At 31.5% G+C, this 120,259-nt stretch overlaps 15 protein-coding genes, 1 non-coding gene and 2 pseudogenes across 18 annotated transcripts; 5 read left to right on the top strand and 13 right to left on the bottom strand.

The window, feature by feature from the left end:
- Positions 1 to 1,454: 1,454 nt before the first annotated feature.
- Positions 1,455 to 2,047, bottom strand: LOC124932984 (50S ribosomal protein L31, chloroplastic). Its single transcript, XM_047473703.1, has one exon. The coding sequence runs from the start codon at positions 2,013 to 2,015 to the stop codon at positions 1,608 to 1,610; it is 408 nt and encodes a 135-aa protein (XP_047329659.1). The 5' UTR covers positions 2,016 to 2,047; the 3' UTR covers positions 1,455 to 1,607.
- A 905-nt stretch (positions 2,048 to 2,952) lies between these two features.
- Positions 2,953 to 5,795, top strand: LOC124928922 (ABC transporter G family member 9-like). The gene is made up of 4 exons (XM_047469176.1): positions 2,953 to 3,093; positions 3,859 to 4,651; positions 4,746 to 5,068; positions 5,154 to 5,795. The coding sequence occupies exons 1-4, from the start codon at positions 2,953 to 2,955 to the stop codon at positions 5,793 to 5,795; spliced, it is 1,899 nt and encodes a 632-aa protein (XP_047325132.1).
- A 4,170-nt stretch (positions 5,796 to 9,965) lies between these two features.
- Positions 9,966 to 13,193, top strand: LOC124928921 (annotated as a pseudogene).
- Positions 13,194 to 26,818: 13,625 nt separating this feature from the next.
- On the bottom strand, positions 26,819 to 26,891 carry TRNAK-CUU. The gene has a single exon. It is a non-coding gene; the product is annotated as a tRNA-Lys (tRNA).
- A 2,583-nt stretch (positions 26,892 to 29,474) lies between these two features.
- LOC124932796 (glucose-1-phosphate adenylyltransferase large subunit 1-like) lies at positions 29,475 to 32,667 on the top strand. Its single transcript, XM_047473476.1, has 14 exons — positions 29,475 to 30,088; positions 30,161 to 30,286; positions 30,395 to 30,568; positions 30,654 to 30,746; positions 30,837 to 30,920; positions 31,005 to 31,060; positions 31,131 to 31,224; positions 31,301 to 31,486; positions 31,566 to 31,646; positions 31,723 to 31,809; positions 31,887 to 31,991; positions 32,085 to 32,191; positions 32,280 to 32,340; positions 32,437 to 32,667. The coding sequence occupies exons 1-14, from the start codon at positions 29,873 to 29,875 to the stop codon at positions 32,536 to 32,538; spliced, it is 1,572 nt and encodes a 523-aa protein (XP_047329432.1). The 5' UTR covers positions 29,475 to 29,872; the 3' UTR covers positions 32,539 to 32,667.
- Positions 32,668 to 36,328: 3,661 nt separating this feature from the next.
- LOC124932797 (eugenol synthase 1-like) lies at positions 36,329 to 37,742 on the bottom strand. Its single transcript, XM_047473477.1, has 4 exons — positions 37,493 to 37,742; positions 37,262 to 37,399; positions 36,932 to 37,169; positions 36,329 to 36,827 (listed from the first exon to the last, which is right to left on the bottom strand). Exons 1-4 carry the CDS (start codon positions 37,682 to 37,684, stop codon positions 36,457 to 36,459), a joined length of 939 nt encoding a protein of 312 aa, XP_047329433.1. The 5' UTR covers positions 37,685 to 37,742; the 3' UTR covers positions 36,329 to 36,456.
- Positions 37,743 to 41,953: 4,211 nt separating this feature from the next.
- Positions 41,954 to 42,880, bottom strand: LOC124928919 (annotated as a pseudogene).
- A 3,710-nt stretch (positions 42,881 to 46,590) lies between these two features.
- On the bottom strand, positions 46,591 to 47,834 carry LOC124932798 (phenylcoumaran benzylic ether reductase Betv6-like). Its single transcript, XM_047473478.1, has 4 exons — positions 47,631 to 47,834; positions 47,413 to 47,550; positions 47,090 to 47,327; positions 46,591 to 46,999 (listed from the first exon to the last, which is right to left on the bottom strand). Exons 1-4 carry the CDS (start codon positions 47,817 to 47,819, stop codon positions 46,629 to 46,631), a joined length of 936 nt encoding a protein of 311 aa, XP_047329434.1. The 5' UTR covers positions 47,820 to 47,834; the 3' UTR covers positions 46,591 to 46,628.
- Positions 47,835 to 67,391: 19,557 nt separating this feature from the next.
- Positions 67,392 to 68,872, bottom strand: LOC124929482 (eugenol synthase 1-like). Its single transcript, XM_047469854.1, has 5 exons — positions 68,645 to 68,872; positions 68,440 to 68,574; positions 68,129 to 68,366; positions 67,833 to 68,036; positions 67,392 to 67,748 (listed from the first exon to the last, which is right to left on the bottom strand). The coding sequence occupies exons 1-5, from the start codon at positions 68,828 to 68,830 to the stop codon at positions 67,582 to 67,584; spliced, it is 930 nt and encodes a 309-aa protein (XP_047325810.1). The 5' UTR covers positions 68,831 to 68,872; the 3' UTR covers positions 67,392 to 67,581.
- A 6,726-nt stretch (positions 68,873 to 75,598) lies between these two features.
- On the top strand, positions 75,599 to 77,370 carry LOC124928639 (tubby-like F-box protein 6). The gene is made up of 3 exons (XM_047468876.1): positions 75,599 to 76,103; positions 76,181 to 76,268; positions 76,338 to 77,370. The coding sequence occupies exons 1-3, from the start codon at positions 75,753 to 75,755 to the stop codon at positions 77,021 to 77,023; spliced, it is 1,125 nt and encodes a 374-aa protein (XP_047324832.1). The 5' UTR covers positions 75,599 to 75,752; the 3' UTR covers positions 77,024 to 77,370.
- A 390-nt stretch (positions 77,371 to 77,760) lies between these two features.
- On the top strand, positions 77,761 to 78,828 carry LOC124928640 (CBS domain-containing protein CBSX3, mitochondrial-like). The gene is made up of 5 exons (XM_047468877.1): positions 77,761 to 78,120; positions 78,223 to 78,304; positions 78,382 to 78,455; positions 78,553 to 78,613; positions 78,686 to 78,828. Exons 1-5 carry the CDS (start codon positions 77,851 to 77,853, stop codon positions 78,826 to 78,828), a joined length of 630 nt encoding a protein of 209 aa, XP_047324833.1. The 5' UTR covers positions 77,761 to 77,850.
- Positions 78,829 to 78,883: 55 nt separating this feature from the next.
- On the bottom strand, positions 78,884 to 82,060 carry LOC124928638 (U-box domain-containing protein 5-like). 2 transcript variants are annotated; one of them, XM_047468874.1, is made up of 7 exons: positions 81,910 to 82,060; positions 81,689 to 81,804; positions 81,408 to 81,456; positions 81,124 to 81,309; positions 80,931 to 81,038; positions 79,780 to 80,834; positions 78,884 to 79,685 (listed from the first exon to the last, which is right to left on the bottom strand). In XM_047468874.1, exons 3-7 carry the CDS (start codon positions 81,435 to 81,437, stop codon positions 79,085 to 79,087), a joined length of 1,980 nt encoding a protein of 659 aa, XP_047324830.1. In that variant the 5' UTR covers positions 81,438 to 81,456; positions 81,689 to 81,804; positions 81,910 to 82,060; the 3' UTR covers positions 78,884 to 79,084. The 2 variants fall into 2 exon arrangements, with proteins under 2 accessions (XP_047324830.1, XP_047324829.1); XM_047468873.1 differs by lacking the exons at positions 81,689 to 81,804; positions 81,910 to 82,060 and having other exon boundaries at positions 81,408 to 81,606.
- A 6,069-nt stretch (positions 82,061 to 88,129) lies between these two features.
- LOC124932610 (zinc-finger homeodomain protein 6-like) lies at positions 88,130 to 89,114 on the bottom strand. The gene has a single exon (XM_047473267.1). It carries the CDS (start codon positions 88,884 to 88,886, stop codon positions 88,182 to 88,184), a length of 705 nt encoding a protein of 234 aa, XP_047329223.1. The 5' UTR covers positions 88,887 to 89,114; the 3' UTR covers positions 88,130 to 88,181.
- Positions 89,115 to 93,388: 4,274 nt separating this feature from the next.
- LOC124931789 (long-chain-fatty-acid--AMP ligase FadD23-like) lies at positions 93,389 to 95,369 on the bottom strand. Its single transcript, XM_047472340.1, has 2 exons — positions 94,253 to 95,369; positions 93,389 to 94,168 (listed from the first exon to the last, which is right to left on the bottom strand). The coding sequence occupies exons 1-2, from the start codon at positions 95,346 to 95,348 to the stop codon at positions 93,396 to 93,398; spliced, it is 1,869 nt and encodes a 622-aa protein (XP_047328296.1). The 5' UTR covers positions 95,349 to 95,369; the 3' UTR covers positions 93,389 to 93,395.
- Positions 95,370 to 97,322: 1,953 nt separating this feature from the next.
- LOC124931296 (7-methyl-GTP pyrophosphatase) lies at positions 97,323 to 99,079 on the bottom strand. Of its 2 annotated transcripts, XM_047471730.1 has the most exons (10): positions 98,955 to 99,079; positions 98,780 to 98,851; positions 98,622 to 98,696; positions 98,443 to 98,532; positions 98,299 to 98,379; positions 98,110 to 98,179; positions 97,929 to 98,020; positions 97,794 to 97,835; positions 97,640 to 97,720; positions 97,323 to 97,566 (listed from the first exon to the last, which is right to left on the bottom strand). In XM_047471730.1, the coding sequence occupies exons 1-10, from the start codon at positions 98,979 to 98,981 to the stop codon at positions 97,495 to 97,497; spliced, it is 702 nt and encodes a 233-aa protein (XP_047327686.1). In that variant the 5' UTR covers positions 98,982 to 99,079; the 3' UTR covers positions 97,323 to 97,494. The 2 variants fall into 2 exon arrangements, with proteins under 2 accessions (XP_047327686.1, XP_047327687.1); XM_047471731.1 differs by lacking the exon at positions 98,299 to 98,379.
- Positions 99,080 to 99,883: 804 nt separating this feature from the next.
- Positions 99,884 to 101,922, bottom strand: LOC124931550 (cation/calcium exchanger 5). Its single transcript, XM_047472039.1, has 2 exons — positions 101,676 to 101,922; positions 99,884 to 101,591 (listed from the first exon to the last, which is right to left on the bottom strand). The coding sequence occupies exons 1-2, from the start codon at positions 101,697 to 101,699 to the stop codon at positions 99,930 to 99,932; spliced, it is 1,686 nt and encodes a 561-aa protein (XP_047327995.1). The 5' UTR covers positions 101,700 to 101,922; the 3' UTR covers positions 99,884 to 99,929.
- A 2,106-nt stretch (positions 101,923 to 104,028) lies between these two features.
- Positions 104,029 to 109,936, bottom strand: LOC124930165 (DEAD-box ATP-dependent RNA helicase 28). The gene is made up of 19 exons (XM_047470526.1): positions 109,468 to 109,936; positions 109,207 to 109,389; positions 109,058 to 109,126; positions 108,790 to 108,896; positions 108,573 to 108,651; positions 107,941 to 108,114; positions 107,716 to 107,864; positions 107,501 to 107,596; positions 107,075 to 107,177; positions 106,929 to 106,991; positions 106,547 to 106,608; positions 106,313 to 106,409; positions 106,009 to 106,127; positions 105,333 to 105,375; positions 105,106 to 105,207; positions 104,908 to 105,006; positions 104,744 to 104,821; positions 104,359 to 104,654; positions 104,029 to 104,271 (listed from the first exon to the last, which is right to left on the bottom strand). The coding sequence occupies exons 1-19, from the start codon at positions 109,738 to 109,740 to the stop codon at positions 104,256 to 104,258; spliced, it is 2,208 nt and encodes a 735-aa protein (XP_047326482.1). The 5' UTR covers positions 109,741 to 109,936; the 3' UTR covers positions 104,029 to 104,255.
- A 1,985-nt stretch (positions 109,937 to 111,921) lies between these two features.
- On the bottom strand, positions 111,922 to 112,648 carry LOC124932558 (protein RADIALIS-like 4). The gene is made up of 2 exons (XM_047473208.1): positions 112,333 to 112,648; positions 111,922 to 112,228 (listed from the first exon to the last, which is right to left on the bottom strand). Exons 1-2 carry the CDS (start codon positions 112,590 to 112,592, stop codon positions 112,204 to 112,206), a joined length of 285 nt encoding a protein of 94 aa, XP_047329164.1. The 5' UTR covers positions 112,593 to 112,648; the 3' UTR covers positions 111,922 to 112,203.
- Positions 112,649 to 120,259: the final 7,611 nt, after the last annotated feature.

The following is a 120,259-nucleotide window of genomic DNA, read 5'->3' as shown; positions in this document are numbered from 1 at the left end:
ACTAAGCCTGTGTTTTAATTTTATTTTAAAAAAAAATTATTTTGGTGAGATTTAAAATTATAACCAAATAAAAATGTTATTTTCTGTATGCACACTTCTATATTAAAAAATTAATAAATAAAACTAAGCAACTTAATATTATCCATCCTAGCCCGCTGGGCTTGCACAGGGCCTGCCCTTATCATTAACACTTTTAAATAAGAGCATTTTTACTCTTTTATTAATGAGAACTTGAAATTTGTAATCAGACAACTAAGAACATTTAAAGGTTCCTTGTTTAGTATACTCTTGGACTGATCGATCACCCAGAGCCAGTGTCTTATAGGGTAAAATAAATCTATCCTTATCTGGATTTGGCTTGTGGGCATAAAAAAAACACTAAAATTTTAAAGGACTTTAATTCCCAATAAGTAATGGATTAACAACCAAAAGAATTTTGAGTCAACAAAATCATACAGCTCTCTTCTATACAAATACATCCAAACACAAGCAATTCATTTCAACTTAATGTTTTCTATGAAAAGCAAACCTAAAACCTTTTGATAGTAAGTCACTTAATCCAACCTCCTGCTACCAAGCAATCCAAGGTGATTCATTATGACAAAAAAATCAAAGTAAGATAGAAGATCAAAGTGATTCCTCGCTGCAAATTATCAACCTTCCATGAGAAACCATCTCAAATCCATTCAACCGAATCCAAAAACCATCACATTAAGCTTAAGTTTGACATTGCCAATTGTGTACATAAAACCTAATTTCCTAGATTCTCTGGGAAATAGGAGAATGTATAAACACAAAAACCAGACAGCTAAAGATGACTGGATTCTCTAGGAAAGTGTGGGGGAAGGTTTCTAATTATGTTGATGCTTATCTTCCTCAACACATACAGAAACAATTACTTCCACATGAAGATGGCTAAGCACCATGAATATAGTAAGACAGAAGAAGCTTTTATGCACCTCTATAGGAACAATCTAAACCCCTATTGACCAAAGCATTCAATTTGGTGAAAACAAAAGATAATTGAATCCAATTCAATAACTAAGCTTACCCAGAAAAGAAAAAGTGAGCAAACCATCTTACCTATCAGAGAGCAGATAACAAACATAAGTTCAATCCCTATGATACTACTACTACAGAAACCCTGATTAGGATAACAAACATCTTAAAACAGAACAAATATCACTAAGTGCATATGCAAATTGCTAAAGGCCTTGATTGATATGGGTTATGTGATTATTTTCAAATAGTCCACTATCCAATCAACCATCACCCCTTTTGATCCAAGATCAAACAAGGCCTAATTTAGAAACATCTGAAATTGAAATGAATGATCATAAGCAGAATCAGAGAGTGTTCTAGAAAATAAAACAGCAACCAAAAGCACTCTCCTAATAACATATAAGCTCTTAAGCCAGTATATGTGTTTGTTTTTTGGTTGCTAACACCAATCGTGATGATGGAAATTCATCAGTGTGCATTTCTTTAGTTTTTTTTTTTTAAAATGCTCTTCCAAATTGGATTCAAAAGCAGTCAATGAAATTACAAACAAAAAAACATGACGATAATACAGAAATCATACAAGTTTGAAGTCATTCATACTACTGCTACTTCTTCTTCCCTTTTGCAGACTTGCGTTTGGGCGGAAGGATAATTTCTCCCTTGAGATTTGGAATCTGCATGAGCTGCGAGAGCTCGCCAAACTTACTTTTGAATTTCTCGACCTGGTCAGCATCGACGAGAACTCCCGAGCGGTTTCCAAGGTAGAACGGATGATTTCCCGACCAAACATCAACCACGTACTCCTGCTGTGTCCCGCCTGTCGTCATAACCTGCTCATTATTACAATACACCTTTGCGTCCTCGTAAAATTGAGGATGAACATCTTTCTTTCTGCAACTCCAAGTAGGTCGAATGGAAGAGATTGTCGGAATCGGTTTCTTTGATGAAGGAATAGATGGAGATGAAAGTTTCCTCTGGAGGAACGTGTTGGATAGAGTTAGCGCCATTACCATTACCCACACAGGAATGGATGAGATTGGAAGAGATGAAAGGATGTAATTGTACCAGCAGTCCCAATTACCAAAACACCCCTCAAATTACATGTTTTTTACTAATTGGGCTCCAATTTGGGCCACTTTTTTATTTTATGGGCTCAAAGTTGGATCACACTTTTAACTAAATTTTTTAATAAGGCCCTATCTATGCAAGGAGGAAAATGACATAAAAATCATATGAAGAGAAAAACAATGTTTAAAATATATATTATAGATATTAATGGTTATGGCAGATGGGATGCCCACCCTTGTGGTTTACAGCCCTAATATCACTCTCAAAAGTGTAACTAGGGTAATTAAGTTAGGTATACTATCCCTATAACTATAAGTTATAAATTGTTATTTAGTTGTAAATGAATTGATAATCAAAAAATTATTATTATCTCATTTCATAGTTTTTTAAATTAATTGTTAATTTAAATAATTTTACATTAGAAGTGAGGTTAAACTCCATGATTCTTGGCTAATTTCACTCTAGTGTGGAATAGTACCATAAATCTTTGATAATTCATACATTTAGATGAGATAATTATTATTTAAAATAAATAAAAAAATCTTATTAAAATTATATTTTTGCACTTTATACCTAACACTATTTTGGAGTACCAAGAAAAGGAATAATAAGTTAAGGTCATATATATAATTAGTTGTAAGCTAGCATAGACTTGTACTCCTACAAAAACATGTGCAAAGAGTATAATTGGAGGGGCCCTATCTATTGCACACAATATGCATGATATTTCTCATGACTTGTATCCACATGATCTGAATATTCATATTCCACCAGCCAATCTAGGTTTAACATTTAAATAGATTAACATAGATTGTCTTCCCAAGCCTTTCATTGTGATTTTCTATCTCGATCTCTTCGTCCATCTCTTTAATTTGCAAACACATGGATGAGGTGATGGTGGACATTGAATTACAAACTGGTGATGATCAAAATCATGATTATCAACAACAACAGCAAACAACGGCGAGAAGGAAACAAGAGCCCATCATCTTCGGAAAAGCTGATCATCATGTTACATTGAAGGTATCCGCGCGCCACTTACATTGCTTATGTTTTATTTTTTAAAATTTATTCAACCTTTCAATCAATATTTAACCTACTGCTAAAATATTAGACAGATAAGGATTATAGTAGTTATTTCTCTTTTAACACAGTAATTGATACCGTCACTAAATAACGTAATTGATACCATCACTAAATAACAGACTCATTAACCTTTTTAATCACAACATATATTTATAAAATGCGCAAAACTTCTTTAACGTCGGTGCTTTGTTCCTCGCTACAAGAACTAATGGATTTAAGGACATATCACACCGGTAATAAGCTTGTAGTTATAAGTCACTTTAAAGTTTATAGCAACAATATGTCCTCCTTAAGGCTTAAACAAATGTATGATTAGAATACTTTTTTAGTGTTTAACTTGTTATATATATAAATAAAAGCATCAACAAGATTATCTTCTATTCTTATTTGTTTAAAGAGATTTTTTTAGCCATAGAAAATTAGTTTAAAAAGGAGATCAGCGACGTTTTATCTTTCTGACAATAAATCAAGGAAAAAGATTAGCACCGGGATCAACTACATCATTTTATAGCGACGCTTTTTAGTTGAATTGTTATTTTTCTCCATAAACTTTACAAGATTTGTGTTAATCATGTTAAGTTTTGCCCACATTTGATTTAATTTTTGCTGGCAACTTTGAATCATGAAAATATTCTTTTCCAAGTGAGAATTAATGGTGTTTAATTTGTATATTTGATTATTTATTACATTTTGTAAGTGCAGTTTGAAGATGTTGCTTACAAGATTAGGCTTGGAGGTGGTGGAGTACTTATTAAAAATCAAGTAGAAGAGAAAACTATCTTAAAGGGAGTGAGTGGAGTTGTCCGGCCAGGAGAGATGTTGGCCATGCTTGGACCTTCCGGCAGCGGTAAGACGACACTACTCAATGCCCTCGGTGGCCGCCTCGGCACCGGACAATTCACCGGAAAGATCACTTTCAATGATCAGAAATTCACCAACTCTATGAAGAGGAACATCGGTTTTGTCACTCAAGAAGAAGCTTTTTATCCCCACCTTACTGTTACGGAAACTCTAGTTTTCTCCGCCTTGCTTAGGCTTTCCAACCGTCTCAAGAAAGAAGAGAAGATGGCTCACGTAGATGCTGTCATAGCCCAACTTCATCTTAAAAAGTGCGAGAATACCATAATCGGGGATCAGTTTCTTAAGGGTGTTTCTGGTGGAGAAAGGAAGAGGGTTGGTATAGGGCAAGAAATGCTCATTAATCCGAGCATTTTGTTTCTCGACGAGCCCACATCCGGTCTTGACTCAACCACGGCTCAACGAATAGTGTCCACGCTATGGGAACTAGCAAACGGTGGTGGGAGGACGATTGTGATGACTATCCACCAGCCATCAAGTCGGCTTTTCTACCTGTTTCATAAGGTGTTATTGTTATCCGAAGGCAATCTCGTCTACTTTGGGAAGGGAAGTGATGCAATGAGCTACTTTTCTAGGATCGGTTATGTTCCCTTAATCGCAACTAATCCAGCTGACTTTTTGTTGGATCTCGCAAACGGTCAGATCAACTCACGATCTTTGTTAAACATCAATGTTATTTTTGCCTATATATATGTTATGTCTTGAAGATGTTTTTTTTTATAAAAATTTAGGCATATTACCCGATGCAAGCGAAGACCATCCTAGATTTGTGAAGCATGCCTTGGTCGTAGCCTTCAAGAATAACCTAGCTGAGAATTTGAGGGCGGTGGTTCAAGTAACGGAGAATGATTTCCACAACAAGTCGGAAGAGAAGAAGAGATTTGGAAGGTGGTCGACTACTTGGTGGCAACAATTCACAGTGTTGCTGAGAAGAGGGGTGAAGGAGAAAAGGCACGAGACTTTCTCCGGCATTCAGTTTGCTGAAGTTCTCGGCGTAGCTTTACTATCGGGCCTCTTATGGTGGCAAACAGATGGTTCCAATGTACAAGATAAGGTACTAAATTGAGCAAAATCCAAAGTAACCAAAACAAAATTTTGTTTATTATAAGGTGATTCATTGTGTTTTATTTTTTGCTTAGGTTGGTCTGCTCTTCTCGATTGTGAGTTTTTGGGGATTCTACCCTTTGTACCGGTCCATCTTCACGTTCCCTCAAGAACGAGCGATGTTGGAGAAAGATAGGTTGTCGGGCATGTACAAGCTCTCGTCGTACTTTATGGCTAGGACCGTGGGAGACATGCCAATGGAGCTGGTCCTTCCCACGATTTTCGTCACTATAGTCTACTGGATGGCTGGACTGAAACCCACTGTCCCAAATTTCTTTGGGACACTTTTAGCGACACTTCTATGTGTGATGGTCTCAAGTGGACTCGGACTAGCTCTAGGGGCCATGGTAATGGACCAGAAGTCGGCCTCTACTTTGGGCTCAATACTAGTCCTCTTGTTTATTCTCGCAGGAGGGTACTATGTCCAACATGTGCCAAGATTTATTTCATGGATCAAGTATGTCTCATTTATTCAATATACTTACAAGCTTTTGCTAAATTCTCAATTCAAGTCGCAGGATACATACCCTTGCGGTTCGGGTAAGACATGTTTGGTTGTGGATTTTCCGTCGGTAAAGGTTGTGGGACTCGAAAATCCAGCAATGTCAGTGGTGGTCTTGATGACAATGGTTGTTGGTTATAGAGTTATTGCCTATATAGCTCTAATGAGAATCTGAGTACTGATAAGTAGGTGAAATAGATTAATGTTCTAATCATAATATATAAGAGATGATGAACTCATGAACACAAGGCAATTATCCTTTTATATGTAATGTTTATTGTAAGAAATTATCTTAGGAATATTTCTATTATTATATTGTTACGTACATTACTGTTTTTAACAAACTTCTTAATTCCAAATGGGCATTGTTCTAATCATAATATATAAGAGATGACGAGCTCATGAACACAAGGCAATTATCCTTTTATATATAATGTTTATTGTAAGAAATTATCTTAGGAATATTTCTATTATTATATTGTTACATTACAGTTTTTTAACAAACTTCTTAATTCCAAATGGGCATTTTATCAGTTAAGTTCTGTTGTTTAACTATATTATAATTTTTGGATCATTTTCGTTCTGTATTAGGACTCTGGTTCGTATGAGTTGAATTGAGTCCGTTCGGCCTTAGGGGCAACCCTGCTTGGTAACAGTATATAAGATTTCACGTGGTTTAGGGTAGGATGACAATGAGTACCTTACTCGTTGGGTAGTGAAGTACCCATCCCTGAACCCGATTTTTATTTTATTACTCATCCCAGACTTCGAATTCGACGGGTATATCTATTTGTATCCCCATAACCGATTCGCCGGGTACCCCATACCTAACGGGTAACCCATTACCCGATTAAAATATAAATTTTTATTTATTATTTTCTAAATATACTAAATACTAAATATTAAAAACACATATGAAAATATTACTTACTAGTATATTGTAGAAATTGAACAATATATATACATGAACTTCAACCAGAATTAAAGAGAGTTCAACAAAAAAAAAAAAAAAATTAGAAAAAATATTGAAAAAAAAGAGATAAGAGATGTTAATTTAGAAAATAATAAATGAATAGAGAGGAAAATATTTTGTTATTAAAGTAAATCTCCCCTCTCTAACATCCCCACTTCCGACATCACTCCTCACTCACCCCAAAATTATCTATTTATCCATATCATTTTTATATATTTACATTTCTTATTTTCTTATTTTACTTATTTAATTTAATTATTTAATTTAATTATTATATTTTTCTTATTCATTAAATTTAATTAATTATTTTCTAATATCTTTTGATTTTTATTCTTTTTATTTAATATTCTTTATATGGTTTTTGAATATTTATTTTTGTTTTCTTATTTCGATTAAAAATTCTTATTATTAAGGAAAATATTATATTTAATTTGATTAATTATTAATATATAATATTTTAAAGACTTTATCTTATTTTATAGATAATTTTATTTATAAATAAAAAAAATAAAATTATTCAACTATTTTTTTATAAGTATTTTAATATATATATAATTAATATAATAAAATATTAGATATTTATATTTTTATTAAATTGAAACACTTCAATATTTTATATATTTTAAATTATTATAATATAAAAATAATAATAATTATATTTTTAATTAAATAAATAAAATAGAAAAAAATATATTAAAAATTAATTAATTATATTTAGTAATAATAATATTTTAATAATAAAATAAAATAAAATAAGTAAAGTAATAAAATAAGAAAAATAAATATATAAAAGTGGTAGAGATAAATAAGTAATTTTGGGGGTGAGTAAGACCGGATGGAGATGTTAGAGGGCCCCTTAAAGAAATAGAAGATTAAGAGTCATAGGGAATATAGATTAAATTAATGATGACATGGTGGAGTTGGTGGTTGATTGTTGGTATAATAAATAATTAATATATTTAATGTAAATTTGTAATTATGGTATTGATTTGAAATTTGAAAAGTCAATTTAATTTTTAACATATATATATTTATATTAATATTTCGGGTATCGGTTTGAGTTTTGCACACTCTTAATCCCTAACTCCGAACCCGATCGGGTAACCATTTTCACTCTCCATCCCCGACCCCGACCGGGTAACCATTTTCACTCTCGATCCCCGATTCTGACCCCGATTTAAAATACTCAAACCCGACCATCGGGTACTATCAAGTATACGGGTATTCATTGCCATCCCTATTTTAGGGTGGATATTTTAAATAATTATAGGTATTTTATAATTAAAAAAATAAATAAAAAAACAAAAATTAAGAGAAAGAGTAAAGTTTAAAAAAATATGGTGAAAAACATTACTTTTATTTATTTATTTATATATATATATATATATATATATATATATATATATTATTTTAGTTAAGGAGAAGTATTATTACATCCGATTATTCATCTTTAGTTGAAATATAACTTGTCACTTTATAGAAGTCAACTTTTACCCACTTATAATATATTTATTTCTATACAACCAATTAATAATATTTTAAATATATAATTGATAACTTTTTCCTGAATTTACTATAGACCACACATTCATAACACCCATATAAATTTAAGGACTTCCAGTTATTTGGATTTCTATGCATGGCTTTGTCCACATGAACACTAATAAGTTACATATGATTTTTATTCTTATTTTTTAAATTTAAATATTTATTATTATTTTATTTTCAAAATTTTAAATTTTAAATTGTAATTTATTTATATTGAATATTTTTTATTTTATTTTTTTAATATTATATATTTTAAATAAATAATAATGAGAAAAATCATGGGACTTGGGTTTATTTATTTAAATAATAATAATTATTAAAATAAAAATATGTATCAGCTGTTTAACATATGTCAACATATAATGTATCAATTAGTTTTTGTATTGATATTTTCAATTATTCATTATTTCTATAAATATAAAAAATTCATAAAATATAATAAATATTTATAGATTCAAATATCAAACAAAATAATTAATAATACTATATTAGTATACTTTTTATATATTTATATTTAAAAATAATTATAATTACGGACTAAGTAGTAGTGAAGTTACAAATAATATTTAATGTTATAAAATATATATGAATTTTTACTCTTATTTTTAATATTATTTATAGTTTATCAATATATTAAATTTAATATAAATATAAAACTAAAATGATAATTAATAATTGATCAACAGCATCTAAATTTATATATATATATATATATATATATATATATATATATATAGTCAATTAATATTAAATTTGTATTGCATGGGTTATAATACATATATAATTGATAATCTCTTTAAAGTTGCATTGAAAATGAAAATAAGTTCTACATTTTTTATTTATTATTATTATTATTTTTTTTTTAGTTTGAGAACAAATTTCTTATATAATCATGTTTTAAGTGTATAAAATTGTATCCGCTGTCATTTGTTTTTACTTTTTATGAAGGACATGATATAAAAAACTATTAAAATTAATAATTTTTATCCACTCTCATCCAATTTTTTTATAATTTAATTTAGTTTATACCATATCCATACTAATATTATTTTCACTTTTTAATCTTGATCATTTAAGAAAAGTAACTCTAAGAATATAGAGGATGTTGTCGAATGATCTCTCAATTATATGGGGCATGTCTCTTACATTAAATTAAACTTATTAGAAAACTAATATAATATAATATCATATCGATATATATACAATAATGTTTAATTTTTAAAGTGTCCGGATTACCGGGTCGAGAGTTGTGGTTAATTGGATATATATGTGAGAGTAAATGGATACTGGGTCGGATTGTGGGTTGACCCGCCCATAAATTTAAAACGGTTAAAATTAAATTAAAAATGTTATTTGTATGCTTCGAACTTTCAACCTAGCAAAACAAGTACAATCTCTTAACCAATTAGGCTAACAACACTTTATATTTTAGATTCAACACCAAATTTGATAAACGTGAGACATTTTAATAATAAAAGTTCAAAATTTTAACTCACTAATCTATATATATATATAATTATGCTTAATTTTTAAAGTGTCCGGATTGCCGAGTCGAGAGTTGTGGTTAATTTGGATATATATGTGAGAGTAAATGAATACTTGGGTAGGATTGTGAGTTGACCCGCCCATAAATTTAAAACGGTTACAAATAAAATTAAAAATATTATTTGTATGTTTCGAACTTGCAACATAATAAAACAAGTACAACTATTTAACCAAGTGTGATTGAGATGTGGTTTGCCGAGAGATAATAGGCCGGTATCAATTGAAAGTGGTTAAACAAATATGAATCAAATATTTGATTGACCAAATTGTGAGGTCATGATGCTAATTATTAAAAAAAGTATGAATCAAATATTAGATTGACAAAGTGAAAGTGTAAAGTCACGAAATGAGAGATTCATTCGGAAAAATATGTGAGAAAATAAGTTGTTTTACCGAAGTGAATAAAATGTAGAATGAAAACGTTCTATTTTTTATTTTAATATATTATTCGTGATTTATTAAGAATTTTACATATTGAATATATATTATTATATTTTTTAAATTTATTTTTATCTGTTCAAATTTTTTTTTTGTAGTTGTGACAATATCTCCAATATATTATATTTATTATTAAATGTAACCTTTATTTATTATAAGGAAATAGCATTTTAAAAAAAAGTATTATTATATTACTATTCTTTCCTTTATTATACCTTTCAACTTAAAAAAAAGAAGTAAAGTTCATTAAATTAACTGAATATCTAACAACTATATATATATATATATATATTTAAGATTTTGTTTGACCAAAAAGAGGTTTACTTGTGATTTTTTTATAAATAAATATATTTTTTATAAATATTTTATATATATTAATATTATTTAAATAGACGTAATACTTTTATTAATGATATTTTTTAATAAATTCATACAAAATGATAGATTATTTGAAGATTTTATTCACCTAATATATAGTAAAGTGTAAAAGTAATAATAGTTAAAAGAAAAAAACGGTAGATTTGAACTTTTAAAAAACATTAATGAATCTCTTATTGTTCTTCCTTTTCCAAAAATCAAATAAAAAAGAGGTTAATTAGATATATAAACTTCCACTTTCCTACTGAAAACATGTGGAAAACAAAACCGTGCATGGGGGTAGGTACCATTAGGATAATACACACAATATTCGTGCATTTGTTATATATGCATCTTTCTATCTGTATATATGTTGACTTGTGTCCACATTTTTCATTTTTCATTCTTCTAATTAATTAATTTCCTTTTCCTCATAGCCAAACAAGTAGATTACTTGATCTTCATTCTTCCGTCTCTCAACCAAAACACAGTGGTGAGGAGTGAAAATGGAACAGGCGACGGTAGTAGATATACAAGCAGCAGACATGGGAGGAAATGAAGTACCCACCATCTTCAAAAATGCTAACAATCATTATGTTACATTGAAGGTACGTACGTACGATCGATACCCATGAATTGATCATCAAACCGATATATATATATATATATAGTTGAATTCTGATAATATATTAATTTTCGATCTGCAGTTTGAAGATGTTGTTTACAAGATTAAGTTCGGATCGGGTGGTGGAATATTCAAGAAACAAGATTTAGAAGAGAAAACAATCTTAAAGGGAGTTAGTGGAGTTGTCCGGCCAGGAGAAATGTTGGCCATGCTTGGACCTTCCGGCAGCGGTAAGACCACACTTCTCACCGCCCTCGGTGGCCGTCTCGGGACAGGGCAGCTCAAGGGGACGATCTCTTACAATGATCGGCCATTCACCAACTCTATGAAGAGGAAGATTGGTTTTGTTACTCAGGACGATGTTCTTTATCCCCACCTTACTGTTACAGAAACCCTAGTTTTCACCGCCTTGCTTAGGCTTCCGAATAGTCTCACCAAAGAGGAGAAAGTGGCTCACGCTGAGGCCGTCTTATCCCTACTCGATCTAACAAAGTGTAGGGATAACATAATTGGGGATCAGCTTCTTAGGGGAGTTTCCGGGGGAGAAAGGAAGAGGGTTAGTGTAGGTCAAGAAATGCTCATCAATCCGAGCATCTTGTTTCTAGACGAGCCCACGTCCGGTCTTGACTCAACCACGGCACAACGAATTGTTTCGACGCTACGGGACTTAGCACATGAGGGTGGGAGGACGATTGCGATGACCATCCACCAACCGTCTAGTCTTCTTTTCTACATGTTTCATAAGGTGTTATTGTTATCGGAAGGCAATGTTTTGTACTTTGGGAAGGGAAGTGATGCAATGGACTACTTTTCTAGGATCGGTTATGCTCCTTCGATGGCTATGAATCCTGCTGACTTTTTGCTCGATCTAGGAAACGGTTATTATCTCAACTCTCAATCTTAGTTTTTTTTTTTTTAATTTGTTAATTAATTAACATAAACATGCATGATGCATCATGACCAATATTATTATTATACATTGCATTTTTGTTAATTTTTGAAAATTTTAATTAGGCATATTACCTTATGCGAATGAAGAGGATCCTGGATTTGTGAAGAATAAATTGAGCTTGGCCTTCAAGGCTAACGGAGCTGAGAATTTGAGGGGGATGGTTCAAATGTCGAGCGATGACAATTTCCACAACGAGAGGTCGGAAGAGATGAAGAGATTTGGAAGGTGGCCGACCACATGGTGGCAACAATTCTCCGTGTTGATTAGAAGAGGGGTGAAGGAAAGAAAGCATGAGACTCTATCTATCCTTAGTTTTGTTCAAGTCCTTATGGTGGCTTTCATGACAGGGCTACTATGGTGGCGAATCGATGTTGACAACATACAAGATAAGGTAAAAAATTAAAACAAATTAAGTGAAATTTATAATATGTTGAAAGATAATATTTAGTTGTTTTGTTTGTTTGTGTAGAGTGGTCTTCAATTTTCTATAGTAAGTTTTTGGGGATTCTACCCGTTACTCCAAGCCATCTTCACGTTCCCTCAAGAACGTGGGATGTTGGAGAAAGAAAGGACGTCGGGCATGTATAAACTATCGTCCTACTTTATGGCAAGGACCGTTGGAGACCTGCCGATGGATCTTGTCCTTCCAACGTTATTCATCACTATAGTCTATTGGATGACTGGCCTCAAACCCACAGCCCCAAACTTCTTTGGGACACTTTTTGCAACACTACTATGTGTATTGGCCTCAAACGGGCTAGGTCTAGCCCTCGGGGCCATGGTGATGGACCAGAAGCTGGCCTCTGCATTGGGCTCTATTATAATGATCTTATTTAATCTAACAGGAGGGTACTTTGTTCAACGTGTGCCGAGTTTCATTTCATGGATCAAGTATGTCTCCTTATGTCAGTATACTTACAAGCTTTTGCTAGATTCTCAGTTCAAACCGGATGATACTTACTCTTGCGGTTCCGATAAGACATGTTTCGTTAGGGATTTTCCGTCGGTTAAGGTGGTGGGACTCGGGAATCCAATAATGTCGGTGGTGATCATGATTATTATGGCTATTGGATATAGAGTTCTTGCATATATAGCCCTTATGAGAGTCGGAGTTATAAGCAAATCCAGTTCTTAGTTAGTTTATCTTTTAATATAAAACAAAGAGTTTTATTCTATGACTTTGTCTATCCTTTATTTGATAGTTTGAATGTATTAATAAAATTGAATTGAATGCTACTTAATTTGAAGAGTTCAACAAACTTTTGAGATCAATTGAAATGTTTTGGGGATTATATATTTTTCACAGTTTGTCAAATATTGCATTTGTTTAATTGTTTCAATATTTTTTTGAGGTCAATTGAAATGTTTTGGGAATTATATATTTTTCACAGTTTTTCAATATGGATTTGTTTTATTGTTTCAATATTATTTATAGTCTCCACTTAAATTTTGATAGAAAATTAGCTGAGTTATTTATTTTGATTGCATCATTGATATATATGGCAGAGTATGTAAAAAAACAAATAAGAACAGCGGTAGGATCAAAACTCATGACCTCAATGTTAAGAATACTACCAACTGAGCTTGATGGGCTAGATGAGAAAATTTAGGACCTTATACTTTTAACCCATTATAGTTTGCCTATGAGTAGGTTAATTTTGTCAAGTTATTATTAATGGAAGACAGTATTTTGTACTTTGGGAAGGAAAATATGCAATGAACTAATTTTTGAATATATCATAACAAAAAGAAAATCACAAAAAAAATCAGCAGGAAAAGATAATTAAAAAGTGATTTTTATTGGTGTATCCGATATTATTATATATTGCATTTTGTTGTTTGAAAAATTTAGGTTCCTAGATTTGTGAAGGCGGGGCTCAAATATGATCACAAGGTTAAAGACATTACACTCTAGCAACTGAGTTAGATGGGACAATTGTGAAAATTTAGGACTCTTTAATTAACCCATTATAGTTTGCCTATGGGTGATGTTAATTTGGTGAAGTTTGCTGGCTTCGGTTCTTCTTTAAAGATAACAAAATTGGAGTATTAAAAATACAGTTGAAACTATTGAACATGATATGGTATCAAAATAAGGAATAAGGAAAATAAATAATGTGGAAATCTTAAAAAAGATGGGCCATTCTAAATTAAGTTTTTTTGGTTTATTTTGGTTAGACTGATAAAAAAAACTTGTATAAAATATAGCATATTTGGGTATAATAGGTTTTGGGACATTTAAGTCACCATTATTGTTAAAAATTACGGAATGTGCCACTGGATAATATGGTTTAATAATTTAAAATTTAGAAAAATTTGTAAGAATAAAATAGTATTTTAAAAAGAAGAATGAAGTGATTGAAAAAAATTAAAGTGATAGAAAAAAGAGAGAAAAAAATTAAATTAATCCAAAAAAAATAAATACGACAGATCCTCTTTGTCCATTTTCTGTTGTTGTGCCTTTGCACAAAGAATGTTGAAATGATTAATAAAAAATTCAATCTTTTCTGGTGAAGACACAAGAAGAAAATGTACACAGATGATCCATATATATATATATATAAAGTGAAAAATACATCATTTGAATACATATGTTAAATACTTAAATATATTTACTGTCTACTCACTACTTCCTCCAAAATTATTTAAGAATTTAGTTTCAAATTTTCTCATTCATTGAGTTGCTAGAAAACCACATCACCATGATCAATGTGGATACATGTGAGGAATTTTGAAACTTCAACTATGATGCCAATAATATAAGAACCCTACATAATTAGCGAGATCGTCACCAAAGTCAGTCAAATAGAAGAGTCGTAATAAGCCATCTTCACGTTCCTAAAAAACGTGGGATGTTGGAGAAAGAAAGGACGTCGACGTCGAGCTATTCGTCCTACTTTATGGCAAGGACCGTTGGAGATCTGCCGATGGATCTTGTCCTGCCAACGTTATTTATCACTGTAGTCTATTGGATGGCTGACCTCAAACCCACAGCTCCAAACTTCTTTGGGACACTTTTTGCAACACTACTATGTGTATTGGCCTCAAATAGGCTTAGTTTTAGTCCTCAGGGCCATGGTGACGGGGCTGGACAATGGATTAGATAAATACGAACCGACACGATCCAACACGATATTTGTACGGAACGACGCGATACGATATTATCTCATTCGGGTCTTGGGTTGACACTATATAAGTACGAAACGATACGATCACGACACGATTATGAGTTTATATAATCGTAACACGGTTACGAGTCGACACGGACACAACATGAGTATAGATACGACATAATTATAGACACGACACGAACACGAGTATAAACACGAAACGACATAAACACAATTAGTCACATAATGTCCTTCAAACGTTATTTATCACTATAGTCTATTGGATGACTGACCTCAAACCCACAGCCCCAAACTTCTTTGGGACACTTTTTGCAACACTACTATGTGTATTGGCCTCAAATATGTTAGGTCTAGTCTTCGGGGCCATGGTGATGGAGCTGGACAATGTGTTAGATAAATACGAATCGACACGATCCAACACGATATTTGTACGGAACGACGTGATACGATATTATCTCATTCGGGTCTTGGGTTGACACTATATAAACACGAGACGATACGATCACGACACAATTATGAGTTTATATGATCGTAACACGGTTACGAGTCGACACGGACACAACATGAGTATAGACACGACATAATTATAGACACGACACGAACACGAATATAAACACGAAACGACATAAACACAATTAGTTACATGAGACGTTTTTATTCAATTAATAAATAAATGTAATATTTATAATTAAAATTAAATATGCTAAAATATAATATTAAGATAAAATATTAACTTAAATAATATAAATAAAAAATAAATTATATGAATATAAATATGATCAGTCTATTAATAATTTTTTTTGATATTTTTTTTATTAATTACTTATTAGTTTTTTAATTATTGTTAATACATTAAATAATAAATATATAATAATAATTTTAATTTTAATAATATAATAATATATATTTATAATTTTTACCCACCTTTCACACTTTTTTTTCATTTTCTTACTCAAACTACCAACTTTTACATTATCATTATCAAATTAACACATTTCTCCTAATAATATCACATATTTAATTGTACATCAAATATTTAAAAAAAATTAAATCACTCCAAAATTTTACAACTTAATAAGACTTTACCTAACAAAAAATAATAATTTATAAAATAAAAAGATTAAATTAATTTTATTAATTAAATAAATATTTAATTTAAAAACTAATATTAATTAAAAAAATGCAATAATGAATAGTAGTAAAAATATATTTTAACCTAAAAAATCTCAAACTACTTTTAATAATATTTGATTAATATTTGTATATCACAAAATCATTTAAAAAAATCTTAAATCACTCTAAAATTTTAAAAATTAAAAAAATATATTTAAAAAAACTTTATTTTATCATTAAAAAAATTTCACTACTTTTAATTATATATAATAATAAATATCATATATCTAATTAAATAATTATGTATAAATTTTTATCTAATATTTTAAAAATAATAAAATTTCACATTTATCATATTTAACTAACTTAATATATATATATATATATTTAAAAAAAAAAAATTAATAACTTTATATAAAAAAATTAACTAATTTTATTTGATTATTATTTGTATGTTTTAAAACACATTTTAAATAACATTCAAATTATTGTTTATGAAATTATATGTTAAAATTTATATTTACACATTTTATATATTAAATAATTTTTAAAATAAATTTAATATATTTAACTTATTAAATTAATTTAAATTTTCTAAATTAAAATAAATTAATAATCATATTTTATAATTTTTACTAACAATATATAATTTAATATATATATATATATATATAAATAAATAAATAATTAACATGAGTGTGTTAAAACATGATTGTGTTGATAGATAATAAAATCTAGTTGGAATTACATGAAACACAAGTTAGCACGACATGAATAAATTTGTAAATACGAATAACACGACATAAAAGAGTCCGTGAATCTTCATATTTTGAGTGGGTCAAGACACGATACGACACAGATAATATTGAGACACGACACAATACAACACGACACGATTAAGAGTCTAACACGACTTGCTCAAGTCGAATACGAACGTTTGTGCATGATGCCCAACTCTATGATGAACTAGAATTTGGCCTCTATATTGGGATCTATTATAATGATCTACCAACGTGTGCCGTGTGCCGAATTTCATTTCATGGATAAAGTATGTCTCCTTAGGTTAGTATACTTATAAGCTTCTGCTAGATTCTTAGAGAAACTCCAATGGAGCTGCAAAATATATCCAAAAATATATCCAAAATAGGATTAGTAGCTCCAATTGTTTGCCAAACTCAAACTTAATTTGAGATATCCCAAATTCTTTCTCTAAAGCACCCATATTTGGGTTGCTACTGTAGCAAACGCATACTTTTTTTTTTTACATTTTAACCCTTCAATTTTTATTTTATCAATTTTATATGTTAAACTTATTTATATAATTAATTTATATAAGTTATTTATATTTTAATTTATTTATATGTTTTATTTGTTTATATTTTTATTTTTATCCTATATTTTATATTAAACTTATTTATATAATTATTAATTTAATTAATTTATATAATATTTTTTATATAACATAAATTTATAATAATATTTTAAAAAATTATAATAATATTAAAAAATAAAATTACTTTAATATATATATATATATATATAATATTTTTAATAAATTTTTATAATTAATTTATATTTAAGTTTAAAATATTTGAATGATATTATAATATTGTGGTATAATTTATAAGTTTGTAAAATATACGAGTGATATTAAAAAGTTATAAAAGTTGATGTAAGAAAGAATATTATAAGAATATTCTTTTGGGTTTGAGAATGAGTTTTCGGTTGGAGAAGAATTACTGTTTGATGTGACATTTACACCAAAATGAGTTTGAAAATGGTTAGTTCAAACTAGATGATAATTATTCTTGCGGTTCCGATAAGACATGTTTCATTAGGGATTTTCCATCGGTAAAGGTGGTGGGACTCGGAAATCCAATAATGTCGGTGGTGATCGTAATTATAAGGGCTATTGGTTATAGAGTTCTTGCATATATAACACTTATGATAGTCGAAGACTTTAAAGCTGAGCATCGTGCATAAACGTTTGTATTCGACTCAGACAAGTCGTGTTAGACTCTCAATCGTGTTGTGTCTCAATCTTATGCGTGTCGTATCGTGTCTTGACCCACTCAAAATATTGTGATTCATGGACTCTTTCGTGTCGTGTTATTTGTGTCCATGAGTTTATTCGTGCCGTGTTAACTCATGTTTAAATTCGTGTTTGGTGTTATTCCGACTATATTTTATCATCGTGTTAAAATAATCGTGTCTTGACACACTCATATTAATTATTTATATATATATATATATATATATTAAATTATATTGTTAGTAAAAATATAAAATATTATTATTAATTTATTAATTTTACATATCTTACAATTTTTACTAACAATATAATTTAATATATAAATAAATAAATAATTAACATGAGTGTGTCAAGACACGATTATGTTGACAAATAACAAAATCTAATTGGAATTACAGGAAACGCGAATTTAAACACGAGTTAGCACGATATGAATAAATTTTTAGACACGAATAACACGACATGAAAGAGTCCGTGAATCATACTATTTTGAGTAGGTCAAGACACGATATGACACAGATAATATTGAGACACAATACAACACTACACGATTAAGAGTCTAATACGACTTTCTCGAGTCGAACGTTTATGCACCATGCCCAGCTCTAAAATGCAATTATTGTTCATTTTATTTAGGAAAAAAGTATTAGAATTTATATATTATTAATTTTTTATTTATTAAAAGTAGTTTTAGATTTTTTAGGTTAAAATATATTTCTACAACTATTCTCTAATGTATTTTTTTTAATTAATATTAATTTTATAAATTAAATTTTTATTTAATTAATAAAATTAATTTAAAATCCTCTTATTCAATAAATTATTATTTTATGTTAGGTAAGTTCCTTATTAACTTGTATAATTTATAAATTGAATGAAAATGTAAATATATTTAAAGACTTGATAATTTGATAATGTTAATATAAAAGTGAGTAATTTGAGTACGAAAATAGGAAAGAAAGTGAAAAATGTGGATAGAAATTATAAATATATATTATTATATTATTAAAATTAAAATTATTATCATATATTTATTATTTAATGTATTAATAATAATTGAAATGATAAAAAATAATAATTAATAAATGTAATATCGAAGAAAATTATTAATATACTTACATTTCTATTCATATAATTTATTTTTTTTATTTATATTTTTTAAATTTATATTATTTAAGTTCATATTTTATTTTAATATTATATTTTAGTATGTTTAATTTTAATTATAAATATTACATTTATGAAATAAAATAATTTATTAATTGAATAAAAATGTAATTGGTTTATAGAATGTTAATGTTAGTAACTTAGATTATGTGATTAATTGTGTTTATATTGTTTCGTGTGTATACTCGTTTTGTGTCATGTCTATACTCGTATTGTGCCTGTGTAGACTCATAACCGTGTTACGATCGTATAAACTCATAATGGTGTCGTGATCGTGTCGTATCGTGTATGTATCATGTCAACTTAAGACCCGAATGAGATAATATTGTATCGTGTCGATTCGTATTTATCCAACCCATTGCCCAGTTCTAGGCCAGATCAAGCTTCATTTTAATATGAATTCTCTTCTTCCTAATGATTAATCAACTATGAACTTTCTACTTATTCTACACTTTCGATTCCCCATATGTGTTTTATTTTGACAGCCAATTTCCGATCAATGCTAAATATATTAGTCAAAAACTTAATTCATAAGACATATGCTGAAAATTGTTTTAAATATTGAATAGGTTTCTCACCCGAATCTCTTGGTTATCTCAGTCACCTTAAATCATTATTATTACTCTAGAAATATTAAACATCAAAAACTAATGTCAACAAGATAAAGAATATTATGGTAATAGTACGAAACAACATTAATAGCTCATTTGACTGCAACTTCCTTGGCGTAGTGACTAGAGCTGGGTATCGTGCATAAACGTTCGTATTCGACTCGGGAAAGTCGTATGTTAGACTCTTAATCGTGTCGTATTGTGTCTATCTCAATCTTATCTGTGTCGTATCGTGTCTTGACCCACTCAGAATATTATAATTCACGAATTCTTTCGTGTCCTATTATTCGTGCCGTGCTAACTCATGTTTAAATTCGTGTTTCGTGTTATCTATATATATAATGATGCTTAATTTTTAAAGTGTCCGGATTGCCGGGTCGAGAGCTGTGGTTAATTTGGATACTTGGGTCGGATTGTGGGTTGACCTGTTTTTAAATTTAAAACGGTTAAAAATAAAATTAAAAATGCTAAAGGTATGTTTCGAACTCGCAACCTAACAAAACAAGTACAACTCTTTAACCAACTAGGCTACAAAGACTTTATATTTTAAATTCAACACCAAATTTGATAAACGCGGGACGTTTTAATATTAATATAAGTTCAACTTTTTAACTAACTAATCTATATATATATAATGATGCTTAATTTTTAAAGTGTCCGGATTGCCGGGTCGATAGCTGTGGTTAATTTGGATACTTTGGTCGGATTGTGGGTTGACCCGTTTTTAAATTTAAAACGGTTAAAAATAAAATTAAAAATGCTAAAGGTATGTTTCGAACTCGCAACCTAACAAAACAAGTACAACTCTTTAACCAACTAGGCTACAAAGACTTTATATTTTAAATTCAACACCTAATTTGATAAACGCGGGACGTTTTAATATTAATATAAGTTCAACTTTTTAACTAACTAATCTATATATATATATATATAATGATGCTTAATTTTTAAAGTGTCCGGATTGTCGGGTCGAGAGCTGTGGTTAATTTGGATACTTGGGTCGGATTGTGGGTTGACCCGTTTTTAAATTTAAAACGGTTAAAAATAAAATTGCTAGAGGTATGTTTCGAACTTGCAACCTAACAAAACAAATACAACTATTTAACCAACTAGGTTAAAAAGACTTTATATTTTAAATTTAACACCAAATTTGATAAACGCGGGACGTTTTAATATTAATATAAGTTCAACTTTTTAACTAACTAATATATAATGATGTTGAGTAAATGGATAATTGGGTCGGATTGTGGGTTGACTCACCCATAAACTTAAAACGGTTAAAAATAAAATAAAAAATGTTATCCGTAATTTTTTTTCACGGTTTTTATATTATTACTCGTGCAAATTGTCACGGGCTCAGACTTTTCACTGATGATCCGTGTGGCACTAATTACGATCTTCGCAAGAACGAGTAATTAGTCAGCCTTACTCGACGCAACACTCGGCGTTTAATAGAATTGACACAAGAATTCTAGAGAGAGAGAGTAACTCTTAAAAAGAATAGTATATTACTCGAATACTTGGTGATTTACAATGCAATACTTCACAGGTATTTATAGGACTAATTCTAGCTATTACATTGATTGTGCACTAATTTAGGGATTCCTTATAATTATCAATCAAGGACATTCCTAATTAAGGACATTCCTTTTATACGTCAATTAGTGATGCACTAATCAAGGAATTCCTTTTAACTCTCAATTAGGTGCGCTAATCAAGGACCTTCCTTCCAGCTTCCTTCAAGTCTAGAATCTTCCTTGGGTTGGGCTTAAGAGGGCTCAAGCCTCCTCCTCTTCTTGGGCCAGGAGGATTGGGCCGTGACATTCTCCTTAAGCCTCCTCTTCCTGGGCCAAGAAGATTGGGCTGTGACATTCTCCCTCACTCAATTTGGCGACGTCCTCGTCGCTTCCTCCTTGTAGGCTTGGATGATGTCTCCACATGAGATAAAAGTTTTGAGCGACGTGCTGGCTTTCTAACCCGTTTCTTTTCTAAGAAAGGGCCTTCGTATTGCCTCACAAGCCCCTTATGAATTTTGGAAAATTGTCTCTCTTGATGGAGGAGAAGTTTTATTATCACTCGGTTTCCTCCGAACTCCAAGTGTCTTCTCTTCTTTTCCTCCCATTTCTTCATTCTTTTGGCGGTCTTGGCTATTTCGCACTTCTCTTTCTTGAATGGAAACTCCTCTGGTTGCCTCTTCAATTCCTCCAATTTGGAAGGTTTAATGCGATAAAGAACCGTCGCCGATGGTTTAGTACATTTGACTAACTCTTCTCTATGATCCACCTCTCTCTTATGGTGGAATTTCTCTGATAATCCAGTGGATATTATATCAGGACCTTTCTCTAGGACAGTTGTAACTTCTGGATGTATCTTCTCTTTAGACACAGTTTTCTCATCTTCTTTCATAGTGACAAAAGATGATGGGTAGGTGCCCTCCGCACCTTTTGAGAGTTGCATGGCAGATAGGTGCCTAGTTTCTCTCTTGCCCTCTCTTGTTAAAGGTATTGTGCGAGTATTACCTTGCTCTAGAATGTACATCATATTGGCAGAAGGGAGTAGGATGGCATTTACTTTGTCTAGGAACTTTATGCCGAGAACCATTTTGTAGTCATCCATGTCGATAATGGAGAAATCCAGAAGGCCGGTCCACTCCCCCAAGTTGATCTTTACATTACGAGCAACTCCATAAGTCGCACTTGGTGCCGAGTTGACTGCTTTAAGCCACCCTTTCTCTTTAGTGTACTTAATCCCCAGTCTTCTCGCCTCCTTTACCTCTAGAAAATTGTTGTTGGCTCCCGTATCCAACAAAGCTTTAACCATGTGGTTTCTTACTCTAGTTTCCACAAATAGTCGTCCTTTCTTCGCGGACTTTGACTTATCAAACTTTGCTGTAACGGCACTAAGTAGGTTTTACGACCCCAATCGAGCTTCATCGTGAACGCGTTCTTGCTCCTCCATCAATGCTGATAGTTTATTCTTCATAGGGCACTCCCTTGCTTTGTGCGGTCCTTCACAAAAGAAACACTTTATCCGGGGTCTCTCTACATGTTCCTCCTCCCGATCTTCTCTACCATTGGGTTTGGTAGACTTAATTGGGTCTTCATTGTTGTAGATATGGTTTCCACCATTTTCCCCCTTGTCAATCCTCTCATAGATCGACTTTGGTTTCTCTTGCCTTCTCATTTCGAAAAGGGATTCAGCCACGGCAATAGCGGTGCTTAGATCTTGGACCCCACATCGTTCCAACTCCAGCTTCGCCCACATTTGTAGACCATCAGTGAAGGCGAACAAGGCTTCGTCGTCTGAGTAGTTAGGGATTTCAAGGAGAGTAGCGATGAACTCCTTGACATACTCCTTAATACTCCCTCTGTGTGAGAGTCGCCGCAACTTGGCCCTTGCTTCTCGAATGGCGTTTTCAGGATAGAACTGTCTCTTGAGTTCATCCTTGAATTCACCCCAGGTATTGATAGAACACGTACCTCTTTCAATATCGATACTCCTTCGCCTCCACCACAGCATTGCGGTGTCTTCCATGTATGTCGTGGCAGTATCTATCTTCCTCGCCTCTTCTACTAGGCTGAGTGCTTTGAAATACTGGTCCAGACTCCATAAGAAGTTGTCAATCTCTTTCGCGTTCCTCTCGCCTAAATACGCTTTAGGCCTTGGAATGTCTATCCTTATCGGATTGGGGACTCCTATAGGCGCACGTCCGCACTCTTGCGCAACCGCCTTCTTGAGTAAGGCCACATCCTCTTCGGTGGCTTGTAACTTAGAAGTCATTACCTCGAGTTTCTCAGTCAAGGTATTGATTTCACCAAGGAGGGTCTGCTCCACGATCCGAGTTTGCTCTTGACATTTGAACAAGCCTTCGTTCAGGGCACCTTGCATTCCTTCTCGGAGCTCGTCTCTCTCTTTCTCAAGCTCGGCAATGCGTTCCTCTAGGTCCCCGGCATTATCTTATCCGTACGCCACGGTGAGTTCTACCTTCTCCAACCTGGCGATGATGTCAACGATAGCGTCTCTTGATCTTTCTCTTTCTTTGGTAGCTTTGGTTCCTCCCGCCTGAACTTTGCGAGAGTTCCTACCATCTTCTCCGGTCTCATGGGGAAGATTCTCTACTTCGTCCACAACCTTTGAAGTTTCTTCCGATCTCCTCGTCATTTCAGCTCTGATACCAATTGTCACGGGCTCAGTCTTTTCACTGACGATCCGTGTGGCACTAATTACGATCTTCGCAAGAACGAGTAATTAGTCAGTCTTACTCGACGCAACACTCGGCGTTTAATAGAATTGACACAAGAATTCTAGAGAGAGAGAGTAACTCTTAAAAAGAATAGTATATTACTCGAATACTTGGTGATTTACAATGCAATACTTCACAGGTATTTATAGGACTAATTCTAGCTATTACATTGATTGTGCACTAATTTAGGGATTTCTTATAATTATCAATCAAGGACATTCCTAATTAAGGACATTCCTTTTATACGTCAATTAGTGATGCACTAATCAAGGAATTCCTTTTAACTCTCAATTAGGTGCGCTAATCAAGGACCTTCCTTCCAGCTTCCTTCAAGTCTAGAATCTTCCTTGGGTTGGGCTTAAGAGGGCTCAAGCCTCCTCCTCTTCTTGGGCCAGGAGGATTGGGCCGTGACATTCTCCTTAAGCCTCCTCTTCCTGGGCCAAGAAGATTGGGCTGTGACAAAATGCACGGGCTAAATGCTAGTTGTTATAGTGTCACACAATCGTGTCTTGACACACTCATGTTAATTGTTTATTTATTTATATATAGTAAATTATATTGTTAGTAAAAATTATAAAATATAATTATTAATTTAGAAAATTTAAATTAATTTAATAAGTTAAATGTATTAAATTTATTTAAATGATTATTTAATATGTAAAATGTGTAAATATAAATTTTAACATATAGTTTCATAAATAATAATTTGAATGTCAATTAATTAAAATGTTTTTAAAACATAAAAATGATTATCCAAATAAAATTAGTTAAATTTGTTGTCATAAAGTTATTAATTTATCTAAAATATATATTAAGTTAGTTAAATATTATAAATGTTAAATTTTATAGTTTTTAAAATATTAGATAAGAATTTATACCTAATTATTTAATTTGGTATATGATATTCATTATTGGCTGAAATAATAAATTGGGGCTTCATATTAGGGACTAATTACAATTTAAGATCTCTTCTTTTGAACCTCATAATTTGATGCTTCTTATTACAGGTCAATTGTAATTTAGGACATCTTTTTTTTAACCTCATAATTTATGGCTACTTATTGGGGCCAATTGTAATTTGGGACCTCTTATTTCGAGCCTCACAATTTGAGGCTCCACATTTTTAGGTTTATACAAAATGGGGTTTTGCCCTAAAAGAAATGGACTTTTGTCAAAAAAAAAAGCATTACCCTAGACCCAAATGAGATAATATTGGATCGTGTCGTTCCGTACAAATATCGTGATGGATCGTATCGTTTCGTATTTATCTAACCTATTGACTAGCTCATCTAATCGGAGTTATAATCAAATCAGATCATAGTTAGTTTATCTTTTAATATAAAACAAAGTTTTATTCTATGACTTTGTCTATCCTTTATTTGATAGATTGAATGTAATAAAATTGAATTGAATGCTACTTTGAAGAGTTCAACAAACTTTTGAGGTCAATTGAAATGTTTGGGGATTATATATTTTTCACGGTTTGTCAAATGCATTTGTTTAATTGTTTCAATATTTTTTGAGGTCAATTGAAATGTTTTGGGAATTATAAATTTTTCACAGTTTTTCAATATGGATTTTTAATTGATTCAATATTATTTATAGTCTCCCTTAAATTTTGATAGAAAATTAGCGCGAGTAATTTATTTTGATTGCATCATTGATGCATATATCTATATGGCAGAGTATATAAAAAAAAACAAATAAGAACAGGTTGAGAAAAATTAGGACCTTATACTTTTAATCCATTATAATTTGCCTATGAGTGGGTTAATTTTGTCTAGTTATTGTTAATGGAAAACATTATTTTGTAATTTGGGAAGGAAAATGATGCAATGAACTATTTTTTTAGGATCTGTTATGCTCATTCCTTCTCTATGAATTGTGCTGATTTTTTTTTTTTTGTGGATCTAGCAAACGAATATATAACAAAAAAAAAAAAAAAAAAATTCACCAAAAAAAATCAGCAGGAAAAGGTAATTAAAAAGTGATTTTTGTTGGTGGATCTGATTTTTTTGATAATTAATTATTTGGTCACTAAACATAAACATGTATGACCATATTATTATATATTGCATTTTGTTTTTTGAAAAATTTAGGCATTTTACCTCATTCAAGTGAAGAGGTTCCTAGATTTGTGAAGGCAGTGGTTCAAATGTCAAGCAATGACAATTTCCACTATGACAAATCTGAAGAGATTTGGGAGGTGAAGGAAAGGAGGCACGAGACTCTATCTATTTAGTTTTGCTCAAATCAATTGGATGGCTGAAAACCAGAACCCCAAACTTCTTTGGGACACTTTTCGCAGCACTACAATGTGCATTGGTCTCAAATGGGCTAGGGGCCATGGTGATGAACCAGAAGTTGGCCTCTATTATAATAATCTTGTTTAATCTATCCGGAGGGTACTATGTCCTATTAATTGTGTACGAGTTTCAATTTTCTTGAATTATAAAAATATAACGCCCACCATGTGGCTCAAACCCATGACCACAAGGTTAAGAGCCTTGCACTCTACCAACTGAGCTAGACGGGCGAGTTGCAAAAATTTAGGAATCTATAATATTAACCTATTATAACTTTCTGAGGTTAATTTGGTGAAGTTTGCAGTTTGTTGGCTTTGGTTCTTCTTACTGATAACAAAATTGGAGTATTCAAAATACATTTGGAACATGACATCGTATCAAAATGTGGAATAAAGAAAATAAATAATGTTGAGATCTTAAAGAAGATATATATCAAATAAAATAATAATAAAAAAAAATTAACATTTACAAAACTTTCCTGTGGGACAGAAAAAGAAAATGAGCATATATAGATGATCCACCTATATATATATATATATATATAAAAGAGTAAAATACAACATTTGAATACATATGTTAAATATAGTCATTTTCTCATTCATTGAGTTTCTAGAAAACCACATCACCATGATCAATGTGGATATATGTGAGGAATTTTTGAACTTCAACTATGATGCCAATAATATAAGAAACCCTACATGATCGTCTTCACCAAAAGGTCAGTCAAATAGAAGAGAGAAAATTTTGATTTGGGTTTTTTCATATTTTGACAAACTTTAGTGGAATCTAGGTATTATCGAAATTTGGGCTCATATTGTGGCAGTGTCAAGTCCCAATGGGGGACAGTAACAATGCATTTGCATGTGATATATATTTGTCAACAAGCGCCTGTATGTAATTTGTCCGTGACCTCTTATCTTTTCTATTATAGTTTTCACACCAACTCTTTTTAATTGTAATTTTTTTTAAACAAAAGGTAATTAATAATATATAATTTTTTTCATACAGTTTTACAAAAATCATACAATTTTGATAAAACAACTAATAAAAATAGTTCAATAATAACAACCTTTATAGCAAGTTGTAATAAGTATAATCTCAAATAATAACAATATAAACAAAAACAAATTAATTCATGGTCGACAAGGTTATAGCGGAACTATTGTATGTCAAGCTCCAATGTCCACCAAGATAGGCTTTTAAACGACATTTTTTTAGTTAAAAAAATTAACACGATCAATCCCTCGTTTATCTTCAATTTAAAACATTTTTATGTAGAAATAATATTTGTTTTCTTAGGCCATAATCGCTTATAAAGAATTTAAATATTAGAACCCTTAAAATTATTGATTAGTACCAAGGTGCTGTGTTGATTTTTTTTTCAAGTTGCTGTGTTGATTTTTTTTTTTAGTTTGAATGGACTTTGATTCATTTATGAGTATTATTCTTGTTATGACTTGAGCTAATTTGATTATTTTCAATTTGGGTGTAATAATAATAATAATAATAATAATAATAATAATAATAATAATAATAATAATAATAAGTAGCTGCTTTAAAAGAATTTTGAATAGAAAATCATTAAAATTAAGTTTGTATATAATAATAAGTATAACAAGAAAAGAAGGAAAAATGTCTCATATTCCCAGCCACATGTTTGTCTGGTCTGGCCCTACTGGGGGACACTTAAATATCTCACAGTATTTATATAAAATAAAATTAATAATAATAAGCTAGCCCAATTGATTTTTCCACCGTTCATTTTGCTACGTACTCTCTCATTGCAATAAATTAATATATTTTGCTTTAAACATTTTTTTATATTATAATTTCTTTTTTAAGACTGTGATGACATTCTATTTATTAATGTATTAAACTTTAAGTCTTTAAATATTATATTTAAAAAATTAAAATAAAATTTAATTCAAGTAATGAAAATATTGTTTAATAGATTAATATTTTAAATTTAATTCTCACTAAAAAAACATTAAATTAAAACAAGATTGTGTAAAGTATTAATTTTCTAAAACTAAAATTTAAAAATAATTAAGATAAAATTGAGTATTTATGAGTTGGAGGTTCTTACTATAAATAATACACTTTAATTTAAAAGAAAAATACAAAATTATTTAATTCATTAAAAAAAATATTATTAAAATTATTTAGGTCAATAATGTCAGTTAAAAAAATTTAAGTGAAAAAATATTGATTAAGTCAAATATTTTTTTTGTTTAGATTCCAATAAAAACGATCTAACTTAATTAGAAAACCAAAAAAAAAAAATTCTTAAAATTGAAAATAATAATAATAAATAATAAATGACATTTGACAACAAAAAAAAAAATATCTCAGGGGCATAACTTCTTTCAAATTCATGGGCCATGCTTTTGAGACATAAATAGGATTCTCATGTAACAAAAAAAAAACAATTATTTAAAAAAACAACAGTCACTGTTGTCAAACAATAAACACACCCTCAAATCATAATCATTGTCCCAGCATTAATAAGCTAATTTTAAACCGTCATGAATGTGTATTAGGTAGTTTATCTTAGTGTGACACATTAATGATATTTAAATATTAGTAAGTAATATAAAAATACAAGACATCTCACTTAAATAGAAGCTGACGGTTATTATTTATTAACATTACTATATAATATTGTTAAACTTTATATCAGAATAATAGTGATTTTATTTTCTCAAATAGGACAATAATGGGTACTAAATGGAAATAACTAGTTTTTTGAATAATAATAATAATAATAATAATAGACTGATTCTTGTAGGAATAAACGGGGGTTGCCATGACTGGTTTATGTGTCTCTCTCTCTCTCATTTGAACTTAGGACTTTAAATGCGAACTTGAATCGCCCCACCTTCACCTTCTTCCCCATTGGGATCAAAGCCGCCGCGGCATATACTCTAACGCTTCTCACTTATCCTCCCACCCCACCTTCCTTTTTCTCTTTCTTTGTGTTGCTAGCTAGCTTTTTACCCTACTTTCTGCAAACCGATTTCAATCTTTCTGGGTTCTTTCAATTTCTGGGGTTTTGTAGATCAAAAACTATATGCATTAGTTTTCATACCGAAAATTTAGGATCTTTAGCGGTAAAAGTGCTAAATAGTTCATTCGATCCTCTGCATGTCTCTGAGTCTCTGAAACTGCATTTGTATAGTTGCATTGTTTCACATTTACTTGAAGAACGACCATGGATTTCTTCTGCGTTTCCCTGAGAGCCAATGTGCAAGTCTGTGCAGGAGGGGATGCTGGATTCTGGGGAGAGAGGGTTCGCCAGAGCCTCAAGAACAGGGTGGGTCTTGATGCTCGTCTGTGGAAGCGGAAGGCTGATTACAGCAAATCGGAAAATTCTAGACATTTTACTGCTTTTTCTCTCCTCACACCCGATGTTGAAATAGAAACCAAGGTTAGTTTAGTTAGTTTGTTTGTAATGTCAGTAGAATAGAATTTGTTAATAAAATTTGTTCTTTTTTTGTAGACACTGATGGATACTGCTACGTTTGATAATCCGATAGTAGATCCCAAGAATATTGCTTCGATTATCCTAGGCGGCGGCGCCGGTACGCGCCTATTTCCCCTCACCGGAAGAAGGGCAAAACCAGCTGTAAGAGATTTCAAACTTAATTATGCTGCATGCAACTCTTGAATGCATTTATAGCTTCTGTGGATCATTTAGATATTAATCATAATCTGATTGAAATGTTTCTCGAAGGTTCCGATCGGGGGTTGTTATAGGCTCATTGATGTACCCATGAGTAATTGCATCAACAGTGGCATTAAGAAGATATTCATCCTCACTCAGTTCAATTCCTTTTCACTCAACCGGCACATTGCTCGCACTTATAACTTTGGTAACGGATTGAATTTCGGGGATGGCTTTGTGGAGGTAATTGGAATAAACCCCTGTTTTGTTTGTGTGATTCTGTATGTTGTTTTTTTCAGCTGGCTGATGAAATTGAGATCGAGTGCAGGTTCTGGCAGCCACTCAAACCCCGGGGGAAGCAGGAAAGAAGTGGTTTCAAGGAACAGCAGATGCTGTCCGACAATTCACATGGGTATTTGAGGTGCGACAGTTTCTCTTATTTATTATTCTACACAATTCAAATGGAAGAGGCTAACCGCGTGTGTGCTGCTTTTTGAATGACATGTAAAAGAACGCAAAGAACAAGAATGTGGAGCATATTGTTATTCTGTCGGGAGATCACCTCTACAGGATGAATTATATGGGATTTGTGCAGGTTTTTTTCTTTTAATCTCGTAGCAATCTTTAATCTTATTCTTATGGTCTTGTTACTGATTTTATGTGATTATGTTATTCGCAGAAGCATATAGATACTAATGCTGATATTACAGTTTCTTGTGTCCCTATGGATGATAGGTATGTTAATTTTTACTTCTTATATATGAGTTGAGAAAATATTGGTGAATCGCCAAACTTGTCTTTGCAGCCGAGCATCGGACTATGGTTTGATGAAGATCGACGACAAGGGTCGTATCATTCAATTTGCAGAAAAACCAAAGGGTCCTGCACTTAAAGAGATGGTAAATGGGATCAACTGATTTTTCTTTGATGTTTCTATTATGGAAGCTTTAAGGTTGTTGTCTGTTTGCATTTCAGAAAGTTGACACGTCTATTCTTGGGCTGTCAGAAGAAGATGCGGCTCAGTTTCCCTACATTGCGTCAATGGGCGTTTATGTATTCAAAACCGATGTCTTGCTAAAGCTTTTAAGATTGAGCTACCCTTCTTCTAATGATTTTGGCTCAGAAATCATTCCTTCTGCTGTCAAAAATCATAATGTTCAGGTAAAATCTAGTAAATAACCACCTTACCCAAAAAACTATAAACTAGAATGAACCGCATGTTTTTGTTTTGCATTGACAGGCTTATTTGTTCAATGACTATTGGGAGGATATCGGAACGATAAGATCCTTCTTCGATGCCAACTTGGCTCTAACCGAACAGGTTAGCTCGAGCACTTTCAAAATGGTCAATTATATATATATGGTTGCAGGCTAGGCTGACTTTTGTAACAATGTAGCCGCCTAAGTTTGACTTTAGCGATCCGAAGACACCATTTTTCACTTCTCCAAGATACTTGCCTCCTACCAAAATGGAGAAATGCAAGGTTAGCAATAGAACCAAAATACCATTATTGTTACAATTACAGATTTTTTTATTTTGATTCATTTAATTTTGTTGCAGATTGTTGGTGCTATAATTTCACATGGGTGTTTCTTGCATGAATGCTACATCGAACACTCGATTGTGGGTGTTCGCTCGCGCTTAGACACGGGTGTTGAGCTTAAGGTATTTTCTTATTTAAACATTTTTTTGGAATCTATGGATGTTTCACTTTGGTAGTGGACTAATGAAAAAGTTTCGCCCTTTCCATTTATGAAGGATACAATGATGCTTGGTGCCGACTTCTACCAAACTGAATCGGAAATTGCAGCGATGTTAGCTGAAGGAAAGGTCCCCATTGGTGTTGGCCGGAATACAAAAATCAGGTGCTTTAGAAAGTGTTTTCAAATGGGTTCAATTTATTTTTTTATTTTTATTTTATTTCTTAGGAGCTGACATTAATTTATTGTGAAGAAATTGCATAATTGACAAGAACGCAAAGATTGGAAAAGATGTGATCATTGAAAATAAAGATGTAAGTTTGGCTGCTGCCTATATCTCCATCTATGTAATTATTATAAATTACTTTTATTGAATTTGTGATCATATGATAAATGGGTAAATTCATCAGGGTGTTGAAGAAGCTGATAGGCCAGAAGAAGGATTCTACATTAGATCTGGGCTCACTGTAATATTGAAGAATGCTACTATAAAGGATGGCACCATTATATAACCAAATAAGCAGAGGATTGAATCGATCATGTAAATCAAGGGATCTTAATTCTATTTACTAATATCGGTGTTGTGTTTCCTCTATAAATTAAGTTTAAATAAATTTCTAATTTCTTCCTGCTTCCTTTACCATGCTTAATGTCGGAATGAATGATTGTCGCATGCAACAACTTAATTTGTAAATTCAATTGAATTCACAATATGCTTTAATGTCAGAATTGGTAGTTTTACTGACTAGATTGAATTTGATACATTTTGATTGGTAAAAAGGATAATTTTACCATTGATTTAAAAGGGGTCATCCATGAACATGTTTATTTTGAGACTTTGAAACGAAATGTATAAACTAAATTTTTTATTTAAAATATATATTTTAAATTGGATAAGAATCTTCAAAATTCAAATTAACCAATTTAGTAATAATATAATTAATTTAATATTAATACCATCAAGAATGATAATTAAATAATTAAATATGTTGAGTTTGAGTATTTCATTATCTGAACTGTCTAGTTAGTTCTAACAAGAATTAATAATATTGCAAAGGAGAAATAATATGAAGAGTTTGTATTCTTCTCATATATATTTTTTTAAAGTCCATATATATATATATATATATATTAAAAGGATTAAAATCGTTTAAATATAACGATAAAAACAAGATAGGAATAGAAAATAAATAAAAAATAAAACAAAAAAACGTTACTTAATAGGTTATCGAGCTCGTAAGTTCTCGAAGAGACGATTAACTTCCCGACAGACTCTGTCAACTTTTCGGAATTAACCTCAGAAAAAATCATATTTTTTTGTTCAAAACAGGATCTTTGAGAAAGATGTTTGACTTATTAAGATTCACTCGAAGACCGAATCATGCAAATTCATGTAAGTAGTATGTTATCATGGAAAAGCTATATTCTTTCCATTTAGATGAGAAAAAAAATGGATAATCATTAATCACTATACAATGAATCTGTTCATGCATTGGTTATCCTTGTCTCCACTGTTAAGCATAAAAAAAATGAGGAATGGGTAAGAAGGTAATTTCTTCTTTGGAAGAGACCACTAACTAGTGGAGAGTTAATTAGGCTTTCTAAGTTGTTCACTCTGAAATGGATTTCGAATCAAGGCAACATGGATGGTCCAAACAAGAAAGTGGAAAAATAACACCAATCACTCTCACATTATGTTATTGAAAGATTGTTTAAATAAATTTATTTTATTAAAAGTTTAATTTAAATAAAATAATATTCTAAAATATAACATTTTTCCTCTAAATTCAAACAAAAACTTATCTTAGCACAATCCTAAGATAATCAATCTCAAAACAATGTTAACCACGAACTGATAATTGAGTGCGCACTTGACTTAGACCATTTCCAACTGACGTTATTTTTAAACCCAAAATTATATTTCACCTTCCAACTGACCTGTATATGCATACTCAATATGAGTTTCTCCATTTTAGACGTACTATATAATTTTGTATTATTTACATTTCAGTCCTTAAACTTTTATTTAAATAAATTTTATATATTAAACTTATTTATATAATTAATTTATATAAGTTATTTATATTTTAATTAATTTTAATTTTTATTTTTATCCTATATTTTAAATTAAACTTATTTATATAATTTATTAATTTAATTTATTTATATAATTTGATTATTTAGATAATATTTTTTATATAACATAAATTTATAATAATGTTTATCAGTTCGGATTTATATAATTTAATTCATTTATGTAATTTGAATGTAATTTATAAGTTTGTAAAATATATGTGGTAATATTAAAAAGTTATAAAAGTTGATGTAAAAAAGAATATTATAATAATATTTTTTGTAGATTTGACAATGAGTTTTTCGATTGGTAAAAAATTACTGTTTGATTTAATATTTATATAAAAAATAAATTTAAAAATAAATTTTTTATTGGAAATGATCTTGATAATAAAAACATTTTTTTTTATACATAATTCTATATATAATACAATATAGCAAGTGTGTACTTTAAAAAGTTGTAATAGGACCCTTTTAAAGTGACAAGTCAGATAAAGTGGTATTACACCATATAATGTTAGGTGGATGAAGGTGAGTAATTTAATTATTGTAAGAATATATATTAAAAGCAGATAGTAATATATATATATATATAATAGCTAAAATTAATGTAATATAGTAAAAGGAAGCTAAAATTAATGTAATATAGTAAAAGGAAATCTAATAACATAATAATTTGTTTATCATTAAACTTGCAGGATTTCATCAAATTCTCTACAATTATGTTCAACAATTATTTTCTTAAATGAACATAAAACGTTAATATTTTAATAAACAAAACATTTACTTCTCTTTAATCATCCTCTATCATCATTTTGACCATTGGTCTATAGGGAATAAGCCTGCAATGTATTCCATCTATTAATGTCTAATGCTCTAACTTGTCATTTTTATCGTACAGAGTTCGAACGTATAGATGAGTCATATGAGACTCGAACTTACAGTTATTTGACCAAATGAGACTTTTTTTTTAACGGAATCAACCTCATTTATTTGACCAAACGAGCCATGTATGATAAAAATATTCAAGTTCGAACGTAATTGGGCCATTAATGTTATAAATAAATTCCAGATTAAAATATTCGTGTATTGTAATTGTCAAAAATTTAGACAATTTTATTGAGATATTAAATAAATCTATGCGTCATTGGATTAACATAAAAATATTATAGTTTGGAAAAAAAATCTATCAAATTGATAAGAAAACGAAAAAATTAATGTTTTAATAGTTATACAAGTCTTTACTCTAGAGTGGTGGAATTTTTAAATTAAATTCACAACCAAATCGATTTAAATTTCATCAACTCATCTCATATCTTTTTTATATTTTTGATCTCCAAATACATAACTGCAAATTTACATAGTACAATATATAAGCATGATTAAATTTATTAAAATCAGATTAGATAGACCCTTGGCGAGTAAAATTTCCAAAACCATCAATCAAAGTTAAAAAAAAAAATAGATCCTCCAGGGTTATTACAAAACTCTTTGGTGAAATATAAACTCATCTTATTAAACCACTCAAATTCGAAACTTTCTGAATTCACAAACAATTTTTCAAACAAATTATTGAGAATCACTAAAATTGTAAAAACTCAACATCACTAACTTTTACTCTTCAAACAAATATATAGAAAAAAAATCTCTAAAAAGTCAGAAGCTTGAACAAGATATCTATTTGACATCTCTTGAAACAAACCTTAGAAAATAAATAAAAAGAAACTCGAATACCTTAAAAAAAAAATATATATCATGATCACATTTGGTGTAAAACGAATGCTCAGATAAAATCACAAAAATAAATAAAATGATTTTAATTAAATGGTGACATTAATTAATTGAATTAATCAAGATCACCTTAAAAATCATTCTTTCAACTATTAAATCAATAATTAGCATATTCTACTTTGTCCCAGTCTCAAATCTCATATGAACTCTTGTTTGCCCTACATTTTAAAAGAGGAAAGAAATGATAAAACAGGGAAGCTAATTATTAGTCAATATTTTCGAGATATTTTTCTATGTTAGAAATTTAACGAAGTTATAATCGAATTATCTAATTGATCAATAAAATAGAGTAAAATGAAAATTGAATCTTGTATGGTTGGATTAATTTAAAAATTCATATTTAAAATAAATACACACATTTCGACATAACAACATCAATAATATAGTTACCCATTACCATGAGCATATGATCATAAAGTCTGAGATCATATATATTCTTATGACAATAGAAATTATTTAGTATATCGATGAAAGCTTATTAATAATTATAACATTATTAATATATTGGCCTCATATATAAGATCACTTTTAATTATTTATCACCAATTAAGCAAACCGATCGATCTTTAAACAAAGGGGGTTAGGAATTCATCAACAGTTGTGTAGTTGACATCTGGATAAAGTTGGGAAGCCTCAACACCAAATGAAGGCTCGATCTCAAAATAGGTCTGATCTCCTTTCACAAATAACGAGTGGCCTATGCCCAGTTTGATGTTGAGTGGCCAGGGAGACTCTTCTATAAGCTTGAGTAGTTGATCTTCAGGAACGTAGGTTTTCTCGAGTTTCTTGTGTATCTTATTTTCCCATAGGGAAACAAGCTCATTGAATGTGAATATGTTGTTAGGTGGCTTAATGTAAAGAATCTTATTCAATGTTCTTGGATCATCCACACTTTTTATTGTGTACGCCCCAATATCTGCCTCAGAGTTGAATACAACTGCAAATAAAATAAAATAAAATAAAAAATTTAAAAATGGTTGGAACCCGCATGCAAGACAGACTGAGAAGATTAATTTGAAGGAAATATGATGACGTACGTACCTTTGACATTTCCGTGGCCAAAAATGGTGAGTTTATCTCTTGGTGGGGCGGTGAGTCCTAGCTGTGCTATGTTTGGGAGGAAGAAGCCGGAGCTGCAATTGCCTACCACAATCGTATATGGAATTCCCGACGCTTCAATTGCTCGACGGATTTTAGCCTTGCTTTCGAACATGCTTTTAGCTGGCTCAACAGCCCGCACGCGATCGACATCCATTCCAAACTCCGAAGGGAAGAACCTCTGCCGGCATACATTACATTACGTGTTACGTTGCATTAAATCAACTCTGACTGTCTGGTCGTCAAATCTTAATTATAATAAATAATTAAAACCTTAATGTTTCCGGCTTCTTTGATGGCGTCGATGATTTTGTTCTGATCCACCAAATGATACGTCGAACCCACAGTGGATATAACAACATCCACTTGCTTTATCGCTTTCACCAACACTGGGTGATCGTACACCTCGCCCTGTTTTTTTCAATCCCGATTAAATCGTGTTTTTATTTATTTATTTATATGATAACTAGCTAGTTAAAGAATGAATACTAGCTAGCTACTTACAACAATTACGGTAACGCCTGAGTCTTTGAAGCTTTCCACGAGTTTGGCCTTAACGGGATCGGAAACGGTGGTCGACTCTCTTACCAAAATGAAGGTGGGGTGGCCGGCCTTGACGCTAGCCTCCACCACAAACTTGCCGATGTTCCCTGTTCCTCCGATGATCAGAATCTTACTCTTATTCTTATCCGCCATTTATCTCTCTCTCTCTTTCTTTCTTTCTTTCTTTCTGTCTCACTTGTTATGTTCAACAACTTTAGAGCCTATTGAACCAGACAGACATACTCATGACTCGCCATTTTAAAGATGTCATCTTGGACGTACCATGTGACTTAAATTTAAAATTTTATACACCACAAGTTTTTATGTTTGTGCTCTACAACTATCCCAACTGAACAAACTTAATTATGCTTATGATCTAAACGAGTCTTTGTGTGACCAAATTACACATTTCATTTTTCTTATAACCTTTCACTAAATTTTGTTTGATGAGATAAATTAACAATAACAGTCACAAATCTATTAAACTAGTTCAATCATCAATAGTAATTTGAAGAGGTCAAAAATCACGATTTCAATTAAAATATTTTAAGTTGAATCGAATATAATAACTATAAAGTTGTGTTAACTTTTTATATTTAAAATAAAAATATTATGATACATAGTTATTTATTTGAGTATTTAAAAATAAATAATAGGTTAAAAGGTTTTAAAATAAAAGATAAAAATGTCATCCCAAAATCTTGAAATACAATATTATAATATTGGTTGGTTAATCGAACTCATATAAGTTCAATAAACTCGTTCATATATATATACAAATTATGGGCTTGGATTAAATTGGTTTTCATATTAAAGGAATATAAATATAAGTGTGAAAAATATTTAAAAATTTGTTCATTAAATACAGGACGATCCAGAAGAACTAACATGTCAGCAACAAGTTGCCTAATCAATTTGTTTATTTAAAAAAAAAACAAATAGCGGTCACATCAGTATTAAATTACTAATTGTGAATGTTCACGTGCTAAAAGTAGCTCGACATAAAAATGTCAGCAGAAATTAAGAAGTAGCTCTCTTTGGGTTTGTTTGAATTGGAGTTTTTATAAAAAAATTACAAGAAGTAAAAAAGAATGGTTGTTGATAATTTTGAAAAGATAATGATTATTTTTTATAAAATAATTTAAAAGGTATTGATATATATAAATAAAATAAAAAATAATAATTTAAAATATAGAGTATTTTAGTATTTTAATTAATGAAATAAGTAAGGTAATTGTTGAGAAATAATTAATTAAAAAATAAATTTTATTTTAATTATTTTAAAAATTAAATATAACAACTTTTTATTTATTTATTTATTTTAGTAATTAAATATATATAGTTTTATAGCACAAGTTTATAGTCAATGTTTATAATAATGTACCGTAAATAATTCAAGGCATTGTTCTCTTTAGTTTTAAAAAATTCATTCAAAATCAAATTTTTAATCAATCACTTCATTCATTTCATTAACCAAAATACTAAAATACCCTCAATTTTAAATTATTATTTTTTTATTTTATTCATATATATCAATACCCTTTAAATCTTTTTACCAAAAATAATCATCACCTCCTCAAAATCATCATCAATCATTACTTATTTCTTTCTCTAGGGTTTTTCAAAAACTCCAATCCGAACAAGGCCCAATAAAATTAAATATTATTTTATTTTATTTATTATCCATTAAATTAATAAATTCATCAATTAAAATATTTTTTATTTTAAATTATTATTATTTATTTTATTTATATATATCAATACCTTTAAATATTTTTAAAAAATATATTATCAAATATTTAAAATCAACACCAATCATCATTTCTTTTTCATCTCTAAGTTATTTTAATAACCCAAACCCAACAAAGCCTTAAAAAAATATAAATTGTCACAAATAAAACTCGATCCCACTATTTTATAGAAAATATTATAGTGTATTTTATATTAGAAAAAAACTTATTTTTTTTATTATATTTTTGAAAGAAGGAAAACTAGCATAACATACCACAATTATGATTCTTCGCTTTTATTCAAAGCGCTTCCAGTTGAAATTGAACTCGTGACATTTTGCTCTCTCAAACCCGACTATTATCACTTGACTACCTTGTTGAATAAAAATTATTAATTCTATCCCAAATAAAAAATAAATATGAGGAATTACAAATATGAAAGAACATAACCTAGTTATGTCATTTGAACAAGGTTTGGTTAGATCTTGTGTTATTTGAAAATAAAAATATTATTAATTATTTTGATAAAATTATTCAAATTTAATATTTTAAATGTTATAAAATTAAATAATGTATGGCATGATCCTTTCAAAAACAGAAAATTTAATATAAAACTATTTTAATAGATAGTTTAAATGTTGTAATCGGCCAAACTATGGAATTGATTGATAGTGTATAGTTTATAATAAAAAGAAATGTTGTACCCACATCAAATACAAGCTTGAGCTTGTTTAATAGTGGATTGTTTATTATAAAAAAACATTGAAATGCATAATGAAGGGTTGACTTTGACTAACAGAGTGATTGTTTCAATTTTAAATAGAACAATATTAATATTATAATGTTGATTAATTGATGATTAGTTGGTAATTACTTTTGTGTTAAAATTGAGTTTTATTATGAGAAGTATCTATATAAATTTGGCATTTGTATTGTATTTTATTTATCTAAATGATTAATAAATAATAATAAAAATGATAAAAGTTGTTTAAGTACATCGATACAAACATGACATAAGAGAAAAAAAATACAAAAACCAATCAATATTAAAAATAAAAACACAAACACTTTGTTTTTTTTTTAGAAAACGATAATTAAAAAATAATAAATGATTACAAGAGTTCAGGATTTATTTAGAACAGAAAAAAAAAAAAAAAAACTAAAATGAAAACAAAAGTGAACACATCCCAACATATTTGTATTGTTGACTTAGTTGTTTTTTATATTATTATAGAGTTGGTTAATTAATTATTTGGTGTTAAGAAGTTAGTTAATTAGTTGAATATATTTGTAAGATAATTATTTTTACAGAATTTATCAAGATTTGTTGTAATAATAATGTAAATTTGTTAGATTTTGAAAACTAGTGGATAAATTTGGCATATGATAGATTGGACATTTGATAGATTTTTGAGAAAAATATATAAATAATTGGAATTGTCCTACTATTTTTTATTCTAACCCAATGTTGTCATATTAATGACCATAGTTGGTTGATTTTTCATAGGGAGATGGTCGTATTCTTGGGATTATATTTGGTCCGCACACCTTATTTTTATAACTCAGACTTTGTTCACAAGTTTATTTAAATAAATATAGATTTATTTTAAAAAATGTTGGTAATTATTTTGAGAAAGCTACATTATATTGAAAATTGAATTTTGTTAAATGATTTGAAAAAAACAAGTCCTACAAGTGGCACTGAAAAAACATTATTTATTAGAATATTTTTAATAAATAAAAATATAAATATATTAATATATAATGATAAAGAAATTTTTTTCAAAATAGTGAGTATTTTAATATTTTAGTTAATAAATTAAACGTGAGATTGAATAAAGTAATGTTTTATCCTAGTTGGAACGAAACAAAACCTTATTTCATTATATATAGACCACTAATCAAATTATAAAAAAAAAAAAAGAGATTTTGCATATGGTATATAAATACATGGACCATCTTTAAAAAAGAATTGTATATAAAGTTCAAATTTAAAATAAAAATACCTCACACTTGTGCAATAGTAAATTGCCTCTTTTATAAAAAAATTAAAATGTCATAAAAATAATATAAAAAATATTTTAATATTTAAAACTTAAAATAGTCTAAAATTTATATGATTTATTAAATAAATAATGTGGGAAGGTCATATATCCGACAATTTCACACAAAAACATGACCTGAACACAAAAAAATCAAATTAGGATAATGTATTTTTGAGTTTATGTCGATTCATTTAACTAATTAATAAATATATCAACATATCCAACACAATGTAAGCTAACTTTTTATATATATTTTTTATGGATTTTGTGTTTCTCATTTTTACTAATTTATTTGTTTTCTTTTGAAGGATTTTTCTATAAACATATATATTTGTAATTTAATTTCATTATATCATTTTCATATTATATATATATATAATATATATAATATTAATTAAATCGGGTTACATCGGGTCGAGTTAATTAGGTTGGTCGATCAATTACAAATAAACAGATCAAGTTTAAGTTAGAGATGATTTTGACCCGACCGATCAGATTCAGATAATATTGTTCAACCCTCCAAGCTGTAGACATGACCGTTAACCCGAACTCGACTAGCCATTTCTAATATGTCAACTTACAAAAATGTATTAACAAATAAAAACAAAACCTAGTGGTATTGTCTTAAATTGGAAATCATATTTAATATATAAAAAAACACCCATCTTTACATATATAACATTCATGATTAATTCATTGATATGCATTATATGACCCTCAAGCTTAATCATAACAATGTCCTTAAAAGAGCACATTCATTTCAACACTAAGCTGCATATGATAAGGGAAGATATATAGAAATGTTTATCAAACAAAAGGGTTAAGGTATTCATCGACTGTTTTGTAGTTAACATCATGATAAAGTTCTGAAGCCTCTACTACAAATGAAGGATCGATCTCAAAATAAGTCTGATCACTCTCCACAAACGACGTGGAGTGGCTGATTCCCAATATGATATTGAGTGGCAAAGGAGACTCTGCATTAAGAAATTCAAAATTATAGTCAAGAAATGAAATAAACAAATAATACAAGAGAAATGGTGAAGCAATAATTTAACTAATTGAAAACCTTCTATAAGCTTGAGAAGTTGATATTCTAGAACATAGCTAGGTTTACTCGAGTTTCTTGTCTATCTCAGTCTCCCATAGGGAGACACGGTCGTTGAATGTGTATATGTTCTTAGGTGGCTTGATGTAAAGGATCTTATTCAATGTTCTTGGATCATACACACTCTTTATGGTGTATGCCCCCAAGGTCTTCTTCTGAGTTGAATACAGCTGCATGCATGCAAATCAACATGTTATTAATGAGTTTATACATATCTTCTTGATAATTAAGGCAGAATTGTTATAGTTAGAAAATACCTTTGACATTTCCATCATCAAAACTTTATCTCTTGGTGGAGAGGTAAGTCCGGCTTGTGCTAAGGTAAGGCTTGTGCTAAGGTAAGTCCGACATGTGCTAAGAAACTGCTAACCACAATGGTATATGGAATTCCTGATTCTTCAACGGCTCCACGGAATTTAGCCGCTGCATGCAACTCTTGAATGCATTTATAGCTTTTGTGGATCATTTAGATTAATCATAATCTGATTGAAATGTTTATCAGAAGGTTCCAATTGGGGGTTGTTATAGGCTCATTGATCAATGTACCCATGAGTAATTGCATCAACAATGGCATTAAGAAGATATTCATCCTCACTCAGTTCAATTCCCTTTTCACTCAAGCTCGCACTTATAACTTCAGTAACGGATTGAATTTCGGGGATGGATTTGTGGAGGTAATTTGAATAATCCCCTGTTTTTGTATTATTTTGTTTTTTTATTTAAAATATATATTTTAAAATAGATAAGAGAGTTTAAAATTCAAATTAATAAAATTTAATATTTAATTATTAAATTTAGAAGAGTGACAAGGAGAAGGAATTTGAGAGAAATAATGAGGAAGGAAATTATGTGTCACCACATTGATACATCGATCGAAAAAAGGATAAAAGTTGAGGTGAGTGAAGAGAGAAAGAAATTATTATTTTTTCGACGAATCAAATTATGCCACGTAATTTCCTCTAAAATTATCTCTCTAAAATTATCTCCCTCAATTATTTTTTTATTTTTTTTTCATTTGCCCAATAGGATATCTGTTGCCTTCTTCGGGTAAAAGATTCAAATGTGTTCTTCTCTTAACCATTTCTATACAACTGAAAATTATTCTAAACTAAGTGAAAACAAAAGACGTCTAGATCTAATTAGAAATTATAAAAACTGCGTACAGGAGAAATATATAATATGAAGAGTTTGTATTCGATCTTGTCATTTAGATGAGAAAAAAAATGGAAATCATTAATCACTATACAATGAATCGTGTTCATCATGCATTGGTTATCCTTGTCTGATCCACTTTTAAGCATAAAAAAATGAGGAATGGGTAAGAAGGTAATTTCTTCTTTGGAAGAGACCACTAACTAGTGGAGAGTTGATTATGCTTTTTCCAAGTTGTTCACTCTGAAATGGATTTCGAATCAAGGAAGCTAGCATGCATGGATGGTCCAAACAAGAAAGTGGAAAAATAACACCAATCACTATCACATTGGAGAATTTGAAACCAATATCTCTCCTTGAAGATGAATATGCACCTGCCATCTTTTCTCACTAATTAATTAAGACTCAAATTAACTTTATTTTTTACTTTCTTTTACCAATAGTGTAAATATATATATATCTTATATATTATCTGTTTGATTTCCAATATATTCATACATGGTATTTATGTACGTAGCTCTGTCATACTGTTTTTTTGGTTTCCATAGAAGTGGCGGAGTTCAAAAATACTAAGAATTATTTAATCAAGCTTGCTATGCAAATTTGAGAATTATTGTTGAACTTACTTTCATGCACATTGAAAACTCATTTTAACTGATTAGAACTAAAATACCCAAAATTGGAGTTGTATTTGAATTTTTGAACAAATTGTTTTAATAAATTTATTTATTTTATTACAAGTTTAATTTAAATTAAATAATATTCTAAAATATAACATTTTCCCTCTAAATTCAAACAAAAGTTTATCTTAGCACAATCCTAAGATAATCAATCTCAAAACAATGTTGACCACGCACAGATAATTGAGTGCATGTACGTACACTTGACTTAATAATAAAAACATTTTATATATATATATATATATATATATATATATATATATATATATATATATATGACTTATATACATATAGTCCAATATAGCACGTGTGTACTTTAAAAAGTGGTAATAGGACCCTTTTAAAGTGACAAGTCGGATAAAGTGGTATTACACTATATAATGTTAGGTGGGTGGAAGGTGAGTAATTTTATTATTTTAAAAATATATTAAAAGCAGATAGTAATATATATTAAAAAAATAGCTAAAATTAATGTAATATAGTAAAAGGAAATCTAATACCATAATAATTTGTTTATCATTAAACTTGCAGGATTTTATCAAATTCTCTAAAATTATGTTCAACAATTATTTTCTTAAATGAACTTAAACCGTTAATATTTAAAAAATAAAACATTTACTTCTCTTTAATCATATCATTTTAACCATTGGTCTATACTCTATAGGGAATCAGCCTCGCATATATTCTATCTATTAATGTTATAAATAAATTCCAAGATTAAAATATCTTTATTGTAGTTTGTCAAAAAATTAGACACCTTAATGAGAATTTAGGGAAATCTAATATATAATAAATGAAGATTTTAATAGTTATACAAGTCTTAACAAAAAGTGCAAAAATCTCTAAATTAAATTCACAATCAAATCAATTTAAATTTTATCAACTCGTCTCATATTTTTTCATAGTTTTGATCTCAAAATACATAACTGCAAATTTACATAGAACAATATAGATAAGAATGATCAAAATCTGATTAGATAGAACACTAGCCTCGTCCTTGGGCAAGTAAAATTTTCGTAAACATCAACCAAAGTTCCTCTATAAAATTAAATAGATCACTCCACAGTTATTACAAAACTCTTTGGTGAAATCTAAACTCCTCTTAAACCACCCAAATTCGAAAATAAAATTTTAAAAATGTTCCAACTTCAGATAAATTATTTAGAATAACTGGAATTGTGAAAACTCAACATCACCAACTTTTACTCGATCTTCAAACAAATATATAAAAAAAAAAAAATTATCTTAAAACTCAAAAACTTCAACATCTTGAAACAGACCTAAAAAAACACACTAGAATGCCTTCAAATCATAATCAATATCATGGTCATATATGGAGGAAAATCAATGCCGATGTAAAAAATAAAAGGATTTCAAATAAATGATGACCATAAAAAAAAGGATTTCAAGAATTAATTGGATTAATTATAGAGATCAACATAAAAAAATCATTCTTTCAACTGCTAAACTCAATAATTAGCATCCCCTATTTTATCATAATCTCAAATCTCATTAATTCTTGTTTGCCCTACATTTTAAAAGATGAAAGAATGAGTAATGTTAATTATTAGTCAATATTTTTCGAGATACTTTTCTATGTTAAAAACATTTTTAATTGACAAATAATATCTAATTGACAATATATATTTATTTATATATATATTATTAAATTTAACGGAAGTTTAAATCGAATTATTTAATTCAAAAGGAGTTAATGAAAATTGAATAGTGTATGGTTGAATTAAAGAAGAGGCTCAAAGGAGTTATAAGTTATTCCATGATAAGGCCTCAAGCAAAGGTTAATTACTTAAACTTGGATAAGCTTGAGAAGTTGAAATATTTCAGGTTTTCTCTAATTTTTTGTCAATTCAATTTATCTCCAATATAAATCAAAGTTAATACAAAACAAATAAATAAATAAAAACAGCATTGGTATCCTTATTTATTTCTACATCTCTAGTTAGTTATATTTACAATGGGTATCTCTATATCCATTTATTAATCTTTTAAATGTTATTAAATTTATATATTTTTAATGGTTTTCTAATTATATTAAATATAAATGAATAATTGTGTTCCCTTTGTTATATACAGAGAGTGAGAGATTCAGATCATATGAGTGAGATGAAATTGAAAATTCATGATTAATTAATTGGACAACTAATATTTAAAATAAATACACATATATATATATATCGACATAATAACATTAATATAGTTACCCATTACCATGAGCATATCATAAAGTCTGAGATCATATAAAACAAAAGAAATTAATTAGTACTACCCTTGACGAAAGCTTATTAATAATTATAACATTATTAATATATTGGCCTCACCTTTAATTATTCATGATCACCAATTAAGCAAACCGATCGATCTTTAAACAAAGGGGGTTAGGAATTCATCAACAGTTGTGTAGTTAACATCGGGATAAAGTTGGGAAGCCTCAACACCAAATGAAGGCTCGATCTCAAAATAGGTCTGATCTCCTTTCACAAATAACGAGTGGGCTATGCCCAATTGGATGTTGAGTGGCCACCGAGACTCTTCTATAAGCTTGAGCAGTTGATCTTCAGGAACGTAGGTTTTCTCGAGTTTCTTGTGTATCTTATTTTCCCATAGGGAAACAAGCTCATTGAATGTGTATATGTTGTTAGGTGGATTAATGTAAAGAATCTTATTCAATGTTCTTGGATCATCCACACTTTTTATTATGTATGTCCCAATATCATCCTCAGAGTTGAATACAACTGCGTATAAAAAATAATAATAAAAAATGGTTGGAACCCTAGTCGACAGATGAGGAAGATTAATTAGAGATGGATGGATAGATGATCGACCTTTGACATTTCCGTGGCCAAAAATGGTGAGTTTATCTCTTGGTGGAGCGGTGAGTCCTAGCTGGGCTAAGTTTGGGAGGAAGAAGCCGAAGCTGCAATAGCTAACCACAAACGTATATGGAATTCCCGACGCTTCAATTGCTCGACGGATTTTAGCCTTGCTTTCGAACATGCTTTTCGCTGGCTCAACAGCCCGCACGCGATCAACATCCATTCCAAACTCCGAAGGGAAGAACCTCTGCCGGCATACATACATACATACATTAAATCATTGATCAAACTCTGACTGGCTGGTCGTCAAATCTAATCTCTTTAAAATTAACCTTAATGTTTCCGGCTTCTTTGATGGCGTCGATGATTTTGTTCTGATCCACCAACTTGTAGGTCGAACCCACAGTAGATACAACAACATCCACTTGCTTTATCGCTTTCACCAACACTTGGTGATCGTACACATCACCCTGTTTTTTTTTTCAAACCCAAACCAAATCATGATGTTTTTATTTATTTAAATAATTAATATTACTAAGTACGTACTTACAACAATTACGGTAACGCCTGATTCTTTGAAGCTCTCCACGAGCTTGGCCTTAACTGGATCGGAAACTGTGCTCGGTCTTACCAAAGAGAAGGTTGGGTGGCCGGCCCTCATGCTAGCCTCCACCACAAACTTGCCGATGTTCCCGGTTCCTCCGATTATCAGAATCTTACTCTTATTCTTATCCGCCATTTATCTCTCTCTCTCTCTGGCTCACTTGTTACGTCCAAGAATTAGAGTACTGGTGCCTCGACATTTTAATGATGACATCTTGTACCGTATGTGACTTAATTATTATTTTTTTAGACAGTTTTACAAATAAACTAAGCGAAGCACATAGGATTTGTACTATAAGAGCACGTTGAGTAAGTGGTTTTTTTTATTTTGTTAGAGATTTTTTTTTCAAAAACTATTGTTTGATTACAAGTATATAAAAACATTGTTTTTATATTTTATTTTTACCAAATTACTATTTATTTATATAATTTTTATTTAATAATTAATTTATATAAAAAAAAAGTAAGTGATAATTTTAGTATTTTAATAGTTAAATATATTGATTAAAGGTTAAAATTATACGATTTTAAAAAAAGTTAACTAGTCTGATTTTATGTAACTCTTGAATAGGTAAATTTTAAAAAATTTAAATTCACTAATAAGATTTTACAAATTTATTAATAATTTCAATTTTATACTATTTTACGTTAAAAATATATAAATTTATATTTATAAATTAAAAAAATTATTATTTATTCAAATAAATAAATTAATATAATTAATTTTTTAAATATAATTTTTTTTAATAGTATTATTTACTTATTAATGTTTTTTATTAATTTTATATTTAAATATATAAAATTTTAAAATTGGCTTAGGTATAAAATATTATATATATAAATAATAAAAATATATAACTAATATTTTTTTTAACCTAAATTTTAAATTTTACGAGTTTACAAATAAACACATATTTTATAATTTTACATAAATTCTCGATATTTACCTCATTTGAATATGATTATTAAGATTTAGTACAAAAACTCCCCTAACCAAAATCTAAACAAGCCCGAAGCCCATGCGATTATGGGTTTTAATTACAATTATTAAAATATTATATTATAATAAAAAATAATTTTAATATAAAAGAAAATCAAATTCTATATTTGATATGTATAAATTTAAAAAAAAATTAAAATATGTTGGTAAAATTATAAATTTTGTTTATTTTTTGTGTTATAAATAAAATTTATTATATTGCATAATAAAATTTTATTACATAAGTGATTTTATATTTTTTGATAGAATAAGTATTTTTTTTTTGTATTTATATAAATATATATATATATATATAATAAATAAATTTTTATTTATTTATACTTTAAATTTATCTATTTGTGTATTTTGTTTTACTTTTTTTCTCACATTCTTTTTATTAAAGAGATAGATAGATTTAATTTATTATTAATTTTTTCATATAAATAAATATATTATATTATACAATTATAATAAACATAATATAAAATTTATCTTTGAATAAATATGTTTACATTATTTTTATATATATATATATATATATATATATATATATAAATCCTATTAATATATCATTATTATATATGTGAATATATATTTATAATAAAGATAAATAATATATTATATAAAAATCTATATCAAATTAAAAATAAACAACAAATTATTAATTTTTATAATATATTTACTTATATTATATATATATAATAATAATAATAATAATAATAATAAAATGTTTTATTTTCACATTTATTTTTCAATATATCATTTTATATCATATAATTATACATACTCACCCTCATAATTATATATATATATATTTATATATATATATATATATTTAAATATTGTTTTGTACAAACAAAACAATATTAAATATATAATTTTTTTTCTTAAATATGATGAGTTAATAAAAAGATTTAATAATAAAAAGTTGAATATAAATTTTGTAAATTTTAATTTATAACAAAAACATAAATTTAAAAAGAGAATATAAATATAAAGATTGATGATAAGGTGGGGGTTAGTCTTGTCTTTCTCGTACCTTTTTAAATTCCTTCTCCTATATAGTATATATCACTTTAGAGTGGGGGAAATTTCTTATCATAAATGTTGTCTAAAAAAATGTGATAATAAGTGATTGGTATTGGAAAATGATATTTTTTATCCTACAACATTATTCTAGATATCATTAATTACACTAATTTATTGTCCTCTATTATTACTTTATGTCAATTTAGTCTTTATAATATTTACTCTCAAATCTATAATTATTTGATTTTGAATTTTGATCTATGACATTTTAACCGTTAAACCATTATTGAATGCTAAAATAAATTTATATATATATATATATGTTAGGATCTAGATCGCCGATAGTGGACCGGGGTCCGGCTAAAGGATAATCTCTGACAACACTCAACGGTTGACGTCGTTAATCCGGTTAAGAATTAACACTTGTTTCAATACTACACAAGTTGTTACAAACCTTGAACCGAGTTCAAGTGGGGAAGTGGTTTGTTTCAGATTGAAACAACACACACATTATGAATAGAGATGGAGTTTGGAGAATATCTGTTTGAAGATTAGTGAGTCGGTTATAATGATATGAGTCGGTTAGAATGATATGAGTCGGTTAGAATATATAGAACCGGTAGAAAATAAAGCACGAGACACAGGTTTTTATGGATGTTCGAAGATGAAATTCCTACGTCACCCCTTCTTCTCAAACAACGAGAAAGATATTCACTAAGGAATACACAAACACAATACACGATCGAGTCTTATTTACTGCTCGATAATCACTCTTACAATTCTCATAGAAATTGTAATACACTTCGCAAATACACACAAGTTTTGAATCTTTTAGAGAGAAAAGGGTTTTTGATCACTTTGTAACTTGTTTTCTCACAACTCTTAACATTTGCTTGTCTATCTGTTCTTGTTTCTTCACCTTCTCCTTTTATATTTTATATGTGAAATGTGCCAACGGTCACATTTTTTCAACGGATACCTTCAGGGTAATCCTTGAATCTGATTGGTTGAGCAGAGGATCAACATAGTCATTAAACACAAACACAATACACAATACACAAACACAATACACGATCGAGTCTTATTTACTGCTCGATAATAACTCTTACAATTCTCATAGAAATTGTAATACACTTCGCAAATACACACAAGTTTTGAATCTTTTAGAGAGAAAAGGGTTTTTGATCACTTTGTAACTTGTTTTCTCACAACTCTTAACATTTGCTTGTCTATCTGTTCTTGTTTCTTCACCTTCTCCTTTTATATGTGAAATGTGCCAACGGTCACATTTTTTTCAACGGATACCTTCAGGGTAATCCTTGAATCTGATTGGTTGAGCAGAGGATCAACATAGTCATTAAACACAAACACAATACACAATACACAAACACAATACACGATCGAGTCTTATTTACTGCTCGATAATAACTCTTACAATTCTCATAGAAATTGTAATACACTTCGCAAATACACACAAGTTTTGAATCTTTTAGAGAGAAAAGGGTTTTTGATCACTTTGTAACTTGTTTTCTCACAACTCTTAACATTTGCTTGTCTATCTGTTCTTGTTTCTTCACCTTCTCCTTTTATATGTGAAATGTGCCAACGGTCACATTTTTTTCAACGGATACCTTCAGGGTAATCCTTGAATCTGATTGGTTGAGCAGAGGATCAACATAGTCATTAAATGCGGTTTAGACTTCTAAGGCATGGAGCAGATCGGCTTGATTTGTCTTTGCTTGATTATAACAACTATCGGTTGGACAGTTGCCTGCACCTGGGAGATTGCTCCTTTGACTTATACCAGAATGGTAATTTTTCTTCAGGCAATCTTCTACAGCCTGCAGCATATCATCAAACTTGTATGAACATGGCAATGTCACAGTCTGATTCTTTGATGTCATCTTTTGCATATGCCCAAAGTGTTTATTTGTACCAATTTGTAAATTGTTCTTTATTTGATATCCTTGACTTTTTGCTCTAAATAGTTTTCTCGTTGGATTTGTTCTTTAGATTTTGATTGAATACTTCATTCAACTGATCATGTTAACAGGTTGTTCAGTTCAACCGGACAACTTTAGGTTTTGGATTTGTTACTTGCTTTTTTTAGCCGGTTTGATTACTTGACCGGTTGTAGTTCTTGACCGTTCTTGCACAATAAGTTTGTTTTGTTAAGTTCTAATTGACCGGTCAATTTTATCTAACAAAATATATGAGTTCAAATTTACTATTCTCTGCCTTACACCACATTTACAAAAATTTGTCATTTTATAGAATTAGTCGAAATTAATAAAGAGAAAATAAAAGTCAACATATATTATGAAGGTAGTGTAGAGTGGAACACCAAATCTTGAACAACAAATTTGAGGTGTATATCTTGCGTGAGTCTCTTATTATCTTTACTGCTAAAAGGATGGACAATATGTATGTGTGTCATGCTGAGACTGTTTATGACTCTGTGAACTCTGTGATTGGTGATAAATTTGTTTTTTGACATAATAAATTAGGTCACATGAGTAACAAAGGTCAAAAGATTTTGCATAAAAGTGGTTACTTTAGTAGTGATAAATTGTCCCCATCCACTTTTTTGAATCATGTGTGCTAGGAAAACAGTATAAGGTGAGTTCTCCTACCCAAACGTGTTTAAGTGTACCGATAACCTTGAATATGTGTATGCTGAAGTGTGGGGTCCCTCCAGTGTTGCTACACATGAGTGGAACCAATATTTCTGTCCATCATTGTTGATTACTCTAGGAAAATTTGTTACTTTTGAAACATATAGTCTAATATTTTTAAAAAATTTAAGGAGTGAAAGATTTTGATTGAGAATCAAACATGTAAAAGAATCAAAACTCTTAAATAGGTAAATTTTTAAAATTTTAAATTCACGATAATAAGATTTTACAAATTTATTAATAATTTCAATTTTATACTATTTTACGTTGAAATATATAAATTTATATTTATAAATTAAAAAAATTATTATTTATTCAAATAAATAAATTAATATAATTAATTTTTAAATATAATTTTTTTTAATAGTATTATTTACTTATTAATATTTTTTATTAATTTTATATTTAAATGTATAAAATTTTAAAATTGACTTAGGTATAAAATATTATATATATAAATAATAAAAATATATAACTAATATTTTTTTTTACCTAAATTTTAAATTTTAGAACACATGTTTTACAATTTTACATAAATTCTTGATATTTACCTCATTTGAATATGATTATTAAGATTTAGGACAAAAACTCCCCGTAACCAAGATCTAAACAAGCCCGAAGCCCACGCGATTATGGGTTTTAATTACAATTATTAAAATATTATATTATAATTAAAAATAATTTTAATATAAAAGAAAATCAAATTCTTTATTTGATATGTATAAATTTAAAAAAAAAATAAAATATGTTGGTAAAATTATAAATTTTGTTTATTTTTTGTGTTATAAATAAAATTTATTATATTGCATAATAAAATTTTATTACATAAGTGATTTTATATTTTTTGATAGAATAAGTATTTTTTTTTGTATTTATATATATATATATATAATAAATAAAATTTTATTTATTTATACTTTAAATTTATCTATTTGTGTATTTTGTTTTACTTTTTTTCTCACATTCTTTTTATTAAAGAGATAGATAGATTTAATTTATTATTAATTTTCATATAAATAAATATATTATATTATACAATTATAATAAACATAATATAAAATTTATTGAATAAATATGTTTACATTATATATATATATATATATATATATATATATATATATATATATATATATATATATATATATATATATATATATATATATATATATATAAATCCTATTAATATATCATTATTATATATGTGAATATATATTTATAATAAAGATAAATAATATATTATATAAAAATCTATATCAAATTAAAAATAAACAACAAATTATTAATTTTAATAATATATTTACTTATATTATATATATATAATAATAATAATAAAATGTTTTATTTTCACATTTATTTTTCAATATATCATTTTATATCATATAATTATACATATTCATCCTCATAATTATATATAATTATTTATATATATATATATATATATATATATATATATATAATTATTTATATATATATATATATAACGTTCTTTGTACAAACAAAACAATATTAAATATATAATTTTTTTTTCTTAAATATGATGAGTTAATAAAAAGATTTAATAATAAAAAGTTTAATATAAATTTTGTAAATTTTAATTTATAACAAAAACATAAATTTAAAAAGAGAATATAAATATAAAGATTGATGATAAGGTGGGGGTTAGTCTTGTCTTTCTCGTACCTTTTTAAATTCCTTCTCCTATATAGTATATATCACTTTAGAGTGGGGGAAATTTCTTATCATAAATGTTGTCTGAAAAAATGTGATAATAAGTGATTGGTATTGGAAAATGATATTTTTTATCCTACAACATTATTCTAGATATCATTAATTACACTAATTTATTGTCCTCTATTATTACTTTATGTCAATTTAGTCTTTATAATATTTACTCTCAAATCTATAATTATTTGATTTTGAATTTTTATCTATGACATTTTAACCGTTGAACCATTAATGAATGCTAAAATAAATTTGAGAAATGATAAAGCCAACGAATGGCTAGCGAAAGCAAGGCCACGAATCTTACGTGGCCTTGCCAGCTAGGAGAGAGAAAGAAAAAAAAAATAAAAAAAAAATAAAACGTTTCTGCATATCCTCTTTCACCCAATAGGGTTTCATATTTCTGCATTTCTTTCTCTCTCTGAAACGCTTCATTTATTTCTCTTCTCCAGCTCCGACAGCATTTATTTCTCTTCTCCGGCTGCATTTATTTCTTTTCCACGGCTGCATTTACTTCTCAATGGTATCCTTTTTAAGGATCTTTATTATTTTTTTAATAGATCCAGAGTTTAGATTTTATAGATCTAGGGTTTAGATTTTACAGATCTAGGGTTTTTACATTTTACAGATGTATATATGGATTTAAACGGTTTGAATTTTCAGGATACAGAAGCACCAAACTTGAACAACCCAGTAGATGAAGAACTTAACCTGAACAGTTCCACCCCCGTTGAACCCCAAAGGTACCCTGAACAGATCTAGTGGTTTCGGGACAAGAAAGGGTCCTTCCTTGTCCCGAAATGGTTGGTTTCGGGACAAGAAAGGGTCCTTCCTTGTCCCGAAATGTGTGGTGTCTTGTAAGAAAATGTTGTGTTTCGGGTAAAAAAAATTTGTGTTTCGGGACCCGAAATGAGTCGTTTCGGGACAAGAAAGGGTCAAAACCAACCATTTCGGGACAAACATTGTTTTGTTTCGGGACCCGAAATAGGTGGTTTCGGGACCCGAAAGGTGGTTTCGGGACCCGAAAGGTGGTTTCGGGACTCGAAACGGGTGGTTTCGGGACCCGAAACTTGTTGTTTCGGAACCCGAAAGGTTGTTTGGTGACCCGAAAGGTGGTTTCGGGACTCGAAACGGGTTGTTTCGGGACCCGAAACTGGTTGTTTCGGGACCCGAAAGGTTGTTTCGGGACCCGAAAGATGGTTTCGGGACTCGAAACGGGTTGTTTCGGGACCCGAAATGGTTGGATTCGGGACCCGAAATGGGTGTTTTATGGACTTTTTCTTACGGTTTCACATAATTTTTGCAGTCACATTCCTAGTGTTGGAATGACATTTTCCTCCGAAGAACAACTTCTTGAATTCTACACATCATATGCCCACTTAACGGGATTCGGCATTACCAAATTAGGGAGCAAAAATGTAGGTGGTAAGAGGAAATATTTCAGCGTTGGTTGTGCCAAGAGTTTTATGAAAGAATCGAAGGCAAAAAATAAGTTTCATCAGCCTAGACCAATAACGAAGACAGATTGTAAAGCAAAGATTAATGTTGTTGTTCGAAATGAAGGGGAATATGTGATAACAAGTATTTCTCTTGAGCACAACCATACATTAAGCCCAAAGAGAATACGTCATGTTAGATCCTACAAAGTGATTGACGGAAATGTAAAAAGAAGATTGGATACAAACGATGAAGCTGGAATAACTGTGGCCAAAACATTTCAATCACTTGTAGTTGAAGCTGGAGGGTATGAAAACATGTCTTTCGATGAGAGGACATGTAGAAATTACGTTACAGAAGCACGACGGTTGAGGTTAGGGATTGGGGATGCTGAAGCACTCACTAATTATTTCTTAAGAATGCAAACCAGGAATTCAAACTTCTTCTACCTTATTGATTTGGACGAGGAATCCCGAATTAAAAACGTGTTTTGGGCAGATGGTAGGTGCAGGGCTGCCTTTGAAGATTTTCATGATGTTATCTCTTTCGATACAACCTATTTGACAAATCGCTATGACATGCCTTTCGCTCCGTTTGTTGGTGTTAATCATCATGGTCAATCCATTTTGCTTGGATGTGGATTATTGTCAAGTGAGGATTCAAATTCTTTCACTTGGTTGTTTAGAACTTGGTTGGAATGTATGCATGATAGACCTCCAAATGCCATAATCACAGACCAATGTCGATCCATGGCGATTGCAATTGAGAAGGTATTTCCTAAAACTCATCATCGATTTTGTTTGTGGCATATAATGAAGAAACTTCCTATAAAACTTGGAAGCCATACTGAATATCATCTAATAAAGAAGAGGCTGAAAAACATAGTATACAATTCCATAAATATTCAACAATGTGAAGATGATTGGAATAGATTAATTGAAGATTATCAGTTGGAAGATAATGTTTGGTTGAAATCTTTGTATTTGGAAAGATCTAAATGGATACCTGTTTATGTCAAAGGACAATTTTGGGCCGGCATGTCAACATCTCAACGGAGTGAAAGTATGAACGCATTCTTTGATGACTACGTGCAGTCCAAAACATCTCTCAAACAATTCGTCGAGCAATATGATAGGGCTCTGTTGCGAAATATCGAGAGAGAAAAGAAATTGGATTTCAAATCTTTTAATTCTTTGATACCAACTGTAAGTGGATTTGCCTTTGAAAGACAATACCAAACCTTCTACACTCCAGATATATTTAGATTGGTTCAAGAAGAAGTTAGAGGTTTGATGTTGTGCGACATCTCAGTCATTGAAGAGGAAGGGTCAGTTAGTATATTTAGAGTTGAGGAAATCATTCTGGGGGTTAATGGAGAACATGTAAGAGATGTTTCTTACAAAGTACATTACACAGAAAATGATTGCAATGTGAAATGTCAATGTCGATTGTTTGAGTTCAGAGGTGTTTTGTGTAGGCATATCATGGCTGTATTGAAAAAAATGAGGGTGAATGAGGTACCAATGCATTATATAATGGACCGGTGGCGTAAAGATATTAAGCGTGGGTATCAAAATATCACCAACATTTATGATTCAGATATGTCTGTTGAAGAAAAAAAACGTCACAATAGTCTAACTCGATTGATGCAAGAGGTTCAACAAGTTGGAGTAAAATCTGAAGTCAGCTGTTCTTTTTGGATGAACGGAATAAAAGGCTTGATGGAACAGTTTATGTCACTTAATCATGGAAGCCATACTGAAGCATCTAAAGACCAAAGCACAGAAGCATCTCCATCTCCATCTCCATTTCAATCTCCCGCTACATCCATTTTGATACACTCTCCTAACAAAGTTAGAAGTCGAGGACGACCACCAACAAAGAGGAAACAATCCTTAATTGAAAAAATCCCCAAGACTTCGAGATCAAAAAAGAAGAGAGATACGGCCACAACATCTACAGTTTTGGATTCAACACAACAACAACAGCAATGGAATGATCCACTTTCAACTCAATTTTCCTTTACATCACTTTTGTCCTCTCAAGTATATGTCGAAGATAATGCGTGTGGGGATAACATTCAACGAAGATAGTATGTATTTGATAATGAAGAGAGTACTTATTTGATAATGTTGTTGTCACTTTGAATATTTTTACTTTTTTATCATATCTTTAACGAAGATAGTATTTATTTGATATTGAAGAGAGTACTTATTTGATAATGTTGTTGTCACTTTGAATATTTTTACTTTTTTATCATATCTTTAACGAAGATAGTACTTATTTGATAATGTTCTTGTCCCGAAACCATCCATTTCGGGTCCCGAAACAACTTTTCGGGTCCCGAAACCATCCATTTCGGGTCCCGAAACAACTTTTCGGGTCCCGAAACCATCCATTTCGGGTCCCGAAACCACACGTTTCTTGTCCCGAAACAACTTCTCGGGTCCCGAAACCACACGTTTCTTGTCCCGAAACAACTTCTCGGGTCCCGAAACCACACGTTTCTTGTCCCGAAACAACTTCTCGGGTCCCGAAACCACACGTTTCTTGTCCCGAAACAACTTCTCGGGTCCCGAAACCACACGTTTCTTGTCCCGAAACAACTTTTCGGGTCCCGAAACCATTCATTTCTTGTCCCGAAACCACACGTTTCTAGTCCCTAAACCAAACGTTTCTTGTCCCGAAACCACCCATTTCAACTCATATTATACTTGTTTTCTTGTCACGAAATGGCATTTTCAATTCATATTATACTTGTTTTCTTATCACGAAATGGCATTTTCAACTCATATTATACTTGTTTTCTTGTCACGAAATGGCATTTTCAACTCATATTATACTTGTTTCTTGTTTTTTAACTCATACTATAATTGAAGACTAGAAAATAATTGAAGACAAAAAATTTATATACTTGGATTATACAGGTTAAATGTTTCAGGACAATCTTCTTTCAAAATTTCCAGATACTTCAATAAGATGTTCCTCAGATTTCGGTTCAAACTTGAACGGATGATCATTGCGGTGTATTTGGCTCGCAAAGCTTCAATCATTCCCTTTGCCTAAGAAAATGATAATTCACCGGTTATTTATTAAAGATTTGTGAAACAAATAAAATGTGAAAATATTTAACTTACATTTTTTTGGCTTATAGCACATTCCCAATCTGCATTGCCATAGTAAGTATGAATATGTCTCATGCAGTATATTCCGCAATCCGTTTTATTTGAACTGTCTTGCCAATGTAAATTTAAAACATTCACCGGGAATTGAGCAATTTGGGTTGACATCTCTTGGTCGATAGTATTGAAGTACTCCACAACGTTTTCAACCTGTTTTACAAAAGAAGTTCATAAACATAAACACTTTAACATACATTATGTGTAAAAAACACTTCAACAATACCAGTTTCCGAATTGTAACATATTTATGTTCCCATTCTATATCTGGGTCCAGTGGTAGATTGTCGAGGACTTCAATTACTTTCTTCGCAATGTTGATGACAACAACATAATAATGACTTTCGTATAAAATTGGGAAAAATATCTGCAAAATTATGACCATGAATCAGATGACATATATGAGCAAGAATAAGTATTTAATATAAGCATATTGAACTTACCAGATTAGTAGTTTTCATGTCTTCGGGTGTTATTTGGAAAATTCTCATTTCTTCAATCAGTCTTTCGATAAAAAGCTCTTTCGTTCTCCAAAAGTCCTGCAAATTAAGTCAACATGACAATAAGACAATTGGTTTATACAATAATGAAAGATATAGAGACTTACCGTAAGGACTGTTGAAAAAACGATTTTCGCTTCGGAGGCCATTTTGCAGAACAGTGTGATAACGTTTGCCCAAGCATCAATAATACCACTTTCAACATGGCATCTACTTTTCATCGATTGAAATTGCTCTATGTTGATATTGGTATGCTCGGATACATACAATACTTCCTTCCTGAAACCACATATAGAAGAGATGAAGTTAAAAAAAAACCAATTTGGGTCCCGTAACCACCCGTTTCGGGTCCCGAAACCACCCGTTTCGGGTCCCGAAACTACCAGTTTCGGGTCCCGAAACCACCAGTTTCGGGTCCCGAAACCACCTTTCGGGTCCCGAAACCATCCATTTCGGGTCCCGAAACCATCCATTTCGGGTCCCGAAACACACTTTCAGGACCCTAAACCACCATTTCGGGACAAGAAACACCCCTTTCATGTCCCGAAACCACACTTTCTGGTCCCGAAACCACACTTTCGGGACCCGAAACAGCCAAACACATAAAGAATACACATACACATAAGAATTCAACTTTCATGACAAAAACAAATGAACTAAGAAAGATTGATTTATCTCGCATCCTCATCAGCTTTATTGTCAAAAACCATTCCCAAAACGACCTCATCCTTGTCAGCTATATTGACAAATTTGAAGAAATTTTTATATCTTTTTTTGTTCTCCATCAAATACGGACATTGAAGGCGTGGTGGAATTTTCATCATGACTTTCAGGGGATTTTTTTTAGGTTTTTTGATGACAAATTTGTTTCCTTTGAACACCGATAGAGGAACTGCTTCACCACCCTCTTTTTGAACCTGCAATTCATATCCTGCATCACGATGAATTTGGGCAGACTCGAAGTTCTTCGGCTTGTCCTGCGTCATATATGGAGATTTAAGGTTTGCTGGAACTCTCAGTTGTCGCACGGGATTTTTCCTTCTTTTTCTTGGAGGCACCTCTTTTCCATCGTCCTCTGTGTGATACCCCTCATTAATTTGAGCAGCAGGCTCCTTGTCACCGGCCTCATCAAGACCCACCTCCTTGTCAGCGGCCTCATCAAGACCACCATCATTTTGAGCAGGCTCCTTGTCAACGGCCTCATCAAGACCACCGTCATTTTGAGCAGGCTCCTTGTCACCGGCCTCATCAAGACCCACCTCATTGTCAGCAGCATCTTTGTCACATTGTGCTTCAGAAGGTGCTTCATCCTTGAAGTATTTATGCATGGCATCCCTGAAAAGCTTATTCTTGTCCATTGCTCTGTAAATGATGTGCATGGCGTTGTCATACAATGGTGTTGCATCCCAGCCTGAACTTAAAGATTCCATTTTTCTCATCGCTTTTTCAAGCATCACTGTACATTTCGTAACGCACACCAAATTCTCTGTAAATGTTATTCCGACCTCATCCGGAGCTGTGTTCAGAGGTGGTGACCTATTCCTAGGTTCTGTTGCTGCTGCCGCCGCCGCCTTTGGGGTCTGAGACACCCCCCCATCAATATCATCCTCCTCGTTCTCCTCCTCGTCGTTCTCTCTGAAATCATTATCCTCGTCGTCGCTCTCATCCCACATCCCGGGTAGTGGAATGCGTCCCAGAACGATTCCACGTCCGAATCCTCCATTTTCCAACTCTGTATCCAGCCTAAACTTCAACGTTGTGTCATTCCAACATGACAGTATAGGAAATCGTCGTTCAGTAACTCCTCCCAGTTCAGGGTTGCTCACCCTATACACGTAGCATAGCTGAAAACATACATATGTTAAAACTAAATATTTTTGAAAACATGAAAATGAATGAGTGATAACTTACGATAAAGAACGTATGTGGTCCTTGGAAATGTCGTTTTTCATTCTGCTTCACTTTTGCGCATGATTGAACTAATCCTTCAAGTACAAATTTGCACCAATTGAACTTCTTGATATTGTCAACATCTGAAATAGATTTCAGAATTCTATACCTGCAAATGAAAAAAACATATTTGAGGATTATTTAACAATACAAATTTGTTGTCATGCAATTGAAAATACTAGAAATGAGATATACCTGGATAGGTTACCTAGGTGATCACACCAGAGAAAGCAACTGACAACAAATAATACGAAGTCTATCTTGAAATTGTTGTCAGCAGCTTTGTTCTCAATGATTTTGATCGGCATAGCAGTAGCTAAAGGAGCGCCATTAACGGGGTTACCCCATCGAGTCCTAAATGCCTTCAACTTGTCATCAATCTCGTTATTCTGATATTCTAAAATATTCAGCTCCCCTCTGGGGAGACCCAATACCATATGAACGTCCTCTTCTTCGATTTTCACTTCCTCGCCATTCTCTAGGGTGAATGAACATTTATTGCAGTCAAACTTTCTGACTAGATAACGAGAGATCTCCCCGGGGCATTTTGAAAGCGATAATGAAAGTAGAGCGCCAAAGCCTATTGACTTCACAGCATCTTTTTGTTCCTTAGACAGCATTTGAAGAAGATTGAAAAGGCCACTAGACGATGTCCTAGTTAAAAATAAGTTGTGGGGGGCTGCTTTGGGAGCTGTTGCTCTAGGGGATTTTGGAACTGATTTGGGAGCTGCATTTGGAGCTGTTGCTCTAGGGGATTTGGGAAATGGTTTGGAAGCTGCTTTGGGAGCTGGATTGGGAGCTGATTCTTGGACAATACTTTTACGTTTATTTGCCCTACAACAACAAATGATAAACATTTAAAAGCCATGAAGCAAATAATCACTAAAATGAAGCAATTCGGGTCCCGAAACCATCCATTTCGGGTCCCGAAACCACCATTTCGGGTCCCGAAACCATCCATTTCGGGTCCCGAAACCACCAGTTTCGGGTCCCGAAACCACCTTTCGGGTCCCGAAACCACCATTTTCGGGTCCCGAAACCATCCATTTCGGGTCCCGAAACACACTTTCGGGACCCTAAATTCAGCCAAACATTAAGTAATCCAACTTTCGGGTCCCGAAACCATCCATTTCGGGTCCCGAAACACACTTTCGGGACCCTAAATTCAGCCAAACATTAAGTAATCCAACTTTCGGGTCCCGAAACAGCCTATTTCGGGTCCCGAAACCACACTTTCGGGACCCTAAATTCAGCCAAACATGAAGTTATCCCACTTTCGGGACCCATAACAGCCTATTTCGGGTCCCGAAATCACACTTTCGGGACCCTAAATTCAGCCAAACATTAATTTTCCCACTTTCGGGACCCATAACAGCCTATTTCGGGTCCCGAAATCACACTTTCGGGACCCTAAATTCAGCCAAACATTAATTTTCCCACTTTCGGGACCCATAACAGCCTATTTCGGGTCCCTAAATTCAGCAAATACCCAATAAATTTAGTTTTGGCTAACAATAATTCAACCATACACAATTAAATCAGACTTTCGGGTAACGAAAACTTTGTTTCGATAACCATAATGCAGCAATACCCTAACCATAACTCTGAAACCCTAACCCTAACTGCAAAACCCTGACCCTAACCGCAAAACGCTAACCCTACGATTCTAAAATAGAAGATGTCTTATTTACCTTGTCCTTGGAGATCTTGGGGCCTTGCATGGAGATTTACCTGAAACACCAGCCTGAAAAGAAAATATTACGAAATGAACACGAAGGCGGACGATTCTGAAACTGAAATATTAAAGAATGAGAAGTGTCTTACCATTTTCGAGCGAAAGAAGAAAGTAGAAGTCGGGATGCCGGAGTGATAAATCGCCAGAGAAGACGCCGGTTCGTTCGCCGGATGTGATAAATCGCCAGAGAAGAAAGAGAGGGAAGAAGAAAGAAGAAAGAGAAGCTGAAACGTTTTATTTTTTTTATTTTTTATTTATTTTTTTTCTTTCTCTCTCCTAGCTGGCAAGGCCACGTAGGATTCGTGGCCTTGCTTTCGCTAGCCATTCGTTGGCTTTATCATTTCTCAATAAATTTATATATATCTATATGAGTAATGATAGAGAGCGGGAAAAAAATGACAAGAAAGTCTAGGGAAATGATGTGTCATTTCCTGAGTGGTTTGAAAATTTAATAGGAGAGAGAATTTTCAGATTTTCAAACCACTCAGGAAATGACACATCATTTCCCTAGACTTTCTTGTCATTTTTTTCCCGCTCTCTATCATTACTCTATATATATATATATATATATGTTAGGATCTAGATCGCCGATTTTGGATCGGGGTCCGGCTAAAGGATAATATCTGACAACACTCAACGGTTGACGTTAATCCGGTTAAGAATTAACACTTGTTTCAATACTAGACAAGCTGTTACAAACTCTTGAACCGAGTTCAAGTGCGGAAGTGGTTTGTTTCAGATTGAAACAACACACAAATGATGAATAAAGATGGAGTTTGGAGAATATCGGTTTGAAGATTAGTGAGTCGGTTATAATGATATGAGTCGGTTAGAATATAGAATCGACAGAAAGTAAAGCACGAGACACAGGTTTTTATGGATGTTCGAAGATGAAACTTCTACGTCACCATTTCTTCTCAAACAACGAGAAGGATATTCACTAAGGAATACATAAACACAATACACGATCGAGTCTTATTTACTGTTCGATAATCACTTTTACAATTCTCACAGAAATTGTAATACACTTCGCAAATACACACACAAGCTTTGAATCTTTTAGAGAGAAAAGGGCTTTTGATCACTTTGTAACTTGTTTTCTCACAACTCTTAACACTTGCTTGTCTATTTGTTCTTGTTTCTTCACATTCTCCTTTTATAAATATATATATATATATGAGTTCAAATTTACTATTCTCCGCCTTACACCACATTTACAAAAATTTGTCATTTTATAGAATTAGTCAAAATTAATAAAGAGAAAATAAAAGTCAACATATATTATGAAGGTAGTGTAGAGTGGAACACCAAATCTTGAACAACAGATTTGAGGTGTATATCTTGCGTGAGTCTCTTATTATCTTTACTGCTAAAAGGATGAACAATATGTATGTGTATCATGCTGAGACTGCTTATGACTCTGTGAACTCTGTGATTGGTGATAAATTTGTTTTTTGACATAATAAATTAGGTCACATGAGTAACAAATGTCAAGAGATTTTGCATAAAAGTGGTTACTTTAGTAGTGATAAATTGTCCCCATCCACTTTTTTGAATCATGTGTGCTAGGAAAACAGTATAAGGTGAGTTCTCCTACCCAAACGTGTCTAAGTGTACCGATAACCTTGAATATGTGTATGCTGATGTGTGGGGTCCCTCTAGTGTTGCTACACATGGGTGGAACCAATATTTCTGTCCATCATTATTGATTACTCTAGGAAAATTTGTTACTTTTGAAACATATAGTCTGATGTTTTTAAAAAATTTAAGGAGTGGAACATTTTGATTGAGAATCAAACATGTAAGAGAATCAAAACTCTTAGAACATATAATAGTCTTGAGTTCTGTAATAACTACATGACTGATTTATGTGCTACCTAGGGTATTAAAAGGCATAGGTATGTGTCGTACACACCACATCAGAATGGTGTTACTGAGAGGATGAATAAGACATTTCTAGATAGGGTGAGAGCTATGTTAGCGTCATATAGGTTGTCTAAAAAGTTTTGGGGATATGTTTTGCATATTGCTGCTTATTTGATAAATAGATCTCCTAGTGTTCTCTTAAGAGAGAAATGTCATGAATATGTGTTTTCAAGCATATTCATTATGTCAATGATGCTCCTAATAAGATTAAGATAGAGCATGTGTCTGTAGTTACTGATCAACCTGCTACTTCATTCATTCAAATGTTGGAAATGTGTCTGCTAATTTAATTTATTCATTCAAAGTTTTGGGGAGATGTTTTGCATACGGCTTCTTATTTGATAAATAGATCCCCTCACTAATGTTAATGATGCTCCTAATAAGATTAAGATAGAGCATGTGTCTGTAGTTATTGATCAACCTACTGAACATGGTGGAAATGTTCTCAATGAGGTGGAGCATTATAATGTGCATGATATTAATTAATGATTTGCATGGTTCAAATGTGTTGTTTCATTCACATGATTTGCCTGATAATTTGTATGACTATCAACTTATAAGGGATAAAAGTAGAAGAACTGTTAGAATGTTTGCTAGATTTAGGGATGATAATTTGAATGATTGCAATTTATCTGAATTTGCTTTCAACATGTTTGAATCCCTAAATTGTAATGAGCCTAGCTCTTACAAAGAAGCTTCGAGGTCTAAGTTTTCTACTGAATGGATTATTATTATGAATAATGAGATGAATTGTTGATGTTAGTTTGACTTTCTCTAAGTGTTCTGTAGGTACTAGGTTGGCTGATTATGTGGATTTCAATTATGCTAATGATAGGGATAATAGAAAGTTTACACTTCATATCTTGCATAAGTTGGAATCTCAACTTCAACCCATTATTGTTTTATCTACTATAGAATCTGAGTATGTAGCTGCCACTGAAACTTTGAAGGAAGCAATTTGGCTTAAAGTTGTATTGTCTAAAATTGGTTTTCTTGACAAAAATGTGGTTGTGTTTTCTATAGTCAATCTGCTATTCAACTTTGTAAAAATCTTGTTTTTTATGATAGAACTAAACACATTGATGTTAAGTTCCATTACATTCGGGATATTGTTGAAAATGACATTATTAATTTGGAAAAAATCCTTGGGAATTTAATCATGTTGATATGGGTACTAAGTGTTTACCTGTGAAAAAATTATTTCATGTCAAAGGATTTTAAAGTTTGACTTAGGTTAAGTTTTTGAGGTTCGTCCTTTGTGGATATGGTATGCTTTGTGATTTTACCTTAATCTTTGTGATTTTTGCATTCTTTGTGCTTTTGCGTTTGATCTTTGTGATTTTCTAGCATGTTTTGTGATCTTGCTTTCAACCTTTGTGATTTTGGTGCTCTTGCCCCTGATCTTTATGACACAAGTTTACTTTGGGTATTCTTTCGTTGGCAATAAATTGGCGATGATGTTTCTTGCGATTCAGTGATTGTGTTTTGGACTGCTTTGGGCCAAAGGTGAAGATTGTTGGATATTTGTTGGCCTAACATGGTAGCCCAATCATTGAGTAACCCATTATATTGGACTGGACCTAACTATATGAAGGGATACTACTCTCTTAATGAGATTAGTGTGTGAAATTGACAACAAGTGAGATGAGTAAAATTCCAATTACATCCACTTTCGAGTTTCAACCAATCGAATTTGAACATTCTATCAAATTATTATTTCTTATCCACGGGACCACTGCAATGCTATGATAAAGAAGATTATAGGGAAGTAAATTATTTAAATTATTCATAGGTGATTTTATAAAAGGGATTTTTTTATATAAAAAAAACTTAATGTGTACGAATAAAATAAAATTTTAAAATATAATATATTTTAATATTTTAGTTATTGAATTAAATAATATTTTAAATAATTATAAAATTAAAATAATATTGAATTATATTATAATTATTTAATTGACCCAACCAAACAAATATAGTGAATGCTGGCTTGCCATTATATTTTGCCCCACCACTATGTTTTACATTTTGTTTGGTATTTTTATTTTTATAACTTAGAACTTGTTTGGAAAAAATTTATTTAAATAAATTTAATTTTATCTAAAAAAATATAGATGGGTGGTAATTTTAAAAATTATGTGTGATTTAAAAAAAAAGATTTAAAGTATATTAATATATAATAATAATAATAATAATAATAAATGTATTTTAATTAATGAATCGAATGATTTAATTGATAAAAATGTGGATGAAATATTTGATTATAGTTGGATAAAAAAATGACTCAACAAAGTTATGTACAAACCACTCAACAAAATAAAAATTAAATAAAGAGATACTTTGTATATAAAGTTCAAGTTAAAAACAAAAGGCACCATGGTGAAATCTCTTTTTTTAAATATTTTAAGTTCATAAAATTAATATAAAAGTTATTTTAATATTTTAAACTTAGAATAACCTAAAATTATTTTATGTTAACATAAAAGTTATATAATTGGTTAAATAAATAGTGGGCTAAGATCATCTATCTAACATACAAAAATGTATTAGCAAATAAAAACAAAAATCGATCTGTATTGTATCAATTTGGAAATTCATATTTAATATATATAGAAAACACTCACACATTTACATAACATTCAGCACTAATTCATTGGTATGCATTACATGACCCTCCAGCTTAATACTGTAATAACAATGTCCAGCAAGCACCTTTATTTCAACACCAAGCTGCGTATGATAAACGAAATTAGATTGAAATATTTCTCAAACAAACGGGTTAAGGTATTCATCGACGGTTTTGTAGTTAACATCGGGATAAAGTTCAGAAGCTTCCACTCCAAATGAAGGCTCGATCTCAAAATAAGTCTGATCACCTTTCACAAACGTGGAGTGGCTGATGCCCAATATGATATTGAGTGGCAAAGGAGAATCTACATTAAGTAGTTCAAAATTATCATCAAGAATAGAAAAACAAATAATTTGGTGAAACAATAGTTTAACTAATAATAGAATACCTTCAATGAGCTTGAGGAGTTGATCTTCTGGAATGTAGGTTTTTTCGAGCTTCTTGTCTATCTTTTTCTCCCATAGGGAGACAAGATCGTTGAATGTAGTTATGTTGTTAGGTGGCTTGATGTAAAGAATCTTATTCAATGTTCTTGGATCATCCACACTTTTTATAGTGTATGTCCCAATGTCTTCTTCTGAGTTGAATACAGCTGCATGCATGCAAATCCAACATGTTATTCATGAGTTTATATATATATCTTCTTGATAATTAAGGCATGATTGTTAGTTAGAAAATACGTACCCTTAACATTTCCATCACCAAAAATGGTAACTTTATCTCTTGGTGGAGAGGTAAGTCCGGCCTGTGCTAAGGTGGGGAGAAAATAACCGGCGAAGAAATTGCTAACCACAATGGTATATGGAATTCCCGATTCTTCAATGGCTCGACGGATCTTAGCCTTCACTTCAAATGTGCTCTTCGCTGGCTCTACAGCCCGGACACGATCAACATCGTTTCCAAATTCAGATGGGAAGAACCTCTGTACATTAAATCCACTCCTTAATTAATTAAACCTTTTAACTTCAATTATAAAACTACATTCGGTCTCTAACCTTAATGTTTCCAGCCTCTTTGATGGCGTCGAGGATTCTGGTCTGATCGGCTAACTGGAACGAACCCACTGTGGATATAACAACATCCACTTGCTTTATCGCTTTCACCAATCCTTCGTGATCGTACAGATCGCCCTGTTTTTTTTCAATCGATTTGTTTTTATGATAATTAATTAATTAAAGAATAGTAAGTACTACTACTTACAACAATTAGGGTAACGCCTGATTCTTTGAAGCTCGCGACGAGCTTGGCCTTAACGGGATCGGAAACGGTGGTCTCTCTGACTAGAGCGAAGGTGGGGTGGCCGGCCTTGATGCTAGCTTCCACCACAAACTTTCCGATGTACCCTGTTCCTCCGATGATCAGAATCTTACTCTTTTCCGCCGCCATTTATGAATCTTCCTTTCAACCACTAATTGCTTTTCTTTTCCCCTGTTTGCCAATTGGAGCCAATTTAAGGATGACATTTGGGAGAGCCGAAATGACAAAATTAGACATTCATAATATTGGAATCTTTTTTTATATATATATATATGTTAATTAACAAAGTAATCGACTTTCTTGAGGGCATTGTCTACCTATAATCTACCACAGAAAAAATAAAATCTAAGCATGAACAATGGACAATGATGAGTCTAGATGCGTGTAGATGAAAAAGTGTCTATGTTCGTCTTCATTTTCTCAATTCCTTCAACTTTTTTAAGAGACAGTTTTACCCTTCTCACCAACTAGTTAGGTTTCTAGAAGAAGAGAAACCCCACCCACCAATAATTATGGAAACGTGAAAATTCAATCTCAATTGTCTCACACCAACTAATATATATATATATATTAAATTATTATTTAAAAATATTCACTATATTGTGTTTTGTGAGTATTTTTTATGTTTAGTTTTTGTGATAAGTCATAACTTATTTTTAGATAATGTAAATTTTTAGTTCATAATTTGTAATAGGAAGAAAATTATTTTGCTTATTTGATTGATTATTTGGCCATTGGCGCATGCATTAGTTTACTTGGTTTTAATTATTTGCATTGCCTCTTTGGAAACATCTTCATTATAATTATTAAATCCTCTCCGATACTGACATTTGAGCCTATCATTAATCCATACCTTCTTATTTAAGGAATTCTTTTTTTCTTATTATATTATTTTTGACTAAAAAGCAGGGCATTAATTATTTGTTTGATCGATGACTTTAGCTAAAGCAATTTTCTACATACAATATATATCTTTATTATATATATTTTCAATTTCGGTTTTAATTTAAGGCATTTTTCATAAAAATTGAACCTTTTATTTCTAAGTTTATTTGATTTTTTGTAGTTGATTTAATTATTAGAATGTTTTTATAATTAAAATTTAATAAATATATTGTAGTATATAATTGATGAAATATTTAATTTGAAACTTAAAACATTAGAGAGATAATTTTTTTAAAAAAATTATAAAATATAATCCAAGACCAAAAAGCCTAGATTGAAGCTCTGAGAGAAATCTTGCCAATTATTTTTATTTCAATCTTCAGTTTTTAACTAAAATAATTAAATTTGGCATGGTAACATATTATTTTGATTGTTTTAAAATAAAGAACTAATATTATCACTCATTTAAACCAAAGCATATTCAAAATTACAAACGATTATCCAAATCTAAAACTAAATTCATTTTGTATGAGTATATCTTTGTATTAATATTTTTTTTATAAGAAAAAATACACCTCAAAATCACCCCCTCGTCAACTTTTTTTAAGTAAATTAAATATATTTAAATAAATCATTTCATTAACCCCACCCAATAGAAAATTAATTAATTAATTAAATTCTGTTTTGGTATATGATCCCATGATCCACATCATCAAGATGTCTCAGATCTCGTAAGCTTTAATTTTAAAGATTCATTGAAGTCAACCATTTTTATATTTTATTTTAGAAAGTTAATACAAATATATATATTAGAATATTATTTTACCAGTTTGGAAAAAAATTATTGCTTTGTTTATATGTTTGTGTGATTTCAAATATTCTCAAACATTTTTGTTGTGTGCATCACACTATTCATATGCGTATAAGGAAGGTATGCTAGCATATATATGATATATAAAAAAAAATACCTAATCAACTAAATTAAGTTAATTTTTATTAATTTTCTTTAAAATATTATATATTTCTATATTATTAAAAATATATTAGAAATAGTAAAAATGTTGCATAAAGCCTCCCAAAAATTATAAAGAGATAGCAAAATAGTTAATTCATTTACTATTTTTTCAACTTCCACCATTCTCTTTTCCAAATTATTTTTCACAATTATTTATCTTCTTAAATATTGGCTAGAGATGCGATTTTTCCTATCCAAAGTTGTTTCTAAACTCTTTATTTTTCTAATTTCATTCTACTAAAAATCATTTAATAATATGAGTATTTGTTTGAATGTTATCATAAATTAATTTGGAGTAAGTTTAAAAAAAATAAAAAGAAAATTATAGATAAGAATTTGAATTTTGTCATTTTTTTAGAATTATAGAATAAAATAATTAATTAAATTGAAAAAAATATATATAATTAGTATAGGTCTCATTTCTACCCTAATAATATTAATAAATAAAAAAATGGTCCTAACCTGGATCTTCTCCCTCATTTTTATGCAATAAAAATTTATTTTTATTTTTAAATAAATCATTATAAAAGGTTGTATAAAAAATTGGGAGATGTAAAGAACTAAAGGAGACCTAACAAATTTTAAGGTTGAGCAACAAATTATATTTTGGAGTAAGAAAAAAAACAAAAAACTGGCGGGCTTATTTGAAGGTGGACTTCAGAGTACAAAAATGGAAAAATAGTCGCACGGTCGCATCCTTTATTGGGCCTTGCAACATTACAAATTTAGATATTATCAAGAGAATATAGTTTAAAAAAAAAAAGACAAATAAGAGAATAGATTGAAAAGGGGAAATTTGATAATATGACCCTAAAAACCAAGCTATTTTGAAATATAACTTTACTAATTTAGTTTTTGTTTTTTAACTTTTTTTTATAAATTTTTCCAATTTTACCCCTCAATAACCTTTTCATTTTTTTTTATTTTTTTTTCTTTTTTCTTTTCTTTTTTCTTTTTTCTTTTTCTTTTTTCTTTCTTTTCTTTTCTTCTTCCCCGCTTTCCCTTTCCCCCGACCCGTGTTGCACTCCCCCCTCCCCAGACCCTTCTTCTTCCATTCCATTCTTCTTCTTCCCTTCCGTTTTTCTTCTTCCCTTCCGTTGCACTCCGCCGATGTTCGCCAAGAAGCCCAACCCTTCCAGCCAGCCTCTTCGTCGATCGCCAAGCCGAACTTCCAGCCAACGACGATCGCCAAACCTCGGACGATTCTAGCCCAACGATTTGAGGTTAGTTTAGGTTTATTGTTTAGGTTTATTGTTTAGGTAATCTTAGTTTAGTTTAGGTTTATTGTTTTAAATGCTGAGAATGCTGAGATTGATATAATTTGAAATGTTGAGAATGTTTGTGAATGGTTTGTGAATATTTGCTTTGCATGTTTTGATTAGGGTTTTAGGGTTTTAGTTTATTATGAATGCTGAGAATGAATGCTGAGAATGGTATATTTGATTAGGGTTTTAGTTTAGGTTTAGGGCTTGGCGTGGGGGTTGGGCGTGGGGCGTGGGCGTGGGGGTGGGGCATGAGGCGTGGGGGTTGGGCGTGGGGCGTAGGGCGTTGGGAGTGGGGGTTCGTCGTGGGGCGTAGGGCTTGGGGCGTGGGGCGTGGGTCTTGGGCGTGGGGCGTGGGTCTTGGGCGTGTCCCTTGGGCGTGGGGCGTGGGTCTTGGGCGTGGGGCGTGGGTCTTGGGCGTGGGCGTGGGTCTTGGGCGTGGGCGTGGGTCTTGGGCGTGGGGCGTGGGTGTGGGGCGTGGGTCTTGGGCGTGGGGCGTGGGTCTTGGGCGTGGGGCGTGGGTCTTGAGCGTGGGGCGTGGGTCTTGGCGTGGGGTCACGCAATATGTAAAACTAATTAATAAGTTTCTTAATAAGTGAGGATAGCTTAGTTGGGAGAATGTCAGACTGAAGATCTAAAGGTCAGGTGTTCGATCCACCTTTGCTGTAAAAGTTTTTTTTTTCTATTGGAAATTTTTTAAACAGAGTGATGATATATATAAACATTGAAATGATTTTGATATGTATGAATTATTCTTTCAAAATGTTTGTGTGTACAACATTGAAATGATTTTGATATGTATGAATATTCTTTCAAAATGGTTGTGTGTACAATTTTTCTTGGGCCAATACTCTAGAATTGTTTACGCTCATACTTATTTCGCTAATATTGTGGCTCATGGTGGTTGGGATGATTGGGACCACATCAGTAACAAGAACAAGTATACATTTTTAATATACAAATCTTAAACATTCATGTACTTTTGATGCATATTATATTAATTGTTGAATTTTCTATATAGGACTGTCTTTTTCGGGGTGTACAAGTGTTATGGGCCTGGGACTAATAATTAATTCAATTTCATTATTTGTTGTGTAGTAATTTATTTGTTTCATTGATTCTTTCATAGATGTTGAATTAGTATAAATAGAAATGAATGGTGTTTGTGTGACTTATAAAAATTACATTATAATCTTCTCAAAGTCATTCAAATAGAAAATTATTAAACAAGCCATTTGAATAATTAGTTTCTAAGTTTCAAACCTATTTCTTTTGTCTATGTTTTGGTTAATGATGAATTTTGTTTATATTACGCACTTGTTGTTTTCCTTTGGGCAAAAAACAACTTATTTATTGCTCTGTGCTCTCAATAATTTTAAGTAAACAATCTTTATATATACAAAAAAATACAAGATTTATAAAATATAAACGAAAGAATTGAGATTCCTTTTCAAGAATAAGAATGTATGTATAATATACATGATTTGCACAATCCCATCAGTGAATTCAATTTACAAATTGTTGAGAGAAAGAGACAACTGAGAAAATAAGTACCTGACTTAATTATAATCCCACCTTCCATTACACACTGGAGGCTTTTCTCAAGTGCAGCAAATAGTACAATATATATTACACAACAATTAGTAATTTGTTCAAATTTCTACTTCATAAAGCTCCATTTTGTGCTGCAATTACAACAACAAAGCTCCATAACTGACCCTCAATTGCACACTGTAATACCTCTTTCTTTTTGCAAAAAACCAGAAGACTTTGTACATTTGCTGATGTTACATAGATATGTATAATAAAAGTTGTTATAGTCGATTAATGCAAGCACAAAACAAGAATATAGATTTAGCAAGGTTCATTCTAGATTAAGATTACCTTCTTAGCTCATATTAGAAACTTAAGTTCACATTCGAGATAATGAGAATGTTGGGTATTTTTCCTATTTTCAATTTTAATTTTGTAAGTTCTGCTTCGCTGTTTCATTAATTATAAAGTAAAAGGCAAAGAAAAAAAAAACTTTTACAGTGAAGGTGGATTGAACACCTGACCTTTAGATCTTCAGTCTGACATTCTCCCAACTAAGCTATCCTCACTTATTAAGAAACTTATTAATTAGTTTTACATATTGTGTGACCCCACGCCCAAGACCCAAGACCCATGCCCAAGACCCACGTCCCACGCTCAAGACCCACGCCCAAGGGTCACGCCCCACGCCCAAGACCCACGCCCACGCCCAAGACCCACGCCCCACGCCCAAGACCCACGCCCCACGCTCAAGGGCCACGCCCAAGACCCACGCCCCTAAGGGCCACGCCCAAGACCCACGCCCCACGCCCAAGCCCCACGCCCAAGCCCTACGCCCCATGACGAACCCCCACTCCCAACACCCCACGCCAACCCCCACGCCTCACGCCCTACCCCCACGCCCCACGCCCACGCCCCACGCCCAACCCCCACGCCTCACGCCTGAATAATAAACCTAAACTAACTTCAAATCGTCCGTTGGCTGGAAGTTCGGCTTGGCGATCGACGAAGAGGCTGGCTGGAAGGGTTGGGCTTCTTGGCGAACGTCGGCGGAGCTTGGCGTCGGAGAAACGGAAGCTGACGGGGGAAGAAGGGGACCTGGGGAGGGAGGTGACGGAGAAGAAGAACGGAAGGGAAGAAGGCTGGATGGAAGTGCAATCGGTCGTCGGGGGAAGGAAAGGGAGAAAGGGGAAAGCGGGGGAAAAGAAGAAAAGAAAAGAAAAGAAAGAAAAAGAAAAAAAATAAAAAAAAATAAAAAAGGTTATTGAGGGGTAAAATTGGAAAAATTTATAAAAAAAGGTTAAAAAACAAAAACTAAATTAGTAAGGTTAAATTTCAAAATACTCATATTTTTAGGGTCATATTATCAAATTTCCCGATTGAAAAGAGGTAGTAAATTATAAAAAATAGTAACAATATGAATTTATTGTTTTTGGTATATAGATTAGTTTTCCCTTATTCATATTTATACCAAAAAAATAATTATATAAGTATAATAATCGAATTGAATTAAAAGAAAGGCGACTAATACTTTATTTTTATTTTCTTTAAAGTTTATTCTTATTTAATAAAATATATATGTTTTTAGAAAGGAAAAGAGTAACTCAAAAGCCTTTTTGAGGAGGCTTGATTGTAACGGACGAATAAGAAACCCCCCGGCAGTTTCGATAGATAATAATAATAATAATAAAGAAGAAGAAAAGAAGAAGACAAAATTTACAAATTCTTCTTCTTCTTCTGACTAGCGCGTGACTGGTGTCTCGCCGGCGTTCTCCAGCCGTCGCCGACAACGGCGACTTATCGGAGATTCCAGTAAGCCACAGTTGTTGCCAGAAAGCACTGGAAGAACGGCGAAATCACCATCACGCGTTTTCTCTTTCTTTTTTCATTTTCCAGGCCTCGTTTCTCTCATCGAGGCAGGCATTGGAATTCTACTTCAAGAAAAGAAGAAAGAGAGCGAGCGAGCGAGTCTTTACATACTTGAAGAAGAGGCCGACGAAGATTTCTAAATCTTTTTGTCCTCGTATTGGCAGACATTTCCAATATTCCTGCACTGCATCGGATCTCTAACACTCGCCATCTGTCTTCACCGATTCGTGTTTCGTAATTTGTAAGTTTCTCAAATTTATTAAGAAATGTTTCGTAATAATAATACTCTTACCAAGTAATTAAGTAAGTCTGAATTAATGTTGATCATCATCTTCACTGCTGTGCTGCCTGCTTCATCATCAACGAACTTGATAGATTCATTGAACCATATAATTGATTGATTGATTGATTCATTGATGTTTCCAATATTTAAATTCTCTGTACTAGCTACTGGAGTAGGAGAAAAAAGGATAACTCTCCTCCGACTATGACAACAATGCTTTACAAGCGTATAGTTCAAGCAGTTAAGGGGCTAAGATTGAGATCAGGTTGTCCTAAAACGAATGGCATTGGGAGATCACATATTGCTCCTGAAATGAATCCATCTGAATCATTCCTTGAACAAGAAGAAGAAGAAGATAGCAAATGGTCAAATTTGCCACCAGAGCTTTTGCTTGATATAATCCAACGAGTAGAAGCCGATCAGATTGATTGGCCTTCAAGGCGGGACGTTATTGTCTGCGCCTCTGTTTGCAAGTCATGGAGAGAATGCACCATGGAAACTGTTCAGACACCTGAGCACTCTGGGTCCATCACCTTCCCAATCTCACTCATGCAGGTTTGTAAATTGATTCTCAATTTTCCTTTTTTTCTTCACTCCTTTTTATCTTCAAACCATTTTGATTCTACTACTAGCCGGCGCCAAGAGGAACTCCGATTCAGTGTTTTATTAAAAGGGACCGAGCAACATCAACATACCGTCTCTACCTTGGATTGACCCCCGGTAGGTCTATCGATCGTTTCTAGAACAGGAAAAGGCGAATTAAATGATGAATTTGGTTTCTCATTGCAGCTATGTCGTCAAGAACCAGTAAACTTTTATTGGCAGCAAAAAGGAGCAAAAGAGCAACAAGAACAGATTTCTTGATATCCTTATCAGGGCATGATTTCTCTAGCAAGAGTAATAAACTAGTTGGCAAACTTAAGTCAAATTTCCTCGGCACCAAGTTCGCTATCTGCGAAAGTCAACAAGTCTCTTCTTCATCCAAAAAGAAAAAGAAGCTGCAGCCAGCGAGAGTTAGCATGAGTAAGGTGGGCAACATATCTTATGAACTCAATATTATACAGAGTAGAGGTCCGAGAAGAATGAAATGTGCTTTCGACAAAATCCCCATGTCTGCTATTAAGGAAGGTGGCATTGCCCCCACCCCGACAAAATTTCAATGTCCTGATACAGGTTCAGAACTTGAAGAGCCGCTTGTTCTTAGAAACAAATCTCCCAGATGGCATGAACAGTTGCAGTGCTGGTGCTTAAATTTCAAAGGAAGGGTTACAGTTGCCTCTGTTAAGAACTTTCAGCTAGTTGCGTCTCCTGAGCCTTATCAAGATATTTCTGATGAAGAACAAGATAGAGTTATTCTACAATTTGGGAAGATGGGAAAAGACTTTTTCTCAATGGACTATTGCTATCCACTCTCGGCTTATCAAGCTTTCGCAATCTGCTTAAGCAGCTTTGACACTAAACCCGTATGCGAATGAATGAGCTCATCTTCAGTTTCATCATCGGTGCGACCTTTTTTTCTTTTTTTTGTCTTTTTGTTGTAAAAAAGAAGGAAATGACTACAATTATTGTGTCTCGTCCAAGGGTTTGTTGTTAAATAACATTTTGTAGTCATTTCCCCTTAATGGGGAGGCAAAAGTTTCATATGCCATTATGGGTTTGAACTTTGTAACTGCATCTTGAGTGAGGATCAAGATTGCTTTGTCTAATATGGAGATTTTACTTATTGTCTCAATTGGGCAATGCATCTATTCCTCTTGGCTTCAAGTTAAAGGAAACTTGTATATTTTGGTCTCGACTAAGATTCCTTCTTTTGTTATTCTGCCATGTTGTTTCTGAAACCTTTTGTTTCATCTTTACCCTATTTGGAAATACTTTTGTTTCTGGATCTGGATCCAACATAGAAGTCGCCAATGAAAATTTGAACTTGGGTTGGGTTCAAATATACCCCGTTTTTTGGCCCCATTTGGAGACACCTGGATACAACAAAAAAAAAATTGGACAGAAATTAAAATTATTTCTAAAATAGGCACATTCAAGACTTTATTGTAGGTTTTTGTTGTCATCAATTGATACGAACTCCACTTTGAAGATTGGCATAATAAAACTTTTAACCACCTATTGAAGAAAAGTATACACCAAAAAGGTGAACCCACCAAGTAAGAAAGAGGAGGGCAGCCATTCTTAAAATCTTTAAAAGTTGACAAAGAAAACATATGAATGAATGTCTTCTCCATAAAGTCCAAACACAGTTCGTATTTATTTCTTGATTTGTCGTTGTTTGGATATCTAATACGGGTGCAAAATGCAAGCAATTTCACAGGCAATAAGATCGTGCAAAGAGATGCTTAGATTTGGAGTTGTATCACATTCTATCTCTAAAGATTCAACTCAGCCGTTGAAGAAAGTGTTGTCAAGATGGGGATGTGTTACTTCCGATAAGACCATCACAGAGAACGGGAGAGGGTTAGACAATACAACGGTGAAAGAAGTACTAATGACAAAGGGAGATGGCAAAGTCAGCTCCTGGTTATGGTGCAGAACCAATGACAGTGTCTATGATGCTATGAAGCAAGTAAAATAATTGTTTTTCCCTATTAAAGCTAAGAATACTTTCTATAGACTTAACAAAGAAATGCTTCTTATTATGGGATAATGAACATTGAACACACCACAGATGGCACATAACGATGTCGGATCTTTGGTGGTGCTGAAACCAGGAGAAGAAGAATTGCTTGCTGGGATTGTAACCGAAAGAGGTAAAGAAACTAACATATTGTAACATTTTTGTCTTGTTTCATGCTTTGCTAATGAGCTAGTGGATAAAAATAAGCAGATTATCTGAAGAAGATAATAGAACAAGATAGGCAACCCAAGTACACAAAAGTTGGAGAAATCATGACTGATCAGGTTACCTTTAAAACATATTGTTTCGACGATGTCTTTCTTTCGCTCCCAGTCCGGATGACAAATCTGCAAAAATAATAATATTTCTAAACTTCAACAGAACAAGCTGATAACAGTGGCATCGGATACAAAGATTCTTCAAGCAATGCAGATAATGACGGGTAAGCTGATTTATTTGATTGTGTTATTAGATAGAACAAATGAAATGCTCACCTCCAAGATCTTGTTTGCAGACAATCACATACGGCATGTTCCAGTTGTAGATGGAAAGATAATCGGAATGATTTCCATAGTAGACGTTGTTAGAGCTGTGGTGGAGCAGCAAAAAGGAGAAGTGAAGCAACTTAAAGACTTCATCAAGGGAGAATACTACTAAAATCTTCTTCACTTCCCCATTGATCCAAATTGGTAGACTAAAACATCATTACACATGCACGATCAAAATCAATTCCACGGCAAATCCCACTAATATCTGTAATGCTATAGGTTGCTAATAAATACATCTTCTTTGTTCAAGGAAATTCCTGATAACCAAGTAACTAACTAATAACAAACCTATTCACCCCAAACTCAATTGGAGTCGTGGTCGAATAAACCCTAGTTTTAAGAGAAAAAACTATACACCATCATTGTTAATTCCACGAGAGCTGAAGCAAATCCCTGGCAGCTAACTTCAAAGTGTGATGATCCCCGTCTAGAAATACATTCGTCAAAGAACGGATGATACTGTCTCGTAGAACTTGCTGGCATCGCTCTGTGGAATCATAACATAAAGAACGGAGAAGGTCCATTGCAAGTTCCTGTTGTTCCTTTGTTCCAACATCTAGAAGGTGGGTGATTGCAGCATTGCAATCATCACTTTCAGCGATCATAGCTATAGCTTCTTCAATATTGCAAAGATTTCTCAAAATTTTGATGGAATAATAATCGTGATCATCATCCAGAAGTAAAGATACTCTTGCAATGTAGTCCAAATATACCATGTGATGAGAAATAGCGCTGTTTTCTGACAAATGAGACATGGTTTTCAACGCAAGAAGTTTGCATTCAGGCCTATGATCTTCGAGAGCTCCTAGAAGCACAAGAAGAACTCCAGACGCCACTATTGCATGTTCAGAATATTTTTGGGACGACACTATTTCCATTACTGCAAGAGCTTCTTCAGTAATTTCATTGGCCAGCATTGATGACAGTACATAAATTGCATCTTCTGGCAATTGAACCATTTCATTTCTGCATGAAACGAACAACAACAATAAAAAATAAACACTTTTCACTTGTAATACTAAATAACTAAAATTGGAAGCTAAAAGAGAAAGAGAATTACCCGGTTGCTTTTAACAACGCCAAAAGCAGAGATATTCCATCTTTTTCTGCTTTGACGTCTGGAAGATCATGAGCGTCATCTAAGAACCTAACTAGATGCACAATGTGAATGACAGAAATGCTGGAAATATTTCTGTGACCATCTTTTACTTTGACATTTAAGTCTTCAACTTCCTTACATTGAAGTACCCATGGGAAAGTGCCTAGTATGGAGAGGAATCCCAAATCAAACACATGGTCAATATTTATATTCCTACGAGGAAATTCAACATTCGATCGACCATCATCGGGATCGATATCTAAGAGATCGCATCCAGAATCCGCATCTGAAGAGTGAATCGACACATTGCTGACATCAAGGCCCAAACCATCCAAAGTACTGAAATGACTGCCAACAGAAGAACCCTGTCTCGATAATTCCTGAAAATTTGGTTGAATACATGGTTTAGAAATTGTAATCCCGTGTTTCTCGCACCAGACAGAGATAGCGTCCTTAATCGCTAAATCTGGAACAAGGGAAAAGTCACTCAGTTTCACACTAGTCTTCGGACATGTTTCATTACCATTAGCAAACCATTTCTCTATCAACATTCTTTCAAATGTTTGCCCATTGGTTGTTTGAACCGGATCATACATTAGCTTGCCAGAGATTGGGCATTTGAATTCCTTGTGAGGCTCATCTACACATAGCACTTGATCCATCTCTGGATTTCCTAATTCTCTTCCCTCATTGATCGTTTGAAATCTTCCAATTAGTTTCCCATACTTCCTCATAAGATACAAGAGGTACTTGAGTATTTTCCTCTTTGGAAGGTCTGAGTCTTTGATCTTCTCCAACAGCTTTCTGATAGATCTTTTCTCTATTAAGACTTCGACTGGAGATGTAAGCTGTAGCCTTATAGCTGCCATTTGAACAGATTGAAACTCGAGCATATTAAAGGAGCTTGATGCTACAACATCCCTCTTCATTAATGATAACAAAACTTTTCCAGCCTCATCCTCTGATGACTCTACTATGAAAGTTGAGACGCTAAGATCCTGAACAATCCTTTCTATCTGCAATTACAGGATTAACTTGCTATGTTTTTATGTATGCTTGGAAGTTGATATCAAAAGTCAATATATGACAAAGATTTTATAAATCCATCAAACCTGTCTAGCCAATGAACATGGGTACATATGTTGCATCTGGCTTAAAGATGAGAGGAGAGAATCCCGTAATCGCTCACATCTCAACATTATCTTATTCCCCATAACAGCCTGGAAACAAAACAAAAAAATCTGTAAACTGTAAAGACAATCATATACTAGCTAGTCAGTCAGCCTTTGAGCAGTAAAGACTTACCAGATAGAGTTTACTGGACTCGGAGCAATAAAGAATAAGCAACTTGGCCCTCTCAATTAATGATTGTAAGGAGCAAAGAGCCTCTATTCCTGATTTACACTTGGGTAGAGCAGACTCCATGTTTGCGAAAATATTTGAAGTGTCGTCTATGAATTTCTTAAGCTTTAGGCACATAAAATGGTGAACCTGTTGCAAGAACCAGCCATATGAATTCTTCATATGGATAAAAAGAAGAGAAATTCTGCAACACAACTCAGAAACGTAAAAAGAAGAACATTAAATACCTTTATTGTCCAAGGATACTGGAAATCCATGACGCCACACGAACTTCACCTTGACATATATGCAATACTGGTATGTTTTCTAAGCATTTAAAACATCAATGAGAATAGCAACCAAGATATATAGCAGTTATCAAATTTGGAAACATCATTTCCGCAAGATTTCTGAACCAGGTGTAGATTCAGATGAAATTATAGGTGTACACTTAAACTAGGTTATTTCCAAATTGTTTGATGCTATAAAAAAATCTTTCTGGGAAACTTGAAATATGAGAGATACTTACATAATAAGAGTGTAAATTGCTCGGATCTTGCCTTAATTCAATAATATCCACACAATAACGCATCCATACAATTAAAGTGTTTCTTCTCCGTGATTTCTAGTTAGCTCTCTCTGCGACTGCAAGCAAACAAACAAACAATTCTATGAATACGAGAGACTCTAACCTAAACGAGTAGCTTCTGAAAACAACAAAGCAATTAGCAAGTCACATGTATTACCTACCTGTTCATGCTGAATCCAACAAGTAAGGAAGAAGAAGAAGAAGAACTTGAACACAAAATTGGCAAAAGATGATGATCGGCAAGACGATGGCACTAGTAGAAAAGTAAAGCCACTCAGCCGGAAGATTTATTTAAACTGCATTTGAAATGCATCGCTATCGTTCACATACACTCCAGTCTCCAACACCAGGTCAACTATAATTTTTTTTATTTATTTAACAACTCAAATTTAATATTATTTTATTTGGAAGCGGTTTATCTGTTATTAGAAGGAAATTATTATTTTTAATAAATTCTTGAATATGGATAATTAATGCTAAGTTTTTCATTGGTCAGTTGTACATGTTCATCACAGGCTACAAAAGTTATCTTATTTGTGGAAATCAACATGGAAGTTGCTATCACGTGAGCTGGCAAGTCTAAGTCACTAAGACCCAAAATATAACCCACCCACATCAAGCAGCAAGGACCATTTATATAAAAGTCTCACATCAAACAAGTCATTTTCTTTTGTTATTTAAAAATATGTTTAATTATTATATATATATATTACCGATGAAAAAGGGAAAAGAAGAGCCAATCAACCTTGAGTTGTTGTCGTCACTGATGTTGAGCCGAAGGAGTATAAGGAGGTTTAGTCCCGAGACGTCGATTGTGATGTCTCGGTATTCTTCTACTTGTTGCTAAGGATTTTGTGAATATCGACGTTGAATTTTGAAAGTTTTTGGATGGAGTCATGGTACTCTCTTGTCGTAGTCTTTAGAGTCCAAGACTGTGACTGAGATTTATTTTGTTGGTGACAACATATTTGAGGTTGGTTGAGCTCACCATTTGGTTGATTCTTCTAGTTTTGAACGTTTACATTTTCATACGTGCATTTGTCCATATCTAAAATATTACTGATTGTTAGGGAATCCTAATTGAAAAAATAAATTTTAAAATATAATAATTTTGTATTAAAAATAACTAGTCTAATCAATTAAATATCATATATAATATTGGAAAGACCTGTCGCTGGCCATAATACTATTGGGCTTTTAGAACTGTTTAATTGTTATCCGTTGGCCGTTTTGTAGCCTTGTATTTTATTTGACTACTTTTAGTGCTTCTTTTATGTTTGATTGTGACACTTGAGAAGTCTTAATCAAATAATATTTTTGTTGCGCTTCTTTTCACAATTTTGTAATTTTTGAAATAATATAAATCAATTATATGATTTCATACCTAACACATAAATTTTATGTTAGACGAGATATGATAACAGGACAATGTCAACTAGTCAACCGTCTAAATCCTTCCTACACGGTTTACTCAAAATTATAAAAAAAATTATAACACCAATAAGATTTGATCTTTAGGTTAGTATATGTGTTAACTTATCATTTAGTCAACTAAATTATATTACTTTTACTAAAAACAATACAAATTTATTATATTAATTTAATAGAACACAAAATATAACTAAACTATAAAAAAAAACCTCAATCTTAAAAAAACTCAATCTTCTCGTAGCCTAAGTGTATTATAGTCACCCACAAAGATTATGATTACTTGTTTTTTTAATGTCTAAATAATATTTTAGACTAATATATATGTCACAGCCATTTAAAAATAATAATAATAATAATAATAATAATAATAATATTAGTTACTTATTAATATTACCAGCTAATTTAACATTTTTTTAAATTATACTTTCGGCAATTTCTTCCAGCTACATGTTATTCTTTTTTCTTCATTTTTTTTCTTTAAGTGTTATCACATTTTATTTTCAAACTCACACTCACACCAACTCTATATATAATTTATAGATATGTCCCTAACCATTCGAGTATAATTTTATTTATATCAATATATAGATTTCATCCAAATATTAAAATTTATTCTAATCAAAACAGTTATAGTACTGCAGTTGTAATTTTAAATTGTAAAAAATAAATTAAGTTCCTCCAAAACAAGATTTGACAAAAGTGAATTCAAACAAGCTAGGTCAAAGACATAGTACTGCAATGGGCATATTCGGAGTACTAACAAACTATGGTCAACGTATAAGTTTGTAATGACCTTTTCAAAGTGTTCATGTTGCTGGTCCAAGTCGAAACTTTTGCTACTTAACTCGCATATTTTCTTACAAAAATAAATAAATATTATTATTAATAAGCTTAACTAATTAGAGGTCATTTATTTATTTATTTGATAAACTAAGAGGTCGTTTGATTTTAGAGTTAATTACTTGAATGGAAATATGATTTTGAATTATTTAAGTTAAATTATTAAAATAATATTTTGAAATTGATATTTAAAATAAAAATAAAATGTAAATAATTTGACGTTTTGTTGGATAAATTAAATGATAGGATTATTGAACTGGAAAGAAGAGAAGTGATCTGTAAGGATTATTTGAATAAAATCAAATAATTGTTTCTAAACTTGCATAAATTTTAAAAAATATTTAATGTAAAATATGATTTATTTTGATAATATGATTAAATATTTTAAATATTTAATATTATAAAAAATAAAGTATTGAAAATTTAAATCATTGTATTTGAATTTAGATAAAATACTACTAATAAATTTTATAATTTATTTTTGATTAAGTTTAGCTTTTAAATATATTTTCATATTTGAAACGCATAATTTTTGTATTCAAAAGGTCTTTAATTTATTTAGACTAAATCCAAATAAACAACTTCAACCATAAAAGGTCAATTATAATAATTATTGTCCTAGGACCAAAATAATAATTATTGTCCAAATATTTCTTCAATTATATTATATTTTTAAAAGTTAAAATATCTTGTAATGATTTATGTATATAAAAAATGATAAATAAAAAATCAATTTCAACACAAAACAATGATATATGAAAAAAAAGTCACAAAATATAAAATTAAGAAAAAATATATATAATACGTTACCCAATAAGTTATCAACTTGTATATCTTCGAGAATAACAATTAACTCTTCGATGGATTCTACCGACTTTGAAACGAATCTAAAAAACTGACATAATAATAGTATTACGAATTATACGTAACAATACAACTATGATCATTAAAGATTCGATAGTTTATTTTCAACCAGATAGTCCACCAGAAAATAATTAAAATGGTGTAAGAACATCCCCATCGGTGAATGAAAATCTGATGTGAAGACAAATTGTACCTGGGTACGGTACATAAATAAAAGTATGGGTATAATTGTTAAGAGAAAAATGAGAGAAACAATATTTACTACTGGTTCCCACTTCACATGTTGTTTACTTTTTGATTAAAAATGTAAAATTATTGTTTTTTATTTTTTTTTAATTGATAAAATGTGGATTTCTTTTATTTGAAAAAAATGACTGTTTTTTCATCAATTGAAAATATGACCGATTTATTACAGTTTTTTTATACATATGATTAGGTTTTTTTTAGATAAAATCTATAAATAGATGCTCACACACTATCTAATTTCATCTCATATTCTCTTCAAAATTGTCTACTTGAAATCTAAAAAAAATGGAAAATAATTCTTCTCAAGATTCATATATCCGTCCCCAAATTTTCACTTTCTCTCCTCAAAAAATATTGTATGAATTAGATGATGTGGACCTGAAATAGTAACAATTGTATCTGAGATGGTTGGGGAATATAGGTATAAATTGATAGGTATAATTTACTTTTGATGTGGTAGCTGATGTGGCACATATTTATATGTATGTATGGGTATAGGATGAGGATGCTCTAAGCATGTCATACAGTCGTTCCAATCTGAATATTGTATTTAAAAAAAATAAAACTATTTCTTTGTAAACATTAACTTTATATTCTTGTTTAAAAAAACAATGGAGATGTGGGTTATCATTTCTCTTAATGATTTACCCATTTTAATATACCTCAATTAGTATTTAATATATTGTGTAAACTAAAATAGCATGATGCATGATTCAGATGACTTGGATATAAAAGGAATCAATTGAACTCTCTTCTAGAGGGGTGGATGGAAAATTGTGAATATTAGTTTATCTTCCTTCATGAAAACCTTACCCACATTAGTTTTCTCATTCAATCTGATACCAAAATCAAACTCAACAAAATGTGTTTAAATAGGCTCAATTAATACAAAATTCAAGCAATTAAGCTGGTTGAAATTGGATGTGACATAATTTAATCCATAAATAAAAAATATGTTTATCTCAATAACCCGATTATTACTAAAATGAAATATAATTGTCTAGATGAAAAATAAAATAATTTCAAAAAGTGGTTGGATAATCCTAAATAAGAGTGTGTTGTCATCTATGCTCACATATATGATGCTTCATTCTTTCAAGAATGTGACAGTAAAAATTGAGAGAATAATGTGTAAATTTCTTTGAGAATCTTCTAACTTGTCGTTTGATCATCTAGTTAATTAAGATAAGGTTAAATGTTGTAAAGATCAAAGAAGTCTGGATATTTGAGATCTTATTTTATTTAATAAGACTCTTCTATCAAAATGGTGAAATATATTTGCAATGGAGTCAAATAGTCTTTGAGCATCGATGATAAGATGTAAGTATGGTATTATTAGTCTATTCGGTTCACCAAAATGTCTAATTATCCAGCGGGGTGTAGCATTTGGAGGATAATTTATTCCATGTGGAAAAAAATTCGTGAGCAATCTTGATTCATTGTAGGGATGATTTTTCGATCAGTTTTTGGGACGACATTTGGTGTAGTGGTAAGAGTACAACTACGACGTATCATTAACTTATTTTCATTGCTATATGTAGAAATGTCAAAGTTAATGATATGTTTGATCATCAGTCTAGTGGTTTCATTAGTCGAATTAGATATAAAAGAAGATTAAATATTATTAGAGAGAGTTTGTCCCATAATAGAGGTTTACTTTTGTTATGACGCAAATATTATGTGTTAGCAAGACAAGAATAATTTCCATGTGGGGCTTTGCTACAAATTGTATGCTAAAATGATTTCATATAATTTTTGTTGGAAGAAACTTTGGGAGTCAAAGATCATATCCAAGATCTCGTATTTGGATGAAGCGTTATTCACAATAGAATTTTTACGGATGATATGTGCATGAAAAAATGTTGTATTATGGTTAGTCATATGTATCACGAGGAGGTTGAATCGATAACTCACTTACTTTTGCATTGTCGATGAGTGTTAGTATCTAAAGTCGTTTGCGAAGTATTACTGTGATTAATTGAGTGATGTCCAAGTCTTTGGGTAATTGTTGGGAAGTTTGGATTGATATGACAAACCTACATATTTGGGTTACCATTTTAATTATTTTTTGGTGAACTATCTAGTTGAAGATAAATCGTCGAACTTTCAATGATCGTAGTCGTCCGATGCGTATCATTTATAATGTTGTTATTATGACGTTTTCTAAGATTCGTTCCGAAAAGTTAGTATACTCCGTCGGAGAGTTAATCGTACGCGGTGACTTATTAGCTCCATAACCTATTTTTCTCTTTTTTTTCTTTTGTCTTTTCATGTCATGCTTTGTCGTATTTACATTGACCTTTTTAAAAATAAATTATTTTTTATTCTTTTTAATGTAGAAAATTAGCATGATTAGTCATCACTCTCGCTTTCATTCAAGGCGTTTAAGCGAAATAAACCAATGGTATTTTGTATATTAGGAACCTCTATTATCACTTAAACTATTTATGTGAATTAAAATTACTTTATTAACTATACAAAAGAAGGTGGGGAAGGGATAAACAAATTGCTCTATGAGGTCATCTTTATTTCTAGTCGTTGTATTGTGTCTTTGTGGACGGTTGTGGAGTATGAACACTCTCTTTTCTTTGTCATAGGCTTCAGATTCTGATACGAAAAATAAATCTTGAAATAACATAGATAATGAAATCTTTCTTATTGAAGGAACTGAATTATATGAATCTGCTAAATAAACTAGGCTAATAAGACAAGTGAAATAGTCAATCGAAAAGAATTTTAAAATATTATATATCTCTATATTAATAAATTAAAAAAATAAAAATTGCAAAGACCAAACCATACTGATCCACTAGAACTAAAAATCAAGAGTTTTGTTTAAATTTTCATGAGGAAAACAAAAGAAAGAAGAACACCGTGTGAATTCATAATACATTCATTCACGAATACTACTAAGTACGTAATATTAATCATGTTATATATATTGCTTAATTTCACATTTGATACTGATATATAGCTAGCTAGATACTTATAAGATCAAGAACAAGATCACTTGACATAGAAATATGAAATAAATTTGATCAAATTCATTGATTCATTCATTCTTCTCCTCCTTCTTAGCGATCTTGTTGTTATGCATCCACACTTTGAGGACATGCCGTTTGACTCCGGTTTCCATACAAAATCGTCTTGCCTCCACGTCATCCTCTCTCGGGATTCTCCAACCCACCTTCTCTGCGAACTCCACCATCTTCTCCTTCTGCTCCTGCGTGAATTTCGTCCTAAACCTCTTCTTCGACAACACGAAACATGCCGGATCCACTCCCGAGTTCAAATTCACCAGCTCCTCGCTCGACGATTCGGTGCCCATGCCGCCGTATCCCACCTTGACCCTGGTCGGCATCATCAACGGGACATTGTTTACAATCCATTGTCGGCCGTTACTCGTCGGAGAAGGGAGCTGTAGTGGGTGGACCATCGAGGCAAATCCAATTTCAACTGATGAATCCAATTGCCTGCGGTGGAAATTCCTGTGGCAATTGCAGGCCGCGCATTTCAAGGAATCCATCGTACCCTCTTCGCCTGCCGGCATGAATTCGCCGCAGCCGTCAAGGACGTTGCCGCCTACACTTGCGGCATGGTTTTTCAGACATTCTCGATATCTGGATCTAGTCGGTTTTTGCCTTATAACCCTTTGACTCGAATCGGGAAATGGATTTGGTAGTTGAAGAAGATCATTGGGTCTAATTATCATCATCCCCTTCTCCTTCTCCTCCTCCTCTGCTCCTTTCAAATCCATGGACAGAGTGTTGAAGAGATGGCAGATCGAAGAGGCAAGGGGCAATGCAATGTAGAAATAATTAAGTATTTAGATGCAATATCTCGTTTTATGAATTGAAGTCATGCACAGAACTTGAAGGGTAGAGTCATTAATGGTACAGGAAGAATGTAAGACTTAATAAGAATGGAGAGAAATATAAGGAAGAGGAATTAATAATATTGAACAGGATGAGGAAATGAGATAATGGGTCCCCGATATTAGAAGTGGAAGTCTAGCTAGCTCTCTCTGATGAGATAATAAAGAGCTAGGTTTCAGCAGCAGATAATCAGCTGCATTCCATGATGGTCATGGATGGTCATGTTTGAGCTAAGAAAGACGGTTTATGCATCCAGCAAAGAGACAGCAGAGGTTTTGGTTGCTTGAGGAGAAGCTGAGAGAAAAGTGGGAAACAATGAATGGATCGAGAGAATAGGGTCGTCATGATTGATTGATTGATTGATGTCTAATGAAAGAGTGATTAAGGAAAGGAAGATGAATGAAGTATGAACAACCGACAACCTCATGTTCCTCTCCCTGCCACCATACTTTCTTCATTTTACTCCCCCCATTTCATATCACTGTTTTATTTTTACTCATACCTAATTAATATATTCACTAAGCTTAATGAAATAACCTAGTGGGTTATAAGTGTATTGAAAAGTGATCTTTAAAATGGACTAGTATATATGACAAGGAATATTGATGGCCATAGTCTTGAATTAACAATTGAATAAGTTTATTCCATATATTATCCATTATTAGGAATGGTATGCATGTTTATTATAAAAAAAAAACATTATTATGATATTGTAATGTGCACTTTAATTTAAGAAATTATTATAATAATTTGCCATCATGCGAACCATGTGTAATGTTTCATGCATAATACTAAATATGATTGTTTGTTTGTGACTTTTGACAAAACATTAATAATGGCCCATCAAGCCATTAATCACAGATATTTTGGATTTGAAGAAGAATTGCATATATACCCACTGCACTAATTTAACTTTTAAGTTTAACCTTATTATTAACAAATAATCACATTTATCTTGATTTTAGAGAATAGCTAGATTGCTTGATAATTGAGTTAGGTAAATATATATATTAAAAAGCAGAGATGCAAGAAAATACTAAACAAAGGATAGGAAATAAGTTGACCGGTAGTGATAGAGAAAAAAAAATACAATAGTATATATATTGAAGGAAATGAAACCGCAAAATATATTATGAATATGTATACTGAGCCAGAAAAACAATCTTATGTTAAATTGAAAAAAAAAAAAAAAACTTTTAGTTTCAACCATTTTCAATGTAATAGTTGTAGATAAAAATATGAGTTTTTAAACTGGATTTTCTAACACACATTTAGGGTTAAGATAGCTTGAGTTGAAAGAATCTTCAATTTCAGTAAAAATGTATGAACCTTAGCGATCGAGTTATGTACTCAATGTTAACTTACTTCGGAATTTTAATAAACTCTAGTTTAAAAGATTATAAGAAAATAAAAATAATTTTCTTGTTCAATGATAACAGAAAACTTAAATAAAAATTAGGTGTTATAGACAATCATGGTTAAATAGTGAGAAGTTTGTTAAATTTTGTTTTCAAAGTAGTGTTTGAGGGGGTCTAATAATAATAATAATAATAATAATAATAATAATAATAATAATAATGGAGTGGGATACAATTATCCAATCATGCATCCACTGTCAAATTATAACTTTTTCGAGTATGTGTTGTATTCACAATAATTTATGAGTAAATAAATGAGTAATCCAATTTCATATTCTCTTACCAAGTTTCTGTTTTTATTAAATTATTATTGTAAAAAGAATTTATAAATCCTTATTCTTATTGTATGTAGTTAGTAGCTGTTAGTAGTTGTTTTATGACAGTTTATTTTACTTTTTAAATGAAATATATTGACTATATATATTTCTTTATTCTTTCAATAAACATTGTGAGTTTTTTTATTTTTACAAATTTCTCTTCTATGATTTTTTAACTTAATCGGTCAATTTTTCGTTCAGAAGATAAAACTCAAAATTAGAACAATTTATTCATCGTCTCTTACCAAGTTTCTCATTCACTTTTTTAAAACATAATATATATATGTATATATCATATATGTGTGTATGGATTTGTTTCATTGTTTGACATGGTTTATTTGAATTATATCTAAAGAAATCAATATCTCATTCTCAATTATTTTTTTACATTTAAATGGTTCAAATTATTAACTTAAATATCAAATTATATTTATTTTTTAAAATATTAATGGTATTTTAACATTTATCCCCAATAAACTAATTATAATCAAACAAATATTTTTCCAAAAAATACCAGTTTATTTCAAAATCAAACAACCTCTAGCTAGCTAGCTAGCTAGATTTCGAAATGGGATCATTATTTTCAAATAGTTATTATCTTATTATTGAGTTTCATGATCTGAATTCTATTCTAAGGCATCTTTTCTAGGACATTACTATACCAAATGATACAAAGTCTTACCAAATTAATTACAATTAATTAGTCTAGGTATAGGATTCAGGACATGTTACCGCCTTGTTTGATTTCAAGGTAGAAATTTATGGCAGTGGAAGAAAACGGAAAGTTTGAAGATCTTAGTATATATTTTGTTTTTATAAAAGTTATTTAATGAATACATTCTTAAATACAACTGTCAAGAATAATCTTATCTAAGAGACTACAAATATCTAGTTTAATTTGAAAAGTAATAATGGTAAAATTGTGCTAAGTCAAAATAAAATTAATAAAATAAAAAATATTATAAACATAATATATATATATATATATATATATATATATATATATATATATATATATATATATATATATATATATATATATATATATATATATTTGTTTATCCATAAACAGGACAAAAGACTTGAGGTATTATTATATAATAAAACTATCTTGTTCAGCAAAAATATAAAATAATAATATTTTATTTTATTGGGTCTGATTATAGTTTTTTTCCCTTAACCTAACATATCCACTCCAATTTAAGTTGTGTTAAGTGACTTTGATCTCTTAGAATCTTTTAGAATCAATCACGGATTATATTAAAAAGTAATTTTTTAAATATAATTAATAAAGTTAATAATGGTAGAGTACTATTTATTGTAAGTTGTTAAAATTAATTAAAACTATTAACTAGTTATATAAAAATGATAAGATCATAAGACAACATATATATTATTATCATTCCTAACCTACTATAGCTAGCTAATCTAGTTTATTAAAAGTTAGAATCTATATTTTATTTTGGTGTCACTAATCTCGATCTTTCAAGCGTGGTTACTAATAATGCCCATAGGCATGAAATATATATATCAACATCAATCACTAACTTGTATTATTGCAGCTATAGTACTATCCTCATACTCTAAATTAAATGTAAAATATATATTTTATAAGTTATTCAACTATTGTTGTAACTTGTAAGAGATGATCGTTAATTAATTTATGAGATGATTGAAAAAATGTGAAGTATATGTAAACATTTTAAATATCCAAAATAGAGTTTACTATTCTTGGTTGGACATGAGGTATACTAGAGACAATCCTAGTAATATCATTTTTAACCAAAAAAAAATGTTTTCTAAATTCATAAAGACTAAAAGCTAATTTGACTAAATTTATTATGTTGTTATTTAATATTTTTAAATTTTATATAAATAATGTTTTAATTAATAATTTAAGAAATGTGATATTGAAATAATTATTTTATTAATGGTATATTAAATTAATTGAATTTTTAGTTCAATTAACATGAAAGTACCCCTATGTTTTAGTTATCAACATATCTAGTGAAAGAAGAAGACAAATGACAATGACCCTTTTGTATGTAAATTTGTCAAGAATTATCAATAATATAATAAAAATTATATTTTTCAAAATATCATGTTAAGAAAAGTTTTTATAAATAGTGATCTTAAATATTGTTAAATACTTAAATAATCATTTTTCATCTATTTTTATTATCTAATTTAGTCATGCTCTTAACACGGAATATTAAAATTATAACTTTTATTTTTGTTAAGTGCGATTGTGATTGTGACTGCATATGTCGTCAGTCACTCACCACTCCCCAACACCCTAAATAATGAAAAATAAAACATGATATTATTCAAATTTAAATTTAAGATCATAACATTTAACTCATTATACTATATTACTTTTATTAATTAATTACAATATAAAATTCGTATATAAATATAACAAGTTAAAACCGAAGTATAAAAAGCTAAACATGATAATACATATACAACTTTTGAATATTCAAATTATTTTTTTGGATACATGTTTCATTGAGAAACTCAAACCAAATATACATGAATACCCATAATTATGATCCCTTTCACTATGTTATTAATATTATACAAAGTAGAGAACATATATGCTTGTTATTTTTCTCATGACTCACATGGAAATTGAGAAATAAAGAAGTATTTTTTTTTATAGAGATGAAAGTATGAATTGATGTTTTGGAATGATTTCTTCTTCTTGATCATCGTCATGTCCAAACTCCATTTGCATTAACACATCCATTTCCCCTCCCAAAAACTTATCACGGGCCGCCCATCTTTTTATCTTCCCCGATGTGGTCTTTGGAATACTCCCGTTTTGAACTATAGCCACAAACCCAACCTCCACTCCCGTTTCTTTCCTCACTCCTTCATCTATTCTCTCACAAATTCCCTTGAGCATCTCCGACCCAACAACTAATTTACCTTCTTTAAGTAATTCCGCAGTTACAACAATCTTCTTAATTCTACCCGAAGATTCAAACGCTGCAATGCAACCTCCCCGGAGAACATTCCGGAAGCTCTTGTATGCCGCAGTTTCTATATAATGAGGATGAATATCTCCCCCGAACTTGCTTTTGATCACATCCGCCAATCTCCCTATTACAAAGAGGAATCTTTCTTGTCCCAATACAATTCCTCTGTCCCCTGTTCGGACAAAGGATGTGTTTCTAATTCTTTGACCAAAAACTTCTTGGGTTTGCGAAGGATGCCCGAGATAACCAGATGCGTTGCTAGGAGAAGAAACCCATATTTCTCCTTCTGTTCCGTCTTGAACTGAATCGTTGGTTTCTTCATTCACGACCAGAATTTTGATGTCATTGTCTTCTCCAATTGATGTGGGTGAAAGTCTGGCGCTTGGTAACAACTTCTTGTAGCTTGGGAGAGAATGAGATTGAGACGAACATGTTACAGTAGAGAACTCTGCAAGATATCCAGATTTATGTTAAATATTGGGTTTAGCCTAGGGTTTATGATTTTAATGCATGGGTTTAAGATTAAAAATACCGCTGATCCACGATGTGGAAACGAAAGTACAATTCTCAGCCAACCCATAAGAAGGAGCAATCGCCATCGGATTCAAACCAAACCCTTTAAAGAAATCCAGAAATTCTTCAACATCATCGTTATAAATCGGCTCATTGATAACAATCAGATTCTTCAAGCTGGATAAATCAATCTTCTTTTGAATCCCACCCCTCTTCATTACCAACGGTAACGCGAATGAAGGAACAGGCGTACAACTCCCTCTATACTCCGATATCAATTCCAACCAGATCCCCGGCCGCTTAACAAACGCCATCGGCGACGTCATCACACACGTCGCGCCGGAGACAACCGTCAGCAATAGAAACATCAAACCGCAATCGTGGTACTGCGGCAGCCATGAAACAATCACGCTATTTGGGTGAAGATCATAAGCTTTCCTCGCCGCCCTTACATTATGAGCCGCCGCACCGGCGGTCACAAGTACCGGTTTCGGAATGCCAGTCGCCCCAGAAGTGTACTGAATCAAGTAAATATCATTCTGTTTACATCCACCGTACGAGGACAAAGACGATGAAACAATATTATTATTATTCGAATCAGAATAATCTAATAAGACGTCCTGCGTCTGTATCCACAATAGAGATCGCAAACGCTGGTGAAGAAATTTGTTGCGTCGTACACGTGTAATGTAACTAGAATCCGCTATGGCGGCGTTAGGATTTGTTTCTAAGACTGCCTTAACAAGATGGTCGGTAACACTAGTACTATTATCCGGATTAAAATCCGGGTCAGGCGGGTAAATAGGAACGGCGGTAAGCCCGGCCCGTTGACATGCAAAAAGAAGTTTAACGAGGTCTAGGCCGGGGGAACATAGGATAATTATAGTGCCACCTTTCTTTAAATGGAAAGATGATAATAAATTTTGGGAAATGAAATGAGCGGAATTGTTAAGTTGGGAGTAGGTGAGTCGGGTTTCATTAGGTGGTCGGGTTTGATCTATCCAAATGAAAGCGGGTTTGGATCGGAAAGTGGGTAGGGTAGCCCAAAGAGGAAGGTAAAGGTCCACGACAGTTTGGTCGGGGAAGAAAGGGTCGTAGTTCTCGTGGGTAGTCATAATAATTTGTGTGTGTGTGTGAGAGTGACCAACCAAGTGTCAAGTTAATTTATATATATAGTCAATTGGTATTATTAAAATTAGAAATAAATAAAGGATAAGAAAATATTCGTTGAGAATATGCTAAGATAAGGTAGTAATTGGAGGCTGTACGGTAATATTGTTTCATAGTATTCACAAATCGTCATATCCGATGCCGCCCATTTTATTATTATTATTAATTATGTTGTTAGTCAATCACATTTCTACACGTTTTCACAGGATCCTTTTGATTCAATAAAACGAGTTAGACAACTTATACTAATCTTAAATAAATCACAATTATATAAAAGTTTTAATGAATAAACAAAATCAAATTTTAACTAATAAATTAAATAATTTAAAACAAATAAGAGTATAAAATACACTAATATTAGCAATTCAAATAAAATATATCAAATTATCTGTTAATTCCTTGGTTTAATGTTAGTGTAGTTAATTAACTGATTAACTAAGAAAAAGTATACTCGGTTTAAACTATGTGACTATTTAAAAAAAAAAAAAAAAATTGAAATGGTTAGATGGATTTTGTCATATAAACTATTCAATGTAAATAAAATAAAACTAAAAATTGCCAAAGACTCATAATGGAGAGAATGAAGTATGATCAGTGTAAGATTAAGCATCTTAAATAAAAGTTTATGAACTTTGAAAAAAATTCTAAGAATATTTGAAAATTTATAATTTTTTGTTTCCTTTAGAAAATATTTAAAATTATATATTCTCTTATTTGTTTGGTAGAAAATAATTTTGTGTATTGGTATAAATATATTTTCTGAATCTTGAATCCACTTAATTTTTAGATTATACTGATTATTTTATAAATATATTTTCAAATCATGATTTGATAATAAAATTGCTGAAAACAAACTTTATTATCAAATTTTAACTTGTCAGAATTTTAATGAAATTTTTATATAAAAAAAAGTAGAGAAAAATATCTTTTAAAACCGTTAATTATTATTAAGTGGTGGAGTGTGGATATTATAAATTATTATGTTCCGTTTGCCGTATGCCACATATTCCTTTCTTGATTCTTCTTGTTGGAACTTTTCTTTTGTAATCTGGAATGGAATCTTCTATTCTAGGTTTCATCTAATGTTTTTTTTTCTTTGACCTGTAATTAAATTTATGATGGAAAAAATATTAATCCAAAAAATGATCCTATTATAATTTAAATATCTTTCATCCCAGAAATATCATTTTAAAAATTAATATTTTTAACGAGAAGAGAAGTGTTGTTTTTGAGATTGATGAGGTTTTTCCATAAAAATGATAAATATGTTTTAGATTTAAACTGTAGTGAAGTTAAATTGTAAGTAAAACTTTAAAATATCAAATAATCAAAGACTCAAGTCTAGGTCTATGGGTGTAAATGACTCTTGAATAGCTTGGTCAAAGTTCGACTCAAACTCGGTTAGACTCGAAGAGTTCGAGTAGTTCGTTTTTATTATCGAGCTCAAGTTCGAGCTTTATGTATATTTTTAATTCGAGTAACTTGTTTTATATTATATATTTTATATAAAATAGATTATATAAATAAAATAAAAACTCTAAACATTTACCTTGCCACAAAAGACAAATTCATCTTACAAATGCTCTATATTCAACAAATAAAATATGTGATTTTATTAACTTTTGTTTACACCTCTAGTCAAGATTCTACAATCACAAGCATTTTAAAAAAAATGTTAAAATAAAAAATAAAATTAATTTCATTTTTATTCATTATTAAAAATATGAACTAATAAGATAAAACAAAAATAAACAAAAAATATTTATTTTTATTCATTTTTTCTTATCAAATATAAATTTTAAAAAATGATAAAAAAAAATAATGTACCAAACAAATAACTAAATAAAAACAATTTTTATCTTTGATATTCAGAATACACCGTTTTTAAAATAGGCTCAGTCTATTTTCTTAATTGCTAATCAAATATCAAATACCCAAGATTAAGATGAATCTCAATGATCAAAATAGAAGTATTTGTATGAAATCCTTCTTCTCCATCATCAATCTTTGATCTAATCTAGCAATAATTTTCAACTAAAATGTAATGTCTTCCTCAACCCATTCAATCAAATAAAACAAGATTAAACATCATTAAAGCACATCCCTCATCAATCGTTCCACAACCGCTATCGGGAGTCCCATCACACTATCTGTCGTTCCAACCTGCACATATCGTGTTTTTAGTAAGTCGTGGTAAAATGGTAAAAATAGTCGACAAAAGACATTTGAAACATACCACTTCTTTAACATATGGAACTATCATTGGATGCTCAATTATCAACGCCCCGGCAACATGCAGTACATTCCCTTCGTCAATCTGCACCAAGAACTTTCTGTCAAACTCTAGTGAAAGGCATTATCGAATGGCATCAAAATCATTCATATTTTACCAAGCTCTCAATAATGTTATCTGGTATTGTGTGGAAATATATCTGCACATAAATAAACAAAGACATATCATTTTTCAAATAAAATTTTAAAATATTTTGGAACTGTTATAATTCATATCTATGCTTGTATAGTACCTCCACTCTATCCCATTCTCCTTTCCTGACTCCAGTTTTGAGATTTGTGACAGAAACAGAGCTCACAGTTGCCGCATGCCCATCAGAGTATCCTATACAATATTTACAAAGTAATTAAGATCTTCACCCACCCGATAAACCTCATCTAGCAGTTGCTTATAATCAAGCAAAACCGAAAAACCTTTGATGAATTGGCGTGCTTCCTCCTTTGAGGATGGCTTTTCTCTAACCTTTCCTTCATAAACAACCACCTTTGACATAACAACAGAATTTGCGTTACAACCTTACAAAGGTCATTCATTTAATGATACATTCCGTATAATATGCACAAAAATACTTTTTTCTCTTATGGAGAATTAATTGTTAGTACTTGGTCACATGTAATTAGTATAGTTGGTTCAGCATCCTTCTGGCTATCGCCTACTGAAAGTTTTGGAATGATGGCTTCTGCCTGATAAATAGAACTGAATTATTATAAATAAAAGCAATAATGGTAGAGAGCAACAAAACATACTGTATCAGCAGCAATAAAAATGGTTGGTTTGTCATCATCCTTCTTCTCTATTGTCTCAGCATTTTGAATCTTTTGTATAACAGCATTTGCCTGAAATGCAGTTAATAAGGTCGGTCACAACCAATCAATCATATGGAGTGTTTTTGATGAACATTCAATAAATAGAAAACCAAACCCACCTTTGCTTCTGCAAGGGCCATTACCAAATCTTCAGGCTTGTCTTTCCTGATATTCTTCTCATCAATGTCTGGAGACTAGAAGAAGATTGATTGATTAAACAATTGGTTGTAAGTATGAAAACCCAATAGGAACAGATCTGAATAATAACAGAGGATACCATGATCTTAAATTCGTATCCCATGTCAGTAAGTATTTTCCGACGGGCAACAGAAGATGATCCCAATATAATCTGGGAATCGCATATATCAATCAATTTATCAAATGTATTCAGATGTCATGTCCTGCCCTGTTCTGTTTATGAAATATAAGTAAGACGAGACTAAATTTCTTACCTTAAAGTTTGAAGATTTGGAATCCATGCTTCTTGAAACGTTCAAGTTTTAGGGTTTTAGCTGCTTCAAGTTTGGGGTCGCCTCTCCACACAAGAACCCAAAAAATAGAGAATAAGCCTTCCCAGTCTATTAATATTAAAATTGTTGTAACTACACAATTTTATAATATTAATAATTTATAAAAAAAAAATATATTAGTTTAGTAACTAGAGAATAAAAAATAATTCAAAAGCAAACACTGAACATTTAAATCTATTGGTTAAGTGCTATATCGACTCAAACTTAATATAGGATTCTCATATAATAAAATTCAATATAATATATTAAAGTCGAATACAATATTTATTTAAATAATCGATTCAAGGAAATATTTTAATAAAAATAACTAGGTAATAATAAATTTTATGGATATGTCAATTTTTTATATTTTTTTTTAGTATTTATTAAATAAATAAAAATATTTGAAATTGATATTATGTTGATAATTATTAAGTTATTTTTAAAAAAAAAACTATCCCTCAAGTCTCAACAAAACTTAAAACATTTTAATTGTGAACTAATAAAATATTTTTTTTAAACTAGTTTCTTAAGTTTAATTTATTTAACATTGATTAAAATTAATTTACAAAGCTATCTTATATTAAATATTCAAAATATTATCTCAATACTTATATATTTGATTGAATATAAATATAGTTTGAAATTTTGAATACAAGATCTAAACAAAATATATGCGGAATTTAAAATAATAATAATAAACAACCAAATCCATATGCATATCACCCTTAACCATATGTACAACTTTTTTTAATTTACATATATTTGTAATATGCAAAACATGTTTTAAGACGCAATAAAAAATGGATGTTTTTTTATCATTAATCTCTTTGGTCTCAACATTTTTGAATATTTTTCTTTTGTTTGAGACAAAGTAACATTGATAGGAAACACATTTATAATATGGTACCGATCAAGTCAGGCTGAAAACCCAGCAATGACTAAGCTTACCAGTGTAAAACAAACATAAAGACCGACCAGACAAAATCCCCAGAATCTGGGAACTCTAAACCTATTCCACGTCACTACTAAAAGAGAACCCATCAAACTAAGCAACAAGAATACAAAGGCCACAATAATGCTCACATGAAAATCAAGCTTGTAGGCTTCTGGATAAACATTTCCCGTTTGAATAACCAAAGCCGTCCCAAGCCCAAACAACATGTTAAACATAGGACAAGCAAAACATCCCGCCATCGCCATAGCAGGCTGGCCCGCTCTCGCAACCGCCACGTCCGCGACAAGATCTCCAACCGAATTCCCCCAGGCCAAAACCGTCAACCCTAAAAGAGACTGAGGCAACTGCAGAAGAGAACCAAGAGCGGAAAGACAGTTCAGAAGCTCTCCTGCTGCAGTTGAGATCCAAAAGACACTCATTACAAACGCTGACATTACCACTGGTATTTCTTCGGACTTTGGTGGATCTTTTTCGAGAACCAAGTGAAGGATCGATAAAGAGGAGCATGCGAATAGAACTATTACCCATAGAGGTATATGAGAATTGGTTAGGAGAAATTGGATTGGGTGATTTAGAGGCATGAATGACTTGCAAGAGTATAGAAGTGCAAACGGGCATAAAACGATGTTGGCTGATCGATAGAAACGATTCCATTCAGCCGGCGATGATTCCGGGATAGTGAGTTTCAACATGGTGGAGACGGGTACCTCCCAAAGTTTTGATATCTTTCTAAGAACGCCAAAACCATGCTTTTCTCCATCAAATCTTCTTTCACCATAACTTGGCAGTTCCAATTCTCCTTTCTTCTCTCTATCGCCATCTTTCAAATCCATCCAGAAGACGAATCCAACAAAGAAGAGGTAAAACGCGACAAACCCAATCGCTTGCCACAGATAAATCTCGGCACTTAAGTATACATAGAACAAAAACAATGCAGCAGTCAAATAGAACAATACATCCCTCACAAACGGGGCTGGATCCAAAGAAAATGGAGCGGCATAAATCGCCACGAAACCCACAACGAACGCGGAAACAAATGTTCCCGCTGATAGAATCGCGGAAAACCCAGTCCGAGGTTGGCCGCCGCGAACAGCGGCGACAGAAGAAAACACGTCGGGAGCACCGTTTCCTAGGGCGAGAAGGGTTACAGCTCCCATTGAAGGTGACAATTTGAGGTGGGTCGCGAGCTTCGTGACCACGACTGAGAATCGATCCTGGGCTGTCTTGACCAAGATGTAGAATTGCAGAAGGAGAGTAAGTGAGAGAACTGGAACCGAGATAAACGGGTTCTCCTCGAAAAAACAGAAGTGGATGGTGAAGTAGTTGATGAGACCATCGGAGTCTTCGGAGCAACGACTTCGAGAGAAAGAGCAGCGTGATTGATGGGAGACAGAGTAGATATCAGAGCATGAAAGAGAAGAGATATCAACGGTTGAATTGAGAAGGGATCTTCGCGGAACTGTCAAAATAGAAGGGATTGGGGATGGTTCTGAGGAAGGAGTAAAGAGGAGAAAGAAGAAGAAAGTGGAAACGAGGATCAGTGAAATGGCAGTGGTTTGAAGGACAGAGGAGGGAGGAGAAAACTCCATGCCATTTTGAATCTTTTGTATAACAACATTTACCTGAAATGCAGTTAACTTGATCACAATCAATCATAGCTGCTATCCAACTTTCATGAAAAAATTGAAAGGAAAAAACAAACCCACCTTTGCTTCTTCTGCAAGGGCCATTACCAGGTCTTCAGGCTTGTCTTTCCTGACATTCTCTCATCAATGTTTGGAGACTAGATTGATTGTCGAAAAAAAGAAGGTAAAAAATTGGCTGAATATGGAAACCCAATGGGTACAGACAGTGCCAGCCCTGAGAACCCGGATTTTTTTGGGGGAAAAAATGTCCTACAAATAAAGAAGACATAATAAAAATATATATAAGCAAGATTTAGTATACATAGCAACAGAAATTCATTTGCATTTATATCTTTCTTCATTCTCATTTTCTTTAATAACACATTCATCTCTGAAGATTATCACTCATAGTAATAGGTTGTTAAAAGACATCATCTTTAGGAATATCTGCATTTGTTATCTCATCTAATGAAAGAAGAGACAGATAGATAGAAACTACAAGTCGTGCAAACCAGAGATGAAGAGTTCGGTGTTTGGTTACATTTGAGAAAGTGCATTAGCTCTATGTCTTGCATCATTGCATTCCCTTCTGAAAAGGGTCTCTACTTTAAGTTATTGAATATATAAATGTATCATTACTCTATATTTCTCACTTGTAAGGGATTCAACATGGTCTTAGTTCTTTGAGATTGACTATTCACTTACCCTATAATCCTATATTTTTCTTTGAATTTCTTCAACACCAAATTTACCACTTCTCAAAGTCATTTCAAAATAAACTTAATTTCGTAATTCAATATCTAGGGTCCATGCTAAATTTTCAATCCATTGTCTTAATAAATCAATTAGTCAGTTGCAAATCAAATGGAGATATTGTGAGCAATCCAAAACATCTTCATGGAATACAAATTTCGGTAATTGAATCAGAGTCAAACATTAGCCTTAAATCAGAAAAATGGACAAATGAATTTCAGAAAAACAACCAACTCCACATATATAAACAAAACTAAACCTAATCCAATTTCATTTATATTATCTCGAAATCAATGTAGAAGGTTATAGAAACTTTGATTCTTACAATGATCGGTATATGAAACTAATTTGCTGCTCTTCAAGTTGGAGCCGTTGACGGTGCTGTGCGAAGAAATTCTCTGCCGCGAAGTGACGTAATCGGCCGGCTGAAGCTTCGAACAAAGAATAGAATGAAAATAGGATGGAGATCGATCAGACTTCAGAAGTTCCTTATTGGTGCGTGCTATCAGATCTCAATTTTTTCGGCCATTGGAATCTAGGGCTCTATTTATAGCTCCTCACATAATTTTATTTTTTTATTTGTCTGACACCAATTCGGAGGATCGGCAATTCAAAAATAACCGACATTAAAATTACAGACGATTCTGTTTGAGAGTGGGTTTTCTCGGACTGGGCTTGAAGGTTTGGCTTGCCCACCTGAATAAATAAATATATATAAAGCCCATAAAGAAAATGGACTTTCTATCTATATATTTTTATTTGGATATTTGTGAACATAAACATAATACTATTATTTTTTAATTTAAATAACTAATGAGATTAAAAAATCTGAACCACTTAATTATTATTATATATTAAATCGATCAAAAACTTAAAAAAAAAAAATGATCCGTGAGATATAAAATTTTTAATGGAGAAACGATAGGGAGAGAAAATGGGGAGGGTATGATGTGTAAATATATTGAAAAAGGATTCGTGAGATATAATATATTGAAAAAGGATAATTTTTTTCCTGGATTATTCCTTTTAAAATTTCCTCAACCAATTTTCCTTCCATAATCATTTCTCTTTTTAATGTCAAATGTAATTAATGTTAGTATTTTAAATAAACTTAGTTTGATAAAAATAATTATTAGTATTATTATATTAGTATTTTATATAAACTTAATTCGGTTTATTTAGTTGTTTTATAACTTGAATATCTGTATAATTATGAAATCGGATTTAAATTTAACCAAAACAAACAAATCAAACCGATCCTGCCTTTAATTCAAAAAAAAAAAAATGAATGTGTTTGGTATATATTTAACCTAATTGTTCCTTGCACATTTTGGAACAAGGAACAGTACAGACAATTGTTGAAATCATTAATTTACTGTAAATTGAATTGTTGTAATAAAGAAGACTATTATGTATATAAATATGTGAGGAATTAAAAATATATATATATTTCTTCTTTAGAATGGTTGCCTAGCATAGTGTACTTCCACAACAAAACAGGGAAAAAACAATCCCAATTCAGATCAAAGGTGGATTAAACTTACCATGACTGCCAAAATAATTATAGAGATATAAGAGAAAAAAACAAACAAAATTCAATAGAATATTAGCTAGAATTTGCATTTCTCAAGAAATTTAGAGTAAAAGATATTAATAAAGTTAAGAAAGGGAGGACAGCCCATCCAACATATGCATAAAATAACAAGCTATTGATTATCTTTTTGACAAAATTGTATAAAGAAAGAGATGTCATTGATAGATAATAAAGATGTACATGCATATCATCCATGCAGGTGATGCTTGCCATCTTCTTTATATAACCTACTCAAATCCACCCCAGCAGTGTCAATCTCCAAAAACTTAAAGCTTTCATCTAAACAAGCTTAAAAGACCTGAATTCTTCATTATCTATCTTCTCTTGTACCTGTCAGTCAGATAATAAAAAAAAGCCCATTCAGTTTGATTGAACAAAACACCCCTATTTCTTGAACAAAACTTGCTTTTTTCATACCTGGATTTGCTCTTAAACGAGGACTTCTTCTTAGTACCAGATTCAGTAAACCCTCTTTTCTGTTTCTTCTCACTCATATCGCCATGGAACAGCTCTTCCATCTCCTCTGTTCTTGATTGATTTGCTGGAGGACCATTCTTCGTTTTCTTTCCCTTGTTCTTGCCCTTGTTTCGTTCTACAATCTTTCCAGAATCCAGTGCTCTCTTGGTGGCCTTAACTGCTTTTGCCCTTCTATAAGCAAGATCAACCAGTGATATTCCACCTTTCTCTTTCTTATTTTTTCCATTCCTTCCACCCTGCACAACCAGACAATATTTCTCACATAATGATCTATCTATCTATCTTTTGTTCAAATTAGAGACAAAAAAGCACATAGAAACAGTACCTCGTCTTCTTCTTCTTCATCGTCTAATCTCTCTCTCGCTGCTTCAAGTTTCCTTCTCTGTTTCCTTGGGAGATTTTTCTAATCAACACAAACCAGATGAATTTCAGAACCCAACTTACAATAATAAAAATAATAATATTTGTATCAATAGAAAGCGAGATTACCTCCTTTTCTCGCTTTCTCTTTTCCTTCATCTTATGATCCTCAGCTTGTTGGGCACTAACAACCTCATGACCAGGTTTCCCTCCATTTTCTGCAGCAGCCTGTTGTAAAAGAAATATAAGAAGTCCAAGTTAAGGAAATAGAACATGATGTAGTGAGATCGTGTCAGTCATATAAACAACCAAAGAAAAGAAGAAAACCTTGGCATTCTTTGCAACAACCCTCTTCTCCTTTTCAGTAACGAACCATGTTCTTTTAGGCCGGGAAAATATCTCATCTTTATGTGCAATCATATTTTCCGCCTGAAGAAAGATAATATGTTATAAGGAAACTTTTGAGCAAATAATCCAGTTTGTCTGTTATTATTGCAATAAACTATTGAACATATAAATTTTCTAAACAGTGCAAGGTAAAAGTTAATGCTAACCTTTGTAACCTCCATTTCAGCTTTTCTTAAGGCCATCTCTTCTCTGCACATCAAAGCAAATTGTAACAAATAACTGAATAAGAACTTGAAAAATCCAAAAGATATAACATGGACAAATATATGATTTCTTAAATCTTCTCTGCACATCAAAGCAAATTGTGACAAATAACTGAATAAGAACTTGAAAAATCCAAAAGATATAACATGGACAAATATATGATTTCTTAAATCTTTCTTAGTGTAGGGTCTGAGGGGTTCACAGACCTAGGCTTGTTTGATAAAGGTGATACCATAGATAGGGTAGGGTTACTAAAGTAACCCTAGGAAGTGATGAGGTGGCAAAGTAGTTAAATAAATAATTGTGTAGTTAATTAGCAGTTGACTAATAGTAACAGCTCAAGAAACTGTTTAAATAAGAGAATAATGGCAAGGCTAGGACATGCAGAAAATCAAATTATTTTCTCATCAAATTCTATATCGCATTGCATAAGAAGGGTTATTTGGATTAATGCCAACTAACATACCAAATTGCCCTTTATTTGCTATAATATTTTAAATAACAAGTACAAAAGATATTTGAGTCATTTAACCCATTTTTTCTACAAATAGGTTACATATAACAAGGTCCTTCCTAGTTGCTTCAGAATCAGAACTTTATAACAAAAACAATAAATACCTCTCTTCTTGAAGGACTGCTGCAACTTGATCTTCCATCTGCTCAATGAACTGTGACCACTTGGTTATTGAATGTTCTGCTACAATACGGCTTTTCAACTTTGAACCAACTCTTTTTGCCTATCAAATGGAGAGAATAACTGGAGTTCAGCGCCATATACACATGCATGATTTCAATGAAGAATAGCCTACTTGGTTTTACAGCATTGAAAAATAGTAATTGTACTATTCTTGCATTTCACTATTTTTAGTCCAGTTAAACCTCAATAAACCAGTAACGGAAGAAATAGGAAGAAACTGCATACAATGGCCTTTAAGAGGGAACGGTCATTATCAGTGACAAATGTAACAGCATATCCTTCTCTACCGGCTCTTGCTGTACGACCCACTCGATGAACATAACTGCACAAATAGCCAAGAAGAATTAAAAATCAGAATTGTTTTGTCACCGAATAAAACAAATAGAAGATATAACTCCAGTAACCATCATAGAAGAATCATTCTGTATTTATATCCTAAATACAGAACATCAGACTTACCTGGTAAGATCTCTAGGGCATGCAAAGTTTATGACGGTTTGAACACCAATAATGTCAAGTCCCTACACAAAGCACCCAATTATTAGCCTATTTGGAAATTGTCACAATCAGAATCTTACTAGAAAATTGTCAAAGTTAGGTAATAGATTCTTTTGTTTGGTATTAGATTTTTTGGATCATGATTTAGAATATAGTGTAATTTTTGTTGCTTCATAACAAATGAAGATTTTTCAAATCTGGATCAACATGAATAAGAAGTCGGAAAAAATGGCCCTATGTAAGAACAACCTTTCTTGATATAGTCCATGAAGAAAAAAAATATCTAGCACTAAGGACTTCATAAGGAGACAACATCAGAAATAGGTTTAGAATCCCAACTTACACGAGCTGCAACATCAGTTGCAATAAGAAAGTCTACTTGTTGTGTCCTGAATAGTTCCAAAGCCTATACACAGACATCAGAACCAAGATCAGCATACCAGTTTAGATTCTTTTCCACCAAACTAATGCTTTAAAAATATAACTTACATCAAGACGCTGAGCTTGAGTAAGATTTCCATGTAACTCAGCAGCTTTAAGACCAGCCAATCCAAATATAATCTTTAGCCTATGGGCAGCCTGCTTGGTCCCACTATCAATTAAAACAAAAACAAAAAATTATTATGATGAATCAGATAGAGAAATTAAAAAGACCAATTGAAGCAAAAAACAGAAGTATTGAGATCTTCATTTCTTCTTGCCAAATTATCATTATGTAACAATGAATTCTGTAGGTGCTTTAGTTCTATTACTCAGACATATTTTGTAGTTTTAGTTAATATTCTATTTTCTACAATATTTCATAAAGCAGGTATTCCTACATCGTGCAATCTAAAATCATGTAGCAAAAAGCAGACTTGCATTAAAAATACATTTCGTATATATACTCTTAGTAAATTTTCTGCCACTGAGAACCTGAATATGATAACTTTGATTGAGAATGTCTTGGAGCATAGGGAGAGAAGGACCGCCTCCTGATTCACCTCACGCGTCCTGCGTATCCTAACCACCCTGTTCACAAGCAACAACCGCAAAAAAAAATTAGGACAGAAAATAGCATAATATTTGGGTCTGCAAATGTATAATTAAATGGTTAAAGGAAGCCAAAGGTCACAGGATAAGGGAATTACTCCTCTGTTAATGTTGCTGGCCTTTTGGCAGTTGGATCAGCAGAAAGGCGTAATGGCTTAGTTAAGGAAAGTTTGATAAGATCATTAACTTCTTCAGTCATGGTGGCTGAAAACAACATGGTCTGTCTCCTTTTAGGGCACAGTCTAACCTGTGTAATTAAGGGGTAAAAACTATTAGTTTATTAAGAAAAAATAAAGTGTAAACCATAATGATAATCATGATACCAGTTCATTAATTTCATAGCTAAATCCAAGCTCCAGCAGACGGTCAGCTTCGTCGAGGATTAAAACTGCAAGATCATCCAAATCAACAGACATAGAGTTGCGCAAATGATCTATCAAGCGTCCAGGAGTTGCAATAACCACATCCGGCATTGATCTCAGGGCTGCCTCTTGCATCTAAAACAACGCTAATATCAGAAAACAAAATCATCCAAGAATAAAGAAACAAATAAAAGAAAGAACCTCTAAGGTATGTTTGGTTAAGATGGAATTGGAATTGTGGGGGCAATTCTAAATTTATTTTAAGTTTAATGATTCAAAATAAAGATTTGGAACATGTGAATTATAAATCCAATGGAATTAAACTGTTTGTGAGTTTCAATTTGCAACTCCATGATTTTTCCAGACATTGTAATTGATTCTTATAGAGTAATTCCAATTCTGAAACTAAATTCTAATTGGAATCATGTACACAAACATAGCCTAACTGAAATTAGCATTTCTTGAGTTTGCTAAGATAGGATGGGATGAAAGGATGCCTTAAAATATTCAACCTTAACTCTCCAAAATTAATATATGAAAACGTAAACTTAGCTCAAAACACCTAAGAAGCAAAGACACTATGAATAAGATACCTTTGTTGATAGACCACCAACAACCAGGCAGCATTTGATGTCTGTGAATTGAGCAAGTTTTTGAACCATACTATGGACCCTACAAGAAGAATGGAATTTGTAAAGGGTGCAAGTGTTTAATGTCAACATATACTTCAAGCTAACTGAATATAGAGGGCAGTGCAAAATTTTATAGTAAGACAGAATCAAAAATATAAAATCAAACAACAATGCTTACTGGACGGCCAGCTCCCTGGTGGGCGTAAGAATAAGGACTCGAATAGCTGGAATACGTTTTGGACGGAACAACAGTCTCTCTAATGTAGGCAGTGCAAAAGCAGCAGTCTGGAATGGACAAAATAAATTCATGAAACTAGTCAATTTATATTAGCTTTTGCAAATTAACTGCATGTTATAATCTCCAGTATGAACCCTGAACCGCCATTTTTTAGTAAATTTTAAAAGAATGAATCTTCTTCATGGGTTCATTTGATCTAACTTCATACCTTTCCAGAGCCAGTAATAGCACTTCCACATATATCACGGCCAGCTAATGCCAATGGGATGCAGGCAGCCTGCAAAGAAATCACATTCACAACAGATGAGTGGTGTATAATAAAGACTCAATATCTTGAGAAAAGAACACTAAAAGTACCTGAATTGGAGTAGGCTTATTATAACCCAAGGATTCGCAAGCTCGAATCAGTGGCCTTGATAGATTAAGTTCCATAAATGAATTCGCCTTGAAAGAAGCTCCCTCAGCTGGGGAAAAGAATGGTTTACTGGAAACAATACCAGTATTACGCACCTCATCATCGTCTTCAGGTGTATAGTCCTCCTAAACAATCCCACATTCATTCAGGTAAGTTTTGAAAACTTCTATAAGATTATACAAGGGTTTACTTCTTCAACTTACTTGGTAGTCTAGGTCTGAGTTGGCAGGGGATTCATCATCCTCATTAGGGATAGGAACTGAACGTTGTTTTAGGGCTTTGTTGATTTTAAAATCTATAGAGGTAGTGCTGCGGCGGGCGTGCTCATCCGCGACTGATTCCGAATAGGAAGCAAAATCCCATGGGGATTGAGACTTTTTATCACCAGTCGGCATCTCAAGCTCTTCGTCGTCGTCGTCTTCATCGTCCCGGATATCAGCTTCGTCAATGGGCTGCTCAAAGAAGAATGAAACCATTTTTTTTTGCGGCAGCTATACAGTTATCGAAGCGCAGATAGTGATTGCCCTAGAATTGTCGGAAGTGTAAAGATATCCGGCGGTGGCAGAGGGATATCACCGGTAGCTCTGTAGGACCATCAACTGCTCGCGGCCGGCGTCTGAAGAAGCTGGTTGTGAAGAAACAAGGAGAGACAAAAATTTTAGGTCTTTTATTTTGTTTTATTTTATTTTATTTCGCTGGGGGAACTTTAGGTCATCTTTTTATAAATAAATAAATAACATTCACCTTTTTTATTTAAACACGTCCCTAAAGAATATGGATCATAACAAAGTTAAACTTATATTATACAGAAGATAAGATTTGACCCAATTCTTTTAAATCGCGAGTCAACCCTAAGGAATTGAGTTGGGAATGGAAACTCCGCGGTAACACATTATTATTATTGCATATTTTTCATTTCAGTTAACAAATAATAATAATATTAATGTTAATAATATTATTAATATTAATATTAACAATAATAATAAAATATTAATAATAAAATAATTATTATTGTTATTATTAATATTAATATTATTATTATTATTATGTAGATGTATTGATCAATGTGTGGCAAAACAGTACTTCAAAATAGATAATTGTCATTTTGGTTGAAAAAATATTGAATATTCTTGACAACAACAATAAATTCATTTGTTTTAATATTGATAAGTAATCGCCTGAAATATCTAGAAGAAAAATAAATTTTCATTTTTTAATGAACAAATAACCTATATACTTATCACCAAAAAGTCATAAATAAAAGAAACTAATAATATTATTTGTAGTGCTGCTTCAACAAAGGACTCGTAGACTTGCCAATGGAAAACTTGCTAAATTATTTTGTGTTATGTGCAAATTGGAAAAAAAAAAATTAAACTTTTTTTTAGTTTTAGTTACTTAATTACTAAAAGAAGTTAATATAAAAAATATATATATATTTTAGTATTTTAATTAATAAAACGAATGATTTAATGATATTAATTTGATAAAAATATCATTTCTATTTAAAAAAAAACATAAACAAACTTTGAAAAAACACACATTAAAGCTCACGATTATCTTTTTAATATATCTTCAAATTACTTTCAAGTTTTTATTTTATTTTGTAAGTCAATTTCTATTTGACCAAGTCCCTAAACAATACAATCTAAATATTACATATACACTTTAAATTAAAAAAAATATATTCAATCAACAAATATTTTTGCATCAAAAATATATATTGGTAACAACACTAAAAAAAATTACTTGGTCATTTCAGGTTACTTTATTTGAATAGTTAAAATCAAATAATATTGTTTCACTCTCATTATAATATATAGTCAGTACATTAATTAACTAAAATATTAAAATAATATATATTTTAAATTATTATTTTTTATTTTATCATTATATATTAATATTTTGTTTCAGTATTTTTATAAAAAAATAAAATATTTATAATCTCAAAATTATCCGAAATTATTATTTTCTTAAATAATTATTTTTTTTAAAAAAAAAACTATCATATCCAACCTTACAAAGAATATAAGTACAGTCATATTTCAACCTCATAATCCAAAACCTTCTTACTATAAAAAAAAAAATGTACTTGTTTTGTGTTTTGTGAAATTGACAAAGAAGGATCTTTCTATATTAAATAGTTTAAATTTTTCTTTATTATTATTTTATTTATTTACAAGTCAATATTATTATCATTACAAATATATATGTAGCTTCCAGTAACAAACTATAACAACATATAGAGGGAATAAGCAAGACAAAACATATTGCGATTTTCCTTGTAAATTTGCTTGAGAATTTCAGTCAACATTACTCATTTGTTTAGATATTGATAAGCAATAACGAGAAGAGCATTGTCATTGTAGAAGTAGTTAATAATAAGGTGAATTCAACGAGAAATTACTTATAAACAAAATATGTAAAATAAACTATACTTGTTTGTTCTCCTTTCGATACAAAGATAGATATCGGGTGGAAGGGAGTTAATTATTTTGAAAAAATATTTTTTTTCGATAAGTCAAGGAGATGGAGTCTGAAATCATATGGATCGATAATTAATCATATTGATTCCTAATTATTATTCCAAATGTCTATTTTAGCAGAAAAGAAAAATTATTGTGCACATATAAATTAAATTACATGATAAGACAGGATAGAGATAGACTTAGGACACATTGATTTAATCTATTAATAAATTACATATACAGGAGCTTTAAACTTACAACCTTAGACAAAAGATTAACGAGACTAAAAATTGAGAAACGATCGATCCAGAAGAAGAAGAAAAAAAAGGGGGAAAAAATAAGAAAAATAGAAAAGAAACTTTAATCAGTTTCCGTTATTTGAACTTCAGTTGATATTAAACATAATTAAATCTAGCATCCTTAACAAATATATTAATTGTTGTATGCATCTGTGTTACTCTTATGAGTGACTTACTGGAGTTTAAGATACCTCATCCTGCATAAAGTATAATAATTTAACAATATAAGAATAAAATGGGTAAATGAATTAATTAATGAATAGAAATAGGAATATGAATATGACACAAATGAATTAATTACATTTGTTCCTGCTGGTGGGGTTGGCCGCTGGCGGAGGGCTTCTGCTTGTAGTTTGGAAGAGGGACTTGGCCGGATTCGATCTGGCTGACTTCATCGACGAGCAAATCGTAATGTCTCTTCACATCCTCGGCCGTCTTATTGCCGCCGATGAACCTCGCCATCTTTTGCCACCTGTCGGTCGTTTCCTCGCCATACATGGCTAGCGCATTCTCGAACAATTTGTTCTGTCGGGCATTCCAGTTACCATAATTTGAACCCATTTTAAATAAATAATATGTACGGCTGCCTTATAGTTCTTATAGTGTGAATGTGTCTATGATTATGCTTGTACTATATCTTGCTGTTTTGCTCCTTTATTTATACTTGGGGTGGGGGAGAATAAAGATCAACATTCTTGTAGCTTTGTTTGGTTTTAAAACATATATATTTTATTAGATATAGAATATATAATTGAACTTCATTATTTAACTAACACAGTTTAAATGTGAAATGATTATGGACTAGTTTGATTAAATTTACATTAGTATTAGTTAATTTTATTAGAATATAAGATAATATATATAAGATATTATCACAATATCATTCGCATATTATATTATGATAATATCTTAGAGATTTATTATCTTTATATTATATCTCCAATATATTATATTAATTATATTTATTAAATTTTAAATTTTAACATTTATATAATATTTAATTTATTCAAATAGATAAGGTTAAGTGTTTATACGCTTAATTGATCCAATACATCATTCTTATTTTAATTATTCAACTTATTCGATAAATAACTTATTCGATAAACACTAAGTATGATTGATTTTATTCATTTGCGGCACTTTTTCCCTTAAAACTATTTAACTAATTTTCACGCAATTGTAATTTTTTTTCATTTTCTTCTTAGTTCAAAGTTAATATTCACCAATGACACTCAAGAAACGGAATGAATATATATATATATATATATATTATTTAAAATACAAAAATTCAATATAAAAATTTGATCGAACTAAATAGAATATCGCACTAAACAAAATACAACACCAATTTAAATACGAATGGTGGAAAGAGAAATAAAACCCCTCCGATACTAAAAAGGTAAGATCGGTTAGATATAAAACCTCTCCGATACTCAAAAAGATAAGATCGGTTACTTTTATTTTTATTTAGAGTATATTTCATACATATTTAGTACTTGTTCCGACAATTTTTTTTAAAAAATTTGCAAAATAATTATTGGTTGTGATTTTGAAAATGTAAGATATTTTTAAGTAAAAATATTTTAAAGGTGTTAATATATAATGATAAAATAAAAAATAATAATTTAAAATATAAGATATTTTAATATTTTGATTAATGAATTGAGAGATAATATAACGAGAAAACGAGTGAAATAATAATTTTTAGATTTGAATTATTTAAATAACTCAATATTTTAATTTATTTATTTTTGTCACTCTAATCATGGTCAAAATGGGTTTAGGAGTAAAAATTTTTACAACAATAATAATTAGTAAATAGAATCTAACTAAAAGTAAAAGTTGGAATAATAACGAACAAAGATCGAATAAGGACGGTGGGGTGTCATATTTTCTCCTTGACTGTGGCACTTTGCAAATTGCAAATGTTGCTTTCATTCCTCTTATATATTATAAGTTTATAATTCATATAGAAGAAACTAATATACCAAATAATATTTAAAGGTGTAATCTAGCTATAAAGTAGAGGCTGGATTTAGGGTGGAATAAAGAAATAAAACTAGATACACTATATATAATTTGAAAGATGCCTCTTGGATGAGATGTTTGATAAGATCTGGGACTGGATTCCTTATCACCCACGTCCTTCAGTCCCCTAAGTATAAGATTCTATTGCCACCCAATTCTTATATCTCGATAAGAAATATTGAGATGCATAATAAGTTGTTATAGTAATTTTATAATTAAATAAAATATCATTGTACATAAAATAAAACATACATTACGGTTTAATGGATGAAATTTGTAATCTATTTTAGCAAATAAGAATGATAAAATGGAGGGTAGGTTAGTGATTCGAATAAATTAAATTATATCATAGTTCAATGAATAATATGAATCAAACTAGGCTTTAGAAGCTGCTTTATGAACATTTTATTTGGACCTCTGTTTCTGCAACTTGCAACAAACACATGACAAGGGTGTTTGTGGTTGTCCTTCATGGCATCCAACCCCTAATTAGTAGTCTTTCAATTGTGAAATTAATTGACAAAATACCTATATATGTAACATACGGAATACGGATATTATATATTATTATAAAGCATTCTTAACCTCCTTTTTTTTTAAAGCTTATTCGGTTTGAATTTTTTAAATATTTTAACTATAATTATTAATCTCTTATCAATCAGAAAATTTAATCAATTAACTAAAATATTAAAACAATATTAATTTTAAAAAATAAATTTTATTTTATTATTATATATTAATACCTTTAAATTTATTTTAAAAAAAATATGCAACTCCTTAAAACTATCACCACTCATTGAAATAGTTTTAAGATAGAAAGTCCCTTAACTTTGTTTAATAGAAACATAAAGTCTAACTAACCACAAAATTTGGACCACTTTAATTATATAATTTTATTTTTTAAAAAAATCATATATATTAAAAATGAAAAAAAAAAGTTTAAGCACAACAACAAAACATGACATGAAAAAAAATGGTATTTAATAAGTTATATATCAAACTCATAAATTCTCGAGAAAACGATTAACTTTCCGACAGATTCTACTAACTTTCATGAACGAATATCCGAAAGCGTCATAATAATAATAATATTATGAATGATACGCATTGGACAACCACGGTCATTGAAAGTTCGATAATTTTTTTTCTAACCAGATAGTCCACTAAAAAATAATTGAAATAGTAACTCAAATATGTAGGTCTGCCATATCAGACACCTCAATCCAAACTTCTCAGTAACTACCCAAACTCGGATATCACTCAATGAATCCAAGTACTACTACACAAAACACTTCAAATACTAGTCACCCCTCGACAATACAAAAAAAAATGAGTTACCGATTCAACCTCTTCGTGACACATACGACTAGCCATAATTAGTGTTGGCCCCGAGAATTGGGCTGCGCCACCCCATGTAGAAAAACATGAAAAAAAATTGGATGCTCTAATTTTAGTTTAAAAATTGTTAAAAATAGTATTTTTGGTGAGATTTGAATCCATAACCAAATAAATTTTTTGTTTTCATCTAGAACCACTCAATTACATACTTTTATGTTAAATATTTGATAAATTTAACTAAAATCATATTTTTTTTATTAAATGGGTTGCCCTGGGGAGTGGGCTGCCATAACTCGTGGGCTTGCCCGACTTATCCAGAGTCGGCCATAATATAACATTTTTTCATCCACATATCATCCGTTAAAATTGCACCATAAATAATGATTCATCTACCAAACGAAATCTAAGATGAAATATTTGACTCCCAAATTTTTTTTCAACAAACATTATATGAAATAATCAACGTAATAATGCTTCACATGAAAACTATTAGTATCTTATAACGCATAACATTTTGTTCAGACGATGACAATTATTTACTTATAATTATATAATTTTACTCACTATCAATATTTAAATTTTGTAAAAGAATTTAATTTAGTTTTTTTAAAAGGGTTATAAAAAACGCAAAATACATTTAAAAAATTAAAGATATAAGAAATAAAAAAAATAATAATAAAAATTATTATTATTATTTGAAAAAGGAAGGATACATGGAGAAAATTTGGAAGAGAAAACGAGAGGACGAGGGAATGATGTGTCACACATCATTGGTTGAAAAAGTGATAAATAGTGATAAAAGAGAGAAAAATATTTTTTTGAACGAACAGATTACGCCACCCACGTCATTCTTTCAAATTCACTCTCCCAAATTCTCTCCTTAATCATTTCTCTATTTGAAAATAGTCATATTTTTGTATCACATATTTTTATCAAATTTCCATTTGGAATGTTTGTATAATTAAGTTGTGTTAATGTTTTTTTTTTCTAATTAAGCGAAGTCGGCTCTAAGTGAGTTAATTATTGGACTCTTTTGGGATGCAAATGATGTGTTTGTATGAATGTCTCATTTTTAGTTGTAGTTCTAAGAGCTTACAACTTAAGTTAATTAAAATAAAAAATACTTATGCATGAACTTGTTTCTTTGTTTTCTTGCGGTTTTCATATATTTTTATTTTTATGCAACAAACTTATTAAAAAGAAATAAAATAGCAAATTAACAGGAGCAATGAGTTCCTTAGTTAATTAGTTTTGTGAGAAAATCTCTAAAACTATTTTGAAAATGTGTGCTTTGTTAAAAGTAATGATGAATGCCCATGCTCCATATATATTTCTTAATTACTTGTGTCCATCTAATCAATTGCAAGAAATTATATTCCTTTGAAGGGAACCCATATTAGTTATGATTTTTCTTTCAAATTTATTGAAATAACATTTTACTTTAAAAAAAATACATAAACAATTTATTAAATTCATAAACTGATCCTTCTCACATAACTAAAAACAATACTAGACTTGAAAATTTATACAGCGTTAGAAATTAAAGTAATAATAATAATTAAGGAGTCTTTGGTTGTTAAAGAGCCACTTGGATTGTCCAAGACTCTTGATATTATCTAATAAATGAGACTCTTCATGTCTCTTAGTTTAAGAGTCTTAGTTATGTTTATTTTATTTAAGGATTGTAATCGTATTATTTTCTATCAAGTTCAATAGACAGATTATCCTTCCAGTTTTGCTTTTCATTCTCTAAATTTTCTATTCACTTTCATATATATTCTTCACTGTTCGATCATCGAGGTCCTGGTTGTGACTTCGTTACATGGTATCAGAGCTTTTGGTAATATTGTTGAAGAAGATATCGTTGTTATTCGATATGGAAAGTGGTGGTCGTGTAGCTGGACTCGGTTTGGAGTTGTTAAACCAGTCAAACTACCGGATATGGAAAACTTGTATGGAATCGTACCTGGTTGGGAAAGATTTGTGGGACATCGTCGTAGACGATGATGATGTAGCTCTTGAGGATGTTGCTGAAAATGCGGAAGCATCAAAGAAGCGGAAGAGACTCAACGCGAAGGCAGAATTTGTGTTGAAGAGGTCAATCTCCCACAATCTGTTTGAGCACATCATCGGTTGTGGATCTGCTCGTGAGATCTGGGAAACGCTTGATCGTCTTTTCAATAAGAAGAACGAGGCTCGTCTCCAGATGCTTGAAAACGAGTTGGCAGCCGCAAAGCAAATCGAATCTGTCTCGGAGTTCTTTCTTAAGGTAAAGAACATATGCTCAGAAATTTCTTTATTGAATCCAGATGAGAAAATCTCAGAGGCTCGAACAAAGAGGCATATTGTTCGAGGACTTCGACCCGAATATACACCATTCATCACCTCGATTCAAGGTTGGGCTCAACAACCTTCACTCGAGGAGTTTGAAAATCTCTTGTCATCTCAAGAGTCGTTGGCCGCACAAATGGCTGGAACGAGTATAAAGGAGGAGTCGAACAGTGCGTTGTTCGTGAAGAAATCGAGCTGGAAAAAGGGAAAGTCGAAGAAGGAAGAAACAGGTCAAGATTCTTCAAATATTCCTAAGAAGTCCGTTAAGTGTTTCAGGTGCGGAAAGACTAGACACTTCAAGAGAGACTGTCGAGTAAATTTGAATGGAAATTTTGCTGGTTCAAATTTCGGAGAAAAGTCTAACCAGCGTGTTGAGGAGGACTGGGACAAGGCTTTTCATGTCGATGTGACGACTTCGAAGGAAAAGAAAACAGAGGCTTCTCATGATAAACAGGAGATCGATCAAAGGTGGATCGTCGATTCAGGGTGCGGACATCATGTTACTGGAGATGGTTCTGTGTTCTCGTCGAGTCGAGTTCATAATGGGGGCGCTGGCATTGTCACGACTGATAACTCGGTTCACGAAGTTAAAAAGGAAGGATCAGTTGTCATTGAAAGCGATAAAGGAGAATCTATTACTTTGAAGAATGTCTACCACGTTCCAGGAATTCAGAAGAATCTCTTCTCGGTTGCAAATGCTGTAGACGCTGGAAATTTGGTGTTGTTTGGTCCAAATGATGTGAAGTTCTTAAGGAACGTGAAAGAAATCAAGGCGGATGTGGTCCACACTGGAACTCGGGTAAATGATCTCTTTGTCCTTTCAGCTTCAAATTCGTACATAGAAAGGGTGAACGACAAAAGCACCTCTTTTCTATGGCATGCAAGACTTGGGCATGTCAATATGACTAAGCTCAGTGTTATGTCTCAAAAGAAACTTGTCGAAGGTCTACCTGAAGATCTGAGAATTGAGGAGGGCAGTGTGTGTGAAGGATGTCAATATGGGAAGGCTCATCGACTTCCTTTCGACAACTCTGTATCGAGAAGTAAGGGTCCTTTGGATCGAGTTCATAGTGACTTGATGGGACCAACTCGAACTGCCTCATACTCGGGAAGTAAATATATGCTGTTGTTTGTGGATGATTTCTCCAGGTTCACTTGGGTGTACTTTGTGAAAGAGAAGTCTGAAGTGTTCTCTAAATTTCTCGAGTTCAAGGAGACGGTAGAAGGAGAACAAGAAAGGAAAATTCGAGTATTGCGGACAGACAATGGTGGGGAATTTTGCTCAAAAGAGTTTGAACTGTTTTGTAGGCAAAATGGCATAAAAAGAGAACTCTCTTGCCCCGAGACCCCGCAACAGAATGGGATAGCCGAAAGGAAGATTCGACACCTTACAGAGACTTGTAAGTCTTGGCTGCATATGAAGAATATACCAAGGCAGTAATGGGCAGAAGGCATGAGTTGTGCTGCTCATGTCATCAATCGAGTTCCGCTTAGCCCAAATGAGTTCAAATCTCCATTCGAGATGCTTTTTGGTTTTAAGCCAAATGTTAAATATTTTCGAGTTTTTGGATCTACTTGTTATGTCCATATTCCAGACTCGAGAAGGAGAAAATTCGATGCGAAGGCAGTCAAATGCGTGTTTGTCAGCTATGACCAGAGAAGGAAAGGGTGGCGGTGTATGGATCCGTCAACTCACAAATGCACTGTGTCGAGAGATGTTGTTTTCGACGAAATTTCTTCGTACTATATGAAGGATGTTGAAGAAACTGTTCAGACTGATCTTCCCATTCCCACGTCTACGGGAAGCTCCTGTAGTTGTGATAATAGTGACAGGGGGAGTCCTGACATAGCTCAAGATACTTCAGTCGATGAAGGAGCCAAAGGTGAAAGGTTACCAGGAAGTCCACATCAGGAAGAATCAAGTCAACAACATAATGGGGAATCTCGACCAAAAAGGAACATAGTAAGACCCTGTCGATTCAGGGATGATAATTTTGTAACAACATTTTCTTGTTTCTTGGCAAACGCAATAGACGACGAGGAACCCACTTCTTATAATGAAGCAAAAAATGTCAAAGAATGGGTGACAGCAATGGAGGAGGAAATGCATGCTCTCAAGAAGAATGAGACATGGGACGTTGTTCCGAAGCCTCCTGATACTCAAACAGTCACATGTAAGTGGGTGTATCGAATCAAGCGAAAGGCTGATGGAAGCATAGATCGATACAAAGCTAGATTGGTCGCTCGAGGATTCTCACAGAAGTATGGAGAAGATTACGAGGAGACATTCAGCCCAGTTGCGAAGATGACGTCAATTCGCACTGTGTTGGCCTTAGCAGCAAGTTCTCGATGGAAGTTGTGGCAATTGGATGTCAAGAATGCATTTCTCTACGGAGAACTTGATCGTCCAATATATATGGAACAACCACCTGGATTCGAGAAGACTGATGGTTCCCAGTTGGTATGTAGACTTAAGAAGGCACTATATGGATTAAAGCAAGCCCCGCGTGCTTGGTATGGAAAAATTGCAG

The sequence above is a fragment of the Impatiens glandulifera genome, chromosome 3, assembly GCF_907164915.1.
Source record: "Impatiens glandulifera chromosome 3, dImpGla2.1, whole genome shotgun sequence".
Classification (NCBI taxonomy): Eukaryota; Viridiplantae; Streptophyta; class Magnoliopsida; order Ericales; family Balsaminaceae; genus Impatiens; species Impatiens glandulifera.
This window is presented reverse-complemented; position numbering and strand designations above follow the sequence as displayed.

Bases quoted from the DNA above. Each gene is read 5' to 3' on its own strand.
- LOC124932984 (XM_047473703.1), bottom strand. From the start codon at position 2,015: ATGGTAATGGCGCTAACTCTATCCAACACGTTCCTCCAGAGGAAACTT.
- LOC124928922 (XM_047469176.1), top strand. From the start codon at position 2,953: ATGGATGAGGTGATGGTGGACATTGAATTACAAACTGGTGATGATCAA. The intron at 3,094-3,858 runs GTATCCGCGCGC...TTGTAAGTGCAG, and splicing joins ATCATCATGTTACATTGAAG to TTTGAAGATGTTGCTTACAA. The intron at 4,652-4,745 runs GTCAGATCAACT...ATAAAAATTTAG, and splicing joins TTTGTTGGATCTCGCAAACG to GCATATTACCCGATGCAAGC.
- LOC124932796 (XM_047473476.1), top strand. From the start codon at position 29,873: ATGGATTTCTTCTGCGTTTCCCTGAGAGCCAATGTGCAAGTCTGTGCA. The intron at 31,225-31,300 runs GTAAATGGGATC...TTTGCATTTCAG, and splicing joins GTCCTGCACTTAAAGAGATG to AAAGTTGACACGTCTATTCT. The intron at 32,341-32,436 runs GTAAGTTTGGCT...TAAATTCATCAG, and splicing joins TGATCATTGAAAATAAAGAT to GGTGTTGAAGAAGCTGATAG.
- LOC124932797 (XM_047473477.1), bottom strand. From the start codon at position 37,684: ATGGCGGATAAGAATAAGAGTAAGATTCTGATCATCGGAGGAACAGGG. The intron at 37,170-37,261 runs GTTTTAATTATT...GTATGCCGGCAG, and splicing joins AAGAAGCCGGAAACATTAAG to AGGTTCTTCCCTTCGGAGTT. The intron at 36,828-36,931 runs GTACGTACGTCA...TTTTATTTGCAG, and splicing joins TGGCCACGGAAATGTCAAAG to TTGTATTCAACTCTGAGGCA.
- LOC124932798 (XM_047473478.1), bottom strand. From the start codon at position 47,819: ATGGCGGATAAGAATAAGAGTAAGATTCTGATAATCGGAGGAACCGGG. The intron at 47,551-47,630 runs GTAAGTACGTAC...AAAAAAAAACAG, and splicing joins CAGGCGTTACCGTAATTGTT to GGTGATGTGTACGATCACCA. The intron at 47,328-47,412 runs GTTAATTTTAAA...GTATGCCGGCAG, and splicing joins AAGAAGCCGGAAACATTAAG to AGGTTCTTCCCTTCGGAGTT.
- LOC124929482 (XM_047469854.1), bottom strand. From the start codon at position 68,830: ATGGCGGCGGAAAAGAGTAAGATTCTGATCATCGGAGGAACAGGGTAC. The intron at 68,575-68,644 runs GTAAGTAGTAGT...GAAAAAAAACAG, and splicing joins CAGGCGTTACCCTAATTGTT to GGCGATCTGTACGATCACGA. The intron at 67,749-67,832 runs GTATTCTATTAT...TACTTAATGTAG, and splicing joins ACTCCTCAAGCTCATTGAAG to ATTCTCCTTTGCCACTCAAT.
- LOC124928639 (XM_047468876.1), top strand. From the start codon at position 75,753: ATGACAACAATGCTTTACAAGCGTATAGTTCAAGCAGTTAAGGGGCTA. The intron at 76,104-76,180 runs GTTTGTAAATTG...TTCTACTACTAG, and splicing joins TCCCAATCTCACTCATGCAG to CCGGCGCCAAGAGGAACTCC. The intron at 76,269-76,337 runs GTAGGTCTATCG...TTCTCATTGCAG, and splicing joins CTACCTTGGATTGACCCCCG to CTATGTCGTCAAGAACCAGT.
- LOC124928640 (XM_047468877.1), top strand. From the start codon at position 77,851: ATGCAAGCAATTTCACAGGCAATAAGATCGTGCAAAGAGATGCTTAGA. The intron at 78,121-78,222 runs GTAAAATAATTG...AACACACCACAG, and splicing joins TCTATGATGCTATGAAGCAA to ATGGCACATAACGATGTCGG. The intron at 78,614-78,685 runs GTAAGCTGATTT...TCTTGTTTGCAG, and splicing joins AGCAATGCAGATAATGACGG to ACAATCACATACGGCATGTT.
- LOC124928638 (XM_047468874.1), bottom strand. From the start codon at position 81,437: ATGGATTTCCAGTATCCTTGGACAATAAAG. The intron at 81,310-81,407 runs GTATTTAATGTT...TTCTTGCAACAG, and splicing joins AGTATCCTTGGACAATAAAG to GTTCACCATTTTATGTGCCT. The intron at 81,039-81,123 runs GTAAGTCTTTAC...TTTTGTTTCCAG, and splicing joins AGTCCAGTAAACTCTATCTG to GCTGTTATGGGGAATAAGAT.
- LOC124932610 (XM_047473267.1), bottom strand. From the start codon at position 88,886: ATGGATTTGAAAGGAGCAGAGGAGGAGGAGAAGGAGAAGGGGATGATG.
- LOC124931789 (XM_047472340.1), bottom strand. From the start codon at position 95,348: ATGACTACCCACGAGAACTACGACCCTTTCTTCCCCGACCAAACTGTC. The intron at 94,169-94,252 runs GTATTTTTAATC...GATATCTTGCAG, and splicing joins TTCCACATCGTGGATCAGCG to AGTTCTCTACTGTAACATGT.
- LOC124931296 (XM_047471730.1), bottom strand. From the start codon at position 98,981: ATGGATTCCAAATCTTCAAACTTTAAG. The intron at 98,021-98,109 runs GTTTTTCGGTTT...AATATTGTATAG, and splicing joins AGCACGCCAATTCATCAAAG to GATACTCTGATGGGCATGCG. The intron at 97,721-97,793 runs GTAAAATATGAA...TTCTTGGTGCAG, and splicing joins ATAACATTATTGAGAGCTTG to ATTGACGAAGGGAATGTACT.
- LOC124931550 (XM_047472039.1), bottom strand. From the start codon at position 101,699: ATGGCCCTTGCAGAAGAAGCAAAG. The intron at 101,592-101,675 runs GTGGGTTTGTTT...ACTGCATTTCAG, and splicing joins CCCTTGCAGAAGAAGCAAAG to GTAAATGTTGTTATACAAAA.
- LOC124930165 (XM_047470526.1), bottom strand. From the start codon at position 109,740: ATGGTTTCATTCTTCTTTGAGCAGCCCATTGACGAAGCTGATATCCGG. The intron at 107,178-107,500 runs GTTCTCAGTGGC...TTTAATTGATAG, and splicing joins ATCAAAGTTATCATATTCAG to TGGGACCAAGCAGGCTGCCC. The intron at 106,609-106,928 runs GTAAGTTGGGAT...TGCTTTGTGTAG, and splicing joins CAACTGATGTTGCAGCTCGT to GGACTTGACATTATTGGTGT.
- LOC124932558 (XM_047473208.1), bottom strand. From the start codon at position 112,592: ATGGGTTCAAATTATGGTAACTGGAATGCCCGACAGAACAAATTGTTC. The intron at 112,229-112,332 runs GTAATTAATTCA...TACTTTATGCAG, and splicing joins CCCCACCAGCAGGAACAAAT to GATGAGGTATCTTAAACTCC.